At 39.2% G+C, this 144,179-nt stretch overlaps 3 protein-coding genes, 1 non-coding gene and 1 pseudogene across 9 annotated transcripts in view; 1 reads left to right on the top strand and 4 right to left on the bottom strand.

Moving 5' to 3' along the window:
- Positions 1-8,703, bottom strand: part of LOC119820842 (zinc finger protein 665-like) — a 17,781-nt gene extending 9,078 nt beyond the window's left edge. Inside the window, exons 1-4 of one of the 5 annotated variants that reach the window (XM_038339482.2) lie at positions 8,310-8,703; positions 3,189-3,480; positions 2,627-2,753; positions 2,051-2,146 (exon numbers count right to left, since the gene is read on the bottom strand). In XM_038339482.2, coding sequence (XP_038195410.1) covers positions 2,051-2,146; positions 2,627-2,753; positions 3,189-3,251 — 286 coding nt within the window. In that variant the 5' untranslated portion in view covers positions 3,252-3,480; positions 8,310-8,703. Of the gene's footprint in view, positions 1-2,050; positions 2,147-2,626; positions 3,481-8,160; positions 8,265-8,309 lie in introns of all 5 variants that reach the window. The other 4 variants (XM_038339483.1, XM_038339480.1, XM_038339479.1 and 1 more) reach the window with 4 other exon arrangements.
- Positions 8,704-15,610: 6,907 nt separating this feature from the next.
- On the bottom strand, positions 15,611-77,493 carry LOC121676929 (zinc finger protein 120-like). 2 transcript variants are annotated; one of them, XM_042055530.1, is made up of 4 exons: positions 77,361-77,493; positions 24,713-24,839; positions 24,455-24,515; positions 15,611-23,075 (listed from the first exon to the last, which is right to left on the bottom strand). In XM_042055530.1, the coding sequence occupies exons 1-4, from the start codon at positions 77,385-77,387 to the stop codon at positions 22,199-22,201; spliced, it is 1,092 nt and encodes a 363-aa protein (XP_041911464.1). In that variant the 5' UTR covers positions 77,388-77,493; the 3' UTR covers positions 15,611-22,198. The 2 variants fall into 2 exon arrangements, with proteins under 2 accessions (XP_041911464.1, XP_038195412.1); XM_038339484.1 differs by lacking the exon at positions 77,361-77,493 and adding an exon at positions 25,038-25,087.
- LOC121677279 (zinc finger protein 431-like) lies at positions 65,744-77,493 on the bottom strand. Its single transcript, XM_042055529.1, has 4 exons — positions 77,361-77,493; positions 69,815-69,978; positions 69,554-69,614; positions 65,744-68,424 (listed from the first exon to the last, which is right to left on the bottom strand). Exons 2-4 carry the CDS (start codon positions 69,846-69,848, stop codon positions 67,374-67,376), a joined length of 1,146 nt encoding a protein of 381 aa, XP_041911463.1. The 5' UTR covers positions 69,849-69,978; positions 77,361-77,493; the 3' UTR covers positions 65,744-67,373.
- A 20,805-nt stretch (positions 77,494-98,298) lies between these two features.
- LOC119821722 lies at positions 98,299-110,415 on the bottom strand (annotated as a pseudogene).
- Positions 110,416-125,191: 14,776 nt separating this feature from the next.
- Trnak-uuu lies at positions 125,192-125,271 on the top strand. The gene has a single exon. It is a non-coding gene; the product is annotated as a tRNA-Lys (tRNA).
- The last annotated feature ends 18,908 nt before the right edge of the window (positions 125,272-144,179 follow it).

The raw sequence follows: 144,179 nt of genomic DNA on the forward strand, positions 1-144,179 counted from the left end.
GGCTAATTAACTAAACTTTCTGTCCCTGATCAAGAGGTGAGATATCTCTTTTCATTCAGGGAGGGCTCCCGCTACCCATCCTTCAAGGTTAGGCTTACTCATGAGGCTACAGATCTATGACAAAGGGTTTTGGCCATTCCAGCTACCTCTAGCCTGCAATGCCACGACCCTCAGAAGTCCTGGTTGGCAGTGATCCTCTGGACACCCAGGGGTTTGGGGGAGCATATGGCAATCTGTGTCACTATTATGGATATATCAAGTACATTCTGATCTGTGTAAAGTCACTTCTAAGTTTGATCAATCCTTCCAACTTAGCCTTAAGGTATGAGTGTGGCAGATAAGCCAGATAAGCCAGATAAGCCAGATAAGCTTGTCTTCCCCTGTTCCCCTGTTCTCTAAAGATTTCCCAGTCAACCTGGGTGGGCTCTATCTTGTTTCAGGAAATGGTTGCAAGATTCACAAAAACTATGGACAATCACTTGCCAAAAAACAACAGTTTCAAAGGGAAAGCACCTTTATATCTCTCTGGTCCACATTAAAGGTCTTCTGAGGAACCAGAGGGAACTGTAGAATTCTGTATACTGATACTAATTCTAATCCCATAGAAGCTTCCTCACGTGTATGTGTGTGTGTGTGTATTAAATCAATTTAAATGGCATTCCTATGTCAAAGTAGAGACAAAACCCCAATCCAACACCATATGCTAACAAAGACGCCACTATAAGGAATGGGTTACATCTTTTTGATTAATTAGTCCAAGAGCTCCAACAGGCACACCAAAATATAGAGGGTATATTGCTTTTTCAATTAACTCCCATTCAGAACCTGACATAAGACCGAGATTCTTTGAAAAGTGAGAAATAGAGTTGGTGCTCAACTGGATAGTTCATGACCATAGATTCATATTCATAGTTTTCAGGAAGGTAAAACATACATTACAGGAGAAAAAAAAGCAATCATGAATATGAGCTAGCTATGAATCCTATGGTCTCCCATGATAAGATTGATCAACAGCCCTAGTTAAAAACTTACTAGTATTCTGCCAAATGAATACATCAATAAAATGATTCCTAATGACACAGGACTGCACCCTTAGATCTATGCATCACTCAACCCTCACCAGATAAGTTTAACATAACACCCACAGTTGGACAATGTACAGAGAATGAGATACTTTGGAGCACTCAGAACTATATGTCTTTAGGGCCTATATATGAGAAGGCAGAACAACTGTAAAGGCCTGAGGTCATGGATAACTAAAGATAAGGCATTTTCCAGATATAACAGGACTATTGAATATATTATACTCACCAATACTGTGACATCATGCACAAGATCTACACAAGCTCAAGACAGAGAAACTCCCAGCGAGGAGGAGGAGAGAAAGTAGGCACAATCTCCCACCCCTAGCCAAGCACCTATTTGAAGTCCACAGATTCTGGGAGAGGGAAAAATCAGTATCCTTCAATGGAATGGAGATGTTATATCAACCACATTTCTGAGTATGCCTCATGTTCAGAAGCATATGGCCAACAAAAATCCAAATCTTTGGCCTTTTGTGGTATTTTTAGTCTTGTTTTGTTTTCATTTTTGAGAAGCAGTGTGCATATAAAACAGAAACCATGTCGTTGGGTTAGTGTGGGAAGTGGATAGGAAAACGGTGAGAGAGGAGAAAACATAAGAGAAATATATATTTTACAAAATTCTAAAAAAACAAAACAAAAAAACCCCAACCAACCAATCAATCAAACAAACAAAGAAAAAAACAAGTAAATGAATCTAGCTCTGGCTTGCAGCATACAAATGTACCATGTAGAAGAACACACAATAACCCTAAAAAACAGTGCCACACTGATTTTGAAAAAGTAGATATTACCTCAACACTATTTAGATGTATTGAGATTTTTAAAAAAAATGTGTTCTACTGTATACTACATTCTGGACGCATTAAGTATTATTTCTAATGAGGAGATGGGCTAATACCTCTGCAAGTCAGTATTGCTATTTGCTTTAAATTCACCACAGGAGATGATGTTTCATTCCAACTTACCTGATTCTATGCCTTTTGCCTCCTCTATGCCTGCAATTGAGGATTCTTTGTTTTGTTCAAGACAGATGACAAGTTCTGGTTTTGATATAGGAAGGCCTGTGCATTAGAAGAGACAAATGACAATTTCCTTACATTATGTTTACTCTGGTCAGGTTTCAAACCCTGGATTTTAGGCAGTGGATAAGGGACTAGAATGGAAGATCCACAAGAGACTTACTAATTATTACCTCTTGAGAGATGCTTTAGATTTTCAGAAATTGATATATTTAATTTTTGTACATATTTACTCTCCTTTAAATTACTCCAAGAAAAAATACAACTGGTGGAATCCACTTTAACAAAGATATGCATATGTGCTACTAAATGTCAGATACATGTAAAAGTACTATTAAACTGAAGGAAGGATTTTGCTAAATATTAAGATAAGGTAGAGTGGTTTAAAATGATTCTATTAACAACTACCACAGTCTAGGATGAACAGAGCTGAGACTCAGAAAACAGACAGGTAAAAATAGAAAACATATTTGATAGAAACCATAGAATGAAGTAGAAATAATGAAAGAAAACTGTTCTCACCCACAGAGACCAGGTTGCTATAATTCTCCAACATGACAACCCAGTACAAAGTCCTCTGAGCAGAGTTCAGGCATTCCCACTCCTCCCGCGAAAATTCTATGGCCACGTCCTTGAAAGTTAACGGACCCTGAAATAAAAATTGTTTCATTCTGTGTCCACTGGTTGAGTCTTTACTAAGTGAATGAAATTTATAATTAACTACAAAATTTGTTCTGTTATCATTAATCAATCTACATTCTCCTAAAGTTCTGATCTGGGAGGAAGGGAGAAAGTATATTTTGACTTGTCTACAAAGATCCCAAGGACCCTCAGATGATAATTTAATGGGCATGGGTCTCTCCCCGGTAAGAAGTAATCATCCACATCTTTCTCTATAGCACTTAGTATCTACATTCATCTCTATTTCAGAAAGTTGTAAATATTTTAGATCAGGCATTGCTGAAGAGAAATATGAAACAAGGGAAGAGGGGGGGAAGCCCACTGCAGCACATAGGTGACATAAATTTTAAAGGGTTAATATTGAGAATCATACAAAATAATCAAAACAACAAAATAGGCTAACTATGATGATCAGGTCCATGTTAGTCTTGTCTTTAGAAGGATGGAAGACCTGGTGACAACTCATCTCTGTTATCTTTTGTAGGCTCCTCCAGATGGGTGTGACGGGTACACAGGGTGTAGAAGTGGTAAGGATCACAGGGTATGGGCCTTGCTATGTTGGCCTCTGGCTCTGGGATAGCATCCTCTTCACCCACATAAGGTCACCAGGATGGAAGTTGTGGGCAGGCTCAGACACGGGCAAGGGTGCAGCCTCTTGGCCTATCTGATAAATGTCCTCTGGGTCTGTGTAGGGTCTATAACAAATTGAGAAGGAAAAGGATTAGTAACTTGTTCCACGGGAACTTCTCTATATGGGGTGCACCTCACCTTTGAGCAGGCAGAGTAGGAGGTTGGCCCAATTTTTACCTGTCTAAACAGAATATTTAGTTTACCTATGCTGAGCATATCATAAAGTTTATAAACACTGCAGGTTATACATGATGGAAAGATTGATCCTGAAGAATATGTGAGGCAAACAGATGACATGCTCTGTACCAGAGTTGACATTGGCAATCATATGAGAAAATGAAAACAAAGTCTTATAAAAAGTGAGGAAATAGTGACTGCTTGAGGGTTCTGCAAATGAAGCATTCCTCTAAGAACAACCTGTCCCATCCCCATGCATACCTTAGAACAAGCCATCTCTGATTAACCTTCTGTTTGATATTCTCAGGAAACTTCACCTCAAAATTTCACCTTCCTCATGATAATCTAGATTTGAAGGCAAACATCAAACCCTCAACACCTGTTACTATACCCAGAGACTAGAAAGCTGGAATCCAATATGAACTCACTCTGCCCTGTATCAGAGCAGATGGGCTTCCTCAAAAGCTCCTAGAAGAAGAACAAGCCTACGGTTATTACTTTCTGTCAGCAATTGAATGTATATAAAAGGATGAAAAATCTCTCATATATAAGTGTGCTCTGAAAAACAGGAATTCCTTAATTCAACTGTACCAAGAATGCACTGCACAATACTGGGAAGTGACACTGTACTCCATTTCGGACCCACACATACTCAGTATGTCTTCATTTTCTTCAGAAATTGGGCAGTAACTACTCAACCATTCCTTTAATATTTATTTATTTTTTATTTTTATTATTAAAAATTTCCACCTCCTCCCCACCTCCCATTTCCCTCCCCTTCCCAAAACTCCCCTCTCCCTCCCTTGTCAGTCCAAGGAGCAGTCAGGATTCCCTGCCCTGTGGGAAGTCCAAGGTCCAACCCACTCCATCTCGGTCCAGGAAGGTGCGCATCTAAATAGACTAGGCTCCCCAAAAGCCAGTACATGCGGTAGGATCAAAACCCAGTGCCACTGTTCTTGGGAGCACAGACATTCCTTTAATATTTAAAGGGAATGCTCAAGCTTTTCTAATTTCCTATTTCTGTCTTCCACTGAGGTAAGGTGTCTCATAAAATCCAGGCTGTATTCTATGTATCTCAGGATGCAGAATACAGGTTGCATGGATCCTGCACTGTGAAATTTAAATTTCAGAGTTCACTTCAAAATTACCACAAACGATGAATATCCATTGAATTTTAAGTGATCAGTAGCATACCAGTGCATAAAAATTCCTTAAGTTAGAAATGAAAGCAGAAATTGAAAGCATCCCTCAAGAGATTTAAATATAAACAATTCCAACATTGTCTGCTATGGAATTCTCCAGAAGAGGCACATCCAGCATAAAGAAATAAACCCTCCAAAGTCTAACTTTTCACCTAAGTTCCTGCAAGAAAAAAAAGAGGAGGAGGAGGAGGAGAAGGAGGAGGAGGAGGAGGAGGAGGAGGAGGAGGAGGAGGAGGAGGAGGAGGAGGAGGAGGAGGAGGAGGAGAAGAAGAAGAAGAAGAAGAAGAAGAAGAAGAAGAAGAAGAAGAAGAAGAAGAAGAAGAAGAAGAAGAAGAAGGAGAGGAGAAGAAGGAGAAAAAGAAAAAGGAGGAGGAGGAGGAGAAGGAGGAAAAGAAGGAGGAGAAGGAGAAGAAGGCAAAGAAGGCGAAGACAAAGAAGATGAAGATGACGAAGATGTAGGAGGAGGAGGAGCAGCAGCAGCAGCAGCAGCACACAGTACAAGGAGTGAGAAAAAAAAAGACCCATCACTTTGGATAATCAAGCAGAAGTATAGTGGCAGCATTCAAGATATAGCTCACCAATGCTAAGCTTCTCCTTACTCAGAAAAAATGCAGGGAAATAAACCTATGTTAACTAAGACTTTTGGTCACAGTAATTTCTTTCTTACTGATTCAGGCTCTGTATATCCACTGTCATACTGACTCTTCTCTCCTTTCCCCATAGTAACAAGTCCTTCCTCCTTTAAGTTTCTTTGATCATACTTTCTTTTTAATCACAGTAATAGACACATTTAACACAGGAGAGAACAAGCATTGGTGTAAAGGATCAAAACAGAATTATCGAACAGGAAGAGAGAAACTGGAGTTTCACATGTTCTCATCATTACCGAAATTCCAGAAAAACGGGTCCAAATCAAACTTCTGTCCTTTTTGTTAGATTTCGTCCATAAATTTCAAACAGCGATGGAGTTAAACCCCCATCTCTTACGAGTTTTGGTTAAGAACTTTCTTATAAGACTATGTATGAAGGTATTTGTACACACAACTGGCAAACACCATATGGGCATGCACATACACACACACACACACACACACACACACACATACACACACTAATCCGAGGGTGTCTTTTTAAATCATCTTTTTAGTTTAATGTATTTCAAGGTAAATTAAAACTACTAACATGCATTTTATGGGATTATAAAGAGACAGAATAAATATTACATGTGGTTTTATAATATAGAGGATTAATCAATGACTTATTTACCCTATATTCCACATAATTTTGTTATATTCATTTCAATGTCCCTGTAATACTAAATATGGCCATTTAGAACAATACTGTGCCAGTTAGTTCAGGGTTAAGTTCTCTAAAAAACTTCCCTAAGGAAACACCCAGCACTCCAGAGTAAGGGGGATCACAGACACATTTCAGGCCAGACTGCTCTGCAAACAGTTGCAGGATAGTCAGGATTACATAGGGACACCCTTTCAAAGGAGAGACAGGAAAGAAAAAGGAAGGGAGAGAGAAGGAGGGGAAAAACACTTGCTGCTTTAGCAGAGGTCCCAGGTTCAGCATCCCAGGGTATCAGATTCCCTTTTGGGAGCTTCTCTGGGCACTATGAACACAGTTGGTGTACCTATATACAAGCAGTCAAACACTCTTATAAAAATAAACCTTAAAAATGAAACACTCGAAAAATAACAAAACACACACACACACACACACACACACACACACACACACCTGCTTTTACTGAGAAGCATTGTGTATGTCTTCATCACTTTGGTTCTGACTTCTACTCTGCTCCAATTACTAACCAGCCAGGCCTCCAGGTAAGTGATCATCCAACCCCTGCCTCCAGAATGCTAAAATTACAGGACAGTCCTGACTTCCTTGCTTATATTCTTCCTCTTTCTGCTCTTCAATGGACCTTGGGAGCTCAGTCCAGTGCTCTGATGTGGGTCTCTGTCTCTATCTCTGCCTGTCTATGGGATCTCTATTTGGATGCACACCTTCCTAAGCCTGGATGTAGCGGGGAGGGCCTTGGACTTCCCACAGGGCAGGGTAACTCGCCCCTCTCAGGACTGGAGGGGGAGGGTAGAGGGTGTGGGGGGAGCCGGAGAGAAGTGGGAGGAGAGGAGAAAGTGGAAATTTTGATTGGTATTATTTATAAAGTAATAATAAAAAAAGGTTTACAGGACAGTCATGTACCACCACAACCTGCAGGACATAACTCTTAATTTCTAAACCTAAGCCTCAAGTCAGTATACCAGAGACAGACATGGTCTCACTAGGGCAATTTAAGACTTCTTCTGGCTAATGTAACCAATGTATGAACTCTCAGCCTCTGTTTTTCTTTTTTTCCTTTGAAAAAAAAAATTAGGTGGAGCTCAGTTGGAGAAAGCAGCCCACTGGGGAATAGAGAAAAAAATTTAAAGATTTATTCTTACAATTCCATTTTTTTTTCTCAATTTGTATATGGGTGTTTTTTTGCCTGTGTGTCTGATCATCACAAGCACAAGCGTGCAGTACCCAGGAGGCCAAAAGGGAGCAATGGATCCCTTGGAACTATAGTTCCTGCCAGTTCAAAGCCACCGCGTGTGTGGGTGCTAGGAACCCAGCCCTGCTGAGCCATTTCTAGGCTCCCTCTGCTTTCCAACATCACGAATCTCGACAATAGGCATACTAGTTGAGGCTGGTTCTTGCCTGTTTGGGTGCAGAAACTTAAGCTTCTGTCCTAAAACCACTTTGGACTGCCTTTTTGCTTAATTAATCCTTATTACGTCTACTGGTCCCAGGCACAAGCCAAACTACTGACCCAGCCACACAACTGCAGAGGACTCCAATAGATATGGAAATGGCAAAGGAATTAAATTAGGATTAGTTTTTAAAAATCATTTTTTTTTCTCTTTTCAGCTCCAGTTCCATATAGGAAATACAATACAGGGAAGGGAAATGATCACAATACTTGGTCACAGGTGCCAGCTCTGCTGACGGAGCGAACACTAAACATACTTACCCGTATTTACTCTCTTTCATTGACTTCTTTCTTTTCAGTAGAAGGAATCTATAGCTTATACTGTTTAGGCTGACATGGATGACGGATACTGTGTCCCCAGTTTACACGTAAGTAAACTCATTTTCCCATTTTTACTTGCCGTTTCGACTTTTTCTCCCCTCTCAGGCCCGTGTTTGGCTCGGAGTCAGGGCTCCAGTTACGAGCTTCTCAAACACTACCGTACCAGAAGTTGCGCCTTCACAAGCACTGGTCCCAGGCTCCAGCGCTGCCCAAGCCGCCCTGCCAGTCTGACTCCCAAAGCAAGCATGGCCGGGGCGGGTCACAGGCCACCTGCGGGTACTCACTCAGAATCTTGGGAATCCAGCTTCCACACTCACTGAATCCTCTGTCCCGACTGTCCACACACAACTTTTATGGACGACGGGGTGAAATCCCACAGGAGAGCACACTGAAAAGTGACAAATGACGGAATGAAACGGGGCCGATCCCCCACCTGTAGAACAAACGCGCGCGAGGCCTCCCAGCGTCCTCTCAGCTCGCCGCCACTCTCCTAACGCTCGCTGCACCTCGGAGATACGGGACAACCGCACGCGGGACCAGAAGTGCGGACACCCACACTTCCAAAGGCCGCACTCCACGCACACGCACAGTCCTTGCAGCGAACTCCGAAAAGACCTAAGAGGAAGTGACCACTCTAGGCTACTTCCGGTTATTTTGTTTAATGAGTCTCTCAGCCTACACTCCTGCTGCTTTTGGGAAGATACACATGCGCGCTACCACTGGTGGAGGTAAATCTTGCCAGTACTTTTTATGGCTCATTTGCTGGTTTCTGTTCCTTCTGAAAGCGACATTGAAGAAAGCTTCAATCCAGTGAATGATCGGAGGCCACCATCAAAGTGCATCAGTTCCATAAAAACAGGTTTCTCCGGGAGGAACAAGCTTCTGCCTCAGCTGCCCGGTCCCCTTTTCTTTGGCTTTCTATTTTCTGACTGTTTCCCAACACTCTTTTCAGGACACTGTATCAACTCCAGAAATGGCATTGGGAAGTAACTCCCTGTGTTCTTCTGTTCTTTGAAATTCCACAGGTCATTCTTGCCTCTGCAAACATCTTGTGTGGGCGTACTGGCTTTAGTATAGGCCGTTGCAACCACAACCTGCCTTCTCTAACTGTTTGCAGGCAACAAATGATGAATGGCTTCCTATGAAGGCAGATGTTTGGTCCTGTATCCATTCCCTTTCAGCCTAGGCTTTCTGACATAGCCAGCACTGGCGCTCTTACATGTACAAGAATGAAACCAGACCTACGTCTCTTACCCAGCACAAAAACCATCCTTAATTCAGTAAAGGCCTTCAGGTGAAACTGTTAGAGGGAAGCACAGGGAAAACTCAAGATATTGGCATAGGTAAGGACCTCTGGAGAGGATTATGTTCCTCGGGAAATAGTACTGATGCTCAGCCAATTCAAAAGCACTGTGCAATAAAGGGAATGACTGGTTAAGTGAAGAGACAACCCACAGATGGGGGAAACATCATTGCTAACTGTGCATCTGACTGAAGGGTCATAGATCCAGTACACTAAAAAAATCAAAATAGGAAAAAATGTTGTCATCATTCTGCAATAATTCTCTAAAATGGCAAACACAAAGAATATCAAAATAGGAAAAAAATGTTGTCATCATTCTGCAACAATTCTCTAAAATGGCAAACACAAAGAAGAGGAGAGGTGCCTGCTATGGTTAAGGCTTTCAGAAAATATGGAGTCCTTCATGTGGTCAAAAACATGAGAGCCTTTTGGCTCCTCAGAGAGGGTAAGGCCTCCCATTGGGGGTCAACAAATGTATGTCATATCACCCCCATCGAGGCACGACCAAGCCACCTCCCATGTCTGGGCTGAGATAATGCAGAAATTGATCAATTACTGATTGGACGTGTGTTGAAGGCCTCAGAATTCCATAAGAAACATCATGTCAATAGCAAAGGTTTGTAGAAGGAGTTTTCTATTACATGGAAACAAGCTAAGGAGATTATAAAGAGATGTTCTACTTGCTGTTTCTATAACCAAACACCACTAACTGCAGGGATTAACCCAAAGGATACTCAAAGAAATGAAATTTGGCAGATAGATGTGTTCCACTTTGCAGAATTTGGAAAATTAAAATATGTACACCACATCATTGACAATTATTCTGGTTTTCAGTGGGCAACTGCTTTAAACTCAGAAAAGGCTGATTCAGTAATCACATATTTATTAGAAGTTGTGGCCATCATTGTTATACAGGCTCAAATAAAAAGGGATAATGATCTAGCATATGTCTCCAAAAAATGAAAGTTTTTTGCTTATTATAATAGGAAGCATATTACAGGTATACCACACAATCCTACAGGTCAAGTAGTTGTAGAATGATCAAATTAATGTATAAAGGATATGTTAAACAAACAGAAAGAGATGGAAAATACCCCCAGAAATAGATTGTGTAATGCTTTGTTAACCTTGAATTTTCTTAATGCTAATGAGAAAGGAACAACAGCATCAGAGAGACATTGGATAATAGAAAAGTCTTCTGAATTAAATCATTTGGTATATTTCAAGGAAGTGTTGACTTCACAATAGAAAGCAGAAGATGTGCTGCTACATTGGGGAAGGGGTTTTGCTCTTGTTTCAATAGGAGAAGAAAAACTATGGATACCATAAAAATTAATAAAGATTCGCTTTAAAAATAAAAGATATATATTGAGAAAGAGAAATGACAGCTCATCCACAACAGTGACCATCATACAGGTGGTAAGGAAACCATATAGGGTTGGAGCAGGGTTTTACTCTTGTCTTTACAGGAAAATACACATCTTCAAAATTCAAGAGACCCTGGATGTTTGGATGCTGACAGAAGGAAAAATTGCTATCCAATAAGAATCATCAAGAAAAAGGAATATGACTTGTAAGGACAGGTGATCAAAACATATACATTTTATGTATATTTATTTTATATACATATATACATATATATGAATGAATATATAGAGCTGGCCTTGGAGTTGGACAATGACTCTGTCCATCTCTAAATCCAAGCATGATGTTAAAATAAAAATTCAGAGTTTCAGTCTCATGTCAAGAGCCATCTGGTATGGGACAGAAAGAAGAAAAAAATTTTAAAAATTTACTTTTCTTCATACCTATTATCATTTCTATAATACCTTTCATTGAATATATGTCTGTATATGTCTATATAAATAATGTTTAAGTTTTCCACAATGAACAGTGAATTTTCCTGTGATTATCTTTGAATTTTCCAGAAAGAAGATGGGGCCCCACAACAACAACTCCACCTGGTTGATATGACATCATGATGCTGATAACATTACTATAAGACCTGTTTTGGGTACCAGATGCTCAAGATGGTTCCAACTTGGTTAGCTGAAATGGTGCTCTTTTCTACAATATTCTGGCCAGAACTCCAGATAGGAACCTCAGAAAACCCCTACCAAATACTCAGAGACTATATGCAATTATACCAGACGGTAATCTTGGAACTTAACCATCATTTTACTTTCACAGGATCCCATAGAAAGAACATTGCCCCCATGACAACTGGAAGTAATTCTAGGAGATGACATCCCATCTCCAAACAACATTTGTCCTCAGGGTTAGGGACATCATTTATGGGTTGATTATAATTGGTATAGGGTTGGGATTGGGGGGTGGGGAGGATTATGTAGACTCAGGAATCTCTTTGAAACAAAAAGAGGAAATTGGATGGGATAATAGATTAGTGTGAGCTTACTCACACTAATAATAGTGAGTAATAGAGTGAATACTTGTGAGCTATTATTTATAGGCAATTTATATTAGTATAAATTCTTGTATATTGATACAAGCTTAAATTATATTGAATATGTTCCTATTTTCATCCACAATATTTTTATACCTAGGCAAAATTATTTTGTCATATTGTATGTATGCTTGCCTCTGCCTCTGCTTAAGACATATTGTATATTGATATACTTTTGGGATATATTTATCATGTTGCAATATATATATTTACCTTTGATCAAGATACTTATACATTGTTTACATTTTGAGATCATTGTCATTTGTTGCACAGTTGTTTAAAGATTGTTTAATATTCTAATATGAAGTCTTAGTCTTTAAGATATATAGGTATAAAGATTCATATGTCAATAGTCATCCATGTTTATCATACTTATAGTTAGATGAATCAGGTTCTTTAGATACATAGAAATTGTATTCTGTATCGATAGGTAACCTTCAACCACTTCAAAGAGCTGTAGAATATGACATTTAAATAACTGAAGGTTCTGTTGAAGTGAGACACAATTGCTCCTGGCAGCACCGATCTATACCCAAGAGAATGTTGAGCACTGAAGACACTCCACTTTGAGCTTGTTTTCTTCTTGGCTACACTGGCCTTTCGGTAAGGAACTGCCCATGCATGCATCAACTACTGACAAAATGCACGATATCTGGACAGGACAAGCAGGATACAGGAACAAAGACTGTCAAATATTGTCAAGACAGAGTAAAACAGTTTTTAAAAATTTCCTGCCTCTGAAAATGGTCTGTCAGTTTTTAGGCCTAGCCAAAGTTGGTTGCTCCAACACTGCAAATGAGACTTTGGGTGATTGTCCAGGTAGCCAGTTGTCTCTGTCATTTGTTGCACATTTTGGAAGATGCTGGATTGCACTTCCTGCTTACTCAGGTAATATTATTTCCCTTCTTGGGTCTTTGATTAGGTTAAAAACTATATAGTTGTAGTTACTTTCCTCTCATGAATTGGCCAAGTTATTTCTTTAAACTCATTAGGATTGGATAATTATTGAATCATATGTTTCCTGCTTGATATTTTGTTTATGCTGGTTGTATTTCTAATTTTTATACCTGATATTTGTTTTTATTGTATATAACTTTGTATTAGGCTTAGAACTTTCTTATTTAAATAAAAGGGGGAGGTGCTGTAGGAATTTCTACCACCAGTAGCCTTTAAGTTACCTGCCCATTTGGACGTGGCCTCTTATACTATATATGTCTATGTAAAGCGCACATCCGGCCTCTTTTCCAGCTGCAGGATTCAGTTGCTGCTCCCTGTCCCAATAGAGGATTGTGATCTGTGAGTCTGGCCCTAAATAAATAACCCTCTATTATATTAAATTCTGAGCTATTGTGGAATTTCTTTTAAGTGCCCTTCTTCAACTTATGTTATCTAAATTAATTCTAGCACCTATAAAATGAATTTATTACCTCAATGCTGATGAAATCAAAATGGGTGTTAATCTTATTTTAAAATAAAATATGTTTTCGAGACAAGTTAATGAATTACATATAAATTGAGCCTGTAGTTTTGAAAGTACTAACATACTCCTGCCTCTCATTGAATCATCTTTAAGGTAGTATTTTGAACTACTCTTATGTTGTTATTTTTTAAACTAGCAGTTAACCTGCATTGATCATGTTGACAGATTATTAAATAAACAATCCTACTATATAATTGAGGTTTAGTCTTAGTGCCTTGTCGTCTTATGTTTGGGCATTATTGGATGTTGTTTCTATACCACTGCTGTATCACAAGGTAGTTTCACCTTCGTTTCTCATCCTGTTCTCTTAGAGACCATATCTTCATGGATCCAATTACTGTCCCCATAGCTTTTCGCACTTTCTCTTTAACTGAAAACATCCTGTGATGTGACAACTTTAATCATCTATAGGTATTGGGTATTTTCACATTTTTTTTCCTACAATTAGGCATGACAACTTAGGTTTGAAATCTCAACACTTGGAAGGTGGAGGGAGAAAGTTTAGGATTCCCAGGTCACCCTTAATGAGGTAACTATTTAAAGGAAAGCCTGGGATAAATTTGACTATATCTCTAAATAACAAAAATTATTTTATGCAAATATTGATATTTTCTCTCGCATTTCCTTCTTAAACAGTACTTCAAAATATTACTGTAAGCCATTGCATAGTGATCACTACTCTTTCATTTGTTTTATTTAAAATGTTGTTTCTTGACCATTTTTACATGCACTTTACAATTAAATGTCTTTTTCCTCTGATTTCTTTTTGCCTCAGCATCTGATCAGGTCAGAGGCTCTTCTTTGAGTTATCATCATTTCTAGCAATCATTTGAGGAGTTGGCTCATTAAAGACATCCTCCATTTTCAGTGAATTGACATCCAGTTTTTGAGTTTGATTCAGTCTCTAATTTTTCATATAGCTACTTACTTTGTATTCTGTTTAAAATATATAAAAGCTGTTTAGTACATTTTGTAAACAAGTATAAAATATAGTTCACATAAATATACTAACAATTTTATTTAAATAAATATATTCATATAATTTATACAAGTATTCTGAAGATTCAGCATTGTAAAAAATAATTTTGACTGCTAAATCTGTGTGTTTCTCTTATAATAAAGAAAATGGTATCTGTTAAGATGATTTAGAAACCATTTTTTCTATGATTGATGACTGAATGTAAATTCTGCATCAGAGTGAGAAAATGAAAAGTTCTGTAAACAAATGCAAGATAAAAGATTTTTTTAAAGCCTGACTGTATGATTTGTATTATGGGACATGAAAAGCAACTTGCTCTAATTGCTTTATAAGTCACAAGAATGTTTGCAAACAAGTTTATCCCAAACTTGATGTGTCTGTTTGGGTGTGTGAGAAAATGTCTTTTATGAGTATAGAGGTGACACACCAGAGAAGTAGGTGGAACTGGAGTAGCAGGTGGTTATGAGCCCCTCAATTTGGAAATTGATGTCTGATTTCAGGTCATCCCTAACAAGAATACTTGCCCAGGCCTCAAAGTACATTTTATCAAAAAAGAAAAGTACATTTTATCCAATAAACTAAAAGTCTTTTACAGATTAACCATGGCAACAACAACAAACTAAATAGAGAAGAGTAAATAAACAATCCCCAGGAAATTGATGCATTACTGTTAAGATGTTGGTTATGCAGGCAAGACTCTGTCCACCACCCATTAAACGCCTTTAATTCTGCCTAACTATTCCAGACTGCACACACCACATGATCTTCCAACCGCTACCATTGACTCCATATTTTAGTCTAAAACTTTGAAAGATTTATGCTTCAGCAGAAGCGAGATCAGATCTCAAAATCACAGGTCTACAACTTCCGAGGAATTTGCTTTTACTGAAACACAGGTCAGCTCTAGGGTTCCCAGCAACAATAGCTGTACTAGACACCAGACTGATTCTAAGGACTCCAGAAGCCAGACTCTAGGGACCCTAGTCTACACTCCCTCCCCTGGGCTACATATCCAGTTCCACAACTTTGGAAGAGGACTTTGGCCTTAGTAAGAATCAGGTCAGATCTAAGGATTCCTAACCCTTAAATGCTAAAGAGGACACTCTAATGAACCCAAAGATATGCTAGTCACCAGAACTCATGACCATTTAGGCAAGAAGACCAGAGAGGAAATAAAAATCAAGGAATAAAGCAACCATCTACAAAGACAAATGCAGGAATCAACAGCTAAACCTAAAATCACCCCAAATTCAGATAGCTAAATGCAAGTGTAAAAACACAGTCAATAATAGAAAATGTAAAATTGCATCACCAGCACCTAACTATTCTACAAAAGCAAGACCTGAACAATCCAACAGATGCACAAGAAAATGACCTTAATAATTACTATATAAAGATGATAGAGGCTCTTAAAGAGGATATGGACAAATTCCTTAAAGAAACTGAGGAAAAGACAAACAAAAATAAAAGAAATCAATAAATTCTTAAAATAAAATAAAAAAAACTAACAGAATTTTCAAGACTCCAAAACGAAAATAGAAGCAATAAAGAAAACACAAATGGAGGGAATCCTGAAACTGAAAAATCTGGATAAGTGAACAGAAGTATAGACTCAAGCATCACAACAGAATACAAAAGATGGAAGAGAGAATCTAGGGAATTGAAGACGCAATAGCGTAAACAGATTCTTCAGTCAAACAAAATGTTAACACTAAAAAATTACTACCATAAAATATCCAGGAAATCGCAGGCATTATTGAAAATATCAAACAAAAGAATAATAGAAAGAAAAGGAAAAGAAACCCAGTCAAAACCCCAGAGAAGCTATTAAACAAAAACATAGAAGAAAACTTTCACAACCTAAATAAAGACATGCCTATAAAGGCACAAGAAGCTTATAGAACACCAAGTAGGATGGATCAGAAAAGAAAATCCTCTTGCCACATAATAAACAAATACTAAAAATATTGGCCAAAGAAATAATATTAAAAAGTGGCAAGGGGAAAAGGCCAAATAACATATAAAGGCAGATCCATTAGAATCACACCTCACCACTCACAGATATCCAAAAATCCAGAAAAGTCTGAACCAATGTTTTGCAGACTTCAAGAGACCATGGATGTCAGCCAAAACTACTGTACCCAGTAAATCTGTCAACAACCATAGATGAAGAAAAAAATTCCTAAAAAAGTCAAATTTAAACAATATCTATCTAAAACACAACTCTAAAACGCTAAAACCAGGAAGTTGACTACACCCGTAAAAACACAGACAATAGATAATTTCACATCAGCAATTCAAAGAAGGGAAACACATAGACACACACACACTACAATCACCACCAACAAAAGAACAATAAATAACAATTGTTCATTAATATCCGTTATTATCAACGGGGTCAGTTCATCAATAAAAATATACAGGCCAACAAATTCAATATAAAAACAGGGTCCAGCATGATGTTTCCTACAAGAAATACACCTCAACATCAGAGAAAGACATTACCTCAGAGTAAAGGGTTCAAAAAAGATTTTCTAAAAATGAACCTAAGGAGCAAGTGGTTGTAGGTATCTGAATAACTACCAAAATTGATATAACCACAATTAATCAGAAGATCTAGATAAGAAAATTTCATAGTCATCAAAGGAAAATTTCACCAAGATTATGTCTCAATTCTGAACTTCTATTCCCTGAATATGAGAGTACGAACATTTGTAAAAGAAAGATTACTAAATCATAAATCACTCATAGAGTCCCACACAATAATAGTGGAAGACTTCAACATCCCACTCTCACTAATGGACAGGTCATCCAGGCAGAAACTAAACAAACACATGATGGAAATAACAGACATTATAACTCAAATGTACAGGAGATTTCACTCTGAATAACTCACTACTGAGTTACCAGTGGGTCAAGAAAGAAATAAAGACTTCCTAGAATTCAATGAAAATGATGCACAACATACTTAAACCTATGTGACACAATGAAAGCTGTGCTAAAATGAAAGTTCATGGCACCAAGTGCTTTCATGAAAAATTTGGAGAGATCTCATACAAATGACTTAACAGCACACCTGAAAACTCTAGAACAAAAAGCAGACCCACTTAAGAGGAGTAGATGGCAGAAAATAATCATACTGAGGTCTAAAATCAATAAAATAGAAACAAAGACAATGACAGAAAGAAGCAATAAAACAAGGGATTGGTTCTTTGAGAAAATCAACAAAATAGATGAATCCATAACCAAACTAACTAAAAAGCTGAGAGAGAATATCTAAATCAACAAAATCAGAAACTAAAAGGACATAACAACAGACTCTGAGGAAATACTGAGAAAAGTAGCACATTTGCATCTCATCTCTGTAACAACTCTTGCTACAAAAATCTTGGTATTTAATTGTTTTCTCCACATAACAACTGAATGAATGAGGAGTTTGCTTTCACCAGATTCTATATTCTTTCTGCCCATAATTTTCTTTCCTACCTTTAGTGTAGACAAGATGGCTAGAGCTCTCACATCCACCTGACAAATGAGAGTGAATTATAGATAAAATTCAGAAGATCGGATGAGATAAAGTAGGTTTACATAAACTAATTTCTTATTATATGCTGTTTTATGACTAATACAACACTAACTGTGAGAGTCCTTTATAAGTGTATAATCATTTAAGCACTGCTATCATCTTCATTCATTTAGTACTATGTCCTCTTACAGCCCCAAGCTTGTCCTCAACAAGTAAAACTTTGGGTTATTTTCATACTTAGGCTACCATGAATGCTACAGTCTTGAGCACGAGAATTCTGACAGTTCCTAATACTAGTTTTAATTAAACAGAAAACATACTGGGAAGCCTGCTAAGATCCATAGAAAATCTGTCATTTTATGAGAACTCTGTATAATGTAGACAGACATTAACACATCAATAAAAAGAGAATGTCTGGAGAGCATGCCTCGCTCTTTTGTTTGGAGTAATGGGGTTGCTTTCATGTAGGCAAATATGTCCAAGTGTATCAGAATATAAACACTAAATACGTGTGATTTTACATCAACTATTACAATGCAACATGCTTTTACTTAATTTTAGCTGATCTCTATGGAAAATTCCAATCTACTGCAAACAGAGATTATTTCATATGATACTACACAATTCCACATCACATTCAGAATCATTGTTAAAATTTGGAGCATGTTTTACTTTTACTCTTTGTTTGCCTTTTCAAATAAACTCCTTGAGTGTATTCCCTAGAAATTGGAAGGCTCAGCAGGCCCAACTATGAGATGTCATGGTTATAATATTGTCCTGCACGTACACACAGGCAACGCTTTTGGTGTGTGGTAGGAAGAAAAATTGGAAAACTGATAGTCGGGTTTGTAGAAATTCTCAACCTTGCATTCTACATACTGTTTCATGTGATAAGTTTTACAAATAGTTTAAAAACTGGTAGAAAGGAGATATAAGGGGTTGAGAAATACTTGGTTAGAATGCTTTAAAGCTTTAAGCTTTCCTCCACCAACCACAATGGCCTGATTCAGAGAAATTCATTTCCATGGAACAAAGGGAATTTCTGAGCTGCAGAGGATTCTTGGACGTTCCTGGTGTTGGGAAGGTGGATAGGATCACTACCAAGGTGAACATATTGGCCAACAGAAATAGTCTGTCTAATGGTTCATTCAGCTCCCAGCAGATCTGAGAGCTCAGTCAACCTGCTCCTCCTGCATGAAGAGCAGTGTGGCCCTACTCACCAGGGCATAGGCTATGGTCTCCCTCATGGCTACCTATAGCTGCATTAAGAGAATCCTAGAAAAAAATTCCACAGTCTATCTCCCACTGATGTTACTTGATTGTGAGGCTTGTCTACAGTCCCTCAATAGCTAGACTTATCCTACTGGGCCTCAGAATAGAAGCATCCCTTACTAGATGAGAAGAGATTTAATGACTAAGGCAGCACAGGCCTTCCCAGCTCTACCCTTCCATCCTAGGAGCAGACAGGGTTCTAGTATGGTAAATTTGTATTTTAGTTGAAACCATTCCAGTCTTTCAGAGCATTCTTTCATCCAAGATACCATATCCCTTGTGTATGTACTCCATTATGCACTCACTGATCAGTGTAGCCAACCCTCTTCCTTATAGCTTAGAAGTTCTGTGGCCAAACATAGGTCACATTCAAACACTGTTATAAAAGGAAAAAGAGGCCATGAATGAGAAAACAATGAAGTATCTATGGGTGGACTTGGAGACAGGAAAGAGACAATGGGAATGATGTGATTATAATTCCAAAAATTATTTTTAAAAGTTGAAACAGGGTATATAGCCATGTGCTCCAGAGATTGGTATTTGTATAGCATATACCAAGTACTTATCACACATTTTCTCTCAGGCTCTACAACTTACACCTGTACAATAATAGTTCTTTTAGGCAGGAACATACTATTTTATTCAGTTCTATTTTGGACAAACTAGTGTAACTACTGTAATGTGGTTTCATAAGTTCAGTTCTTTATCAAGAGTTTTGATTACCTGTTCTGTGAATACAAGAAACAGTCAGTCATAAGATTTAACAATGATCTAAAATTGACTACATTACTACTTATTGCTTAATTGAACTATGGTCAAAGGAGAAAAGCTTTCATGCTTCTTTCCCATCCTTTTCTCTGATGGGGCTACACCTGTTTTAGAGTTGGTCAGCTAATGGGGTCATCAAGTGTCCAGTTCTAAAGAAACCTCTCTCAGAGTTCAATTAAAGACACCATAAGTGAAGGGGGCTAGAATCTGAGGGATAAGAAATCTATTCACAAGTTCTTTTTGTCCGTGTCTTTTTATTCTACTTCACCTTCTTATTCCTTATTCTACCTTGTTCTCCTCTCATTACAAATGCTTCCAGTTACATATACCCTTATAACCAGCAATTCCCAAGCTATAGCAGGTTCTGGGGCTGGAATTCTTTCTCCTCAATAAAATCAGATAAGAGTTTTCACACAGAGAGACATTCATGGCTGTTAGCTCAAAGGTAGAAGTAACTTAGTGCATGTCCAGAGAACTCCTTAATGGAGAAACTTAGGAAAGGAAATAAACCATCAAGGAATGTTAGAGTGGAAGCTTAGTGCACTAAGCTATACTTTTGGGTGATTAGTAAAGAGCTGAAAAGTTTATTTTCAGTAAAATTATGAATACGGCGTGGACTGGTTTTTTAAACCAGCACACAAATTTTTTCCTCCCAGCATGCATAGAGGATACCAGGTAATCAGGCAACCTATATAAACAGTTTGGGGTAAGCTAATTGCTCCTGATCTGATTAGCATACTCACCACATGCGGCAAATTCTATGGGCCTAGGTCTGGAATTTACATTTATTGCTCTAAGCAATAGAAACAAAGAGGAGACCCAGGCCTCTAACTTATCCATTCTGAGGTATGTTGTTATCAGCTGTTCTGATTCTGCTCAGTGTGGGTCTGTGCAGGGAGTCTTTCTCTGGTTTGCAGTTATCCGCAGTTTTGCTATCCTTGAGAGTAAAACAAAAGCAGTTAAATTTTCTGAAGTAAAATCATCAGTAAATTGAGTTGAAGGTGAGCATAAGGATTTGAGAATATTTTAATGAACATTAGCTTTTGGTCACTGTAGTCTTTATCTATAAGTGAGGTAAAACCAGGGCTAGCTTATTTTTCTATCTATCTGAGCAGCTATGAATTAGCAGTTTGATGCTGGTAGTAATTCTATGTCCTTGGATATCTGTGAATATCTCAAATGAGATACTTTTGCCTGGACCATAAAGACACGTCAAATGCTTGCTTGGTAATTGCAGGAGGGTATATTTTTGTATTTCCCTAGGAAAGAGGAATGAAGGCCTGATAGTGGGAAGCTGTTTTCACATATAGTAGCTAGGGGAATGTGATCAGTGAGTCCAAAAGCATAGGAGACAGCTCTGAACTGTGGGAATTAATTTCCAAATATGTAACAATGAGTTAGCTACAATGAAAATATACAAATAAAGAGTGAATGTTTCTTCAGGAGAGACATTCTCATCTGGAGGAATCGGTCTTTTTCCACAATAAAATTCCTAAGGAAATTAGAATTTCATTGTGTCTGCTATTTCACTATTTGTTCACCAAAGGGAGAGATATAAATGTCTCTTAGAATTCTTTTAGAGTCTGGGCTACCTCACTCAGAATGTTTTTCTCTAGTTTGTTCCATTTGCATGCAAATTTCAAGATGAGCATGGAATGTACTCACTCATAAGTGGATACTAGCTGCAAAGCAAAGGATATAAAGCCTATAGTCCTTAACCCCAGATAAACTAAGTAACAAGGAGAACCCTAAAAGAAACATATATAGATTCTCCGTGGGAAGGGTAAATAGAAAGAGCTCCTATAAAAATGGGAGCAAGGGGTGGAGCAAGAAGGGAGGTTAGAGAGGGAGGAAGAGGGTAGAAGGGAAGGGGAGGATAACTTGAGAGGGATTATATGATGGTCAGGATGGGGGAAGGGAAGATATTAACCAATAAAAGCAACACATATACAGAAGGGAATCCCACATCAACTGGCTCTGTGCTCCGTTGGATAGGGGTAAAGTGTGTTTCTTTGGCTCCAGGTCCAGGGAAAAAGTGTGTTTCTTCATTGTCCCCCTTTAATGTTTGGGATCTGCTTTCAGGGTCAGGGAATTTCTTTCATTGGCTCTGAACTCAGGGGCAAGGTGTGTTTCATTGACTCTGGTTTCAGCACCAAAGTATGTGTCTTTAACTAGTGCTGGTTTCAGGGCCAAGGTGCTTTGCTTTAGCTAGCCCTTCTACCCTATACATATATATGGTTTCATAAATTTATAAATTATTTTTCATGAGTTTGCTGGTACAAACAATATAAAATCAGATATCAAAATGCTTGAACAGATTTTGACACAATTTTTTTCTACTTAATAAATACTCTTGTGCAACTGATAAGTATGCTGGCTAAAGATCTTACCAAATAATTGCAATAAGAAGCCCTCAATATTTTTTCAGGTAGTCAAAGATTACTGTGATATGCAAAGGCTTTAAAGATTGATTGCACACAATATGTTTTACTCTTGTATAAAGGGCAAAGCTTTACCTCACTGACTACATTTATAGAGGTTCTCTGCAGTATAATTTTTTCTCATGTTTTCGAAGACTACACATCCATGAAAAGGCTTTACCACAATGACTACATTCATAGGGCTTCTCTCCAGTGTGTGTTTTTTTATGCCTTTGAAGATGAACTTTAGATGCAAATGCTTTACCACACTGATTACATTCATAGGGTTTCTCTCCAGTATGTGTCCTTTTATGTATTTGAAGATAACTGGGAGATGGAAAGGCTTTACCACATTGAATACATTCATAGAGTTTCTCTCCACTATGGGTTCTTTTATGCATCTGAAAATAATTGTGAGATGCAAAGGCTTTACCACATTGATTACATTCATAGGGTTTCTCTCCAGTATGGGTTCTTTTATGCATTTGAAGATTGCCCTGTTGGGCAAAGGCTTTACCACATTGATTACATTCATAGGGCTTCTCTCCAGTATGTGTTTTTTTATGCCTTTGAAGATGACCTTTAGATGCAAAGGCTTTACCACACTGAATACATTCATAGGGTTTCTCTCCAGTATGTGTCCTTTTATGCATTTGAAGATTGCCCTTTTGGGCAAAGGCTTTACCACATTGATTGCATTCATAGGGTTTCTCTCCAGTATGGGTTCTTTTATGCATCTGCAGGTGACTGTGAGATGCAAAGGCTTTACCACATTGATTACATTCATAGGGTTTCTCTCCAGTATGTGTTTTTCTATGCATTTGAAGATGACTGTGATGTCCAAAGGCTTTAACAAACTCATTACATTCATAGAGTTTCTCTCTAGTATGTGTTCTTTCATGCTTTTGAAGATGACTGTTATATGCAAAGGTTGTAGTACATTGAGTATATTCAGAAGTTTTCTCTCCAGTTTGACTTCTTTCATGTCTGCAAAGATATAATGGCACATATAAAACATTATCATAGTCAATTCACTGTTGAATCTTATTTCTCTTTATTAATTAATTTTACAATTTGGTCCAATTGTAAAGAAGAATTATATCTTAAAGTTTTATCATTGTGTTTACACTCATGTTGTTACCCTTTACTATGATTTGTTTTGCATCTTTGGAGACACTTATGTTGGGGCAGCTGGCCCAATCCCTGCGTTCAGGGGCGTGGCTGCCCCAGGGGAGTAGGGTACCCTTAAAAAGGATCGGGGCGCCGGAAGGAGCCCTGTTTTTCTGTTCCCCGCATTACCTTCTACTTCGCTGGACCCTTGGTTCTGTAAGTTCCCTTATTTCTCCTTTTATTAAAACTGATTTATTAAAGGACTATTTTGGTTATTTCCAAACTCCTCCGACCGCCGGTACACACTTATGATGGTAACATCCTTTATTACATGGTTCTCATTTACAGAACATTTTTTCTATATGAGATTTTTCAGAAATTTGAATAGAACTGGAAAAAAAATCAAACCTTTACCACACTGATTGCATTCATAAAGTTCCCTATAGTGTGATATTACATCTGCTACATGCACTAGGGCAAACACAAGTATTTATACAATCCTAGTACTCATAGCGCTTTTAGGCCATGTGAGTTTGTTAATGTATTAACAATAGAAATTGAAAAGAAATTACTTGTATACCTTAATCAAATTCAACAAGTATACTCAATGTGGGGACTGTTACATATCTTCTAATTATTCTGAGAGAGAGGTATGCTATGTCTTTCCACATGCCTATGCTCATATGCCTTGTAACCAGACCAAAATATAATACAGCTAATGAAGGAAGAATAAAAAACATAAGGTTTCCCATTGAATACACAGTTTGACTTTCTGTCTTCATAGACTTGTGATATAGGTATTAAGGGTCCTCTAGAACAACTGCTCCTTGCCCCTTGGCTCTAACTGCCACCTCAAGAAACTTAGCACAGTCACAAGTATATGAGTTATACTAGTTTTACTATGGTAAATTTGTGTTTTATAAAGTTTTGGAGATATACTTATCAGCTCTTCAATGTGTATACCTTTTGCAATGTGAGCAATATGAAATAAATGGATTGACAATTCTACATCATAGCTCTCATGGAGCTATAATTAAGATGGTAACATATGTTAAGGCATTGTTTCCTTGTCTTCTTTCTTAAAAGGATGCATTGTATATGCAATTCACCAATCTTATATGCTTTTGTAAGGATTTAATAATCTCCAATGTGCTTTAAGTTGTGCTCATTCACACTGTTGCTTTTGTTTAAAAATTCCAGGACAGATTACAATTTCTTCAGAGGCGCATTTGTATCAGCATGCATATGAAAACTACCTTTCATGTTTTCTAGAATGTTGACAATGTTCTTCAATATTATGGTCTTCCCAGTAGTATCCTAAAAGATAATACCAGAAAATGAATGTTATATTATTGCAAATTTGAAAAAAAACTACTATCTTTAGTGACCTTTAGAACGATGCCTGTTGTATTCACCTCATTCTTCTTCTTTCTCAATCAAATTACAGAAAAATATCAAGAACCAACAAACAGTTGTCCCCTTATTTTAACACATGAAGGAAAATTCAGTCTTACCAATGGTAGTGAGGTTCCTGTAGGTCTCCAACATCACATCTTTGTAGAGAGTCTTCTGGGAAGGATCTAGCAAATTCCACTCTTCCCAAGTGAAGTCGATATGCACATCATCATAGGCCACTGCATTCTAAAATATCCCATACACATGTACAACAGAAAACATGTTACTGGCAATATTATATATGTATAAAAGTATACATGTATACTGGCAATATTATACATGTATAGTCATATAACTCTGGTGTTCCCCACTCTTATTCCATGACATAAACATGATAATCGAATCACCAAGTTACTTTAGAAGGAAATTGTATAGGAGATTCACCTTTGTCATTTCTGTTCCCCTTGAAAGGGATATCACCTTGCAAAAGAAAAGCCTACTGAAAAAGAAAGACAAACAGATCAACAGTACAGGGACACATGGAGAAATTGTATATAAACAATCAATTCCTAACTAGATAAGAGAAAAATAAGATGGGCAAGCTGGGTGCAATGACTCTTGCCTTTAACCCCAGCACTCCAAAGCAGAGGCATGTATTGCCTCTGAGTTGAATGCCAGCCTAGACCATGCAATCATTTCCAGGACAGCAAGAAGTACATATTAAGACCCTGTTTCCCATGTAAAAAATCAGTCTAACAAAAAAATGAGGAAAAACTCAGGGTTTTTGTGGAAGTTCTAACAAAGTGTTATGCATTCACTCCAGTTCTTTATTCATCTTCCAGATACCTGAAATGCCCCTATTTAAACTGTAACATCAAAATGATTTTACTAAGAGGCACTGTGTATTTAAGAAGTTACAAATGGATAGATTAAAACAACAGAAAAATTAATGTTAGTCACAGATAACCAATACAAGGCAGGAAAGATGGCTCAATAGTAAAGAACTCTTGTTGGTCTTGCATATAGTTGGGCTTAAGTACATGCATTGGTGATCACAACTTTCCATTATTCCAAGTTCAGAGTTTCTGGGGCCATCTTTTGATTACTGTGAGAACCAGGTACCCATATGGTGCATATCCATGCATACAGGTAAAATACTCATATTCAATAAAAATTTCATAACAAATACAACAGTCAGGAATAAGGTTATGCACCTACAATCCAAAGGCTAAGAAAACTCAGCTAGGACTAATGTCATGAATACACGCCATTCTGAGAAACAGAATGATAACCATTGACAAATTTTAAAATTTAAGATATGGGTGAAGCTCAGGACAACAGTATATGCTTGACAGAAGCAAAACCATTATCCAATAATATAAAAACAAAAAATTCAGGAATGTTGGCACGCCTTTAATCCCAGCACTTGGGAGCCACAGTCCAGGGAACTCTTAGTGTGAGGCCAGGCTGGTATACAGAGCTACTTTCAGGACAGCTAGGGCTACACAGACAATCCTTGTCTTTGAAAACAAACAAGCAAAAATTAAAACAGTAGACTACTAAACTGCCTTAACACTGAATAGCAGTTACTTCTATTGAATTATATATGATTTAGGAACAGAGTCTATAATGGTGGTGAAGGCATGACACCACAAGAAGGAAGCTAGACAGATTAGTTTCAACCACAACATAGTAGACACAAACAACAGGAAATAGGCTGATGCTACAGATATTCATATTATATCCCCAATGAGGAATTTCATCCTGAAGGGCTCCTCCTAATAATGGTTTGTTAACTTAAGGTTTTCATGACAATGAGACACATCTGCTTCTGGCAGCAACAATTTACTTCAGAGATCATACACAACTGAAGAAACTAGACTGGAATTTGCTTTCATTGCAGCAAGATTAGCCACTGGGCAAAGAAACTGCTCTTGCGTATGACTACTGGCAATGTGCTGTGCAGGCTGGACATGGAGGGCACACAGGAAAAAAGGCTGCTGAACTTTGTCAACATAAGGTACAACAGACCTTCAAATTTTTTGCTTCACTGAAAATTTTTACAGCTCTTCTGGGCCTGTAAACCAAAGATGGATACCCAAACATCACAGAGGAACTGTGGGTAATTTTCCAGACAGCCAAATATCTCTGTTGTTAGATGATACTACATCCTTCTGTGTCTTTGATGGAGCTAAAGATTAGATAGTTATAGTTGCAGGTTTTCTTAGTTATGATAGAAAGTAAGTTAGGTGTCAAATTTTGGATTCATTATGATATAGGATAGATAATGCATTATTTTCTCTGAATATGCTAAGTACAAATGGACAGCATATTGTAAACATAATTCTTACTTGATAATTGTTTTGGTTGTATGTAGTTTTAATAGGTTAAAGTTAAAATCTTTCATTTCTGTTTAGACAAAAGGGGAAGTGTTATAATATCATTTTGAGATGTGTTACATTTGATTATTCTATGGAAAATTTGCTTTAAAGATGCAAAAATGTGTTGCCTTTATTTAACACTGTGAAGCTGTGTTGCTGTGCCCATCTAAAATACTTGATGGTCTAATAAGTACATGAATGGCTAGTTGTCAGGCAGGAGAAAGGATAAGAGGGGCTGGCAGGCAGAGAGAATATATAGAAGAAGAAATCTGGGAGGAAAAGAAGGAGCCAGAGAACAATGAGAGGAGGACTCTAGGGGCCAGCCACAATCAGTCACCAAGGAGTAAGAGTAAAAGTAAGATATATAGAAGAATAGAAAAAAGCACAAAGGCAAAATGTAGACAGCATAATTTAAAGTTAAGGAAAATGGGCAAGACCACACCAAGCTAAGGCCAACCATTTATAATTAAGAATAAGCCTCCACATATGTTATTTACTTGGGAACTTGGTGGTGAGCTCCCCAAAAGAACAAAAATAACAGTTTATTGATTATTGTGAACAGGACTGCAAAAGTGAACAAACATAGATACACTTAACTTTAAACTGGAAGTCAAAAATATATTTGTCATATGAAAATAAATAGGAGCACCGGACTGAGCTCCCAAGGTCCTGATGAGGAGCAAAAGGAGGGAGATCATGAGCAAGGAAGTCAGGACCGTGAGGAGTGCGTTTACCCATTGAGACGGTGGGACAGATCTAACGGGAGACCACCAAGTCCAGTTGGAATGGGACTGATGGAACAGGGGACCAAACCGGACTCTCTGAATGTGGCTGACGGTGGAGGAGGACTGAGAAACCAAGGACAACAGCAATGAGCATGAACTCTACAGCATGGACGGGCTCATTGTGAGCCTTGTCAGTTTGGTTGCTCACCTTCCTGGACTTAGTGGGAGCTGGGAGGACCTTGGACTTAACATAGTGAAGGGAACCCTGATGGTTCTTTGTCTTGGAGAGGGGTGGAGTGGGGGTATGGGTGGAAGGGAGGGGAGGGAAGGGGGAGGAGGAGGGGAGGAGATGGAAATTTTTAATAAAAAAATGAGAAAAAAAACAACTTTACTTTCAAATATTTTGCATAGGCATAGATTTTGGTATACCAATAAAAATTTAAAGTTCATTTTTGTTTCACTGTACATATTTTTCTACTCTTTGTTGGAAAATTGAACTTATGCAGCTCATTTAAATGCAATGTATAATTAAGAAATTGGGTTAGTAGTTAATCTATGATAATGAAACTTGTAGTAACATTAAGTATTTTTCAAGACTGAATATATATTAGATAGATAAATGGTCTTCAAACACTCAAAAAACCTATAGAATATGGCATTTAAAATGTTTTGTTAACATAAGGTTTCTCATGATAATGAAACACATCTGCTCCTGGCAGTACCAATTTACTTAATAAAATGATGATTGGTATCAAAGAAACTCCAGTGGAGTTTGCTTTCATTGTTGCAAGACTAACCATTTGGGCAAGAAACTGCTTTTGCCTTGACTGCTTCAGTGTGCTGTGCAGACTGAACATGCAGGACCCACAGAAAAGTGAATTCTGAACTTTGCTAAAAACAAGGAAGGACAATCCTTCATGATTCTTGCTTCAAAAACATCTGCGAGAAATTCTTTAGGACACAAAGGAAAATGACTCATGAACTTTGCAAATACAAAGCAGGGTAGTACTTCAAATTTTCTGCTTCATTGAAAAATCTGCCAGATGCTCTAGGCCTGTCAGACAAAATGGATTCCCCAATGTTTCAGGGGGACTTAGGGTGACTGTCCAAGCAGATGTCTCTGTTGTTAGGTAATATTAATTTTTTCTGGGGTCTTGAATGGAGTTAAAGAATAAATAGAGTTTTAGTTTTCTGTAGCTATGATAGAAAGTAAATTAGCTATTAATCTTTGGAGTCACTAAGATGAGATGAATAATGGAGTGTTTTCTCTGAATTTGCTAAATACAAGTGAACTGAATATTGTGAATGTAATTCTTCCTTGATAATTGTCTTGTACAAAGTTTTATTTTGTTAAAGTTAAAACATTTTGTTATTAGACAACAGGGGTGAAATATTGTGGAATATTATTTTAAGATGTGTTATTGATACAAGCTGCAACATTATACAGTAATTGTTTAGCCATTTTTTCACAAGTGACTTATCATAACCAAGGGATCTTATAAAGGTTAAAGCAAAAAGAAAGCTTTTTTGGCATTATTGCTTTGTGAATAAAGTGGGTGAACTTTGTTGGAGATGTTACTAAATCCCATTCTGTTACATATTTGAGAATTATTTCCCATAGTTCAGAACTGTTTCACAAAAACAGTTTCCCACTGCCAGTCTTCCTTTCCTCTCCCCTAGGTATACACAGAGATCTGCCTTCCTGCAATTATCTTTTTTAGTAGGCATTCAGTCAGTACATATGCAAAGAGCATCCCACTTAAGATAACCACAGAGCTCCAAGGACATAGAATTACCATCTGTAAAAGCTGCTGCTCTAGCTTTACTGCAGGACCAGAATAACTGATAACAGCATACCCCAGAACTGATACTTTAGAAGACTGGGTCCCTTATGTTTCTTTCTACTGCCTAGAGTAAAACTCCAGACCCAGGTCCATAGAAACTTCAGTGTCTGGTGTATGTGCTATTTGATCGAGAGCCATCAGCTTCCTCCTGACTGTTTACTTGGTAGCCTCTATGCATACTGGGAGAAAAGAAGCTGCACTCTGATTCAAAATATAATCTAAGCTCTATTCATAATTTTACTAAACAGGCTGAGACTGCACAGAGTGGACCAAGAGGTAAATGATTACCCACTCAGAAGAGCACCCCACTCTCTAGGCCCTCAGTAATGGGGCAAAACCCTGCGACCCACCCTCACCTGCCACACTTCTCTAGTCAGCTAGCAGGACAGCTTCCTGCAGGTAGGCTGTTCCAAAACCCCCACCCCATCAACTGGACCCTGTAAGCTACAAGTCCCACTCTGGGATCAAACCCACCTATCCTGTGCTCCCTCAGAGGAACTCTGAAGAACAGACTAGAACTGTACAGAGGAGACCACGAGGTGAGTGATTACCCTTGCGGCTGGACGACCAACTCTCTAGGCTCTCGGTACCAGGGCAAAACCCTGGGCCCCTCCCCCATCTGCCACAGCTTGTCTAGCCAGATAGCAGGCAAGCTTCCTCCAGGTAGGCTGCTGCAACAACCCCACCCCAACGATCAGACCCTGTAAGCTACAAGTTCCAGTCTGCCCCCAAAACTGCCAATACACCCATCACCATCCACTTCCCCATCTGTCATCCCTGCAAATCACAGAGCAAACCATGATAGCAGACCAAGGAGAGCAGGGCAAGAGAGAACTCATTGTCTCCCTGAGACACAGTGACAATACAGAGCAAACCAAGAACATATCATAATGACACAGTTAGCAACCACAATGACTGGACCAAGAGGCAAAGGCACTGCTGCCATCAATTAGAGGTAGAGATAGGTAGGTGCCAAAGCAAGAATTCATTCAACCACCTTAACAGCAACACAGTCACACCAGAACTCAGTAGTCATTCAACAGGGAGACATGATCATCCCAACCCAGAAGAATCAGAAGAAAATGATTTTAAATATAACTTTATGAGAATGATGGAGACCTTTAAAGGAGAAATTAAAAATTCCCTTAAAAATGGAAGAAAAGGCAAGCAAAAAATTGGAAAAACTCAATAAATCTTGTCAAGAAAACCAAGGGAAAATAATCAAACAGGTGAAGCAAACAGTTCAAGACTTAAAAACTGAAATAAAAATAATAAAACACAAACCAAGGTAATTCTGGAAATGGAAATTCTAGATAAATGAACTGGAACTACAGATGCAAGCATAACCAAAAGAATACAAGAAATGGAAGACAGATTCTCAGGTAGTGAAGATACTATAGAGGAAATAGATTCGCTGGTCAAAGAAAATGTTAAATCTAAAGAATTCTTAACACAAAAAATCCAGGAAATCTGGGACACCATGAAAAAGACCAAACCTAAGAATAATAGGGATAGAAGTAGGAAAACAACTTGAGCTCACAGGCACAGAAAATATATTCAAAAAAATCATAGAAGAAAAGTTTCCCACTCTAAAGAAGGATATTGCTGTGAAGGTACAAGAAGCTTACAGAACAACAAATAAACTGGACCAAAAAAGTCCCCTCACCATATAATAATCAAAATGCAAAACACACAGAATAAAGAAAGAATATTAAGAGCTGAAAAGGAAAAAGACCAAATAACATATGAAGGCAGACTTATCAGAATTACTCCTGACTTCTCCATGGAAATGATGAAAGCCAGAAGGTCCAGGACAGATGTGCTGTAGACACTAAGTGACCACAGATGCAAGCCCAGACTACTATACCCAGCAAAGTTTTCAATCAGCATCGATGGAGAAAATAAGATATTCCATGACAAAGCCATTTGAAAAATACCTATCAACAATCCATTCCTACAGATAGTACTAGTAGGAAAACTCCAACCTGATGGAGGAGAGTTATCTGTCTGTTTCTTTCATTGGTTAATTAATAAAGAAAACAGCCTTGGCCCTTTAAGAGACAGAAAATTAGGTAGGTGGAGTAGACAGAACAGAATTGTGGGAACAAGGAAGTAGAGTGGGGGAGACGCTTCAGGCAGTCGCCATAGGACTCTCCATGCTTCTCCTCTCCAAGATGGACGCAGGTTAAGATCTCTCCTGGTAAGCCACACCTCGTGGTGCTACACTGATTACTAAATATGGGTTAAAGGAAGATGTGAGAATTAGCCAATAAGAGGCTGAAACTATGGGCCAGGCAGTGTTTAAATGAATACAGTTTCCGTGTAATTATTTCGGGTGTAAAGCTAGCCCGCAGCCGGGTGACGGGACTCAGCCCAGCCGCTTCATTCAACACCAACCCAAAGAAGCTAACTGTACCCACAAAAACATAGGCAACAGATAACCTCACACCAGCAAAAACTGACCACATACTTGGTAACAAAGCAAACCTCAACAGATACAAAAAAATTGGAGCCGGGCGGTGGTGGCGCACGCCTTTAATCCCAGCACTCGGGAGGCAGAGGCAGACGGATCTCTGTGAGTTCGAGGCCAGCATTGTCTACAAGAGCTAGTTCCAGGACAGGCTCCAAAGCCACAGAGAAACTCTGTCTTGAAAAACCAAAAAAAAAAAAAAATTGGAATATCTTCTTGCATCTTATCAGATCACCATGTAAGTTAGAATTCAATTACAGAAACCCTAAAATCTCATGGAAATTGAACAGTGATCAATAAAATCACCCCTGGACCAAGGAAGAAATAAGAAATTAAAGATTACCTAGAATTCAACAAAAATGAAGGCACAAAGTACCTAAACCTATGGGGCACCATGAAAGTAGTGCTATGAAGAAAGTTCTCCTACATAAAAAAAGTGGAGAAATCTCATACTAGCAACTTAACAGCACACCTGAAAGTTCTAGAATGAAAAGAGGCAGGCACACCGAGGAGGAGCAGATGATCAGAATTAATCAATTTGATGAATGAAATCAATAAAATGGAAACAAAAAACATTACAATGAATCAATGAGACAAAGAGCTGGTTCTTTGAAAAAAATCAACAAGATAGACAAACCCTTATCCAAACTAACCAAAAGGCAGAGAGCGAACATCCAACTTAACAAAATCAGAAATGAAAAGGGGGTATAAAACAAACACCAAGGAAATACAAAGAATCACTAGGTCATAATACAAAATTCTGTATTCAAAAAATTGGAAAATGTAAAAGAAACGAACAGTTTTCTTAATAGGTACCACATGCCACAATTAAATCAAGACAAGATGAACAATTTCAATAAACTATAAACTTCAAGGAAAATAGAAACAGTCATCAAAAGCTTCTCAACCAAAAAAGGCCCACGGACAGATGGTTTCAGAGCAGAATTCTACCAGAACTTCAAAGAAGAGGTAACACCTACGCATCTCAAAGTGTTCCACATACGAGAAACAGAAGGAACACTGCCAAACACTTTTTATGAGGCTACAGTTGCCCTAAAGTGAAAACCACACAAAGACTCAACCAAGAAAGAAAATTACAGACCAATCTCCCACTTGAACATTGATGCAGAAATACTCAATAAAATACTGGCAAGCCAAATCCAAGAACACATCAAAAAAAAAAATCATCCATCATGTTCAAGTCAGCTTGATGCAGAAATGCAGGGATGGTTCAACATATACAAATCCATGAATGTAATCCACCATATAAATAAACTGAAAGATAGAAAAACATATGATCATGTCATTAGATGATGAAAAAGCATTCAACAAAATCCAACATCACTTCATGGTAAAGGTCTTAGAGAGATCAGGGATACAAGGAACGTATCTAAACATAATAAAAACAATATACAGCAAGTCAACAGCCAATATCAAATTTAAATGGAGAGAAGAATCACAAAGCAATTTCACTAAAATCAGGAATAAGACAAGACTGTTCAGTCTCTCCATATCTATTCAACATATTTCTTGAATTTCTAGCTAGAGCAATAAGACAACAAAAGAGATCAAGGGAATAAAAACTGGAAAGGAAGAAGTTATATTCTTGTTATTTGCAGATGATATGATAGTAATGTAAGTGAGCCCAAAAATTCTACCAGCTGATAAATACTTTCAGTACTGTAGCAGGATGCAAGATCAACTCAAAAAAAATCAGTAGCCCTCCTATATACAAATAATAAAGAAGGTGAGAAAGAAAACAGAGAAACATCACCATAGCCACAATATGGCTTCACAATAGCCACAAGTACCATAAAATATCTTGGGGCAACACTAATCAAAGAAGTGAAATCCCAGAGAAGCTATGTATCAAGAACCCTAAGAGAAACATATATAGATCTCCCTAGGAAGGAGAAATAGACATGATCTCCTTAGAAAATTGGGAGAATGGAGGTGGGAGAAGGGAGGGTAGAAGGAAAAAAGAAGGGAAGAAGGGGAGGGGGAAGAAGAAACTGAGGGAATAGAATAGTCAAGATGGAGGAAGAACAGAGAAGCAGAGCAAGGAAAGAGATACCTTGATTGGTTCAGCCATTATGGACCTAGCAAGAAACCTGGCACTAGAGAGATTCCCAGGAATTCACAAGGATGACTCCAGCTAAGAACCTAAGCAATAGTGGAGAAAGTGCCCGAAGTCAGATTGATGACTCTCTTGAATGTCACCATAGGGTCTTCATCCAGCAACTCATGGAAGCAAAGGCAAATATTCACTGCCGAGTACTGGGCTAAGCTCCCAAAGTCCAATCAAAGAGTGGGAGGAGTGAGAATACCAGCAAAGAGGTCAAAACTTTAATGGGAATACCCAATGAAACAGCTTACCTGAGCTAATGGGAGATGTAGTAGCAGCGGGCTACTTCCCACCATCTGGCTAGCTTTACCCAAATTAATTACATGGAAACTGTATTTGTTTAAACACTGCCTGGCCCGTTATCTGTAGCCTCTTATTGGCTAACTCTCACATCTTGACTAACACATTTCTAATAATCTGTGTAGCACCACGAGGTGGTAGCTTACCAGTAAGATTCTTAACCTGCATCCATCTTGTAGAGGAGAGCTATGGAGTCTGCCTGAGGCTTCTGCCTCACTCTGCTTTCTTTCTCCCACTATTCTATTCTGTCTACTCTGCCTACCTAATTTTCTGTCCTATCAAAGGGCCAAGGAAGTTTCTTTATTAACCAATGAAAGTAACACATGACAGATGACCCTCCTCCATCAGGGAGGTCACCAGCTACGGCCGACAGAGAAGGAACCAGCAGAGGAACAAACTAGGTCCTCTGAATGAGGGTGACAGTTGTATGGCTGGGCAGACTGTGGGGTCATTGGTACTGGGATCAGAATTTATCCCTACTGTGAGTACTGGCTTTTGGAACCCATTCTCTTTGGAGGGATACCTTGCTCAGCCTATATATAGTAAGGATGGTCTTGGTTCTCCTCAAAGCAATATGCCTTACCCTCTCTGAGTAGTAGAATGGGGAGTGGGAGGAAGGTGGAGGGATTGGGAAGAGGGGAGGGAGTGGGAACTGGAATTTGTACATAAAATGAAAAAAGATAGATTTTTAAGATAAAATAAGAAAAAGCAAAAATACATTTTACTGAAAAATAGGTATTTTAGTTCTTTTATTTTATACCTAATAATGTAGCATAACACAGTCAAGATGTGAGTAAGAGGCTGAAACTAATGGGCCAGGCAGTGTTTAAATGAATAAAGTTTGTGTGTTGTTATTTTGGGGCTTAAGCTAGCCAGGCGGCTGGGAGCGGGGTGGCAGAAACATGGCCCACTACTCCTCACTACAGAATGGCGCCCACATGGATAACTGGATCCACAGAAAGCCTGAGAAAGCTTGGGAAAGACTAGAGTAAAACATGTTTTCTTGGTAGCAGCAATTTCTTGGGTCTGTTCTGTTTGCTAGAGACAAGCAAGCGCTCTTCATCTAAGAAAAGCTTCCTGACTCAGCTTTAGCTGCAAAACCCTGCAGCTCTTTTAAGAGGTCCTGCCATGAAACACTTAAACTTAAAGCTGAATGTGTGCTTTTCAGTTTTCAGCCATAGCAGGAAAAAAGCTGTGCCATTTTAAAATGCCGGCTTTCTGGGCCATCCTACCAGGGCAAACTCTTGACTCTTTCAAGCAGGCAGTCCTGACTATGAAGCTTTTGATTGTTGTTTAACACTGTTGCAGCTTGCTTGCTGGCAGGGACCTTGAACCACCACAGAGTTGTGATAAACATGGCTACAGCCGGTACCTCTGCCATGAGGCTGGAAAGCTAAGGAATGGGCTGGTTCTAGCTGTCAAAGTCACGACTTTAGTCCTACCGATATTGTTTGGTAAATTAAAGGCTCATGTGGTAAGAAAAAGAGAGAGATATACAGTAAAAGAAAGATTCAAAGTCGAAGACAATGTCTAAATGGTTTACTATGTGTTAAAAATATATGCAGGATAAAGGTTAAAGTTCTTAAAAGTAAAAAAGAAAAAGGGAAGTAGTTTGGTGTGGTGGTACACACCTTTAATCCCAACACTTGGGAGGCAGATGTAGATTGACCTCTGTGACATCAAGGTGTGGCAGGACACACCTTTAATCCCAATGCCTGGGAGGCAAGGACAGACAGATCTCTGTGAGTTCAAGGTGTTGTAGCACACACCTCTAATCCCAGCACTTGGGAAGCAGAGACAGTGGATCTCTGTGAGTTCAAGGACAGCCTGGTCTACAGGGTTATTCCAGGACAAAGATATACAGAGAACCTGTCTCAAAAAGTAAAAGTAAAAATAAAAGAAATAGAGGTTAAAACAAAGCCACACAAAGATGGAAGATACACAGAGAACCTTGATACTGTATGCTATTATGCTCTCTTTGAATTGTTTGAATGCTGAGGAAGGAGTAACAGCTGCTAAAAGATATTTGTTTACAAATGATGCTGAACTAATCCAAGATAGATATTTTGAAAATACCTTGACTTCAGAATTTGGATTTAAGGATATGATACTTTGGAAAAGAGATTCTTCTTTTGTTTTTACAGAAAATAAAACCCTGTGGATTGCTTCTATCCAATATGGTATGATAGCCCATGCCCTCCTGAAACGTTGCTGTGAACACCATCAGAAAATTACTTCACCCAACTGATGACTGAGATAAATCTGGCACACAGGTTACACCATGAAAGATCTGATTAACAGCGTCCCCATTCAGCAGGAAGCAGTTTGGAGAGAAAAAAAACTGCACCCATATTCCCAAATATTGTTTATAAATGTTCTTTTACATTTAAAAAGGGATATGATATAGATATGAATAATTTGCATTGGTATAGATTTTAAGGTCAATTTTGTTTTATATATGTATTTCTAATATTAATTGGGATATTGTGATTGTGTAGTTCATTTAAGAATGTAATATATATTCATGAGTATGGCAATAGGATCTGTACATTTCTGGCACCCTCTCCTCAGCTGCCCAAGGACCTAGCTGGGGGCGTCTTCCTGGACACCTGGGAACCCCTCTAGAGTCAAGTCTCTGCCAACCCTAGAATGGCTCCCTTAATAAAGATATATAATTCCTTGTTCCCATATCCACTTTTCTTATATCCCAACCATCCTATTCCCCCAAGCTCTTCCCATCCTCCACTTCACACTTTTCTCTCCTCATACCCCCTCCCCCTGCATATCACCATAGAACCTTCACCTGGCATTGGATGGAGAAAATGACAGAGCCCCACATAGGAGCACCGGACTGAGATCCCAAGGTCCCGATGAGGAGCAAAAGGAGGGAGATCATGAGCAAGGAAGTCAGGACCGTGAGGAGTGCATTTACCCATTGAGACGGTGGGACAGATCTAACGGGAGACCACCAAGTCCAGTTGGAATGGGACTGATGGGACAGGGGACCAAACCGGACTCTCTGAATGTGGCTGACAGTGGAGGAGGACTGAGAAACCAAGGACAATGGCAATGAACATGAACTCTACAGCATGGACAGGCTCACTGTGATCCTTGTCAGTTTGGTTGCTCACCTTCCTGGACTTAGGGGGAGCTGGGAGGACCTTGGACTTAACATAGTGAAGGGAACCCTGATGGTTCTTTGTCTTGGAGAGGGGTGGAGTGGGGGTATGGGTGGAAGGGAGGGGAGGGAAGGGGGAGGAGATGGAAATCTTTAATAAAAAAATGAGAAAAAAAGAATGTAATATATAATTAGGAAATATAGGTTAAGAGATAATCATCTAAAATAGTCAAGTTTATAGTCATGTTAGTTAGATTTTCTAGCTATATAGATATATTTCAGTTAGATAGGCATTCCTAATATCTTTCAAAGACTACAGAATATGGCATTTAATGTTTTAATAACTTAGGGTTTTTCATGACAATGAGATACGTCTGCTCCTGGCAGCACCAACCTACTTCGAGAGGAAGATGGGCATCGAAGAGGCTACTTATGGAGTTTATTAGCCATTTGGGCAAGAAACTGCTCTTGCCTGGACTGTTGCATAAACTGGACACAAGGAACCCACAGAAAGAGGACTGCTGAACTTGCCTTAGTTATGATAAAAGATAAAATAGATTTAAATATTGTAACTGTAATTTTTTGCTTGATAACTGTTTTGTTATATGTAATTTTGCTATGTTAAAGTTGAAACCTTTCTTTTTTGTTTAAACAGAAAAAGGGGAAATGATGGAGGAGAGTTATCTGTCTATGTTACTTTCATTGGTTAATTAATAAAGAAAACTGCCTTGGCCCTTTAAGAGACAGAAAATTAGGTAGGCGGAGTAGACAGAACAGAATGCTGGGTAGCAGGAGTGGGGAGATGCTTCAGGCAGTCGCCATAGTGAGTCTCCATGCTTCTCCTCTCCAAGATGGATGCAGGTTAAGATCTCTCCTGGTAAGCCACACCTCGTGGTGCTACACAGATTACTAAATATGGGTTAAAGGAAGATGTGAGAATTAGCCAATAAGAGGCTGAAACTATGGGCCAGGCAGTGTTTTAAAAGAATACAGTTTCCGTGTAATTATTTTGGGTAAAGCTAGCCGGGTGGTGGGACACAGCCCGCCGTTCCTTCTACATTACATGATTTGCTAGAAGTTATGGCAATCATGTGTATATGTGTATAAATATAGAGAGACAATGCTCCAGCATATGTCTCTAAGAAAATAAAACTGATTTTTCTTCTTATAATATAAAGCATATTCCACACAATGCTACAGGGTAGGAAATTATAGAAAGATCCAATAAAACTCTAAAGGATATGTTAAATAAACAGAAATGGATGATAAATACCCCCAGAAATAGATTGCATAATGCTTGATTAACTTTTTGAATTTTCTGAATGCTAATGAAACAGGAGCAACTGCAGTGAACAGACATTGGATAGTAGAAAAAACATTGGGATTAAAACAGGTAGTATACTTTAAACATGTACAGACATCAAAAGTAAAACCAGAACATGTGTTACTTTGGGGAAATGGATTTGCTTTAGTTTTCAGGGGAGAAAAATTAAGGAAACCATCAAAATCGATAAAGAGTAGATTCAAACAAGAGACACCTCCTAATTAGAAGAGATAATAGCTCATTAAGCACCATGACTGTTTAATCTAAACTGACCTATAATACTAACAAATGCTTTTTATTTGATCAGATATAACTTGCCAAAAGAGAATTTCCACAAAATTAGAACTGGAGACAGTTATGTTTCTATCTTTTCAGGAGAATAAAGGTATCCAGCTAAGGAATCTGAAGACCACAGAAAAAAATAAGACAGCTGAAAAAAAAAGAATAAGTCATTTAGAAAAGAAATGTCAAGAGAAAGAGTAAATTGTCCTATTGGTAAATCACATTTCCAACAGGATAAAATTTCATAAATCTTCCCTAACGTGTGTTTCTTCTGTTCCCAATGAAATGACATATAATGTAAATAGTCTTTTTCTACTCTCAATCCAATTAAAGATTAAAACTGGCTTTGGAGTTGGAGTGTAGTGCTCTCCTTCTGTAAACCCAAGCATGCTTATTAAAGTGAAATCCAAAATCTGTCTCATGTCATAGAGACACCTGATATGGGACAGAAGAAAAGCAAAAATTAAGAACCATTTTATTGCCACTAATCCCATAAACCTTTGGTATATTGACTCTTTAACAGCTTTTTTTAAGTATAATATATATAAGATATAAGTGGCAGCAACCTCCACAGGAGCAGGTACAAGGGAGTGACCACTGAGGGAGCAGGCCTAAGCCTCAGCAGGACCAGGCATGAATCATGGTCCTCCAAGGGAGCAGACACAAGCCAGAGACCTCAGTGGGATGGGAATCAAGCCAGGGACCTCCAAGAGAGCAGGCCCAAACCAGGGACATCTGTGGGAACAAGCCTGACACTGCGCCCTCTGCAGGAGCAGGCTGAGGCAATGACCTCCAAAGGAAAAGGCCTGAGCCAGTGTCCTCCACTGAAGCAGGCTCATGGCAGGGACCTCCATAGGAGCAGGTGCAAGGGAGCAGGCCTGAGCCAGACACCTCTGCAGGATCTGGTGCATTTCAACAAGCCAGCAACCTTTGCTAGAGGAGAGCCAAGTCAGTGCCCTCCTCTGAAGGAGGCCTGAGACAGTGACCTCTGTCAGAGCAGAGCCAAGGCAGTGTCCTCAGTGGGATCAGCTCCAAGCCAGCAACCTCCATGGGATCAGGCCCAAACAACCTTTGTCTAGGAATGCAACTACCCTGGGAGTGCCTTCCAACTTCTGTAAATACCAAGTGACCTCCAAGATTACTGGAACAATGGCCCTGTCTGCACCAGAAGGAACAATCATCTGCGCCTTGAATCCACTGGCACCTGGTGTTGTGGGAGCTCCTTCCACTCCTACAGCCAATAGCCGCTGAGATACCAGCCCATTGGTCTCCCTTTAAAAATGCAGCCACTGCCCTCCACTCGCTCTCTGGCTTCCTGCTCCACTTCTGGTGACTGGACTTCCTTCCTGATTGCGCAGAGGGCTGTTGTCTGGGACGATGATCTGTAAGTTTTTCCCCCTTAAATAAATAACCATTCTATTAATCATAATTCCAAACTGGTTCGGGATTGTTTGTGACTTACGCCTTTATCCTGGAAGATTGCTCACCAGAGACACAGCCCCAACTAAACCAATCAGAGGAGAAGATGAGTAGACAAGGACACACTCAACACCACAAAGAACAACATGACACCAACAAAAACTAGTGACTATACAACAGCAAGACCTGAAACCCCAAATATAGATGAAGCAGAAGAAAATGACCTAAAAAAATAACTTTAGAATGGTTGAAGCCCTTAAAGAGAAAACAAAAAACTCCCTTAAAGAAATGGAGGAAAAGACAAAAAAATTGGAAGAAATCAACAAATGCATTAAAGAAAACCAAGAAAATGCAATCAAATAGGGGAAAGAAATGATTCAAAACATGAAAAGCAAAATAAAGATGATGGAGGAGTGTCTATGTGTTACTTTCATTCGTTAATAAAGAAACTGCCTTGGCCCTTTAATAGGACAGAAAATTAGGTAGGCGGAGTAGACAGAACAGAATTGTGGGAGAAAGAAGGCAGACACTTCAAGCAGTCGCCATAAACAGATGCCATAGCTCTCCTCTCCGAGATGGATGCAGGTTAAGATCTCTCCTGGTAAGCCACCACCTCATGGTGCTACACAGATTACTAAATATGGGTTAAAGCAAGATATGAGAATTAGCCAATAAGAGGCGAAAACTAATAGGCAATGTTTAAAAGAATACAGTTTTCGTGTAATTATTTTGGGTGTAAAGCTAGCCAGCTGGCAGGACGTAGCCCCCACCACTCCATTCACATAAAGACAATAAAGGAAACACAAACGGAAGTAATTCTGAAAATGTAAAATATAAGAAAATGATCAGGAACTACAAATGCAAGCATAAACAGCAGAACACAAGAGATGGAAGACAGAGCCTTAAGCGCTGAAGGCACAATGGAGAAAATAGACCCATTGGTCAAAGAAAACATTAAATCTAAAAAAGTTTAACACAAAATACCCAGGAAATATGGGACACCATGAAAAGAAGAATGACTATAATTGATTACTAGGATTCCTGTTAATAACACATGAGGAGCAGCTACACAAGGCTATGTATAATATGATTCTATCCAAGTAAAATTATCAGTGTTTCTAATAATATTTCCTCTCTAAAGGGCAATGAATCCTGAACTGCCTTAATTAGGGTTCCATTGGCTGTGAAGAGACATCATGACCATGACAACTCTTAGAAAGAGAAATATTTAATTGGGCGGCTGGCATTTTAAGAGGCATAGTCCATAACCATCATGATGCAGTATGGTGGCATGCAGGCAGACATGATGCTGGAGAAGAAGCTGGGCACTGTACATCTTGACCTGCAGACAAAAGGAAGTGGTTTGACACAGTGGAAATGGCTTAAACATATACAAGACCTCAAAGCCCACCTTCACAGTGATACATTTCCTCCAACAAGGACTGACCTACTGTGAAAAAGCCACACCTCCAAATAGTGCCACTCCTTATGAGATGACTATTGAGAGAGGGAAAATTGTTTTTCCCAGGAATGAGCCTCCTAGTTGGTTATCAAAAACAAAATGGTCTGCCCTGGATTCGTATCAATAGTTGAAATAAGAAATGGACTCAGCAGCTCATATTTAAATATGTATGTGTACGGACATATAAATATATATTCAATAATAATAACAAAAGAGAAACAACCAGTTTGAGACAGGGTAAGTGTGGGCACCTAGCAAGCTTTGTTTTGGGCCAGAAACTACCTTGCAGATCATGGCATGGAGACTTCTTATTAGTTATGAATTATCAACCTTATCTTAGGCTTGTTTCTTGCTAGCTCTTAAAACTTAACCTGTTTCTCCTTATCATCATTTTGACTCAGGGCTTTTTATCTTTCTTTCTTTCTTTCTTTCTTTCTTTCTTTCTTTCTTTCTTTCTTTCCTTCCTTCCTTCCTTCCTTCCTTCCTTCCTTCCTTTCTTTCCTTCTGTATGTTGGTATTTATGTATGTAGGTAGACAGGTAGGTAGGTAGGTAGGTAGGTAGGTAGGTACTTCTTTCCTGCTTCTGTTGTCTCCTGGTTGCCGGCTGCCCTTTTTCTGGTCTTGGGCATGTTACTCTATTTCTCCTCATTCTCATCTTCTTCTCTCTAGATTCCTCCTCCTATTTATTCTTTCTGCCAGCCAGCCCTACCTACCACTCTTTTGCCTAGCTATTGGCTGTTCAGCTTTTTAGACCAATCAAGTGCCTTAAGCAGGCAAGGTGAAAAAGCAACACATAATTAGACAAATGAAGCATGAACAAATGTAACCCACCTTCACATAGTTTAAATAATAGTCCACAGCATAAACCAAAGCAAAACATCTTTACATAATTAAAGTAATATTCCATAAAAGCAGCATGAAGTGATTCGAGAGAGTAAGAGAAAGGGAGTTGTTATGTGTTTAAATTGTAAATATTAATCATGGGGAATAGAGCTAAATAGACAATTTTCAGAAAATGAAATACAACGGACTGACAAACATTTAAAGATGTTTAACATACTCAGCTACTGGGGAAATGCTGATTACAACTTCTCTCTGATTTTATCTCACCAAAGTCAGGATGCCTAAAATTTTTTAAATGACAAATGCTGGCATTGATGAGCAGAATAAACAACAACAACTCCAAATCAGTGCTTAAGTGAATATAAACTGGTGCTACCACTTGAAATCAGTATGGTGTTTCCTCAAAAGACTCACCCTAGATATATACCATACGACCCAGCAGTACCTCTCCCGTCTATGTACCAAAAAAGTCCTTACCTTATTTTAGAGACATGCTCTAACCCATGTTCACTGAGATTTTATTTACAATAGCCAGGAAATAGAAATACCCTAGATTTGCATCAACTGATGAATGCCCTAGGATGGCAGGCAAACCTGTGTATAGTTAATGAATTAAGGATAGACAAAACAAGACCATATAAACTGACCCTTAGACACACATGCAAATTAGCTTTGACAAATAAAGTAATAAAAAATATGAGGGCTAAAGGGTTGACTCAGAAAATAAAGCCTGTTGCAGCCAAGGCTAAAGGCTAGTTTGATTTAAAAGACACATATATTAGAAGGAAACAAATTTTCTATAGTTGTCCTTTGGCTTCCACAAAAGCATTGTGGAAACTGTGTGCATGCAACAGTAGCATTGTTGAACACATGTGTTTACATTAACAAAACAAGTAGTGTGCTTTTGTTCTTTCATTGCCCTAATAATAGGACACAATCTGGTATCTATTGACATTACTCCTAGATGACATCTGTCTGCTCCACTAATTTACACTCAATCATGCCAACTAATGCTCTTAATTTAAATGACTTTTCTGAATCTTATTCCACTACTAATTCCAATAAGCCCACTTAAGTTCCTAAATTCAACCTGGCCTCTAGCAACAAAAATCAGTCATATTAATGAATGAACTCCTAGACCTTTTCACTTCTCACTATTCCTAATCATTAATTTTTCTTTTTAATTTGTATGAGTGTATATAGGATGCAATGTTCATGAGAGGGCAAGAAGATAATTTTGGGTGTCATTCCTCAGATGTCAACCTGAGATTTGGTGTAGGAAGAAAGATCAAAGTGTATGATACATGGAGCAGAACTTGTCCACATCCAGAGCATCCATCTCTGTTCTATACCTCTGAACAAAATCATCAACATGGTTAAAAAAACAGAATACTTGGTTAAAAGTCAAAATACTAGGTGCTTTCATGATCAAATATTACAAAGCCTTGGGAAGAGGATCAAATTATGTGAAAAGAATAATGGCAAAAGATAAACTAATTGTAAGGGTTTATATATTTACTTAGTTAGCTAGTTACTATATTTGATTTTATATTCTCTACATAGCCCAGGCAGACTCTTAACTCATTTTCTTGTGCTGGTTGGCTTTATCTCAACAGGACAAAAGTTTTCATTATTTGGAAAGAAGAACTTCACTTATAGGATGTTTTCTTGATTAAAGATTTCTGAGAGAACACCCATCCCACTGTGGAGATGCACTATTCCTGGGAAGGTGGTACAGTAGTGTATAAGAAAGCAAACTGAACTTTTGATGCCTGTTTCTTTTCTAATAGGAGAAAGACAGAGGACTGGGGTGTAGATTTGGATGGGAGAGGGAGTTCTGGGAGGAATTGAGCAGGGGAATCATAATCATAATTTATTATATGAAAATATATATTCAATTTAAAAATGAAATATAAGAATGAAGTACGAAAACTGAAGAAGCCCGGAAGAAAAAGCAAGTAAGCACTATTCCTCCATGGTCTCTAATTCAGTTTGTGTCTCTAAGCTTCTTCCTTGAGTTCCTGACTGACTTGCCTACATGAAGAACTGTAAACTGGGTCTTTAAGCCAAGTAACCCGTTCCTCCACCCAAGAACTAACCAAACTCAGCATCCCATGAAGTGGAGATGAGGAAACAAAAAGAGGAACAGAAGCCAAGGAAATAAGGGGTGGATTTGTTCAAGATACATTATATTTGTGTATGAAATCCTAAAATAAGAAAGGGTGGCTACTGCAGGGCTAACAAACCAAAACAGTCAATAACCCTGAAATTCTCAACATGATTTTGGTAAGTTATGTGCCTAGGTAAAAGAAAAGCAACTGCAACATGACATATCACCCTAGCACCTATAAATGAAAGGAATGATTCTTAAACCAATAAAACAGCTTAAAGAAAACTGCACAGGAAAGTACTGGAAATGTGACAGGGGGGCTGATTTTTCAGAAGTAGGCATTAGTAAAAGATTCAAAATAGAAATGGAAAACCATAAACACATGACAGGAAGAATGTTGACACCAGTTCTTAAAATACTTATTATTGCTTCAAAACATACTATTTCAGAACTTCTAAGATTCACTCAAATATAACCTAATTCCTTTATCATGAAGGATGGGTCTAACTACTGAAATCAGTGAAGTCAATGAAAATATTGTGAAATAGAAGGAAACTTGGTTTACTCTGCTTCAAGTGAAAAGCAGATGTGACTAAAGAGACAATTATTTATTTGCCAAGTGGCTTTATAACATAAATCAGCTAAATCAAGACTTTTAAACACTGAGCCATTGCTGAATGAGGAGAGCTTTTATGCTTTCCAAGAGTTTACTTTGAAAACTCAATTTGTTGTAAGAATGTGCAAGAGCTAAAGTTTGCTTGTGTAGTACTGGCTTCCTCATTGTTTTATGATTCATATTGACTCTCAGTTAATTTAGCCACTTCAGGCATGAAATCCCAACAAGATAAACCACTGGTTAAAATTAGTGTTTCTCAAGAGGGAAAATTAAAGAGCACAGTGTGTCAGCATTTTTAAAGATGGGCAAAACACAGTTAACAATCTCTGATTACCAAAAGCTTACAGTGTGGTATATAAATTACACATGAAAATCACAGAATACTACTAAGAAACTATACCAGGGGCTTTGGATATAGATCACCTATTTGGTGGAGTGTCTGCCCTACATTCATGTTACCAAGAACACATGTAGTAGCTGTGGTACTGGTGCATATTTATAATCCCAGAAAATTGTTAGAAACACAGAAGGATCTCAAGTTCAAGGACTCAGCTGAGGTCAAGGTCAGTCTGACCTACATGAAAAAAACTAAACAACAGCAATAACGTCAAACAGAGAATATATCAAACAGATTTCCTAGGATGGCAGAAAAATACAAGGGACTGGAGCAAATGCTCAGCAATTAAGAGCACTGGGGCCTAATCAAGGGGACCTAAGCTTGATTTCCAGCATCAACAAAGAAGATCACAAGCATCTTTAATTCCAGTTGCATGGAATGATATGAACTTTTCACCTCTATAGGTACCAGAAATGCAAGTGGTACACAGACATAATCCATGTAGGCAAAGTACAAACATAGGAAAACTCAAATAAAAACTATGATGTTTGAATAGGAAATTTGCTAAGAAAACAAGTGGGGTAAGAGTAACTAAATGGCGCAACCAGGCTGGCGGGAGTTCCTTTGCTTCAAGAGCCTGCCTGCAGCAAGGTAGGCCCTTTGTCTGCGAGCTTCCTGGCCAGCAAGAAGACCTGAGTCTCTACCAGAAGATCCATAAGTGGGGTGAGTGAGTGCCTGATCCACCGCAGCAGCCCGGCCACAGAGCACAGACATTCCTCAACCGCCTAAACTTCCTGGTCTTCCTGCAGGGGCTATTCTCCCTGGTTACTGCCTCTCTCTTCCTATTCCATAGCAGCTTGCACCCAGAACACCCCCCCCCTTTATCCTCCCCTCTTCAACCATAAAATCCCCCAGCTCAACCTGTTTGAACACTGGGACCAGGCACTGAGTGAATCCTGGCAGGTGGGAGTTCCTTTGTTTCAATTGCCTGCCTGCAGCAAGTTAGGCCTTTTGTCTGCAGGCTCCCTGACCAGCAAGGAGAACTGAACCTGTAAAAGAAGATCAATAGGGGAGTAGTTGAAGGAAGAGATGGGCAGGTGCCAATGCAAGAACTCCTCCAATAATTTGAAAAACAACATGAAAACACCAGAACCCAGCAAACTTATAACAAAAAGACTTGAACATACTAATCCAGAAGTAGTAGAAAAAATTGACTTTATGAAACTGATAGAGTCCCTTAAAGAGGAGGTGAAAAACTCCCTTAAAGAAATGGACGAGAAGAATAACAAAAAGTTTGAAGAATTGAGTAAATCCGTAAATGATATCCTAGGAAACCAAGAAAAAAACAATCAAACAGATAACAGAAACAGTTTAAGACTTGAAAACTGAAAAGGAGGCAATGAAGAAAACACAAACTGAGGGCCGGCTCAATATCAAAATCTAGGTAAACAAATACAGACTACAGAAACAAGCATAACCAACAGAATACAAGAGATAGAAAAAATAATTTCAGATTCTGAAGATACCATAGAGAAAATAAACACGCTGATTAAAGAAAACAGCATATCCAACAAATTCTCATCACAAAACATTCAGGAAATCTGGGACACAATAGAAAGACCAAACCTAAGAATAATAGGGGTAGATGAAGGAGAAGAATTACAGCTCAAAGGCCCAAAAAATATATTTAATAAAATTATAGAAGAAAACTTTCCGAACATAAAGAAAGATATTCCTATGAAGGTTCAAGAAGCATACAGAACACCGAATAGACTGGATCAAAACAAAAAAAACAAATTTCCTCGCCATATAATAAATAAAAATAAAAAACAAAACATACAAAATAAAGAAAGAATAATAAGAGCTGCAAAAAAAGAAGGTCAAGTAACTTATAAAGGTAAACCTATCAGACTTACATCTGACTTCTCTATGGAAACCACGAAAGCCAGAAGGTCCTGGATAGATGTACTGCAGAAACTAAGAGACCATGGATGCAAGTCCAGACTACTATACCCAGCCAAGCTTTCGTTCACTATCAATGGAGAAAACAAAATATTCCAGCATAAAAACAAATTTAAACAATACATACCCACAAATCCAGCCTTACAAAAAGTAATAGAAGGAAAATCACAAACCAAGGAGTCCAACAATGCTAACACCGCCTACAATAACTCAGTCATATAATGACCCCTCACCAGCACAACTCAAAGAAAGGTAACACACAAACTCTACTACCAAAAAAAATTACTGGAGTTAACAACCACTGGTCATTAATATCACTTAATATCAATGAACTCAATTCACCTATAAAAAGGCACAGGCTAAGAGATTGGATACGAAAACAGAATCCAACATTCTGCTGTCTACAAGAAACACACCTCAACCAAAAAGACAGAAATCTACTCAGAGTAAAGGGTTGAGAAAAGGTTTATCAAGCAAATGGACCTAAGAAACAAGCGGGTGTGGCCATACTAATTTCTAACAAAGTTGACTTCAAACTAAAATCAATCAGAAGAGATGGAGAGGGACATTTTATACTCATAACAGGAAAAATTCATCAGGATGAAGTCTCAATCCTGAATATCTATGCCCCTAATATAAAAGCTCCCACTTATGTAAAAGAAACATTACTAGAACTCAAGGCAGCCATCAAACCACACACACTAATAGTAGGACACTTCAACACTCCTCACTCACCAATGGGCAGGTCAATCAGACAGAACCCTAACAGAGAAATAAGAGAATTAATGGAGGTAATAAATCAAATGCACTTAACAGACATCTATAGAACATTCCACCCAAATAGGAAAGAATATACCTTCTTCTCTGCAGCTCATGGAACCTTCTTGAAAATTGACCACATACTAGGTAACAAAGCAAACTTCCACAGATACACAAAAATATTAGTAACCACCTGTGTCTTTTTTTTTTTTTTGAGTTTTGTTTTTTTTTTTTTTCTCTCATGGTTTATTTTTTTTTATATTTAAAAATTTCCATCTCCTTCCCTCCTCCTCCCCCCTCCCTCCCCTCCTTCTCCCCTTTCTCTCCCCTCCTTCTCCCCCTTCCCTCCCCTTCCCTCCACCCTCCCTCTCAAGGCCAAGGAGCCATCAGGGTTCCCCACTCTATGCTAAGACCAAGGTCCTCCCAACTCCCCCCAGGTCCAGGAAGGTGATCGACCAAGCTGAGAAGGCTCCCACAGAGCCCGTCCATGAAGAACAATCAGAGCCCAGAGCCATTGTCCTTTGCTTCTCAGTCAGCCCCCGCTGTTGGTCACACTCAGAGAGACGGGTTTGGTCGCATGATCCATCAGTCCCATTCCAACTGGAGTTGGTGATCTCCCATTAGTTCTGTCCCACCGTCTCCATGAGTGAACGCACCCCTCTCGTTCCTGACTTTCTCCCTCATGTTCTCGCTCCTTCTGCTCCTCATCGGGACCTTGGGAGCTCAGTCCAGTGCTCCAATGAACCACCTGTGTCTTATCGGATCACCATGGAATAAAGTTAGAATTCAACAACAATGCTACCCCCAGAAAGCCTACAAACTCTTGGAAATTGAACAGTCAACTCCTGAACCACCCCTGGGTGAAGAAATAAAGAAAGAAATTAAAGTCTTCCTTGAATTCAATGAAAATAAACACACAACATACCCAAACCTATGGGACACTATGAAAGCAGTGCTAAGAGGAAAGTTCATAGCTCTAAATGCCCACATTAAAAAAATGGAGAAAGCTCACATTAGGGACTCAACAGCTCAGCTGAAAGTTATAGGAAAAAAAAGAAGCAGACTCACCCAAGAGGAGTAGAAGATGGGAAATAATCAAACTGAGGGCTGAAATCAAGAAAATAGAAACACAGAAAACAATCCAAAGAATCAATGAAACAAAGAGCGGGTTCTTTGAGAAAGTCAACCAGATTGACAAACCTTTATCCAAATTAATCAAAAGGCAGAGAGAGAACATGCAAATTAACAAGATCAGAAATGAAAAGGGGCACATAACAACAGACACTGAGGAAATTCAGAGAATCATTAGGTCGTACTACAAAAATTTATATGCCACAAAGTTGAAAAATGTAAAAGAAATGGACTTGTTTTTAGTTAAGTACCACTTACCAAAATTAAATCAAGACCAGGTGAACAAGTTAAACAGACCTATAAGTTGTGAGGAAATAGAAGCTCTTATAAAAAATCCTCCCACCCAAAATAAGCCCAGGACGTGATGGTTTTAATGCAGAATTTTATCAGAACTTCCAAGAAGAGCTGATACCTATTCTCCTTAATGTGTTTCATATAATAGAAACAAAAGAGTCATTGCCAAACTCTTTTTACGAAGCCACAGTCACCCTGATTCCAAAACCACACAAGACCCAACCAAGAAAGAGAATTACAGACCAATCTCACTCATGAACATCAATGCAAAAATTCTCAATAAAATTCTGGCAAACAAAATCCAAGAATACATTTTAAAAAAATCATCCATTATGATCAAGTAGGCTTCATCCCGGAAATGCAGGGCTGGTACAACATACGAAAATCTATCAATGTAATTCATCATATAAATAAACTGAAAGAAAAAAAATATGATCGTTTTATTAGATGCAGAAAAAGCATTTGACAAAATGCAAAACCCTTTATGATAAAGGTTTTGGAGAGGATAGGGATACAAGGATCATACCTAAATATAATAAAAGCAATATATAGCAAGCCAACAGCTAATATCAAATTAAATGGAGAGAAACTCAAAGCCATTCCACTAAAATCAGGAACAAGACAAGGCTGTCCACTTTCACCATATCTCTTCAACATAGTTCTTGAAGTTCTAGCAATAGTAATAAGGCAACATCAGGAGATCAAGGGGATTCAAATTGGAAAGGAAGAAGTCAAACTTTAGTTATTTGCAGATGATATGATAGTGTACATTAGTGACCCCCAAACCTCTACCAAAGAACTCCTACAGCTGATAAATATATTCAGTGAAGTGGCAGGTTACAAGATCAAATAAAAAAAATAAGTAGCCCTCCTATACACAAAGGACAGAGAAGCAGAAAGGGAATTCAGAGAAACTACTTTTTACGATAGCCACAAATAGCATAAAGTATCTTGGGGTAACTCTAACCAAGGAAGTGAAAGATCTATTTGACAAGAACTTTAAGGCATTGATGAAAGAAATTTAAGAGGACACCAGAAAATGGAAAGACCTCCCACACTCTTGGATGGGTAGGATCAACATAGTAAAAATGGCAATTCTACCAAAGGCAATCTATAGATTCAATGCAATCCCCATTAAAATCCCAACAAAATTCTTTACAGACCTTGAGAGAACAATAATCAACTTTATATGGAAAAACAAAAAACCCAGGATAGCCAAAACAATCCTATACAATAAAAGAACTTCTGGAAGCATTAACATCCCTGACCTCAAACTCTATTACAGAGCTACAATAATGAAAACAGCCTGGTACTAGCATAAAAACAGAGAAGTCGACCAATGGAATCGAATAGAAGACCCGGATATTAACCCACAAACCTATGAACACCTGATTTTTGACAAAGGAGCTAAAAGTACACAATGGAAGAAAGAAAGCATCTTCAACAAATGGTGCTGGCAGAACTGGATGTCGAACTGTAGAAGAATGAAAATAGATCCATATCTATCACCATGCACAAAACTCAAGTCCAGATGGATTAAAGATCTCAATATCAATCTGAACACACTGAACCTCATAGAAGAGAAAGTGGGAAAGAGTCTACAACATATAGGCACAGGAGACCATTTCCTACATATAAACCCAGTAGCACAGACAATAAGTGCAACATTGAATAAATGGGACCTCCTAAACTGAGCATCTTCTGTAAAGCAAAGGACACTGTTACTAAGACAAAAAGGCAACCTACTGATTGGGAGAAGACCTTCACCAACCCCACAACAGACAAAGGTCTGATCTCCAAAATATATAAAGATCACAAGAAACTAGACTTTAAAATGCTAATTAACCCAATTAAAAAATGGGGTACTGATCTGAACAGAGAATTTTCAACTGAAGAAGTTCAAATGGCCAAAAGACACTTAAGGTCATGCTCAACCTCCTTAGTGATCAGGGAAATGCAAATCAAAACAACTTTGAGATACCATCTTACACCTGTCAGAATGGCTAAAATCAAAAACACCAATGATAGCCTTTGCTGGAGAGGATGTGGAGTAAGGGGAACACTCATCCATTGCTGGTGGGAATGTAAACTTGTGCAACCACTTTGGAAATCAGTGTGGCAGTTTCTCATGAAATTTGGGATCAACCTACCCCAGGATCCAGCAATACCACTCCTGGGAATATACCCAAGAGATGCCTTATCATACTACAAAAGCATTTGTTCAACTATGTTCATAGCAGCATTATTTGTAATAGCCAGATCCTGGAAACAACCGAGATGCCCCTCAATGGAAGAATGGATAAAGAAAGTGTGGAATATATACATATTAGAGTACTACTCAGCAATAAAAAACAATGACATCTTGAATTTTGCATCCAAATGGATGGAAATTGAAAACACCATCCTGAGTGAGGTAACCCAGAACCAAAAAGATGAATATGGTATGGACTCACTCATTAGTGGATTCTAGCCATAGAATTGAGCCTATATTACATGATCCTAGAGAAGCTAGATAGGAAGGTGAACCCAAAGAAAAACATGTAGTTATCCTTCTGGATATTGGAAGTAGACAAGATTGCCAGGTAAAAATTGAGAGCTTGGGGGTGGGGGCAGGATGGGGATAAGTGGAGATGGGGAGAGAGAAGTGAGAAGGGGAGGATGGGGAGAGGTTGGGTGAATGGGACAGTTGGGATAGAGGAAGAGTGGATATGGGAGCAGGGAAGTATATATCTTAATTAAGGGAGCCATTTTAAGGTAGGCAAGAAATTGGACTCTAGTGGGGGGCCCAGGTGTCCAAGGAGATGTCCCCAGCTTGCTCCTTGAACAGCTGAGGAGAGGGGGCCTGAACGGGCCCTTTACTATAGTCACACTGATGATTATCTTGCATATCACCATAGAATTTTCATCTGAAGTTGGATGGAGATAGAGACAGAGACCCACGTTGGAGCACTGGATTGAGCCCCCAAGTTCCAAATGAGGAGCAGAAGGAGGGAGAAAATGAGCAAGGAAGTCAGGACCACGAGGGGTGCGTTCATTCACCGAGACAATGGAACTGATATAATGGGAGCTCACCAAGGTCAACTGGACTAGGACTGATGGAGCATGTGATCAAACCAAACTCTCTGAATGTGGCTGACGAGGAGGGCTGAGGGGAAAGCCAAGGACAATGGCACTGAGTTTTGATTCTACTGTATGTACTGGCTTTGTGTGAACCTAGTCTGTTTGGATCCTCACCTTCCTAGACCTGGATGGATGGGGGAGGACCTTGGACTTCCCACAGGGCAGGGAACCCTGACTGCTCCTTGGACTGGAGAGGGAGGGGGAGGGGAAGGAAGGGAGAGGAAGGCAAATGGGAGGAGGGGAGGAGGTAAAAATTTGTAAAATCATATAATTTAATAAAAAAATTTAAAAAAAGAGTAACTACATAATGACTTGGGCTATAAACATAAAAGGACAATAGTATGAAATGAGCACCAGGATTGCATACGTAGTTTTATTCAGATGAATTAGAGATTAGGACACTCTCGAACTCTGGCTATGCTTAATCTCTTCTCACCTCATTCTTAACCTAGGGCCCCTACATTAACAGCAAACACCAAACTGATCCTAAAAGCCAAGCAAGCTAAGCAAGCAGGTCTAGTAGTGTGACAAAAGCCAGCACTGAATGTCCCTACAAAAAGCATGACCTGTTCTCAGCAGCCTAGGAGAACAAACTCTGGGACTGCAGGAAAACTTTATTTCTTAATTTGTATTTGTCTAGTGTGGCCAGCCTCCAGTCAGCACCAGGGTATGTGCAAAAAATAAATAAAAAATAAAGTCCATGAAAGCAGCAAAAACTAAACTTCTCTGTCTGAAGAGAAAAAAAGCAACACACTTCCTCTTGAAAAAAGTCCTCTCCACTGAAGAACTCTAGCCAATAAAAGAGAGGTCACAAAACATTTCTTAAGTAAACAATAGGGACAGAGCCACCCTGTAAACACATAAGAAATCACAAGGTTTTTCTCTCAGACTTGAAAATGTCACATCAACCATAACTATGGCAATGCTTAGGTGTAAGGTAGATTTCTGATCTATACAGCTGTTATTAGGGACATACGCTCGTGACACTGAAGAGAGTTACAACCAGACCAGAGAAACAACCAGATAGTCACCAGACAATCACAGTCAATAATACCTCCACAGCTTTGCCAACTGGGATTGCCCAGCAGGGAACTGAGTGATGGGTGGACTTGTGAAGTACTATCTGTCACTGCCTTATATTCTTTTAATCTCACTTAATTAAAATTTTAAAACAGGGCAAATATAATTTAGATAGAGCATTTTTTAGACTTTGTGTCAAAAAGAAAGACACTTCTTTACATGCAGTCTCAACACTGTCAAAAAAAAAAAAAAAAGCCTGAGTCTTTATTCAAAGATAGGATATATGAAACAAAACACCTTAAAAACTAAGAATTAAAGTCCTCTAATAACACAATTACCCTACTGTGAGAAAACCTATAGTTGAATTAAAAACTAATACAAAAGATTTATTAAGCAAAGGCCTTAATCTAATTATGGAAATAATACCAAAGAGAAATTATTTTCAAATATCAAACAAGTCAAATTATATGGAGCATATATTTACTGCCAGTGGGGCTGTCACAGGCAGAGGAGTGGGCAACACTTGTGACCTCCAATTTGTCTGTGTTAAAGAAGTATTTCTAGGAAAGGGAAAAGCTCAGAGATAGATGAACTGCCTAGGCTGAGCCCTGCCTGGGTTTCACTCCAAGATAAAATAATGGGGAATCTAAGAAATGTAAAAAAAATCCATTCAGGATAGTAAGTACACGCCTAAGAATTTTGAATCCATTTCATAAAAAAAAAAAATCACATTTGAGGTACCAATTCTTCCAAATTTCTTCTCCATTGCTGTGATTAAACTCTCCAACCAAATACAACTCAAGTAATAAACCGGCTTATGTGGTTGATACCCCTACATCACAGTCCCTCCTTGTCTGCGATGCTTAGGATACAAACTCAAGCTAATGAATGACCGAAAACATAAGGAAACATTGCTTCCTAGCTTTCTCTCCTGCTTTTCACTGTCTCTGCTCACTTGTCTCTCTGATCCAGCCCAGGCCCACTTGCTAAGAGATATTGCCATCTCAGTGGAAGAGACTTCAAGCACCACAATCTCCTTCAGATACAGCAAACAGATATTCTGATCGAGGCATACCCTCAACTGATGTTCCCTAAGATGACTCTAGGCCATGTCATGTGCACAGCTGAGGCTAAAGAAAAAGAGACAATAGTATACAAGTAGACTTTAAAAATACAAAGTCAATGTATTAATCATATTCAGTCACTTAAACAGTAAAACGACAAATGGAAAAACACAGATTTGCCATGAAATGAGAAGAGGCAAGCCTCTAAGTCGAGAAGAGAAAACTAAAATGGTCTCTTCACAGAAACTTACCAAACCAACAAAAATTCAAGGAACTAATAACAAGAAATTTTCTGAATACAAAATTGGTGATAGTCAATCATTTCCAGAGAAACAACAACATAATTAGATGATAATAAAAATAATATCATAGATGGCACCATCAAAAAATGAAAATTAAAGACATACCTACAAATATATATCATGATTCCTTAAACAAGAACTACAATATTCTAATCAAACTCTACAAGAAACTACAAACTATAAGAAATCACTGGTCATCACTCATCCTGTAAGCTCCATTATTTCATTTGCAAATAACAGAAAATGGGTTATATGAGGAGGGTGTTCCACCAAAATTAGAGGCATTCACTTGAAGGCCTTCCTAGGTTTTAATTTTGTAAAAAACAGTTTTGACTACTAAAAGGATCTTATTCTCTTGTATAAAGAAAAGGATGTCTGTTAGGATCACTTAGAAAACATTTTGTTTCCTATGATTGATGATTTTTTTAAAAGATTTATTTATTATGTATATAACATTCTGCCTCCATGTATGCTCACATGCCAGAGGAGGGTGCCAGATCTCATTACATATGGTTGTGAGCCACCATGTGGTTGCTGGGAATTGAACTCAGAACCTTTGGAAGAGCAGGCAATGCTCTTAATCGCTGAGCCATCTCTCCAGCCCGATTGATGATTTCTTAAGAGACAAAAGCAACTCCATCTTGTGCTAGGCCCCAAAGTAGATAGCAAAGCGGGAAGTTCCCTGGATGGCAGCCCAGTTGCTCAAGGTTCTTATCAGCAAAGCTGGAAGTTCCCTAGATTGTAGTTAGGCTGTTCAAGGTTGATATCAGAAAAGTAGAAAGTTCCCTGGACTGGAATCAATCAGGGAATCACCTGCATCCCTTATGCTCATAACTGTAGATTTGTGGGGTTTTGGCTCTTTAAACCTAAGAATGGTGGGGCACCTCCTCTGGCCAGGCTGTGTCAGTGTGCTAGATGAGGTCCCTACCAAGGTTTGTACTGCATGATTAAACCTTGCTTTTGCATTCCATGAGTCTGTGTTTCTGGTGGTCTTCTTGGGGTCTCCACGACCTTGGTATAATAATTTCCAATAAGCCAGAATCACAATGAGGAAATGAAAACTTATTAAAACAAAATGTGAGAGAGTAGAAAAAAATCAGTGTACACAAGAACTCTAATTGCTTTATAAGTCACAAGCACTTTTGAAAACAAGTTTCATGCTATTTTTTACATATATTTGTACTTGAAAGAGTATGTTTTCCATATGTATACAGATTCTGGAATAGTAGATAGCTTTGAGCCTCTCAAGTTGAGTGTTAGTATCTGAACTCAGCTCTTCCCAAAAAAGAATGTGCAGAAACACTGCCAAGACATTTTATCAATCTTCGAAAGAACCTGTAAGATGCCTCCTACTGGTGCTCTTCATTGCTAAGCTTTTTCAGAGTCCCTAGATAGAGTCCTTAGCTAGCACAACCCAGCTAGGCTTCAGGACATCTGCATTTAGCAAACTGGGTAAGCAGAGATAAAACGACTCAGAGAACAAAAACCCTCTTGGGTTTGTCCTTCCACACTAAGGTCAGAGAGAACCCAAATCTTGGAATTTTGTTGTTTCATAAATTCTACCATTCTCCCAGATCATTTTCTGCTCCTCTTCGAAGGCACAGGGTCCTATGCATGTACATTCAATTACATACTCAATGTCCAGTGTTGTCAACCCTTTACTTCATAGCTGTGAGATCCTGCAACCAAACACAAGTCAGACTCAAACAGTAACTATTGTTAAACAAAAAGAGGCCATGGATTAGAACACAATGAAGGGTCTTTGGGAAGGCTTGGAGGCAGAAAAGAGACATGGAACAATGTAATTATAACACCAAATAATTCTGTTAAAAGGATGAAACAGGCTTATGGCCATGTGCTCTAGAAACTAGGGAGTTGTATTAGAGCCTACCAAGTACTACTCACATCCTTTCTCTCAGGATACCTTACACCTGGAAAACACAGTAATAAGCTGGGCCACACCATTTTATCCAGTTCTATTTAGGTTGAACTGGTGTGATTACAGCAATTGGTTTTATGAAAAATCAATTTTTTTTATCCAGATTCTTATCATCTGGTCTGTGAACCCAAAAAATGCCAGTGATAACATGTATTGATCATCAAAAAATCAGTTACATCACTACTAATAACTACTAATGTCAACTACTGTCAAATCAGGAAAGTTCTCACCCTCCTTAAGGCCCACCATTTCTCTACGGTGACTACACCTACTTTACAGTTGGTCAGTGAACTCAATTCATACACAGGTCCCACTTCATTAGCAAATTCACAATAAAATCTAGAGAATTTGGAAGATGCTCACTCACTGTTCTAAACTTCCTTCACAAAGACCAGTCAAGGACAGCTTAGAAGAAACTGTAGGACTGTCTGCCCAGCCCTGGGAAGAAGAGGCAGCATTAGGTGTTCAAAGCAATTCTCAGTTATATAGTTTGAAGCGAGCCTGAGCTACAGGAGAAATTGATTTAAACAAGTAGTTCTAAACCTTCCGCATGCTGTGACCCTTTAATACAGTTCCTCATGATGTGGTGACCCTCCAACCCTAAAATTATTTTCAATACTTCATACCTATATCTTTGCTACTGTTTACCAGTGGTATTAGACCAATCCTGTAATAGGGTCATATGATCCCCAAAAGAGAAACATGACCCCCAAGTTTGAGAAACACTGTTCTAAACTAATACAAGTAAACATATAAATAAACAGCACTTAAGAAAAAATGAAGGGACCTGGAGAGATGGCTCAGTGGTTAAGAGCATTGCCTGCCCTTCCAAAGGTCCTGAGTTCAATCCTGGCAACCACATGGTGGCTCACAATTATCTGTAATGAGGTCTGGTGCCCTCTTCTGGCCTGCAGACATATACACAGACAGAATATTGTATACATAATAAATAAATAAATAAATATTTGAAAAAAAGAAAAAATGGAATGAAATTCTTAAACTTGGGAATATTGGAAAATAGGAAAAGAGACCACTGATGCATTTAAAAAAATAAATTTTAAAAATGATACAAATAATTGCTGTCTTAAAATAATAAAAATAATTGGAAAAACACTAAGCTCTACTGACTTTTAAATGGAGTAGGCACTACCTTAATAGAGGGAATGCTATTCATAAAAGAGTGTGTATGACTTTGTTCCATGTAAATGTTAGCCACGGAGTGCTGTAAGCTAACACGTGGAGTTACAGTCAACGGCCTGTGTCTCAAAACTCTCAGCTGACTTAGCTGTGTCAACCAGAATTGCACACATCTGCACTGGAGAGTTTGCTTATTAGAAACTGAATACTTAGTAGTTCAAGCCAACCTCCGTAAAATGTACACCCACCAATTCTATCTGTCTTCAGTCACATGGAAGGAATTAATACATCAGGGAAATTACAGAGAAAGTCACTCACCATGCATGCCCCAGCAGTCCTTCTGGAGATCCCTGCAGCCGACTGCCTTCAACATCAGTCTGTGATCTAGCTGCTGTCTAGTCTGTTTCCCCCTACAGTGTGGACAGAAAACTGTTGCTCCGCTTCTGGTCTAAAGGAAAAATCAGGGATCCACACACAAATCCTTTCCCTGTTCTGCAACAGTCAGTCCACTCTGTGACTCAAACTGGTAATCTTAGTACTCTTGTGCTGCAGATGTGTATTGCCAGCTTTAGTGTGGTTAGTCAGGATCATAACAAGGGCAAAGCCCTGAGGGGTCAGACAGGGTTCAAGTGCACCTCAAGCAACATCGAAGACCCTGACTCAAAAGTGCTTTCTAAAAAACTGGAGATGCCGCTGTTGTACTGCACATTTCTGTCACACTAGGACTTTATGTTAGTTGTGACCCTTGTGCAGCATTTAGAGGCTGTTTTTATTTTTATTTTCTTTTTTCAAGACAAGGTTTCTCTGCGTAGCCTTGGCTGTTCTGGAACTCACTCTATACACCAGTCTGGACTTGACCTCATAAAGATCCACCAGCTTCTGCCTCCTGAGTGCTGGGATGAAAGATGTGGTAGAACCCCAGATAAAGCTTGCTTTTTCATGGAGGGATGGGCTTTTCTGCTGATTGTAAATCAGGCTGGTCTCCTTTGTTATGGGAAGAACATAGCTGCTTAAGCCTGGGGAACAAACATTTACATCTTATCATACTAACTCCACCTGGCTGCTTATTTTGGGAGTAATTGGAATGCAGTACTCCTTTACCTAAGTTCTACCTCGTGACTAGATACCTCCTAAGAACTGGGAAGTCCTTATACCATCAGTTCTACTCTTCTACGTCACAGGTTAGCAGTAGAGTGCCACGCTACAATGGAGATACCATCTTACAAGCTCCACAAAATTAACTACAGATCGATCCTAAACGTGAAAGTTAAATGTTAAAACTCTTGAACTTGTGGAACATATTAGAGAGACCAGCACTCTCTGACTCTGGCAAATCTGTGTTCCATAGCAACAACACAAGCACTCAGGGAGCCGGCATTTCACAGTGATGCCAACAACAAGGATATTTCAAACAACAGTCCCAATCCAATGCTCCGCACAGACGCAGCCGGCAGAGTGAAGTTACTCAGAGACTGCCAGACAGACCCAGCGAATTGCAGAGAACACACAGAACCGCTCAGGACCATACAGGACAATGCAGAACCACACTGGGGCATGCTGGGCCAGCAGGACTATGCCCGACCATGCCAGACCAGGCAGGAACAAGCCAATCTCCAAGTTTGGCCACGAGCTCCCACCCAGGCAGAGGAGGAACCACCACATTCGCTCCCTTCGCTCAACAGACCGCTCCTCCTAGTCTGGGAATAGCAGCCCCAAGCTCACCATGTCGGGGTTTTCTTGATCGCCCATACTTTTTGTTCAGCACCCTGCATCAGGACCCTAAGCACAGAACACGCAGCACAGCATAGCGAATTACTGGAGTCAGCTTCACTTCCAAGCCAAGCATGAAGCTGGCTACCGGAAGGATCCCGCACAACTTCTGATGTCAGGTCGCTTGGAGAGCCTGATTGGCTAGTGAAGTTTGAATGACAAGAGCACCGCCCATAGGGTTATACTGTGCTTAAAGACACAGCACAATGATTCCTGATCTGGCCTCCACCCAAGAGAAAGACCTTTCCTACAGTGCAGATATATGCATTTCAATAGCACTTTCCCCTGGCAACAACTGCAGATCCTGCTGTCTTCCTGCTCTCCATAGGCACTTCCCCTTCTTTGTCCTGGGCACAACTTGTACAGCCCACTATACTATATGGGGTGGAGTGATTCCCTGTCACACTGGTGGAAGTGTGTCCAGAATATTTAACAACTAAAGAGAGATTTAAGGACACAAAAGGAGCGGTTTGTTATTAATCATCTGGAGGGTTGACCTGTTGAATATTAGTTGTCAACTGCTGCATATGGCCATGGGTTCTGGCAGAGATTGAACAATGGGAGGACACAAACTTAGGTTTCATCTTTCCTTTGCATGCATGGCATAGCATTATCCATTGTATCCCTCTCCACCCAGTTCACTGAGAGACTCTGGGAAACCTTGGGTCAAGTCAAAGGCAGTCTCTTTGTGTGGTTAAGTCTGATGGTCTTAGGTAATACCATGAGACAAAGCTTTTCTGAGTAAAAGTGCCACAAAAAGCTAAATTCAGTTTTACTACAAACTGAACAATCGTTTTAATAAGAACTTTTAATTTTAATGAGGATTTAATTTTAACAAGGATAATTAAAACCAGTCTTGTTGAAGGAGAGAGGGACTGCTTTTGGTCCTGGTCACCTGGCTAGCATACACCCAACATAATCACACAGAAACTGTATTAATTAAAACACTGCTTGACCATTTTCTCTAGCTTCCTATTGGCTAACTCCACATCTGTAGTGATGAGCTGCGGGCAGGCCTGCTTTTCATCCGGCCCGGCTCCTGGCCACCTGGCTAGCTTATGCCCCAAAATAACAACACATAAATTTAAACACTGCCTGGCCCATTAGTTTCAGCCTCTTATTGTCTAACTCTCACATCTTGAATAACCCATATTTAGTAATCTGTGTAGCACCACAAAGGGTGGCTTACCAGGAAGACTCTAGCCTGCATCCATCTCGGAAAGGAGAGTCATGGCGACTTCCCAGAGAGCAGAGGCATGATGATTGACTAACTTCCCTTTTTCCCAGAATTCTGTTCTGTCTACTCCACCTATCTAAATCCTGCCCTATCAAAAAGCCAAGGCAGTTTATTACCAATGAGAGTCCTCCATCACACATCTTGATTTAACCCACTTCTATTAATCTGTGTTCCCCATGAGGTCATGGCTTAGTGGGAAAGATTCAGCATGTCTCACCTGGCATCTGCATGGGGGCTCTCTCTCTCTTTCTTCCTCCCAGAATTCAGTTCTGTCTTCTCTGCCTACTTAAGTTCTGCCCTATCAAGCCAAGCAGTTTCTTTATTGATTAACCAATGAAAGCAATACAAACAGAAGGACCTCCTACACCACTATCTCATTTCACAAAGTGACTCATCAGAGCCAAGGGTTTTGGTGAAGTTGTAACCCAAAATGCAGGGCCTATTGGTGTAATTGCCTTATAAATAAAGTGGCTTATTTTTTTTGCTGACTCTCCTTCTGTTACAAATTTGGGCTTTATCTCCCACAGTTCAGCATTATCTGAGCTATGTGTGAAGACAGTCACACAGTCAAGAACCCTGCTTCTCACTACCAGGTAATTGTTCCTCTCTCCTATGTAAACATAGAGTCTCCCATCCTGCAATTATCTTTATTGACAGGTATGTGGTCAGCATTCAGGGCCCATTTAAGACATTTCCATACGTCCAAGGACATAGAATTGCTACATGCCCAAAGCTGTTAATTCACTGCTGTTCACATGAATAGAAAAATAAGCATGCCATGGTTTTACCTCACTTATAGATAAGAAAAGTGATGACCCACAACTAAACTTGAATCAAAAGATTCATAGCTCCTCATTTCACCTTCACCTCAGTTTACTGACAATTTTAGTTTGAGAGATTTACTGCTTGTGTCTTATTCTCAGGAAAAATAGCTAACTATCTACCCATAGCCCAGAGGAAGAAAAACCTTCACTGGTGCCCCTGATAAGCATCAACTTTGCTAATATTGAAGCTTGCAAACATTTAACAAAAACACTAATGGACCAAGGGCAATAAACTTCTCAATGCACAAAAGGTTTCTTGAGTCTTTTTAGCTGGGTAAGAACAAGAGAGTTAACAGAAGTGCGAACAGAAAGAAGCTGGAGCAGAAGTTAAAACAGAAGCAAAATCATCCCAGAATTCAGAGATAGAAAAATAAAAAAGAAGAAAAAGAACATAGCAGAGAAATTAAATTGAAATTAGGATTGAGACAATTAGAGCTAAGAAATTATAGAAAGTTAAGACAGAAGAACTGGAATAGAGTACCAGGAAGAGAGAATAATATAGAGACATGGATAAAAAGAACATATTATGAATACATTTATTGACCCTCAAATTTTAGTTTCTTTTGCTTATTGTGGCATCTTTATTTTGAACCCTGAGAGGAAATCTTAGAGGTTGAACCTTTAAGGTTTCTGCGGCTTTAAGGTCTTTTGGCTTTGGTTAACCTGTCAGTCAGTTTTTAAAACTTGTCTGTTTCTCCCGTGATCAATTTTTCTGTATTCTTCACCACATCTTGTGGATATTTGCCCTCAGAAACATCTTTAAATATCAGGTCTAAGGGCTGGAGAGATGGCTCAGTGGTTAAGAGTATTGCCTGCTCTTCCAAAGGTGCTGAGTTCGATCCTGGCAACCACATGGTGGCTCACAACCATCTGTCATGAGGTCTGGTGCCCTCTTCTGACCTGCAGACATACACACAGATAACATATTGTATAATAAATAAATAAATAAATATTTAAAAAAAAAATATCAGGTCTAAGTTAGCATCTCATTCTATCAATCTTACATTTTATCAGGGTCATCTTGGCTGAGGTAAAGATGTATTTAGGGTCAGCCACTCATATTTTACTGCTAATAATGTCATATCATAGGGTCTGAACAGACTGCTCAGCAACTAAAGGCAACAACTGTTCATTTACAGGGCCTGGCTATGATTACAAGCATGCAAAAGAAAGCTCACAATTCCCTGGAACTTCAGCCATGGAGCATCTGACACCATCTTCTGGTATCCCCTGGTACCTGACAATTATTTTTTGTGCACAGTTGCAAGACTCATACACATAAATTAATTTTAATTAATTTTTAAAAAATAATATATACATGAAGAAAACCTTTATAACAATCTGGAACCACAAATATATCTGTATTTTCCAGAAGTGGTATCAGATTTCTTAGACCTGAAATTACAAGTTTTTTTTAATTTAAAACAATATTATTTTACACACCAACCCCAATCCAAGCTCTCTCTCTCATCCTCTTGCTTCCCCCATTTTCTCCTCACCCCACCCCATCTACTCCTCTGACAGGATGAGACATCCCACAGTGGGTCAACAAAGTTTGTCACAACACTTGAGGCAGGACAAAGACCCTCTCCTCTGTATCTAGGCTAAGTAAATATCCCTCCATAGGGAATGGGATCCAAAGAGCCAGTTCATGCACTAGGGATAAATACTGGTTCCACTGCTAGCGGCCTCAGAAAGTGCCCGAGCCAAACAACTGTGACCCACACTCAAGAGGGCCTAGCTCGGTCTTACGTGGGTTCCCCAGCTTTCAGTTCAATCAGGAGCTCCCACTAGCTTGGGTCAGCTCTTTCTGTGGGTTTTAGCATCACTGTGTTGGCCCCTTTGCTCATAACTCCTCCCTCTCTATGCCTGGACTCAAGGAGTTTGACCGGTGCTTAGCTGTGGATCTCTGCATGTTTCAGTTACTGGATGAAGGTTCTATGATGACCCTTAAGGTAATCATCAACTTGGTTGCATTTATTTATACTCTATTCACTATTGCTTAGATTCTTAGCTGGGATCATCCTTGTGGATTCCTGGGAATTTCCATAGTACCTGGTTTCTCATTAACCTCATAATGGCTCCCTCTTTCAAGTTATCTCTTTCCTTGCTCTCACTCTGTCCTTTACCAAACTTGACCTTCCCAATCCCTCATGTTCTCCTCCCTATGCCCCTTCTCCACTCCTCACTCCCCTACCTCACTAATTGGGTTATTTTCTTGCTTTGTTAATTTCTTCCATTTAAAAGTGTTTTAACTATGTTCATGTGTTTTAACCTGGGCCATGGTGTCTATTATCCACTTTTTCTATGTGAGCTCTACAGAGAAAACCCAGGAAGTCATCTGACTGCAAGTGGTCTTAATGGTACTCATTTGTGTTAAACAATTATTTTTGTTTGTGGTGGATGGGAGTATACATATGCAACAGTCCAACTGCAGAAATAAGAAATAATTTTGTGAGGCTAATATGGGTCTCCAACAGACTGAACACAGGTCATCAGGCTTAGCAGCAATCAACTTCACTAAGTCAGTTCTCTGGCTTTCATTTGTATTTCTGAGAAAGTGTTATCAAAAAGTGTTTAGTCCTTAGGATAAATTAACCCATCCAGAAGAAAATGGTAGCAATATATTATTTTCATTTGCAAATAGGATTCTTGTTCAGATTGTCATATTTTCCTTTATCCTTGGAGGAAAATATATTTACAGTCTGACAAGACAGCGTTTTAGTGATGCAAAGTTTCAGGTAATCTTATTCAGGTAATCATCAGTGAGAAGCCTCAGAGGAAAGTGTGATCACCATATGAGGAAGGAAAAGTGTAGACCCCACAAAGTTGTCTTCTACTTTCCACATATCTGTCCTAGCCTAAAAATCATACCGGACATATGAAAATGTTGCTTTGGATACGCAGATGAGGTATTTACTGCTTCTTATATTTCTTTTAGCAAGCATTTTAGCATTAACATTGTTAAAACATGAAGAGAAAACATCAGGTACTGGGAATTCATCATCTACCTCTGGATTGTACTCAGGAGGCTGAAACATAAGGACCATGAGTTCAAACATCTCCCTCACTAAATACTGACATCCCAGTTAGGCTGGATAACAAACATCTCAAGGTAATTTATAAAAATATGAAAAACAAAACCAGGAACATCAGTCCATGACACTTTCACAGACAGATTTACTTGCAAATTATGATCACAAACTGCCTGATATTCAAATAAACAATGGACACATTTGGTGATTGATATCCCCTTTAATACATTGCAGCAGAAAAATAACTATCATTAAAAAGAAGCACAATGGAGGAAGAGCAAAGTCACAGAATAAACATAAGGACATCAAAATAAAATTTAGCAAGTGGATTTGCCATATATAGCATATTTTAATATCGACTTCAAATGTTGCAAAATAGAGACCACAATGTAGTTATTTCCACCATCAGTCTTGAGGGAACATGGTAGTAATTTACGTTCTTCAAGGTTAAAATGAAAAAGATATTTTTCTCCTTGAAACTGATGGCAACCATGATATCTAGAGTTTTTATCCAATCATTTACATGAATATTGTCTTTCCCTTGTATGAATTCTTCACTATTTCATGATTTCAAGTTGATACAGAGAGGCTTTAAAAAATGTATATGGCTAGAGACATGGCTGAACAGTTAAGAAAACTCCATTCTCGCCGGGCAGCGGTGGCTCATGCCTTTAATCCCAGCACTCAGGAGGCAGAGGCAGGCGGATCTCTGTGAGTTCGAGACCAGCCTGGTCTAAAAAAAAAAAAAAAAAAGAAAACTTCATTCTCAGGAACAAGGTCAGGTCTTTTACATCTTCCTATAATTCCTGCTACAAGAAGATTCAAGGGTCTAACTTTCTTGGGAGCCAGAATGCACATTCACATATACACACAAATACATATTAACATCACATAATTAAAATTAAATAGAATCTTTAAACAAATTTTCACTCATGAAGGAATTTCTCTGATAAGTATACATTCCTATCACACAGGTGTTAAGGGCATCTTACATATTTTGACTTCATCATGAATTGGTTCAGAATGCAATCATGTAGGCTTGAAGTCAGAAAAATCAATCTCCAGTTGGTGACATCATTTGAGATTCGGGACATGCTGCCCTCTTGGAGGAAATATGTCATTACGGATATGTTTTCACAATTTATATCTAAAATCTATTTCCTGTTCCCACTCTCTGCTTCATGCTACAGGTTGAGGATGTGAGATCTTTGCCTCCTGCTTTAGCTGCCATGTCTGACACTTGTTGCCAAATCACTTTCATTGTAGTCCTATATCACTCTGGAATCAAGAGTCAAATTAAACTCTCTCATAAGTTGACATAAACATAATGTTTTATCACAACAACAGAAAAGGCACAAATATCCATAAACTTTTACACCTGAATATTATTTCATGTCATAGAAGAGATGTATGAAATCTAAAAGGGTTATTATATCATTTAAATTTATAGGGCTTTTTCTATGAGTTTGCAGGTACAAACAAAATAAAGATGGGCATTATACTTCTTGAACAGATTAATGATATGGTCAGATTTTTTTTCTTCAGAATAAATACACTTGTGAAACATAAATGTGTTGGCTAAAGATCTTACCAAATCCTTTATAGCTAAATTCTCTTCTGTATGGGTTTTTTGTTTTTTTTTAGGTCTTCAAAGACTATTTTGATAGGCACAGGCTTTAACAAAATGATTGCACACTGAAAGTTTTAATCTTATATAAAAGCTATCATGAAATGCAAAACCTTGACTATATTTATAGGAATTCTCTGTAGTATGATTTTTTTCCCATGATACAAAGACTACAAAGACATATAAAGGCTTTACAACATTGATTACTTTAATAGGGCTTTTCCTCCTATTTGTTTTTTTTTATGTATTTGGAGATGATTCTGTTGTGAAAAGGCTTTCTCATGTTGATTACATTCATTGGGTTTCTCTCCAGCATGTGTTCTTTTATGACCGTTGAGCTGACTTTTTTGTGCAAAGGTTTTACCACATTGTTTACATTCATAGGGTTTCTCTGCAGTATGTGTTCTCTTATGTACTAGAAGATTACTGTTCTGTGCAAAGCCTTTACCACATTGATTACATTCATAAGGTTTCTCTCCAGTATGCATTCTTTTATGTCTTTGGAGGTGATACTGTTGTGAAAAGGCTTTCTCACAATGATTACATTTATAGGGTTTCTCTCCAGTATGTGTCCTACTATGCCTTAGAAGATGACTGTTCTGTGCAAAGCCTTTACCACACTGTTTGCACTCATAGGGTTTCTCTCCAGTATGTGTTCTTTTATGATTTTGGAGACTACACTTAACTGCAAAGGCTTTCCCACAATGATTACATTCATAGGGCTTCTCTCCAGTATGGGTTCTTTGATGCAATAGAAGACTGCTGTCACATGCAAAGGCTTTACCACATTGATTACATTCATAGGGTTTCTCTCCAGTATGTGTTCTTTTATGCCTTTGGAGATGATAATGTTGTGAAAAGGCTTTCCCACAATGATCACATTCATAGGGTTTTCTCCCAGTATGGGTTCTTTCATGTATTTGCAGGTGACTGTGACATGAAAAGGCTTTACCACATTGGTTGCATTCATGGGGTTTCTCTCCAGTATGTGTTCTTGTATGCATTCGAAGATGACTGTGAAATGCAAAACCTTTCCCACCTTGATTACATCCGTAGGGTTTCTCTCCAGTATGGGATCTGTAATGATTTTTGAGCATATTCTGATGTGTAAAGACTTTACCACATTGATTACATTCATAGCGTTTCTCTCCAGTACAGATTCTTTCAAACCTTTGAAAAAGATTATGATATGCAAAGGCTTTAAAACATTTAGTAGTTTCAGAAGGTTTATCTTCAGTATGGCTTCTTTTGTGCCTGCAATGAAAATTGGCATATGGAAAAGCTTTACCATATTCATTACACTGTTGACTATATCTGTATAAATTAGTTTACAATTTGGTCTAATTATAAAAGACAATCAGATCTTAAGCTTCTATCATTTTGTTTAAACTCATGTTGCTCCCCTTCATTAAGAATTGCTTTTCATTTTTTAATACACCTGTGATGTAAGAGCCTTTCTAATAGGACTCATGTTTAAAGAATCAGTTTTCCGTAAGAGATTTTTCATATAGTTGAAGAGAACTGGGAAAAGTCAGAGCTTTACCACACATTTGGCTCATAAATATTCCTATAGTGTGAGTCATACCATGTTTGTAAAGTTAACCAGGACAAATAAAATTATTTCCACAATTCTAGTATTCATAGGGCTTTTCTGCAGTGTGAGTTTGTTGCTGTATTTCCAATGAAGCTAGAAAAGCAATTACTTGTAAGCTTGAATCACATTCAACAACTATATTCAATATGGGGGACAACTTCTAATTGTTCTGAGAGGAAGAAGGATATGTCATTACATTCATTATTCCATGTTCATATGGCTTGTATCCACAGTGAAATACTATATACCTATTAAATGGAGAAAAACAAATAAAGAGTGTCCATGTAGCACTCACACGGTTTGATTTTCTTTTTCTCATAGACAGAGTAACTAAGGTTTCTCCACAACAACTGCCCCATGGTTCTTGAATCTAATTATACCTCCTCTCATTAAACTTAACAGAGTCTCAACAAGAATATGAGTAACATAAGCTCTGCTGTGGATTATTTGCTTCTTAGAAGGTTTTGGACATATACTTATCACCTATTCAACATGCAAACACTTTGTAATGGAGTGGTATGAAACTAAATGGATTGGCAGTTCTACAGCACAGCTCTCATGAGGCTATGATTGAAATGGTGGTATCTGTTAAGGCATTGTTTTCTTGTTTTCCTTCTGAAATGAATAACTTGCAAACACAATTCACCTACTTGACATTGAGGTACATGGTTGTGAGAATTTAATAATCATCAATGCCCTTTAAGCTGTGCTAATATTCAGCTGCTTTCTTCCAGACATCTTAAAATTTCTTTTGAGGCATATTTCTATTAGCTTGGACATGCAAATTACCTTCCATGTCTGCTAGAACGTTGACAATGTTCTTCAATATTATAATCTTCCCATGTGTAGCCTAAAATATAGTATAAGAAAATATATGATGTTATTTGAAATTGTGCAAAATTTAAATTTTAATCAGTGAACTTGATAACCATGCCTGATTTTTTTCATATCATCCTTTCACATTCTCGATCATAATTACAGAAGAACATCAATAACCAATAAAGAGTTGTCCCCTTATTTTAAAATGTGAAGGAAAATTCACAGTCTTACCTATAGCAGTAAGGTTCCTGAAGGTCTCCAGCATCACATCACTATAGAGATTCTTCTGAGAAGGATCCAGCAAAGCCCACTCTTCCCGGGTGAAGTCAACATGCACATCATCATAGGTCACTACGTTCTAAAATATCCCATAGATGTGGACAAACAAAATGATACTGAAAACATAGTAAATATAAACTTCTTTGAAAATATAGTTATTTAATTCTCATGCTATCCATACTTACTCCACGACACAGAAAATCTATTGCAATCACCAAGTCAGTTTAGAAGAAAACTGAAGAGGAGGGTCACCTTTGCCATTTTTGAACCCTTTCAATGAGATCTCACCTTGCTAGAGAAATGTGTATTAACAGATATAGAGAGACAAGAAAAGAGATCAATAGCACTGAGTATGCATTAGAAAAATTGTATGAACAAGTCCAACTGCAAAAAAAAAGTTGTACTGGCTCATGCTTTTAATTGCAGCACTCAGAAAGCAGAGACAGATAGGTCTACCTCTGAATTAAAAGCTATTCTCATTTATACAATCAATTCCAGCACAATCAGAAGTACATGTTAAGACCCTGTCTCCCCTGAAAAAAATCAAACAAACAAAAGGATAGAAAGAACTCAGTGGTTTTTTTTTACTGAAATTCCTACAAAGAGTTATGCATTCACTCCAGTTCTGTATTCATCTTCCAGAAACATAAAGTACCTGTCTAAAGTGTAACAATAATAAGATATTAATGGAAGGAACTGCAGGTTTAAACAGTTGAAGATGGGACCAATGTAAATGTTGATAATAAATAATCAACATAAAGGACGTGAGATGGCTCAGCAATAAAGAATTCATATGGTCTTCCATATGGTGGGTTTAAAAGCCAGTGCTTACGTGGGGAATTACAACTGTCCATTATCTTAGCTCAGGGGTTCTGAAGTCATCATTTGATAATTATGACAAGACACCCATGGGGTGCACATCCATGAATGCAAATAAAAGACTCATTCATTTAAAAAAAAATCAAAGCAAATGCAACAGGCAGAGAGAATGTAACACACCTGCAAATCCAATGACTCAGAAGACCCAGGCAGTATTAGTGTCATGAATGATACCCTCTGCCTAATATCAAAATTGAACATGTTGGTGGAGCTCAGTACAACAGGACATATTCAACATGTAAAAAAACCTACATTCCAGGCCCATCACCAAAAATATAAAAACAATACAAAACCCAGGAATGTTGGCCCACCCTTAATCCCAGCATTGGGAGACAAAGTCAGGTAGATCTCTAAGTTGGAGACCTTCTAGGTCTACAGAGCTACTTTCAGGACAGCGAGAGCTACGCAGACAAACATTGTCTTCAAAAACATAACTAAGAAAATAAATACAGCATGCTACCAAAATGGTTAAGCCATTCAACAGCAATGGTTTCTACAGTATCTTATATAACTTAGGGATAAAGTCTATAATGCTGGTGATGTCATGAAAGAACAAGAAGGAAACTACCTTGATCAGTTTCAACCACAACACAATAGACACAAAGAAAAGGAAACAGGTTAAGGCTAAGGGCACTCATCTCCAATCTCCAGTGAGTAATTTCATCCAGAAGGGTTCATCCTACGTAAGGTTCCACCATCACCCTTAAAGAGAGCCACCAAGGAGAGACACATGTTTAAATACATCATCTGTCTGGAAGGTATTGAATTCAATCAACTACATTCAAACCCAAGTCACAATAGGCTCATGGTCATCCATGAGGAAAATACAATTAGCCATTTCAATGATGCTCAGAGTCTCCAACAGCCTCTATTTCATTCAAATTTTCAAAATCTCTTCTGAACTCAAGATAAGCTCTTGATTGTGACATCTTGTAAAATCAGAAAACAAGTCATATCTTTCCAAAAACACAATTGGAACTTTATCTCAGTTATAACAGAACACAAGAGAGTCAAATGTATAGGGCGAGAAAGACAGAGAAGAAAATTAAAGACATGTGGCTAAAGTAGCAATGAATTTGTGGAAACATGATTTGTTATAGCAACAGAATACTCAGACTGAGCAACAAACAATAAATTAACATATGTTACTGGAAAAAAAATTACAAGACATTATAAACAGTCACTGAACATTCAGGTTGTTCAAGAACTGGGCATAACAGCTGCTGATCTTTCAAAGACATCAACAGCCCTAACTTTAAAATGATTGACAGACAAACCTGTATGGATTACACAAAAGCTATTAACAACAGAGAAACTGAAGACTTTAGAACACTGTTACAGGAGCACATAAATGCTCAGAAATTCAAGAACCAACCAGCCCTTGGAATACTCCTGTGCTTGTTGTTTAAAAGAAATCTGGAAAATGGTATCAATGTAAGATTTTCCCATAGGGACTATTAAATAGTGATCCTGTGCCAATATTTTATATGGCAGTCATTTGAAATACTATGCAAGCAATGTCCTGATTCTAAAGTTTTTCATTATATGGATGACATCTTACTATCTGATTCAAATGTAGAGGTACTTTAGAAAGAATGTTTAAAGAAGTAAAGCAAATGTTGTCTTGTTGAGGATTACAAATTGCTCCTGAAAAACAGAAGAGAAATATCTACCAATTATTTAGGCTATCAAATAGGTTTACAAAAAATTAGACCCCTAAAGTGCAAAGTAGACTGATTTGTAGGCTTTACATGATTTTCAAACATTGCTAGGAGACATTTTAAATCTTCAGTTATTTGGTTAAAATAACTATTTGGTTAAAATCTGAAGGACTGATTAATGTAAATAAAATCTTAGATGGTCACAAGGATTTAAGTAGTCCCAAGAATTTATCAGCTGAAGCTGAGAGAGAATAGACTTTGACAGAAAAGAAACTACAAAAGGTACATGTGGAACATGTGGATCTGAATCTTAACTACGATCTGGATATATTGCCCTCCAAATATTTCCCTACAGGAATTTTAATGCAGAGGTAAGATAATATCTTAGAATGACTATTTTTACCACATAAACCCAAGAAAAGCAATTGAAAACTTATATAGAAAAGGTCTCTGAGATAATTCTAACAGAAAAATTGAGACTTTGTCAATTAGCAGAATAGACTGAGTAGAAATTATAGTACATTTTATTTAATAAGGATGAAACTCACAAGTTATAGGCATAAAATGAACCCTGTCAAAGAATGTTTATTAATTTTTGGTAGAGATTAACAACAAATATCCCAAAAGCCAGAGAATTCAAGCTATAAAGAGACTTAGCTGTATCTTTCCTTCCATTGTACAGGAAATAAAAATAATTAGAGCCCCTACATTCTATAATATTAAAAATAAATCAGGAAAGGCAGGTTACGAATCAGAAAATTTAAGTAATGTGGATCAAATCACTTATGAGTCTGTCCCAAAGTCAGAATTATATGCTATTCTCATTGCATATAAAAACCACTGAATTTATATCAGATGATACAAAACTAAGATCTAAAACCAGAAAAATAACAGTCCCTTTTAGGCAGGGTTAAAACATTATACACAGATCTGTTTTGGTTGAACTACTGTAACTATAGCTATTTGCTTTCATGATAAGGTCAGTCTTTTTCCAGATTCTTGATTGCCCTGGTCTATGGACCCCAAGAAATGGCCAATCAGGACATTTATGGGGCATCTAAAATTAATTATCTGATTCCAAAGATAATCTCTACTGTGGAAAGAGGAAAGCTCTCAACCACCATTCTGCCTCTCACTTACTGCACTATGACTCCACCACCTTCAAAGTTGGTCTATGAACCCAGTTCTTGCACAGGTCCCTCTTCATTTATAAGTCCTCACTAAAAGTCAGAGAGATTGGTGGCCACTCATTAACTGGCTTATTTTTCCTTCTCACTGATCACTCAAGGCCCAGACTGGAAAGAGTTGCAGGACTGTCTACCCAGCACTGGGGAACAGAGGCAAGATTGTTCAAAGCAATTCTCAATTACATAGCATGAGACAGTGATATTACAAGTTCACAGTCTCCCATGCCAGGATGGCAGAGCGTCACCCTACCCAGGGAATCCAAAGTGAACAAATCTCAGTAGCCAAGGGCACTACACAAGTCACCACAGGGACCAACAGAACCTCAGTCTGGCTAATGGTCCATGCCAGTACCATCAGCCTTGACAGCTCAGCTAATATGTTCTTTCTTCCTGGTCTGATGACAGTGGCCACCACATTCACCATGCTTTGGTTGTGGTCTTCCTTACAGCTCCCTATAGCAGAAAAGTAGGAGAATCCTGAAAAGAACCTGCAAGCTAGTTCCCACTGGTGCTCTTCATTGCTAAATTTTTTCAGAGTTCCTAGCTAGAGTCCTTAGCTAGTGCCACCCAGCTGGGCTTCAGGACATTTGCAGTTACCATACTGGGTAAGCAGAGATAAAATGACTCAGAGAGCAAAAACCCTATCAGGTTTGTCCTTCCACACTAAGGTCAGAGAGGACCCAAATCTGGGAATTTTGTTGTTTCATAAAATCTACCATTCTCCCAGATCATTTTCTGCTCCTCTTCCAAGGCACAGGGTCCTATGCATGTACATTCAATTACATACTCAATGTCCAGTGTTGTCAACCCTTTACTTCATAGCTGTGAGATCCTGCAACCAAACACAAGTCACATTCAGACAGTAACTGTTGCTAAACAAAAAGAAGTCATGGATTAGAACACAATGAAGGGTCTTTGGGAGGGCTTGGAGGCAGAAAAGAGACGTGGAACAATATAATTATAATTCCAAATAATTCTGATAAAAGGATAAAACAGGCTTATGGCCATGTGCTCCAGAGACTAGGGAATTGTATTAGAGCCCACCAAGTACTACTCACATCCTTTCTCTCAGGGTATACATCTTACACCTGGAAAACACAGTAATAAGCTGGGCCACACCATTTTATCCAGTTCTTCTATTTAGGTTGAATTGGTGTAATTACAGCAATTGGTTTTATGAAAAATCAATTTTTTTTTATCCAGATTCTTGAACATCTGGTCTGTGAACCCAAGAAATGCCAGTGAGAACATGTATTAATCATCAAAAATCGATTACATCACTACTCATTGCTAATGTCAACTACTGTCAAAGCAGGAAAGTTCTCACCCACCTTAAGGCCCACCATTTCTCCATGGTGACTACACCTACTTTACAGTTGGTCAGTGAACTCAATCCATACACAGGTCCCACTTCATTTGCAAATTCACATTAAAATCTAGAGAAGTTGAAGGATACTCATTCACTGGTCTATTTTCCTCCTAAAGACCAGTCTAGGACAGCTTAGAAGGAACTGTAGGACTGTCTGCCCAGCCCTGGGCAGCAGAGGCAGCATTAGGTGTTCAAAACAATTCTCACTGATATAGTGTGAAGCAAGCCTGAGCTACAGGAGAAAATTGATTTAAACAAGTAGTTCTCAACCTTCTACATGCGGTGACCCTTTATTTCACATGCTGTGACCTTTTAATACAGTTCGTCACAATGTGGTGACCCTCCATCCATATAACTATTTTCAATGCTACTTCATAATTATATCTTTGCTACTGTTAAGAATTATAATATACATATCTGTGTTTACCAATGGTGTGAGGCCAGTCCTGTAATAAAGTTATTTGATCCCCAAAAGGGAAACATGACCCCCAAGTGTTTGAGAAACACTGCTCTAAACTGATACAAGTAAACATATAAATAAATAAGCAGCACTTAAGAAGAAACGGAATGAAATTCTTTAACTTGGGAATATTGAGAAGTAGAAAAAAAGACGAATGACGCATTTAAAGAAAATGAATTTTTAAAATGATACAAATAATTGCTGTCTTAAAATAATAAAAATAATTGGAAAAATACGTAGCTATACTGACTTTGAAATGGAGTAGGCACTACCCTAATAGAGGGAATGCTATTCATAAAAGAGTGTGTATGACTTTGTCCCATGTAAATGTTAGCCACTGAGTAACACATGGAGTTACAGTCAACGGCCTGTGTCTCAAAACTCTCAGCTGACTTAGCTGTGTCAACCAGAATTGCACACATCTGCACTGGAGAGTTTGCTTATTAGAAACTGAATACTTAGTAGTTCAAGCCAACCTCCGTAAAATGTACACCCACCAATTCTATCTGTCTTCAGTCACATGGAAGGAATTAATACATCAGGGAAATTACAGAGAAAGTCACTCACCATGCATGCCCCAGCAGTCCTTCTGGAGATCCCTGCAGCCCACTGCCTTCAACATCAGTCTGTGATCTAGCTGCTGTCTAGTCTGTTTCCCCCTACAGTGTGGACAGTACACTGTTCCTCCTCTTCTGGTCTGAAGGGAGAAGCCGTGCTCCACACACAAACCCTTTCCCTGTTCTGCAACAGTCAGTCCACTCTGTGACTCAAACTGGTAATCTTGGTACTCTTGTGATGCAGATGTGTATTGCCAGCTTTAGTGTGGTTAGTCAGGATCATAACAAGGGCAATGCCCTGTGGGGTCGGACAGGGTTCAAGTGCACCTCAAGCAACATCGAAGACCCTGACTCAAAAGTGCTTTTCTAAAAGACTGGAGATGCTGCTGTAAGGGTCCCTTGAGCAGCATTTAGAGGATGTTTTTATTTTTATTTTCTTTTTTCAAGACAGGGTTTCTCTGAGTAGCCTTGGCTGATCTGGAACTCACTCTAGTACACCAGACTGGCTTTGAACTCATAAAGATTCACCAGCCTCTGCCTCCAGAGTGCAGGGAGAAAAGGTGTGCGCCACCGGGGCTAAAGGTCGCTTTTTTAATGGGGGGAGGGGAGAATGGGCCTCTGTGCTGGTTGTAAATCAGGCTGGTTTCCTTTGTTATGGGAAGAACATAGCTGCTTAAGCCTGGGGAACAAACATTTACATCTTGTCATACTAACTCCACCTGGCTGCTTATTTTGGGAGTAATTGGAATGCAGTACTCCTTTACCTAAGTTCTACCTCGTGACTCGATACCTCCTAAGAACTGGGAAGTCCTTATACCACCAGTTCTACTCTTCTACGTCACAGGTTAGCAGTAGAGTGCCACGCTACAATGGAGATACCATCTTACAAGCTCCACAAAATTAACTACAGATCGATCCTAAACGTGAAAGTTAAATGTTAAAACTCTTGAACTTGTGGAACATATTAGAGAGACCAGCACTCTCTGACTCTGGCAAATCTGTGTTCCATAGCAACAACACAAGCACTCAGGGAGCCGGCATTTCACAGTGATGCCAACAACAAGGATATTTCAAACAACAGTCCCAATCCAATGCTCCGCACAGACGCAGCCGGCAGAGTGAAGTTACTCAGAGACTGCCAGACAGACCCAGCGAATTGCAGAGAACACACAGAACCTCTCAGGACCACACAGGACAATGCAGAACCACACTGGGGCATGCTAGGCCAGCAGGACTATGCCCGACCATGCCAGACCAGGCAGGAACAAGCCAATCTCCAAGTTTGGCCACGAGCTCCCACCCAGGCAGAGGAGGAACCACCACATTCGCTCCCTTCGCTCAACAGACCGCTCCTCCTAGTCTGGGAATAGCAGCCCCAAGCTCACCATGTCGGGGTTTTCTTGATCGCCCATACTCTTTGTTCAGCACCCTGCATCAGGACCCTAAGCACAGAACACGCAGCACAGCATAGCGAATTACTGGAGTCAGCTTCACTTCCAAGCCAAGCATGAAGCTGGCTACCGGAAGGATTTCGCACAACTTCTGATGTCAGGTCGCTTGGAGAGCCTGATTGGCTAATAAAGTTTGAATGACAAGAGCACCGCCCATAGGGTTATACTGTGCTTAAAGACACAGCACAATGATTCCTGATCTGGCCTCCTCCACCCGAGAGAAAGACCTTTCCTACAGTGCAGATATATGCATTTCAATAGCACTTTCCCCTGGCAACAACTGCAGATCCTGCTGTCTTCCTGCTCTCCATAGGCACTTCCCTTTCTTTGTCCTGGGCACAACTTGTACAGCCCACTATACTATATGGGGTGGAGTGATTCCCTGTCACACTGGTGGAAGTGTGTCCAGAATATTTAACAACTAAAGAGAGATTTAAGGACACAAAAGGAGCCGTTTGTTATTATGTAAATGAAGTCAGGTGAAGTGATGGTACGTTTTACCTGGTTGATCCTAAGCAGGATCAGCTAACAAATCCATTTCTGAACATGATCACAGTGTTAAAGCAGTGACATTTAGGTGCATTCTTCTGTACAAATATATAAATAATAGAAATGGTGGAAAGAAATGGTCTGGCATGTTTATCTTGTACCACAGGTCTTAGCTGAAAACCAGGTTTACAGAGAAAGTAAATTGCTTTGGAGCCTATGTAACCTGTCAATCTTGATGTCCGATGTAAAAATGACTGTACCAATGCCACAGTTCTCACAGATACAAAAGGTAGAGAACACAAATACAGAAAACTTCAAGGAAAAGTGACTTATCAGCACTGAATACTCTGTTCTTAGATGGACAGCTATGATGAGCTCTCTGACCTCTGAATAAAACTGCTTTTGCCTCTGAGCAGGCTGGCTCAGTGGAAAGGCCACAGCTGCTTCCATGCAAGACCAGAAGGAGTTCATTGTAACTAGCCCTGGCTGCTCTGTGTCTTGGATCTGTGGCATCACTGTAGAGATTTCAATCCTTCTGTTTTGTAAGCTTTTTTTAAAAAAATTGCTTATATAGTGTTTTGCTGGCATGTGTCTGTGCCCAGTAATTACTGAGACCAGAAGAAGGCAAGAGATGTCTGGGACTGGAGTTGCCTCAAATGGTTAGCTAGCACGCGGGTCCTGGAAATGGAACCTGGGTCCCCTGTGACAACACCTAGTGCTATTACTTGCTGAGTCATCTCTTTAGCCCTCTTTTTTTTTTTTTTTTTTTTTTTTTTTTTTTGGTTTTCTGAGACAGAGTTTCTCTGTGGCTTTGGAGCCTGTCCTGGAACTAGCTCTTGTAGACCAGGCTGGCCTCGAACTCACAGAGATCCGTCTGCCTCTGCCTCCTGAGTGCTGGGATTAAAGGCGTGCGCCACCACCGCCTGGCTCTAGCCCTCTTTTTACTTAAATTTTATTACCATAAATTGATAAGTAAAAAATGACATCAATTTCCCTTTTATTTCTTCATTCCCCCCTCCACATTCCTCCTCATTTAGTATGGGTGAATATATGCTGAATTACATGACTACAATATGCTGTGTCCATTTTTGTTGATTGTACATATATGGAAAATTGGCTGACGATGCATTCTTGGATAAACAATTAGGGAGCTAATCTCTGTGTGACGCCTATTCTCTCAAATGAGTGATAATTGTATTTTTGAATCAGTATCAGAAGTCTCACCAAACTAGGCTGCATTGGACAGGAAACATAATCAAGAATAGAAAACTTAGGGTGGAAAATGCCATACTAGTTAAAAGCACTGAAGATTCTTTCAGAGCATCCACCTTCTATGTTTATTAGTATATATAGAAGCTCACTACTATCTTTATCTCTTGTATCAGGCGTTATGACAAGACCTCCTTTCCTACCTGGCCACCATAAGAAGGGGAGATTTAGCCCCAAAAATTTATTTTTCAAGTTATGTGTGGTAACACAGCCTTTTAGTACCCACAATCTTGACACAGAGTTAAGAAGATCACTATGAGTTTTAAAGCCTGTACTACATAGTCTACACACACACACACACACACACACACACACACACACACACACACAAATAGAACAAAGCTTAATAACATACAAGAATAGGAACTTTGATGAATTGGGACATTTAATTAATTAAATTAGAAAATTAAAGACCTTTCAAGTGTCTGTCACTAGTTTCCAGAGAATCATTTTCAAAAATAAATATGCCAAGCATGCAAGCATATGCCTTTAATCCCAATCACTGGGAGAAACTGAATGTTTGACAGTGGGCAACCACCTTACCATGAGACATGAACTGCCCATCATGAGCTGAATGTTATTGAACCCACCAACTCATACAGTAGGATATGTACAGCAGAAATCTATTATCAAATGGAAGAATTATATAGAGATAAGGCCCAAAGAAGTCCTGAAGGCATAAGCTAGCTACTTGAAAAAGTTGTTCAAATGCCTATGATTTCTACTCCTGTTACAGTGCCTTGTGCTGTCAAGCATGGACTTATACCCTCATTGAGTCTTCACTATGATTGGTTGACTGAGGAAGAAAAGACAAGTGCCAGGTTTACTGATGGTTCTGTACATCATGAAGGCACCACTAAGAAGTGGACAGCAGCAGCATTCCAACCCCATTCTGGGACATGTCTGAAAAATACTGGTGAAGGGAAATCTTCACAGTGGGCAGAAGTTCGGGAATTACACTTGGTCATATAGCTTGTTTGGAGGAAAAAAGGACAAATGTGCAACTACGCACTGATTGATGGGCTGCAGCCAATGGATTGACTGGATGGTCAGGAACGTGGAAAGAGCATGATTGGAAAATTGGTGAGAAAAGAAATCTGGAGAATAAGTATGTGGATAGATCTCTACAAATTGGCAAAGGGTGTGAAGATACTTGTATCCCATGTAAATATTAACCAAAAGGTGACTTCAGGTGAGGAAGAGTTCAATAACCATCTAGACAGCATGACTTTCTGTGAACAGTTCCCAGCCGTTCGTGTCATTCATTGCCCAATGAAAGTGGCCATGGTGGCAGAGATGGGGTCTATGCATGGGCTCAACAACACGAACTTCCACTCACCATGGCTGACAAGGCTACTGTTGCTGCTGAGTGCCAGTTCAGCCACCAGCAGAGAACAACACTGAACCCCAGATACAGCATCACTCCCTGGGGTGATCAGCCAGCAAACTAGTGGCAGCTTGACTACATTGGACAACTCCCTCCACGGATAGGACAAGTCTTTGTCTCTACTGGAGTAGATACTTATTCTAGTTATGGATTCACCTTTCCTACATGTAATGGTTCTGCCAAAACCACCATCAATGGATTTACAGAATCTATTATCCACTGAAATGGCATTCCACAAAGTATTGCTTCTGATCAGGGAACTCACTTTCCAGCCAGAGAAGCCCAACAGTGGAACCACAATCACGGAATCCACTGGTCTTATCATGTTCTTCAGCATACTGAAAAAGATGACCTGATAAAAATATGGAATGGAGTTGGGTCTTTAGAAGATACAGTTATAGTATCAATTAAGTGGCAGCATTTTGAGGATCAGGGCAAGGTTCTCCAGAAGGTGATATATGTTCTGAATCAGCATCCAATATACAGTGTGGTTTCTTCTATAGCCAGGATACATTGGTCCAGAAATCAAGGGGTAGAAAAGGGAATAGTTCCACTCACTATCACCCCTAGTGAATCATCACAAAAGTTTTTCTTTCTGTTTCCACAACCCTACATTCTGCTAACCTAGAAGTTTAGGTTTCAGAGGGGAGAGTGTTCTAGCCTGAAACCACAGCAAACATTCCATTGAACTGGAAATTCATACTTTGCTCTAGTCATTTTGGGCTTCAAATGCCCTTAAACCAACAGATTGAGAAAGGAGAGGTTATATCACCCTACCATTAGGAAGTGTAGTATAACCGTATTACCTCTGAGTCCAAGCCCAGATGATGATTGTGGGCTGAGACCTCCAGAAGCCACCAATGTAACTGTGTTCCCTGGTCCCAAGAGGAACCACCGGAGATGCAGAGTTCGTCACTGCCATTCCCAGCCCAGGCAAGTCTGTAAAAATCCTAATTATTACAGCCTGTCAGAAGCTGCTTGGAAAACTTTTAGAAAGAAAGGCAAAGACAGCCTATGTCCAGTATTTGGAATGCAGTTTACATTCTAAAGAAATTAAGCAATAAAAAATTGGAAATTAAGGAAGATAGCTTGCAAACTTTGAAGGATTCTCAGAGATTACTAGGAGATATTCAATGGTTATGATCTTATTTTAAAGTATCTACTAGTGATTTGGAACCTTTAAGCATCATTCCAAAAGGAGATGGTGATTCTAATTCACCTAGATAGTTAACTGAAGAGACAAATTACACATTTGATAAAAATGAATACAAGAGTCAAAAAAAAATCAATGTAAACGGCATTTCTGCACATATCCTTACTGTTTATGTGGCACTCCTAGTATTTACCTCTTACTTAAACTCAGGATCACTGTGAAGTGGGAATGAAACTTTACAGGCAGTTTCTACCTATGGGAGAATATCTATAATGTACACGTTCACTTCACTATGGTTTAAGTATACTCTTCCCAACTTTGCTTGTTGTCAATGATGGTTTTGATCACTAGAAGATCTTTTAAGTTTTTATTTTAGAACATCCACGATCTATAATCTTCCCACTTTGAAGAGGAGCGGTTTTACCTATTTGTAGTGGTTGTGCCTTAGAGGAAAGAGGAGGGACCAAGGGGTCCAGAGAAAACTCAAGGATCTCCCTCATCACTGGCTTCAGGCATAAGATCATATCGACCAAAGCCAATATTACCTGGCATTGACTGAGGTTGTCATGTTCCACTATGCCATTGAGAGTGTCAGCCAGCTTACCAGCAAGAAGGACACACTGACACTCATCACTGCTGACCACTCTCATATCTTTGCTTTTGGTGGCCACACACTTCAGGAGACCTCCATCTTTTGTAGGCCAAGGGACAGTGTCAGGTGGTGTTACCTCAGGTATATGGGGACAGGTATTGATGGGCCTCGGTTTCCTCACCTGTCAAAATGACACCAAAAACAACTACTGTATAATGATAGGTGAGAATTTAATGACTGAGCAGGCAAATTTGCTCACCCACACCCCAAAGGCAGTATAGAAAGAATGAGGATATGATGACTCCCTTCCTCCAAGCACTTCTGGCCCTACTCAATGCTGTAGAACTCAAATTCTACACTATTGTTCTCTGTGTGAATTTCCCGGGGTGGGTGCTTACTTCAGGCAACTGACCCAATGTCCAAAATACTAAAAGTGGTAAGTGCCACAACATTGCCTTACAGGGGCTGCAGACAGAGGAGAAAAGAGCAAATGGACCCTGCTTGTCTCCAACACCCTTTCTCCTTAGTTGACCCCTCTTACCGGCATCAGGCTGCTGTAACCCTGTAGTCGGGAGATCTAAAACGAGTTGGAAAGGACCATTTTGGGCGTGATCCACAGGCACACCTGGCTCATGAAGTCCAGTAGCTGAACTATGTCACCCATGTCAGGCCTTTGCAGGCTGCCTGGAATGCGACACTAACTTTGGTATGGTGCCTCCTGGCGTCCAGAGCAGCGTTATCACATCAGAGCAAATTACTACCACAAACACCAGCAGCCAGAGCAATACAGAAGTCAGAAAGATCTCCTCTTGACAGGTGACTGTCCTGCTGTCATGGCAACTGTTGGTCAGCCTGGTGCTACTAGTAGGAGCAGCCATGGTGGCGTCCTATGGACCGGTCACCTGCTAGGTTCCTCCCCAGTGTCCCACCACTGGTTCCTTTTACCCCTCGCATGGTTTCCTTTGCCTATCAGTTCACCGTGCTCCACCCAAGGGTCTCATGGTCGGATTTTGTGCCCCAACTTGGTAGTTCTCTTATCCAGATACTGAGACATAAGTTCAAACCAACTTTCTAGTGACCACCTCCGAGAAAGCACTCTGTGGTTATAACACGACCCGGGGCTCCTGTTTTTCAATTGGCTGCCTCTAGAGTAAGAGTTACTAAATGGTACCCGAGAGGCTGAGTACCAGGGTTGCCCTAGACTCCCTTTCCCACCATCACCATTCACAGGGGCACAAAGAAATTTACTTTTAATGCCTTGGTTTGCTCTCATACTCTTTAAATGAAACAAATCAACATAGAGCTCCAGGAGCTTGTGGGGTCTCAGCAAGCAGTCCAAAGGAGCCTTTGACTTTACGCCTTCTATCTCAGGATGCACATTGAATATTTCCTACCCTTGGGACTGCGAGTCCTTGAAGAGACATAACAACATTTAAATGAACTGTTATACGAGAAGGTGCCTCCAGTACTTTCTAATATGAAAAACCCTGGACACCTTGGGTGCAGATGGAGAAGTGGAGATTAAGAAATTAGGGAGAAGCTGAGGGCTGGAAGCTGAGTGAAAGTGAACAAATTGGGGTGAGTCATCACCTTCAGGATCTGCTGTCTGACCAAAAGCTGGTGGTTTGTGAGGCCAAATGAGCTAGATCATACAGCTCATCGCCCGCCTAAGCCCCCCTTAGCTGCCTGAAGAAATAGGGCAGGAGGTTCTTTGTTTCATTAGCCTGTCTGCGGCAAGGTAGGCCCTCTCTGGAACTCCCTGGCCAGCAGACACTGGATTTTAGGACCAGAAAACACATCTGGGAGGTGAGTGACTTCCTGCCCCCTCGGCAGCAGCCTGGGAGACAGATCACAGCCACTCCCTGACCGGCTACACTTTATAGTCTTCCAGCTGGGGCTAGTCTCACTAGCTACTGCCTCCATCTTCCGACCCCACTCAGCTTGCAACCAGAAAAACCGTCCCTTCTTCCTCCCCTCTTCGGGTCCATAACATCTCCAGCTCAGCCTGAGCAGGGCACTGGGACTGCGTAGGGAGTGCAACCGGCCGGCGGGAGCTTCGTTTCATTAGCCTGCCTGCGGCAAGGTAGGCCCTCTCCGGAACTCCCTGGCCAGCAAAGACACTGGACATTAAAACCAGAAGACACATCTGGGAGGACCAGAAGACACATCCAGGAGGACCAGAAGACATATCTGGGAGCAAAGACACTGGATACTAGCACCAGAAGGCTCATCTGGGAGCAAAGATACCGGATGTTCATACCAGAAGACACATCTGGGAGCAAAGACACCAGATCTTAAAACCGGAAGACACATCTGGGAGGCGTCATTCAGCTACCAGGAATCCCTGATTCAGTGCTGTGGAGTCCCATCTGGACGGCCTTCCCTAGTGTATTCAAGTATCCTGACACTGTACCAAGACCACCTAACCAGAAGCGGGAGAGGCTGCCCTCCAGGCAGGTCTGAGAAGCCCCGCAAGGGAGTGCGGGCTCCTTCAGATTGTGCTGCAAGGAATAGCTCCTGCCCTGGAACTGAGGAGATCCACCCAGATTCAGTCAGAGCAAGGATTGGAACAAGTCACCAAGTCTCTCCTAGCTCCATTTGAAGGAAGAGATGGGCAGGCGCCAATGCAAGAACTCCTCCAACAACATGAAAGGCAACATGACATCACCAGATCCAGTCATCCCGAAACAACAAGAATTGAACACCCTACTCCAGAAGAAATAGAAGAAATCGACCTTAAACAGTACTTCATGAAAATAATAGAGGACGTTAAACAGGAGGTAAAAACCTGTCATAAAGAAATGGAGATGACAAACAAAAAAGTAGATGAAATGAATAAATCTCTCAAAGATACAAAAGAAAAACAAGAAAAAGCAATCAAACAGGTAAGGGAAACAGTACAAGACCTGAAAAATGAAATAGAGCTAATGAGGAAAACACAATCCGAGGGAAGACTGGAAATGGAAATTCTGAGTAAACGAACAGAAACTTCAAAGACAAGTATTTCCAACTGAATACAAGAGATGGAAGAAAGAATCTCATACTCTGAAGGTACTATAGAGGAAATAAACTCACAGATTAAAGAACAAAACAAATCCAAGAAATTCTTAACACAAAACATCCAGGAAATCTGGGAGACCATGAAAAGACCAAACCTAAGAATAATTGGGGTAGAAGAAGGAGAAGAATTACAACTCAAAGGCCCAGAAAATATATTAAAGAAAATTATAGAAGAAAATTTCCCCAACCTAAAGAAGGATATTTCTATGAAGCTACAAGAAGCCTACAGAACACCAAATAGACTGGATCAAAAGAAAGCACCCCCACACCATATAATAATCAAAACACAAAACATACAGAATTAAGAACAGATATTAAGAGCTGCAAAGGAAAAAGGTCAAGTAACATATAAAGGGAAACCTATTAGAATTACACCTGACTTCTCACTGGAAACCATGAAAGCCAGAAGGTCTTGGATAGATGTGCTACAGACATTAAGGGAACATGGATGCAAGCCCAGACTACTATACCCGGCAAAGCTAGCATTCACCATCAATGGAGAAAACAAGATATTTCAGGATAAAAACAAATTTAAACAATACGTAGCCACAAATCCAGCCTTGCAGAAAGTAATAGAAGGAAAATCACAAACCAAGGAGTCCAACAATGTCCACAATAACTCAGGCATCTAGCGACCCTTCACCAGCACAACTAGAAGAAGGGAAACACACAAACTCTACTACAAAAAAATGACCAGAGTTAACAACCACTGGTCATTAATATCACTTAATATCAATGGACTCAATTCACCTATAAAAAGGCACAGGCTAAGAGATTGGATACGAAAACAGGATCCAACATTCTGCTGTTTACAAGAAACACACCTCAACCACAAAGACAGACACCTACTCAGAGAAAAGGGTTGAGAAAAGGTTTATCAAGCAAATGGACCTAAGAAACAAGCCGGTATGGCCATACTAATTTCTAACAAAGTTGACTTCAAACTAAAATCAATCAGAAGAGATGGAAAGGGACACTTTATACTCATAACAGGAAAAATCCTTCAGAATGAAGTCTCAATCCTGAATATCTATGCCCCTAATATAAAAGCTCCCACTTATGTAAAAGAAACACTTCTAGAACTCAAGACAGCCATGAAACCACACACACTAATAGTAGGAGACTTCAACACTCCTCTCTCACCAATGGACAGGTCAATCAGACAGAAACCTAACAGAGAATTGAAAGACTTAATGGAGGTAATGAACCAAATGGACTTAACAGACATCTATAGAGCATTCCACCCAAATAGGAAAGAATATACTTTCTTCTCTGTGGCTCATGGAACCTTTTCGAAAATTGATCATATACTTGGTAACAAAGCAAACTTCCACAGTTAAAAAAAATATTAGTAACCACCTGTGTCTTATCGGATCACCATGGATTACAATTAGAAATCAACAACAATGCTACCCCCAGAAAGCCCACAAACTCATGGAAACTGAACAGTCAACAACTGAACCACACCTGGGTCAAGGAAGAAATAAAGAAAGAAATTAAAGTCTTTCTTGAATTTAATGAAAACAAAGACACAACATACTCAGACCTAGGGGACACAATGAAAGCAGTGCTAAGAGGAAAGTTCATAGCACTAAGTGCCCACTTAAAGAAAACGGAGAAAGCACTCATTGGTGACTTAATAACACACCTGAAAGCTCTGGAAAAAAAGAAGCAGACTCACCTAGGAGGAGTAGAAGACTGGAAATAATGAAACTGAGGGCAGAAATCAAGAAAATAGAAACACAGAAAACAATCCAGAGAATCAAGGAAACAAAAAGCTGGTTCTTGGAGAAAATCAACAAGATTGACAAACCCTTAGCCAAACTAATCAAACGGCAGAGAGAGAACACGCAAATTAATAAGATCAGAAATGAAAAGGGGGACACAACCACAGACACAGAGGAAATTCAGAGAATCATTAGATCTTACTACAAAAGCCTGTATGCCACAAAATTGGAAAATGTAAAAGACATGGACTTTTTTAAGATACATACCATATACCAAAGTTAAACCAGGACCAGGTAAATGCTCTAAATAGTCCTGTTAGTCGGGAAGAATTAGAAACTGTTATCAAAAACCTCCCTACCAAAAAGAGCCCAGGACCAGATGGTTTCAATGCGGAATTCTACCAGAACTTCCAAGAAGACCTAATACCTATACTCCTTAAGGTATTTCATAATATAGAAACACAAGAGTCACTGCCAAATTCCTTTTATGAAGCTACAGTTACCCTGATACCTAAACCACACAAAGACTCAACCAAGAAAGAGAATTACAGGCCAATCTCACTCATGAACATTGACACAAAAATTCTCAATAAAATACTGGCAAACCGAATCCAAGAACACATTAGAAAAATTATCCACTACGATCAAGTAGGCTTCATCCCAGAGATGCAGGGCTGGTTCAACATAAGAAAATCTATCAATGTAATCCATCCTATAAATAAACTGAAGGAAAAAAACCATATGGTCATCTCTTTAGATGCTGAAAAAGCATTTGACAAAATTCAGCACCCTTTTATGATAAAGTTCTTAGAGAGATTAGGGATACAAGGGTCATTCCTAAATATAATAAAGGCTATTTACAGCAAGCCGACAGCTAACATCAAATTAAACAGAGAGAAACTCAAGGCCATCCCACTAACTTCAGGAACACGACAAGGCTGTCCACTCTCTCCTTATCTCTTCAATATAGTGCTTGAAGTTCTACCAATAGCAATAAGACAACATAAGGGAATCAAGGGATTTGATTTGGAAAGGAAGAAGTTAAACTTTCGTTATTTGCAGATGATATGATAGTGTACATAAGCGACCCCAAAAACTCCACCAAACAACTCCTACAGCTGATAAACTCCTTCAGTAATGTGGCAGGATACAAGATCAACTCCAAAAAAATCAGTTGCCCTCCTATAAACAAAGGATAAGGAAGCAGAGAGGGAAATCAGAGAAGTATCACCTTTCACAATAGCCACAAATAGCATAAGATATCTGGGAGTAACTCTAACCAAGGAAGTGAAGGATTTATTTGACAAGAACTTTAAGTCTTTGAAGAAAGAAATTGAAGAGGATACCAGAAAATGGAAGGATCTCCCTTGCTCGTGGATTGGGAGGATCAACATAGTAAAAATGGCAATTCTACCAAAAGCAATCTATAGATTCAATGCAATCCCCATAAAGGTCCCATCAAAATTCTTCACAGATCTTGAGAGAAAAATAATCAACTTTATATGGAAAAGCAAGAAACCCAGGATAGCCAAAACAATCTTATTCAGTAAAGGTACTTCTGGAGGCATTACCATCCCTGACTTCAAACTCTATTACAGAGCTACAGTATTGAAAACAGCTTGGTATTGGCATAAAAACAGAGAAGTCGACCAATGGAATCGTATAGAAGACCCGGATCTTAAACCACAAACCTATGAACACCTGATTTTTGATAAAGGGACTAAAAGTATACAATGGAAGAAAGAGGGCATCTTCAACAAATGGTGAACTGGATGTCAACCTGTAGAAGAATGAAAGTAGATCAATATCTATCACCATGCACAAAACTCAAGTCCAAATGGATTAAAGACCTCAATATTAATCTGAACACACTGAGCTTGATAGAGGAGAAAGTGGGAAGTACTCTACAACAAATGGGCACAGGAGACCGTTTCCTATGTATAACCCCAGCTGCACAGACATTAAGGGCAACATTGAATAAATGGGACCTCCTGAAGCTGAGCAGCTTCTGTAAAGCAAAGGACACTGTCACTAAGATACAAAGGCAGCCTACTGACTGGGAAAAGATCTTCACCAACCCTGCAACTGACAAAGGTCTGATCTCTAAAATATATAAAGAACTCAAGAAACTAGACTTTAAAATGCTAATTACCCCAATTAAGAAATGGGGCACTGAACTGAACAGAAAATTCTCAACAGAAGAAGTTCAAATGGCCAAAAGACACTTAAGGTCATGCTCAACCTCCTTAGCTATCAGGGAAATGCAAATTAAAACAACTTTGAGATACCATCTTATACCTGTCAGATTGACTAAAATCCAAAACACCAATGATAACCTTTGCTGGAGAGGTTGTGGAGTAAGGGGTACACTGATCCATTGCTGGTGGGAATGCACACTTGTGCAACCACTTTGGAAAGCAGTGAGGCGGTTTCTCAAAAAATTTGGGATCAACCTACCCCAGGACCCAGTAATTCCACTCTTGGGAATTTACCCAAGAGATGCCCAATCATACTACAAAAGCATTTGCTCAACTATGTTCATAGCGGCATTATTTGTAATAGCCAGATCCTGGAAACAACCTAGATGCCCTTCAGTGGAAGAATGGATGAAGAAACTGTGTAATATATACATGTTAGAATACTACTCAGCGGAAAAAAAAAAAAAACAATGACATCTTGAATTTTGCATGCAAATGGATGGAAATAGAAAACACTATTCTGAGTGAGGTAACCCAGACCCAAAAAGATGAACATGGGATGTACTCACTCATAATCGGTTTCTAGCCATAATTAAAGGACATCGAGCCTATAATTCGGGATCCTTGAGAAGATAATAAGAAGGTGAACCCAAAGAAAAACATATAGTAATCCTCCTGGATATTGGAAGTAGACACGATCGCCGGGCAAAATTGGGAACTTGAGGGTGGGGCGAGACAGGGCCAAGGGAAGATGGGGAGAGAAAAGCGTGAAGGGGAGAATGGGGGGAGGTCGGAGGAATGGGATGCTTGGGATACAGGAAGGGTGGATATGGGAGCAGGGAAGCATATATCTTAATTTAGGGAGCCCTCTGAGGGTTGTCAAGAGACTTGACGCTAGAGGGGTTCCCAGGTTTCCAGGGAGATGCCCCCAGCTAGTTCCTTGGGCATCTGAGGAGAAGGAGCCTGAAAAGGCCAGTTCCTATAGCCATACTGATGAATTTCTTGCATATAACCATAGAACCTCCACCTGGCGATAGATGAAGAAAATGACTGAGCTCCACATTGGAGCACCGGACTGAGATCCCAAGGTCCTGATGAGGAGCAGAAGGAGAGAGAACATGAGAAAGTCAGGACCGTGAGGGGTGTGTTCACCCATGGAGACGGTGGGACAGAACTAATGGGAGATCACCAAGTCCAGTTGGAATGGGACTGATGGAACATGTGACCAAACGGGACTCTCTGAAAGTGGCTGACGGTGGAGGCTGACTGAGAAGCCAAGGACAATGGCGCTGGGCTCTGATTCTTCTGCATGGACAGGCTCTGTGGGAGCCTTCTCAGCTTGGTTGATCACCTTCCTGGACTTGGGGGGGAGTTGGGAGACCTTGGTCTTAACATAGAGTAGGGAACCCTGATGGCTCCTTGGCCTGGAGAGGGAGGGAGGGGGGTATGGGTGGAGGGAAGGGGAGGGAAGTGGAAGGAGGAGGGGAGATGGAAATTTTTAAATATAAAAAAATAAACCATGGAAAATAATAAAAAAGAGTATAATCATAAATTGAAAAAGATAAAAATATTAAAAAGTAATAAAATATATACAAATTAAGCCATGTGAAGATGTAAAATACACAGAGAGTCTGGATTATGTTTATTATTTTGTTTTCTTTGAACTTTTTGACTGCAGAGAAATATCTGATTCTTGAGACTGCTAAGCTAAACCACCATTCATAGTCATTCATAGCAGCCAAACTTATAGTCATGTTACTTAGGTTTTCTAGATGTACAAATATATATATATATATATATATACACATATATATATATATATATATATGTGTGTGTGTGTGTGTGTGTGTGTGAATAGATACATATATATGTATATATATACATATAAATATATATTTTAAAGGTATCTTGATTTCAAAACTTGAGTCTAAGGATATGTAACTTTGGAAAAGAAGTTCTTGCTTTGTTTCCACAGAAGATAAGAACCTGTGGACTCCTTTCTGGCTAATGTGGTTTGGTGGAACAAGCCCACCAAAAGGTCTCCATGAACCCTACAAACACTTTGTCCAACAATGAGCAGGAAGCAGTTTGGAGAAAACTATGTCAATTCCCAAATTGGTTGTCTTCATTTAAAAGGGGTTGGGTACAAATGGTCACAGTCAATCTTTCTAAAAAGGGGGGAGGATATGATATATAAATGAATACTTTACATTGGTGTGGACTCTGGTTTATAGATACAAATTTAAGATTAATTTTGTATATGTATATTTCTACTCTCCTTTCATGTATTACATTTACGTAATTCATTTAAAAATTTAATGTATAATTAAAAATTACAGATTTATAGTCATTCATAGCAGTCAAACTTATAAGCATGTTATTTAGGTTTTCTAGATGTACAGAGATATATTTCAGTTAGAGAGATAATCTTCAACACTTCAAAGAATTATATGATATGGCATTTAAAAGGTTATAAAAACAGACTTTTATCAACAGGGAGCCAAGTCTGCTTCTGGCAGCCCCAATCACAGAGGGTAATGGACATTGAAAAAACTTGTTATAGAATTTACCTTCAATGAGACAAGGCTAGCCATTTAGGCACGAAACTGTTCTTGCCTTGACTGCTTGGCAGTAGTCTATATAAACTGGACACACAGGACCCACAGAAAAATGACTTCTGAACTTGTGAAAAGTGAGAAGTCCTTCCAAATTTGTGCTTCATGAAAGAGTCTGCCACACACTCTGCACGGCACAGAAGACAGTGACTGATAAAATGCCAATATAGGCAAAACAGTCTTTCGAATTTCCTGCTTCATGGAATAGTCTTCCAGATACTACAGGTCCATTACAGAAGAACTTTGTGTGACTTTCCACACAGCAAGTTGTCTCTGTCAAATAGAGTTTTGGAAGTTGCTTACATTGAACTTTGTTTATTTAGGTAATATCAGATCCTTCTGGATTTGCAGACAGTTATAGATATGTTTAGTTATGATATAAGGTAAATTAAATATGAAACTTTAGACTCACAAAAATAAAATAGATGTTAGAATATTTTCTTTAATTTTACTAGACACAGAAGACTAACTATTGTAACTGTAATTCTTGCTTGGTGCCTGTTTTGTTATATGTAATTTTACTATATTAAAGTTAACATATTTTATTTAGAAAGAAAAGAGGAAATGATGTGGGATTCTTCTCAGCGTGCTATACAGATGTTTTACTCGCGGTGATTAATAAAGAAGATGCTTTGGCTTATGGCAGGGCAGAACATAGCTAGGCAGAAAAACTAAACTGAATATAGGGAGAAAGAAGACAGAGTTGGATACCATGTAGCCAGCCAAGAAGCAAGATGTGAGGTAACAAACCACGAGCCATGTGGTAAAATATAAAATAACAGAAATGGGTTAATTTAAAATATAAGAGCTAGCTAGAAATATGCCTGAGCTGTTGACCAAACAGTATTGTAATTAATATAGGTTTGTGTAATTATTTGTGTCCGGGTTGCCAGGAAATGAAAGTACAATCCCCATTTGCATTCCAGGTATATCTTACCAAGTAAATTTGTATTTTAGTAGAAACCCTTCTAGTATTTCAGGGTATTTCATTTTCCTCTTCCAAGATAGAGTATTCCTTGGATGCATATTCCATTACAAACTCGATGCCCAGTGAAGACAACCCTCTGCTTCTTAGCTCATAAATCCCGCAGCCAAACATAGGTCACATGTAAACAATAACTGTTGTAAGCAAAAAGAGGCCATGAATTAGAAAAAAAGAAGTGTCTATGGAAGGTCTTAGAAGCAGGAAAAAGATTATGGAAATGATGCAATTTTTATCCCCCCCCATTATTTAAGTTGAAATAGGTTTTATGGCCATGTGCTCCAGAAATAAGAAATTTGTATTAGAGCACACCAAGTTTTAGTCACACATTTTCTCTCAGGATGTACATCTTAACCATGTAAAATAACAGTTCTTTTAGGTAGGGCCATACCATTTTTTCAGTTCTATATTGGTCAAACTAGTGTATCTTCTGTAATTCAGTTTCATAATAAGTTCAATTCTTTTATTTACATTCTTGAATCACTGGTGTGCATATGCTAGAACTGACCAGTCAGAACATTTATTAATTGTTTTATGGTATTTTGTTTGTGTTCTGACAAATAATCTAATCTCTTACCTGGAGATTAGAGGGTGGACCTAATCAATAGCTGACCATAGCACTCAGGATGAGGTGGCTCATGCCTTTAACCCCAGCACTCTGGCGGTGGAGACAAAAATATAAAGTGGGTGGAGACAAAATCTCAGCCACCATTTGGTCTGAGAATTTGGAGAGGTAAAAAGTGAATGTGGCTGCTCCTTTGCTTCTCTGGTCTCCCAACTTTATCCCAATATCTGACTCTGGGATTAAGACAAATTAGGATCACACTGCAATCAAGCATCTAAAATTTATTACCTCACTACTTATTTCTAACGTGTGCTACTTTCAAAGGAGGAAAGCTTTCATGCTCCTTTTTGGCTATCCCTTTCTGTGCTGGGACTACTCTTTGACGTCGGTCAGTGAACTCAATTCTTACACAGGTCTCTCTTCATTTGTAAATTTGCAATAAAATCCAGAGAAGTCAGAGATCACTCATTCACTGTTCTACATTCCTTCTCGCTGACCAGTTATGGCCCAGCCTCGAAGCAATTGCAGGATTTTCTTCCCAGCACTGGGCAGCAGAAGATGGATAGTGCATAGTGTAAAACAAACCATAGCTACAAGAGACATTGCTCTAAATAGAAATAAAAATAAACAGAACTTGCGAAAAATAGAGATGAAAATCCTAAGGACCTAGAAACAAAAGGGAATAGAAAGAAATAAGAGATCAGAGCAGTGATGCATTAAAGAAAATCAAATTTAAAAATTAAACAATGGAGATTCCTGCAGCTGTTTGCATACACTGTTTCCCCTACAGTGTATACAAGAAAACATCCTCTTATTCTGGTCTGAAGGCAGAAACCATGCTCCATGCACAAGTCTTCTTCTTGCTGCTGAAATGTACCGCTGACTACATGACTCAAATTTATGATTTTACAACTCTGTGGTGGTTGAGTTCCTTAATCTAAGAAATTAGTTGGTTTAATCAGAAGAACAAGGTCATTGCCCTGGGGAGTGGGATCAAGGCTACATGATCCAAAATAAGAAAATTTGTCTCAGAAACATTTTTCTACAAGGCTGTAGGCACTGCTGTTCTAGAATTAAAATGCCTTCTGAGGGATAAATCATTCCATATACTCAGAAGTTTAATGAACAAAAATCTTTTTAATAAAAGCATGTATCTAGTGGTGGTTAATGTTAAAAGAGGAGCCTGCCCGGCACAGATTTTGCATTCTACATATATTATCATCCTTTAGTATCTTTTAGGTTCAAGCCCAAGGTTATATTTTGAACAATTTAAATAGGGACAGGAGAAGGCATGTCTAGCCACTTAGGCAGATGAAGATTTCCAGAGCAAAGCTATCTTTCTTATCATGCATTATGATGTAAATATATCATAATGTATGGTTTAAAACATAAATAGATCATAATGTATGATCTAAAAGACACATTTAAAAGCTGTATCAATGCCACAGTCCTACATATACAAAGGAAACAGAGCACAATTCAAAAAAAAAAAAAAAGGAAAGCCACCTATCCACAATGTTAAAAGATGTTCTTAAATGAAGTTGTTCTGAGTTATTCTAACCTCAAAATAAGGCTTCTTTTTAACTAGCCCTGACTGCTGTCTGTCTCATGACTGTGAAATTACTGTAGAGAATTTCGTCCTTTAAGCTTTATTTTAGATATATGGGTGTTTGCCCACATGTGTGAAGTACCCACAGAGGCCAGAAGGAATCAGATCCCTTGGAACCTGAGTTACAGGAGATAGTGAGCACCCATGGTTTCTAGCAACCTAACCTGTATCCTATTCAACAATACCCATTGCTCTTAATTGTTAAGCTATTTCTAAAGTCACATTTTTAAAAATTTATTTTTAAACATTTTAATTAAAATGTATTATATGACTTTCAACTTTCCTTGTCCTCTCTCCATTCCTTTCCAAATTCTTCCCTTCCAATTCATTTCTTGTTAAGTATGTGTGAATAAGTATGTGCACATATATGGATAAAATCTCCTGGATCTGTTTCTGTTGGTCGTGTGTTATGGTTTGAGGACAAAAGATGCTGTTTTTGGATACAAAAATAGGAAGTGCATGCCTGCCTGAGGCTAACTCACACACTTGCAGGAGAATTTTACTCTTTATTGAGCAACTTGAATCTGGCCCTAGGCTGCCTTCGACAGAAAACATTATCAAGAATAGGAAACACTGAGTGGTTAATAACTAAGCCAACACTTGCTGGTGCCATGTCCTTGAAGTTCAAGAGCTGCAGGGAAGACTATGAACACTGACCTGGGTCAATCACAGTCCCCATAGGTTCCATGGGCCTCCTACCATATATACCCTATTGATCCTTTTCACCTTGGTTGACTTTGAAATTTTGAAATTCCTCCATCCACTTCCTAAGTATCATGGTTACAGGCCTGTGCTACTATGCCTTAGTTGGCATCAACTTCATCTAGTGAGTCATTAGAATTTTGGGAAGACTAAGATGAGCAGTTACACTTAAGTATATTCAAAAATCATTTATCTCTGTGTGCCTGGGTTTCACCATCTGTAAAATAAGAAAGTCCTCTACCCTAGTCCCTTGATGAATTATAGTAAAGTCAAAGATAAAGAAACACAATATTGTTCATAGTCTGAAGCCAGTGGACTTTATAAAATGAGGCAATTCTCTGGCATATAATTGTGGTCCTGAGAAAGTGTTATGTTTAGTTCCCAGAATGAAAAAATAAAAGAATGTATGATAGTGTACATATTTTATACACAAAGAGAATTTATTATTCAAATTATCCTATGTTCCTCTTCTCTTTGTATGAAATTATGTTTACAGTCTGAAAGGAAGATAATAGTTTACTGTTGTAATATTTCTTCTAATCATATTTGAACACCAATGAGACAGCCAGTGGGAAAGATCTGTGGTGTACAAGGCTAGAAACCAGACATCAATCCCCTTAGAACATCAAGCTATGGTAGGAAATACTGAGTTGTTTGCCAATTGTCCTTATTTATTACATATCTACCAGATAAATGAGTGTGCTTCTTTAAATACACACATGAAGTATTTACTGTTTCTTATAATTTCTTCTATTAAGCATTTTAACATTAACATTTTTAAATTGTGTTGACAAAACAACACACATTCGGAGTGCATCATCCACCCTTGCACTTGTACTCAGGAGGGGTACACACAAGCATCATGAGTTCTAATGTATCCCTGAATCAATCCAAGTCAGGATGAATAACAAACTACAAAACTGTGAAAATATGAAAAACAAAACCAAGAACAGCAACTTACCACCCTTTCACAGACCCTTACTTGAAAAGTACAATCACACACTGTCTGATATTTAAATGACCAATGGAACACTTAGATGATGGGGATACCATTCTACACATTACAGCTGAAAAATACCTATCATTGGGTAAAAGCACAATAGAAGATAAACAAAGGCCACAGGAGGAAATAACGACCACAAAATAAACATCACTAAATGGATTTGCCACACATATAGCACACTTTAGTATCTACCTCAAATGTTTCAAAATAGAAACCATAATTCAATGTTCTCCAACATCAGTCTTGAGTGAACGTGGCAAGTAATTTACTTCCTTCAAGGATTTGATGAAAAGTAATTTTGTACTTAAATCTGAACACAACTATGATGTCTAAAGTCTTTAGCAAATTGTTTATATAAATAGGGTTTTTCTCTGTATGAATTTGTCCCTATTTAGAGACCTCAAAATTATATAAATAACCTAGAAAATATTTACAATGCTAGAGATATGGCTGGGGGGTTAAGAAATGCTCATTCCCAGGACCAAGGTCACATTTTTGACAACTTCCTGTAATTCCTGTTACAAGAAGATCCAAGGAACCAATGTTCTCACAATATATAGAATGCACACTCACATATCCACACAAACACAAACTGACATCACATAGCTACAATTAAAACAACCCTTTAAACAATTTTTCAAGGCCATTGTCCTTGGCTTCTCAGTCAGTCCTCCTTGTCAGCCACGTTCAGAGAGTCCAGTTTGATCACATGCTCCATCAGTCCCAGTCCAGCTGGCCTTGGTGAGCTCCCATTAGATCAGTCCCATTGTCTCAGTGAGTGGACACACCCCTCGTGGCCCTGACTTCCTTGCTCATGTTCTCCTTCCTTCTGCTCCTCATTTGGACCTTGGGAGCTCAGTCCAGTGCTCCAATGTGGGTCTCTGCCTCTATCTCCATCCAATGCCAGATGAAGGTTCTATGGTGATATTCAAGATATTCATCAGTGTGATTATAGTATAGGGCCAGTTCAGGCGCCCTCTCCTCATCTGCTCAAGTTTTGATTATACTGCATGTACTGGCTTTGTGGGAACCTAGTCTGTTTGGATCCTCACCTTCCTAGACCTGGATGGAGCAGGGAGGACCTTGGACTTCCCACAGTGCAGGGAACCCTGACTGCTCCTTGGACTGGAGAGGGAGGGGGAAGGGGAATGGGAAGAGGGAAAGGGAAATGGGAAGAGGTGAAAATTTGTAAAAATTATATAATTTAATAAAAAAAACAATTTTTCACTCATGAACATTTTTCTCTTGTAAGCATTCATTCCTGTTAACACAGGAGTTGAGACATGTAACTGCTTACTTACAGAGTTTTTCTTCACCATGTATTTGGTCACGTAAACAGAAAGCACTTAGGCTCGAAGTCGGACAACTTAATCCTCCTAAGTAGGTGGTATCACCAGATTTAGGAACTGCTGCTCTGCTAGAGACAATATGCCACTAGGGGTAAGCTTTGAGAATATGCATCCACACACTATTTGCAGTTCCCACTCTCTGCTTCATGCTGCAATTTAAGGATGTGAGTTTTTAAGCTCCTGCTTTAGCTGCCATGTTTGACACTTGTTGCAATACCACTTTCATGGTGATCCTATATCCCTCTGCAACCAAGGGCCAAAATAAATGCTTTTATAATTACACAAAGAGATTATATCACAACAGAAAAGGAACAAGTACACATCCATAAAGTTACCATCTGAATTTGTTATTTCATACAATTGAAGAGAAACATAAAATCTAAAGGGTTACATTATCATTTAAATTCATAGGGCAAGTGCTACAGCTCTCAAAGGAAAGGTACACTGACTATCTCGTATCAGATTATACCTATACCTATGAAGGCAAGATATCCTGGAGACCTATACCTGTGAGTAGAAAAGAAATCTGTCTGTCAAGAAGTCAGACTATACCTGAAGTTGTGTTACAGTGGGGAATGATCTCTCTGCTGGATATAACAGTCCTGTTTCTCTCTAAGAGTGATCCCTTTATCCTACATACACATAAGGCTTCATAAATTGATAAATTCAGTTTTGTCCATGACTTAGCTGTGCAATCAATATGAAAATGGATATCATAATGTTTAAACAGATTGTTGGCACTGTCATTTTTTTCTACAAAATAAATACTGTTGGTTATCTGATTACAAGTGTGTTGGTAAAGATCTCACCAAATAATTTATAAGATGACTTTACCTTCTTTTTCAGGTACTCAAAGATTATTACAATATGCAAACGTTTTATTAGGTTGATTGTACAAAAAGTTTTACTCCTGTATAAAGTGCAAAACATTACCACATTAACAATATTTATAGTCTCACTGCTGCATGACTTTTCTGATGTTTTTGAAGACTACACTGATTAAATTCACAGGGTTTCTCTCCAGTATGGGTTCCCCTATGCATTCAGAGATAATTGTGATATTCAAAGGCTTTACCACACTAATTCCATTCTAGGGTTTCTCTTCAGTGTATTCTTTTATGCATTTGAAGATGAAAAAGACATGAAACTGTAGTGAGGAGCGGCAGGCAGGCCTGCCTTTCATCGCGCCTGGCTCTCAGCCACCAGCTAGCTTATGCCCCGAAATAACAACACACAAACTGTATTCATTTAAACACTGCCTGGACCATTAGTTTCAGCCTCTTATTAGCTAATTCTCACATATCTTGCCTTAACCCATATCTAATAATCTATGTAGCACCACAAAGTGGTGTCTTACCGGGAAAGATTCAGCATGTCTGACCTGGTGGCTGGCTCCATCACGTCTGTCCCAGAGAGGAGAGGCATGGCGATTGCCTGAGGCATCTGCCTCACTTACCTCTTCCCAGCATTCTGTTCTGTCTACTCCACCCACTTATGTTCTAACCTATTAGGCCAAGCAGTTTCTTTATTAATTAACCAATGAAATCATCATATAGATAGAAGACACACCTACATCATGAAACAGATTTACCACATTGATTACATTCATACAATATCTCTCCAGTATGCGTTCTTTTATGCCTTTGAAGAGTAGTGTGATAAGCAAAGGCTTTACCACACTGATGACATTTATAGGGTTTCTCTCCAGTGTGTGTTCTTTTATGGATTTGAAGACTACTGTGATGAGCAAAGGTTTTACCACACTGATTACATTCATAGGGTTTCTCTCCAGTATGTGTTCTTTTATGCATTTGAAGACTACTTTGACATGCAAAGGCTTTATCACACTAATTACATTCATAGGGTTTCTCTCCAGTATGTGTTCTTTTATGTCTTTGAAGACTACTGTGGCATGCAAAGGCTTTACCACACTGATTACATTCATAAGGCTTCTCTCCGGTATGGTTTCTTTTATGCATTTGAAGATTACTTTGACATGTAAGTGTTTTACCACATTGATCACAGACATAGGGTTTCTCGCCAGTATGTGTTCTTTTGTCTTTGAAGACTACTTTGACATGCAAAGGCTTTACCACACTGATCACATTCATAAGGTTTCTCTCCGGTATGGGTTCTTTTATGCATTTGAAGACTATTTTGAAATGTAAATGTTTTACCACATTGATCACAGTCATAGGGCTTCTCTCCAGTATGTGTTCTTTTATGCCTTTGAAGATGACTGTGGGATGTAAAGGCTTTACCACACTAATTACATTCATAGGGTTTCTCACCAGTGTGTATTCTTTTATGCAATTGAAGAGTGCTATGATGAGTAAAGGCTTTACCACACTGATGACATTTATAGGGTTTCTCTCCAGTGTGTATTCTTTTATGCACTTGAAGAGTACTGCAATGAGCAAAGGCTTTACCACACTGATTACATTCATAAGGTTTCTCTCCAGTATGTGTTCTTTTATGCCTTTGAACAAGACTGTAACGTGCAAAGGCTTTACCACATTGATCACATTCATAGGGTTTCTCTCCAGTACATGTTCTTTCATTTCTGTGAAGGTGACTGCCATATGCAAAGGCTTTAATACATTGAGTATATACAGAAAGTTTCTCTCCGGTTTCATTTCTTTCATGCCTGCAATGATAAATGGCACATATAAAAGCTTTACCACATTCAATACACTGCTGAATCTTCATATCTATATGAAGTTTACTATTTTCTCAATTATATAGAGGAATCAGATATTAAGGTTTTATTGCTGTGTTTAGACTCATGTTGTTCCCTTTAATTAAGTGTCATTTTGATCTTTGAAGACATCTGTGACGGTAAATTCCTTTATTTCATGGTTTACCTTACAGAAACTTTTTTTTCTATGATGTTTTTCATATATTTAAAGAGAACTGGATAAATTTGGAGCTTTACCACCTTTACTGCATTCATAAATTTTCCTATACTGTGAATGATATTACATTTGCTAAATGAAATAGAACTACTGGATTATTTACACAATCCTAGAATTCATAGGGTTTTTCTGCAGTGTGAGTTTGTTGGTGTATTAACAGTGATGGTGGAAAACCAATTATTTGCATACTTTTGAGGTTATTATCCTTATTTGTTGCACATTTGTATTCAGATTATTTAATATTCTGACATGAAGCTTTAGTCTTTAAGTTATACAGGTATTAATTATTATAGATCAATAGTTGTTCATGCTTGTTGTACATACAGTCAGATCAATTAGGTTCTTTAGATACACAGAGTTTGTATTCTGTCTAGATAGGCAATCTTTAACCACTTCAAGGATCTTTGGAACATGGCATTTAAATAACTTAAGGTTCTGTTGACATAAAACACAATTGCTTCTGACAGCACCAATCTATTCCTAGAGAATTTTGAGCACATAAGACACTCCTCTCAGAGTTTGTTTTCTTCTTGACAAAACTGGCCTTTGGGCAAGGAATTGCCCATGCCTCAACCACTGACAAGATACATGGTATGCAGAAATGGATAAGCAGGACTGTCAAATCTTGCCAAGACAGGGTAAGACAGTTTTGAAAAATTTCCTGCCTCTGAAAATGGTCTGTCAGTTACACTACGCCTTAGTCAAAGTTGGTTGCTTCAATATTGCAAAATGAGACTTTGGGTGATTGCTCAGGTAGCTAATTGTCCCGTCATATATTGCTCGCTTTGGAAGCTACTTGATTGTACTTCCTGACTGCTCAAATAATATTATCTCCCTTCTCAGGCCTTCAATGTGGTTGAAGATTAGATAGTCGTAATTACTGTACTCTTATGATCTAGCCTAGCCATGTCCTATACAAGTCTTAGACTCTATAGGATAGAATGTTTATTAAAACATTTAGCATATGTTCCCTTGATGGAGGAGTGTCTATGTGTTACTTTCATTATTAATAAAGAACTGTCTTGGCCCTTTAAGAGACAGAAAATTAGGTAGGCGGAGTAGACAGAACAGAATTGTGGGAACAAGGAAGCAGTGTTGGGGAGACGCTTCAGGCAATCGCCATAGTGAGTCTCCATGCTTCTCCTCTCCGAGATGGACGCAGGTGAAGATCTCTCCCGGTAAGTCACACCTCGTGGTGTTACACAGATTACTAAATATGGGTTAAAGGAAGATGTGAGAATTAGCCAATAAGAGGCTGAAACTATGGGCCAGGCAGTGTTTAAAAGAATACAGTTTCCGTGTAATTATTTTGGGTAAAGCTAGCCGGGTGGCGGGACACAGCCCGCCGCTTCCTTCTACAGATTGGCGCTCCAACGTGGTGAATAATCCACTTAAAAATCTGAATTGGCTTTAAATAAAAGAGAGAGAGAGTTTAACATAGCTTTTTGCTGTTTGCTAGGACGTGCCGTAGAGAGATTTCTTGTTTCGGCAAAAGCGGCAGAGAAAAAGCTGAGTCATTTTAAAACGTGGCTTCCTGGTGCTGTGCCGCCAGTGCAAACTCTGGCTTTAAAGCATTTCAATGGCTTTTATGGGCCTGGATATTTGTGTTCCTGCTTGGGATAGGAAGGAGAGTGCACTGAGACCGGGCCAATGGCTCCCTGCTCCTTGCCTGAACCTGGGCAGATGGCGGAATCAGGCTTAGGCGAGTGGGAAAACATGGCGGATTTCTGCCGCCATAGAGAGAGATATTTCCAGGCTGCACGGTGCTCTGTGTGTCAGATTTGGCTGTAACTTGGATGAAAAGAGTTTCTGTGCTGCACGCTCAGTCTCAGAATTAAAGTGCTGACTGCGGCTCCTACCTGGCGGCCCCAGAGCTACTAGAAAATGGTATGTCCTCCATTTTGAAATTGGAGAGAGGTGGAGCCAACATCCAGAACAGCTTGCCACTCTGCAGCCCAGAAATACAACTGATTCAGTAACAAACAGCTCCACCATGTTGGACTGGGCAGGGCAAGCTCACAGTATCTGTTTTTGACCCAGGAATGTCACAGCTTAGAGTCTTAAGCGCTTAGCGATTTAAAGGCGCAAATCAAACATGTTTCTGGACAGTAAAAAAATTACAGATTCACAATAGGACAGATTCAGACATAAAATACCCCCATATGGGTCACAATGTTGGATAAATATACGTAGGCTTGAGAGAGGAAAAAATAAATATATAGAGAATAAAGTTAATACCTTAGAAAAGGGGTAAAGTCTTTAAAGAGACAGAATAAAGTAAGTGATAGAGTAAAAATAAGCCACGTAAAAATGAAAAATTCACAGAGAGTCTGGATTATGTATTTTATTGTGTTTTCTTTAAAATTTTTGACTGTAAAGGAGCTAAATACAGAGAGACATTTCATTATATGGGCTGCCAGGCTAGACCAGAATGGACATCTTAATGGTATGACTTCAGGATTTGGATCTAAGAACATGATGCTTTGGAAAAGAGTTTCTTCTTTTGTTTTCACAGAGGATGAGACTCTGTAGATTGCTTCTATCCCAATATGGTATGATAGACCACGCCCTCCTGAAAGGTTGCTGTGAACATCTTCAAAAAATTACTTCACTCAACTGCCAACTGAGAGAAACCTAGCACACAGGTTACACCATGAAAGACCTAAATAACAGCGCCCCCATTCAGCAAAAAGCAGTTTGGAGAGAAATAACTGCGCCCATTTTCCCAAATATTGTTTATAAATGTTCTTTTGCATTTAAAGGGGGAGATGATATAGATATGAATAATTTGCATTGGTATGGATTTTAAGGTCAATTTGTTATATGTATATGTATTTCTGATCTTGATTAAGGTATTGTAATTGTGTAGTTCATTTAAAAATGTAATGTATAATTAGGAAATATAGGTTGTTAATGGATAATCATTGATAATAGTTAAGCTTGTAATCATTAAATTTTCTAGATATGTAGAGATATATTTCAGTTAGATAGACATTCTTCATATCTTTCAAAGACTACAGAATATGGCATTTAATGTTTTAATAACTTAGGGTTTTTCATGACAATGAGACACGTCTGCTCCTGGCAGCACCAATCTACTTCAAGAGGAAGATGGGCATCGAAGAGGCTACTTATGGCTACTTTGTTAGCCATTTGGGCAAGAAACTGCTCTTGCCTGGACTGTTGCATAAACTGGACACAAGGAACCCACAGAAAGAGGACTGCTGAACTTGCCTAAAGGAGAGATGGCCTTTTGGGGTTCCTGATTCATTAAAGAGTCTGCGAGATGTTCTGCAGGACACAGCAGAAAGTGACTGAACTGTCTTTGGAATTTCCTGCTTCATGGAAATGTCTGCTGGATACTTATGGGCCTGTAGGCTGAAGATGGATGCCCCAACGGTACAGAGGAACTTTGGGTGACTGTCCAGGCAGCGAGTTGTCTGTGTCATTTCTAGAGTTTGAAAGTTGCATATGACTTGTTTACTTAGGTAATATTATATACTTCTGGAGTCTTTGATGGAGTTAAAGAATAAATAGATAGTTATAGCTTTCCTTAGTTATGATAAAAGATAAAATAGATTTAAATATTGTAACTGTAATTCTTGCTTGATAACTCTTTTGTTACATGTAACTTTACTATGTTAAAGTTAAAGCCTTTCTTTTTTGTTTAAACAGAAAAAGGGGAAATGATGGAGGAGTGTCTATGTGTTACTTTCATTATTAATAAAGAACTGTCTTGGCCCTTTAAGAGACAGAAAATTAGGTAGGCGGAGTAGACAGAACAGAATTGTGGGAACAAGGAAGCAGTGTTGCTTCAGGCAGTCGCCATAGTGAGTCTCCATGCTTCTCCTTTCCGAGATGGACGCAGGTTAAGATCTCTCCCGGTAAGCCACACCTCGTGGTGCTATACAGATTACTAAATATGGGTTAAAGGAAGATGTGAGAATTAGCCAATAAGAGGCTGAAACTATGGGCCAGGCAGTGTTTTAAAAGAATACAGTTTCCGTGTAATTATTTTGGGTAAAGCTAGCCGGGTGGCGGGACACAGCCCGCCGCTCCTTCTACATTCCCTGGTTAATATTGTTTATACTGGCTGTCATTCTGATTAAACTTGATATCTGTTCCTAGTGTATACAGTTTTGTATTGGGTTTGGAACTCTCTTATTTAAAAAAAAAGTGGGAAGTGCTGTGGGAGCACATCCTGCTCCTTCAGCCAATAACCTTTAAGATACAAGCACACTTGGGCATGGTTTTGTATACTGTAAAAGCAGCTGTAAATGTGCGCCTACTCTCTTGCTTCTGGCTCCCGCTTCCAACTGCTAGACTCTGTTCCTGTTAGTGTAGAGGACTGTTATCTAGGACAGTGATCTGTAAGTTTTCCCCTTAAATAAATAACCCTTTTATTATTTATTATTCTGAACTGGTGTGGAATTGTTCCTTGACTTACATCATCAAATACAAAATATAGGAAATGGGTTGAGGCTCTGAAGACTCATATCACACCCCTAATGAGGAATCTCATCCAGAAAGCCTTTGCCTACTAAAGGTTTCACAAGTAATTGAAAGAATGTCACTAAGAAGAAGTTACAAATTCAAATATATCATCCTATGTGGAAGGTTTTTCATTCAATTGACTACTTATGACCCAAGTCACTATAGGCTCATGGTCATCCATAAATAAAATGTATTTATTTACTTCAGTGATTCTCATAGTCTGCAACAGCCCTTATCCTGATAAAATGGCCAAAATCTCTTCTGACACTCAAGACAACTCTTAACAGTGACATCTTGTAAAATCAGAATACAAGTTAAATCTTTCCAAGAAATGATGGCACAGAATACCACTCACATTCCAAAAGAGAAATAGAGATACATTGAAGAGAAGATTGAACCAAGGCAAAGCTGAAGCATAGCAGGAGCTGAATAGCTAATAGTTTTGCAGGAAAAAAATTGATAGGCAGTGCTGGAAGGGGAAGAGAAGAAATGGAAGGAGAAATCAGGGTGGGGAGGAAGGAGGAGAAAGAAAATGAGAGGACAGCAGTGGCCAGACACCCAGCTACAAAGCAAGACATGGAGTAAGAAGTAAAGAAAGGTATATAGAATAGAAAAAGATAAAAGCCCAGAGACAAAAGGTCAAGGGGATAATTTAGTTAAGAAAAGTTGGCTAGAAACAAGCTAAGCTAAGGCTAGGCATTCATAAGAAAGAACAAGCCTCCATGTACATGAATTAGAGAGCTAGGTGGCAGTAAAATTATGAATAGAACACATGTTTAAATCAACGAGCAATTTCTTTTCTCTCAGTATGCATAGAAGGTACCAGGTAACTAGGCAACCTACAAAAACAGTCTGGGAGAAGCTGATGGCTCTTGATCAAATAGCACACCAGATGCTACAGTTTCTATGGGTCTAGGTCTGGAGTTAGACTTACTGCTCTAAGCAAAGAACAGACCTGGGCCTCTAAATTATCAGTTCTGGGCTATACTGTTATCAGCCATTCTGATCTTGGGGTAAAACCAGAAGATCAGTTTGGGCAGGTAGTAATTCTATGTCCTTGAAGATCTGTGAATATCTTAAATGGGATGCTCTTTGTCTGGACCCTAAACACCATCCAAATGCCAGCTGATAAAGATAACTGCAGGAAGGCAGATCTCTGGATTTATTTAAGAGAGGAACAAGGCTTGGCAGTGGGAAACTGTTCTGAACTACAGAATTAATTCCCAAATATGTAACAAGCAGAAGGGAAGCCAGTTACAACGAAAAATCTATAGCAATGGACAACCACTTACTTACAAATCAATAATGGTAAAACGCCTTGCATTTTTGGTTTAGCCTTTATCACATCTCTTGGCTCTGATAAGTCATTTGTGAAAAGATGGCTGAGCAATTATTGTATAATGTTGCGAATTGTATCAAACCTGAAAGCTACCTCCCACTGGCACTCCTAATTGCTAAGGCTTTCCAGCATCCTACATTATCTAAGGTAACCCAGCTGGGACTCAGGACAGTAGCAGCTCCCCTACTGGGTTATCATAGATCAAATTTCACAGAGAGCAGAGGCATTCCGGGCTCTGCCCTTACATCCTAGGGGCAGAGAGAATCCTAATGTGGGAAATATTTATTTTAGTAGAAATTCTTCCAGCCTCCCACAGCACTTCCTGTTCCTCTTCCAAGGCACATAGCCCTTTTTGTACAAATTCCAATACACACTAATTGTACAGTGCAACCAAACCTTTGCTTCAAATCTGGGAAGTCCTGCAGTCAAACACAGGTCACATTCAAACTGTAACTGTTGTTACTGTGCAACTGTTAGTAAAGGAAAACAGAGAATGAATTATAAAACAAAGAGCGGTCAATGGTAGGGCTTATAGGAAAGAAAACAAATGTGGGCATGATGTAGTCATAATCACAAAGAATTCTTTTTAAAAGTTGAAACAGAATTCATGCACATGTCTTCTAGAGACTAGGGATTTGTATGAGTTCAAACCAAGGATTACTCACATCTTTTCCCTCCTGTGGCTATACATCTTAAGCAAGGAAAATAATAATCCTGTTAGGCAAGGCCCATTTTACCCAGATCTTCTATATTTGTTGAACTAGTTCAACTACAGCAATTTGATTTCATTATATCCAACACCTATCATGATAAAGGTCTTGCAGAGAGCAGGGATACAAGGAACATTTCTAAACATAGTAAAGGCAATATACAACAAGCCAACAGCCAACACCAAACTAAATGGAGAGAAATTCAAAGCAATTTCACTAAAATCAGGAACAAGACAAGGCTGTCCACTCTCTCCCTATCTATTTAATGTAGTACTTGAAGTTCTAGCTTGAGCAATAAGACAACAAAAGGAGATCAAGGGGATACAAATTGCAAAGGAAGAAGTCAGACTTTTGCTATTTGAAGATGATATGATAGTTTAAATAAGTGGCTCCAAAAATTCTGCTAGGAACCTCCTACAGCCAATAAATACCTCCAGTAATATGAAAAGATAAAAGATTAACTTAAAAAATCAATAGCCCTGTTATACAGATGATATACAGGCTGAGAAAGTAATCAGGGAATCATCACCTTTCACAATAGCCACAAATAACAAAATATCTTGCAGGTAACTCTAACCAAACAAGTGAAAGACCTGACCCTTGATTCTTGATTCGAACTGCCCCTCTCACTAAACTTAGCACAGAAACAAGTATATGGGTAATGAAAGCTTTACTATGGACTATTGACTATTAGAAGGTTAAGGAGTAATACTTATCACCTCCTCAATAATATGAATAGCATGAAATAAATGGACTGGCAGGTCTACAGCATAATTCTCATGGTACTATGATTCAAAAGGTGTTATTTGTTAAGGTGGTATTTCCTTGTCTTCTTTCTTAAAAGAATGCCTTTGAAATGCAATTCACCTACCTGAAATTGAGATGTACTATTTCGGGAGAATGTAACAATCATCAATGCACTTTAAGCTGTGCTTATTTATGCTACTGCTTTTGTTTAAAACTTCCAGGACACATTACAATATCATCAGAGGCACATGAAAATTACCTGTCATATCTTCTAGAACTTTGACAATGTTCTTCAATATTATGGTCTTCCCAATTGTATCCTAAAATATAGTATCAGAAAATGCATATTATTGAACATTCTGCAAAATTTAAGTTACAATCTCTATTGAACCTTAGAACCATGGCTGACTTATTCATCTCATTCTTCTTTTTTCTCACTCAAATTACAAAAGAGCATCAATAACGAAGGAACAGTTGTCCCTTTATTTGGAAACATGAAGGAAAATTCACTTTTACCTATAGTAGTGAGGTTCTTATAGGTCTCCAGCATCACATCTTTGTAGAGATTCTTCTGGGAAGGATCCAGCAAATTCCACTCTTCCAAAGTGAAGCTGATATGTATATCATCATAGGTCACTGCATTCTAAAATATCCCATACATGTGTACATCAGAAAGTGTGATACTGACAATATTGTAGATGTATACTTCTTTGCAGTACAGTCATATAGTTCTAGTGTTCCCCACTCTTATTCCATGACATGGGTATTATAGTAAATCATCAAATCACTTTACAAGGAAAGTGAATAAGAGTCAAACAAATAAAAAAGAGAAAGAACTCATAGGTTTTTTACTTAAGTTCCTACAAAGAGGTATGCATTCACTCCAGTTCTGTATTCACCTTCTGGAAACCTGAATTGCCCTAATTTAAACTGTAACAGCAATAAAATTTGACAAAAAGGCACTTCATGTTTAAGCAGTTACAAATGGACAGATGAAAACACTAGCAATATAAATGTTTGTTATAAATATTAAACATGGGGCTGGGGAGATAGCTCAGTAGTGATGAGTTCTTGCTGGTCTTGCATATAGGTGGGCACAATTGCCAGTACTTAAATGGGGATCACAACTATCCATTAGTCCAAGTTGAGGATTTCTGAGATCACTGTGAGGACCAGGTACCCATGTGGTGCATATCCATACAGGCAGTTAAAATTGTCATATTGATTGAAAAAATCAAACAAACACAACAAGCAAGAAGGGGTTCATGTACCTGTAATCCAATGACTCAGAATATTCAAGCAGTATTAATGTCATAAATAAATGCCATCCCGAGAATCAGAACCATACCCTCTGCTCAATTTTAAAATCCAAGATGTTCGTGAAGCTCAGCAGAACATGCTTGAAAAACCTACATTGCAGCGCCATCACCCAATAATATCAAAACAAATAAAGCCAGAAATGTTGGTCCACCTATACTTTCAGAACTTTGGAGTCAGATTCAGAGAGACCTGAGTATGAGGTCAGCCTGGTATACAAAGCTATGTTCAGGACAGTCATCGCTACACAGACAAACCTTGCCTTGAAAAAACAAACGAAAAATTAAAACAGCAGGCTACCAATTGCCTTAGCACTGAATAATAACTGTTCATATTATATTTTATGTGATGTAGAGATAGAGTCTACAATGGTGGGGAAGACATGACAGTATGAGAAGGAAGATAGCTGATTATTTTCTACCACAATACAGTAAATATGTCCTGTGGGAGCACATTCTGCTCCTTCAGCCAATAGCCTTTAAGATACCAGTCCATTTGGGCATGGTCTTTTATACTGTAAAAGCAGCTGTAACCGTGCACCTGCTCTCTTGCTTCCAGCTCCCACTTCAGGCTGCTAGACTCTGTTCCTGTTTGCGCAGAGGGCTGTTTTCCCCTTAAATATTAACCCTTTTATTATTCATAATTCTGAACTGGTGTGGGATTGTTTTATGACTTACACCATCATCTGGCACCAGACAATTTGGTTTTAGAACGCCCCCAGCTCTACTGCATGCCACCAGTTTGGAGTGCACCCATGGCCTGAGCATGGAGCCAGCAGTTCATTTGGATATAGAATTCTCCCGAAGTGGTGGCTTTTCTTGCTACAGATTGGCCACAGTTCTTTATATTATCTCATTACTTGCCTCAGAGCGGCTTCCAGTCCCCACGCCCTTGCTCCAGTGTCTGTGTGCTACCACTGCATACGACAACGTGGAAATTCAAACAGGATACAAGCTTTCCTGGGTGCCTGCTGTTATGTTGTTATCCCCATGCTGCTATGGCTGCTAACCTATCAGGACCAACCACAGTGCACACAGTGTGTGATTTCTATTAAATAACTAATTTTTGATTGAAGCATATCTTTCAGCATTTCACACTAAAATCAGGTTAAGACTAGTCACATGATTCCAGGTATGCTGCTGGGTCCAGTTGGGTTTTTTTCATAGGGGGCTTGTAACACCTACTGGCAGGTAATGGTTATTGTACCTAATTCAGCTAATTAAACCACAGGTAAGATTTAATATCCAAAATATAAATCATAAATTATTCATTTAAAAGGGCAATATGTCAGACAACCTAACCATCCAAGGTTTCAATAGCCTCTTTACTTATACCATGTGCAAGGTTTTACAAGACTTATATGATTTCCCTTCTACATCACTATTTTTGATTCTAGGGATTAGTTTTGTCCTCAATATTTTTTTCTTAAAAATGTGGTTTGACAACAGGTCTAAGAATGAGGCGTTTTTAAAAATGGAACAGTCTTTACAGACTGATACAAGGCTTCTCAAAAACGAGGTTGGAAATCTGAAGAAGGATATGACCAATTTAAATAATAAAACTCAGTTAACTGAGGTACTTTTAGAAATGGTACAGACTAATATTAATTTAGTTAAAGGAAGATTCACCACTCCGGAGAAGGATACAGCTGATTTGGCTCATAAAACATAAAGCTAATCAATGACAGTGGTTTCTGAAACATTATTTGAGAGAATTTGTACTGTTGAACGTATTATTCAGACTCTGTCAAAGGAGTATGATAGATTGACTGATAGAATATCTCTCCAGGAAGGCAATATGCATGCTATAAAGATTATATCCAAGGATGAGACATTATCTCTACTGGACAGACTTCATAACTTTGAATCCTCAATGAGGGCATTAGAGTAGAACACTGGACAGGAGATCCAGACATTACAAAAGGCAGTGGTAAACAGATTTGAAAAGATTGAGGAAATTATCGAATTTGATGACCAGGAATAAAAGGTAAAAAGGCAAAATTTAATCTCATCAGTACCTACAAATCTCCAGGATAGTTTCCCAGAGTTCTGCCTGCCTTTCCAGTAATAACATCAGAAAAAGTATTTGATCCCAAGAACCATAAGGTTGTCAAAGAATATTCATGGGAGCCCATAATATGTATGATTGATCTAAAGAAAATTAAACAAGCAATTGTAACTTACAGACTACATTTGTCCCTTTTTTAGGGAAATGGTTAAAACATGGTTTTTCAGTACCAAAGGAACACCTCAAGATTGGATTCAGTTAATCTCAGCAGTACTAGAAAATAGACTGCAATTATTTTGGAGGTACTTTTTAAAGAGGAGGCAAAATTTTAGAGCAACAAGAAAAAGCAAAAGGACTCAACCTTCAGGTACATGTAAAAGGTGTGGCAAAGGCCAACATTGGATATAGATCAATGAAAGATAGACAAGGCAACCCAATACCAATAGGAAATGTCATGCTTGCAGGCCCCCAAGACAAATGTGGTTCAGTCATTCCCAGTTACTGTGGAGAATGTGTCTCACCAGGCAAATTAAAAATTCCAATGCCTACTGTTAACAATACTGGTCTGAATGATGGGTTAAATGTGGAGGATGAATCAAAAACTCCAGTAGGACAGAGGAAACATATATTCTGGCAGATTTCTATAAATGATCAAAGACCAAAGCTAAGAGTGTGTATAAATGGCATTTTTACTGAAGGCTTACTAGACATGGGTGTGAATGTAAGTACCATTACTCCAGATCTTAGAATCTGAATTGGCCTCTTCAAGAGGTAGATATTCAGTTCCTGGGAATTTGATCCCTACCTCAGGTAAAACAAAGCATGAGATGGGTTGAATGCATAGGACCAGAAGAACAAATAGGAAGACTGAGGCTATATATTGCCAATAGTGCAGTAAATGTGGGGTCGTGGCATAATGCAGCAATGGAATACCCAGATTAACATTCCTGCAGCCCCAAAAACTTATGTTTCTAAGGAAAATATTAGAAGATATTATAGGCGATGTACACCAGCCATTGGGCTGTACAAGAACATAATGCAATTAATAAACCTTCACAAATACCAACAGCCCTACCTTTAAAATGGTTAACTGAAAAACCAATATGGGTTAACCAGTGGCCTCTAGCTGAAGAAAAGTGGCAGGCTTTAGAACAGCTGGTACAAGAGCATCTAGATGTTCGTCATATTGAAGAATCAACCAGCCCTTGGAATTCTCATGTATTTGTTGTTAAAAAAGAAATCTGGAAAATGGAGAATGGTGACAGATCTAAGGGCTATCAACAAGATTATTCAACCTATGGGCCCTCTACAATCTGGAATTCCTCTGCCTTGTCTGTTACCAAAGGGATGGCCTCTTATAGTTAACTAGGCCCTCTGAATGAGGATGACAGTTGTGTGGCAAGGCCACTTGGTTGGACCACTAGCTATGGAACCAGTATTTATCCCTAGTGCATGAACTGGCTCTTTGGAGCCCATTCCCTAAGGAAGAATACCTTGCTCAGCTTTTAGGTACAGGGGGGACGGCCTTAATCCTGCCTCAAGTGATGTGACAGACTTTGTTGAATTACTATGTGAGGCCTCACCCTCTCTGAGAGTTGGATTGGAGGTGGTGTGGGGAGAAGGTGGGATAAATGATAGGACAGGAAGGAGAAGGAATTGGAATTGGTAGTAAAATAAGATTAGTTTTAAAATAAAAGGAAAAAAAGGATGGAAAGAAATGCCTCTGGCATGTTCATCTTGTACCACAAAATTTCAGCTGGAAATCAAGAAAAAGGCACTATGATAATAGGCTTTGGAGCCTATGATGCCTGTCAATTATGATTTTTTTCATCTAAGATGTATCAATGCCACAATTCTTATAAAAACAAAGGACAGAGAAAAAGAAATACAATAAACATCAATGAAATGTTACCTATCATCACTGTGGTCATTGCTCTTAGTTGGACAGCTCTGTTGAGATGTTTACAGCTCAGGACAAGGCTGTTCTTGCCTCTTTGCAGGCTGGCTCAGAAGGTCAAAGCTATTCATCAAGCTGACTACAGGGCAAGGCCAGTTCAAGAACCCTGTCCACTATTTCTTGGGGTCTTAGCTGGGGTCATCCTTGTGGATTACTGGGAATTTCTCCAGTGTCAGGTTTCTTGCTAGTCCCATAATGGCTCCCTCAATCAAAATATCTATTTCCTTGCTCTCATCTCTGTCCTTCCTCCACCTCAACTATTCCATTCCCTCAAGTTCTTTTCTCCTCTCCCTTTCTCCCCTCCTCTTTCCCTTCCATCCTCCCTTCTCCCCCTACTCCCACGTTCTCAATTTTGCCAGGCGATCTTGTCTATTTCGCCTTTCCAGGTGAGTCTACATCTGTTTTTTCTTAGGATTAACCTTGGAGGGTAGGGTGGGGAGATAGGTGGAAGGGATGGGAGGAGGGCAGAGAAAGGGAACTGGGATTGGTAGTAAAATGCAAAAAAGATAGTTTGTTTTCTTTTTGAAAAAAGAAAAATCAAATAAATTAAACTGAAGAACATGAGAAGGAGGAGGAGGAGGAGGAGGAGGAGGAGGAGGAGGAGGAGGAGGAGGAGGAGGAGGAGGAGGAGGAGGAGGAGGAGAAGGCCAAAGCTCCTTCCATGCAAGACAAAAAGGAGTTTATTTCAACTATCCCTGTGAAAGACCCCTGGTGTGGGGAGACTCTCACTCAAGTCTCGGGATAACACGAACCCCCCAGTAACTCATGAGAGTCTGTCCTTGCTGCAATCACACGAGGTTTAAGCGACAAGATGGAAACCAGTGCACTGGGGCCGAGACTCATAACCCACGTAGGGGAGGAGTTCGACCCCGAGTGACCAGGAGAAAGGGTTTTTATAGCAAGAAACCACAGCCCAGTAATCCGGGGCAGGGAGGGTGTCACAGAAAATTCCGAAAATATCAGTGATGATCACAAGGGGGCAACTCCCTGCCTCTCAAGATCACTCTCAAGATCATAATCAGCTAGTTCCTGAAACACAGTATTCCAAAAATACCAATGATAATCACAAAGGGAAAACTCGTTTCTCAAGATTATTCTCAAGATTACAACCTAACTTTATCTTCAGCTAGTTCCTGAAACACAGTCATTGAACTGGCTAATCCTAGATTTCTGATTCTTTTCTCCCTGCTTAGATTTTTGGCTCTATTTTTTCCTAAGGGCGGCGGTGGGGGTGGGGAGGGTGACACGGGCACGACACCTGGATTTATCCAGGTCTTTCATCTGGCCTGTCTCCTCAGGCCCGTGATATCACTGTAGAGAATTTCCTTCTTCTCTATTTATGTTGAACTGGTATAATTACAAATAATTTGGTTTCACGAAAATTCAATTCTTTATCCAGACTCTTGATCATCTGGTCTGTGAACCCAAGAAATACCAGTGAAAACATGTATTAATCATCAAAAATTGATTTCATCACTACTCATTGCTAATGTCAACTACTGTCAAAACAGGAAAGTTCTCACCCTCAAGACCCACTCCTTTCTCTGCTGTGACTACACCTACTTTACAGTTGTTCAGTGAACTCAGTACATACACAGGTCCCACTTCATTTGCAAATTCACATTAAAATGTAGAGACGTTGAAGGATACTCATTCACTAATCTATTTTCCTCCCAAAGAGCAGTCAAGGACAGCTTAGAGGGAATTGTAAGACTGTCTGCCCAGCACTGGGCCACAGGGGCAGCATTAGGTGTTCAAAGTGATTCCCAATTGTATAGTGTGAGGTGAGCCTGAGCTACAGGAAACATTAATCTGAACCAGTGGTTCTCAGTCGTCCTAATACTGTGACCCTTTTAGACAGTTCCTCATGATGTTGTGACCCTCAACAACAAAATTATTTTCACTGCTACTTCATAACTATATTTTTGCTACAGGTATGAATTACAATATAAATATCTGTGTTTTCCAATGGTCTTAGGCCACTCATGTGATAGGTCACTTGATCCCCCAAAGGGAGAAGTGACTTCCAAGGTTAGGAATCACTGCTCTAAATTGATACAAATAAATACATACATAAATAAAAAGCACTTAAGAAAAAATGGAATGAAATTATTAAAATAGTAAAATATTTAAAAAAAATTAGAAAGATAGATGTAATGCATTTTTAAAAATGAATTTTAAAGATGATACCAAGAATTGATGTTTTTAAGTGATAAAAATAATTGGAAGAACACTTAGCTCTACTGAATTTGAAATGGAGTAGGCACTACCTTAATAGAGGGAATGCCATTCATAAAAGAGTGTGTATGACTTTGTCCCATGTAAATGTTAGCCACTGAGTGCTGTAAGCTAACACATGGAGTTACAGCCAAAGGCCTGTGTCTCAAAACTCTCAGCTGACTTAGCTGTGTCAACCAGAATTGCACACATCTGCACTGGAGAGTTTGCTAATTAGAAACTGAATACTTAGTAGTTCAAGCTAACCTCCCTAAAATGTACACACACCAATTCTGTCTTCAGTCACATGGAAGGAATTAATACATCAGGGAAATTACAGAGAAAGTCACTCACCATGCATGCCCCAGAAGTCCCTCATTGTAATGGAGACCCCTGCAGCTCACTGCCTTCAACTTCAGTCTGTGATCTAGCTGCTGTCTAGTCTGTTTCCCCCTACAGTGTGGACAGTACACTGTTCCTCCTCTTCTGGTCTGAAGGGAGAAGCCGTGCTCCACACACAAACCCTTTCCCTGTTCTGCAACAGTCAGTCCACTCTGTGACTCAAACTGGTAATCTTAGTACTCTTGTGCTACAGATGTGTATTGCCAGCTTTAGTGCGGTTAGTCAGGATCATAACAAGGGCAATGCCCTGTGGGGTACAGACAGTGTCCAAGTGCACCTCAAGCAACATCGAAGACCCTGACTCAAAAGTGCTTTCTAAAAAACTGGAGATGCTGCTGTTCTAGAATTACTGTACCTTTACATCACACCAGGTCTTTATGTTAGTTGTGACCCTGTAGTGGTCCCCTGAGAAGCTTTTAGAGGCAGTTTTTTTAATGGAGGGATGAGCCTTTCTGCTGGTTGTAAATCAGGCTGGTCTCCTTTGTTATGAGAATGTAGCTGGTTAATTCTTGGATAACAAACATTTACATCTTATACTAATCTCTAACAGGTTTGGTTAGCAACTACTTATCTTTGGGAAAGTATTTGGGATGCAGTCCTCCCTTACCTTAATTCTACTTTGTGACTTAATGTCTCCTAAGAACTGGTAAGTCCTCATGCCATCAGTTCTATTATCATCAGTTCTACTCTTCCACATCATAGTTTAGCAGTGGAGTGCTACTCTAACAGGAGATACTGTTTACAAGCTCCACAGAACTAACTCCAGGTGGATCCTAAACCTAAATGTTCAAAGTGAAGACCTTCTGGAAGATACTAGAGGGACGAGTGCACTCTGAGTTTGATAAATCTGTGTTCCATAGAGACACCACAAGCACTAAGAGCACCTGCATTTCTCAGTGCTGTCAGCAACGCTAGTTCAAAACAGTCCCACTCCCAAATGTTCTGCACAGACGTAGCCAGCAGAGTTACTCAGAGGTTGCCAGACAGGCCCAGCGAATTGCAAAGATCACACAGAACCACACAGAACCACGCAGAACCACACAGAACCACACAGGACCATGCAGAACCGCACTGGAAAATGCTGGACCAGGCAGGACCAGGCCAAACCGGAATCTGGCCACTGGCTCCCACTCTGGCAAGGGAGGACCCACAACACTGGCTTCCCACGGCTCAATTGGCCGCTCCTCCTACTCTGAGGATAGCAGCCGCAAGCTCACCATGTCGTGCTTTTACAGATTGCCCATGATCTCTGCTCAGCACAACACAGCAAAACTCCCTGCACAGCATGCAAAACCATTGGCGCCAACTTCTCTTCAAAACCAAGCCTGAAGCTGGCTGCCGGAAAGACTCAGCCCGACTCTGACTGGCAGATGTCTGATTGGCTACTTAACCCTGAGTGACAAGACCACCTCCCATAGGGTTACACTGTTCTTAAAGACACAGTACGATGGTTCCTGAAGCTCCCTTCACCCCAGAAAAATATCTTTTCTGAATCAGCAGAAATATGCATTTCATTAGCACTTGCCCCTGGTTCCTATAGCAAATCCCGCTATCTTCCTGCTTTCCATAGGCATTTTCCCTTCTTTATGTTGAAAACCATGTTGCTAGCTTGCTTGTACAGCTCACTATACTATGTTAGACTATGTGCTATATGCGGTGATGTGATTCCCTGTCACACAGGTGGAAGCTTGCCCAGAACATTTAACAACTAAAGAGAGATTTCAGGACACTAAAGGACGTGTTTCTTATGTGGCTACACACTGAGGTTAGGTGAACTGATAGTACTTTTTACCTGGTTGTCAAAGGTCCTAAGCAGGCTCTGTAATCAAATCCATTTCTGAACATGATCGCAAAGTTACAACAAAAAAAATTTAGGCACATTCTTACTTCAAAGTCATGCAGAAACATATAATGTATAACAATGATGCAAAGAAATGCTTCTGGCATGTTCATCTTGTACCACAGGTCTTAGCTGAAAACCAGGTAAATGACACAGAGAAAGTAGATTGCTTTGAAGCCTATGCAACTTGTCATTCTTGATGTTCAATCTAAAAGATGACTGTACCAATGCCACAGTTCTCACAGATACAAAAGTTAGAGAACACAAATACAAAAAACATAGGAAAAAGTGACTTAACAGCATGGAATACTCTGTTATTAGATGGACGGTTATGATGAGCTCTCTGACCTCAGAATAAAGTTGCTTTTGCCTCTGAACAGGTTGGCTCAGTGGAAGGCCACAGCTGCTTCTATGCAAGACCAGAAGGAGTTCATTTGAACTACTCCTGGCTGCTGTGTGTCTCAGGGCTGTGGCATCACTGTAGAGAATTCCATTCTTTCCTCTTTTGAACCTTTTAAAAATATTTTTAGTTATTTAGTGTTTAGCCTGCATGTGTCTGTGCACAGTACTGACAGAGGCCAGAAGAAAGCAGGAGATGCCTGAGACTGGAGTTACAGCAAATGGTTAGCTAGCATGTGCGTCATGGAAATGGAACCTGGGTCATCTATAACAACGCCCAGTGTTATTATTTGCTGAGCCATCTCTCTAGTCTTTCATTTTATTTAAAATTTATTTCCATAGGTTGTTAATTAAAAATATTATATTGCTTTCCCCTTTTATCTCTTCAATCGCTTCCTTCCCAAATTCTTCCTTGTTAAGTATGAGTGGATCTCTGCTGAAATACATGAATACAACCTGCTGTGTCCATTTCTGGTGACTGTACATGTACATATATTAGCTAACCATGTTGTATTGGATAAACACTTAGGAAACTCATTCCTATCTGAGACTTAATCTCTCAGATGAAGGAGAATTCTACTATTCAATTAGCATCAGGTATGTGACCCTGACCATATTGTCTTGGACAGGAAACATAGCCAAGAATAAAAAACATAGGGTAGAAAATTCTCTACCAGTCAAGAACATTAAAGATTCTTTCTGAGCATCAAGTTTCCATTCCTAGTGTATTAAGTATATTCACTACTATCTGTATCTCAGTATTAAGTGTTTTGACACCATCTCCTGGCCTCCCTGGTCACAAAAAGAAGAAGAGACTTAGACCACAAAATTTATTTTACAAACTATGTGTATGGTAGTACGGTATTTTAGTATCAGCAAATTGGACACAGAGGCAGGAAGACCACCATGAGTTTTAAAGCCTGTGCTACATAGTACACACACACACACACACACACACACACACTCACTCACTCACAGGAAAAGAACAAAACTTAGTAATGTACAAGAATAGGAGCATTGGGGCTGGAGAGATGGCTCAGTGGTTAAGAGCACTGGCTGCTCTTCCAGAGGTCCTGAATTCAATTCCCAGCAACCATATGGTGACTCACAACCATCTGTAATGAGATCTGGCGCCCTCTTCTGGCATGCGGGCATATATGTAGGCAGAATGTCGTATACATAATAAATAAATAAATAAATAGGAGCATTGGAGAATTGGGGCACTGCAACACCTTTTAAAGTCATTTCAAGTGTCTACTAGTGGTTACCATAGAATCATTTTAAAAAATAAATATGTTCAAGTATGCAAGCATATGCCATTAATCCCAGTCACTAGGAGAAACTGAACATTTAAAGGTGGACCACAACCTAACCATGTGATCTGAACTGCCCATCTTGGCTGGGCATTATTGAACCCACCAAGTCATAAAGTAGGACATGCACAGCAGTAATCTAGTATCAAATGGGAGAGGTATATGCAGATCAGGTCTAAGCAGGTCTTGAAGGCCCCAGAAAGCTATTTGAAGAAGTTGTCTAAATGCCTATGGTTTCTACTCCTGTTGGGATGCCTTATTCTAAAAAGCATGGAGCTATACCCTCATTAGGTCTTCCCTATAATTGGTTGACTGAGGAAGAGAAGACAAGTGCCTGGATTACTGATGGTTCTCTACATCATGCAAGCACAACCCAGAAGTGGAGAGCTGCAGCATTCAACCCCCTTCTGAGACAAGCCTGAAAGATGCTGGTGAAGAGAAATTTTCACAGTGGGAAGAAGTATGGGCAGTACACATGGTCATATAGTTTGTTTGGAAGGAAAAATGGACAAATGTGCAACTACTCAGTAATATATGAGCGGCAACCCATGAACAGACTGGATTGTTAGGGACTTGGAAAGAGCATGCTTGGAAAATTGGTGAGAAAGACATTTGGGGAAAAAAAGTATTTCGATAGATCTCACCAAATGGGCAAAGGCTGTGAAGATATTTGTATCTCATATAAATGCTCACCAAAAGGTGACTTCAGCTGAGGAGGGGTTCAATAATCAAATAGATAGCATGACTTTCTGTGGGTGGTCAGCCTCTTTTCCAAGTCATTCACATCATTGCACAGGGGCCTATTATAAAAGTAGTCAAAGTGTCAGACATGGGGTCTATGCATGGGCTCAACAACATGAACTTCCAATCATCATGGCTGACCAGGCTACTGTGCTGCTGAGTACAAGTTCAGTCAATACTAGAGCTCAACACTGAGCCCCAGATATGGCATCATTCCCTGGGGTGACCAGCCAGCAAACTAGTGGCAGCTTGACTACATTGGACAACTCCCTCCATGGAAAGGACAAGTCTTTGTCCTTACTAGAGTAGATACTTATTCTGGTTATGGATTCACCTTTCCTATATGTAATGTGTCTGCCAAAACCACCATCAAAGGAGTTACAGAATGCCTTATCTACTACAATGGCATTCCACACAGTATTGCTTCTAATCAGGGAACTCAATTTACAGCCGGAAAAGCATGACAATGGACCCACAATCGTGGAATCCATTGGTCTTATCTATTATTTCCCAGCATCCTGAAAAAAGTGGCCTTGATAGAAATATGGAATGGACTCTGGTCTTCTGAAGACACAATTGCAGCAACAATTAGGTGGCAGCATCTTGAGAGCTGGGGCAAGGTTCTCCAGAATGCAGTATATTCTCTGAACCAGCATCCAATATATGGTACGTTTTCTCCTATAGCCTGACTCCATGAATCAAGGAATCAAAGGATGTAAAAAGGAATAGTTCCACTTGCTATCATCCCTAGTAACAATCTAAGAAAATTTTTGGTTCCTGTTTCTACAACTCTAAGTTCTGCTGGCTTAAAAGTTTTGGTTCAAGCGTGCAGAGTGTTCTTGCCAGGAGCCACATCAAGCATTATATTGAACTGGAAACTCAGACTCCCCTCTGGTCATTTTGGGCTTCAAATACCCATAAACAAGCAGACTAATAAAAGGATAATATCATTAGGAGTATATCTAGATTACCATGGGGAAATTGGATTGCCTCCACAATGGAGGCAAGAAGGATTATGTCTGGAATGCAGGAGATCCTTCATGGTGTCCCTTGATGCTACCATGTCCTCTGATTAATATTAGTGGGAAACTATAACAATCTAATCCAGGAAAAATGATAAAGGACACAGACCCATAAGGAATGAAGGTATGTGTCACCTCTCCAGAATGGGTAGTAGAGGATGGTAGTTCTAAGTACCATCTAAGACCACATGACCAGTTGCAGAAATGAGGATAACTGACAAGAGTGCTTTTGTTGTATTTTGTTAGTAATGTATGTGTAAAGATATTCCTATGTTTTTTCAATTTCCTTATCATACATTTTAGCATCAATTAAGAAGATATCATTGATTATCAGATGCAAGTTTGGGATACCAGAAAAATGTCCCTCAAGGTACTTTGCCACTGTTCTAAATGCATAATATATTTGTAATTGAATATGTTCTATAAGTATGGATACTTATGTTTAGTCATAATTATGACCTGCTTATTGTTTTTCATTTGCAAATTAATCAAAACATAGGGTGATGTGATTGTGTGTCAAGTACACAAGGGGTGGATTGTAATGACTATTTTGGTTATCAACCTGACTATATCTGGAATTAACTATAGTTTAGAAATGGAGGGTAGAGTTATGATGTGGACCTTGAGGCAAGAAGGTAACATGGCTTCGATCCAGATCCTGGGCCTGAATAACACCTGCCTTAATTCCAGACCTTAAGGCTGGGAGGTACACTTTTAATCTGGGTCACACATTCTGCTGGAAGAAGGAAGGTTGTGTACTAAGTAGTTATTGTCTGCTTTTAATCACCTTGTCAGCACATCCACTCTTTCACTAGCATTGAAACCTACTTCTTTGGTATCCCACCATATACAAAAAAAAAAAAAAAAAAAACAAAAAAACAAGCTGAGACACCCAGGCTTACTGTGATAACCTGTAAAGGTTTGTCACTTGTATTTGTTTAATAAAACACTGATGGCCAGTAGCAAAGCAGAAAGTATAGGTGGGGCAATCAGAACAGGAGAATTCTGAGAAGAGGAAAGGTTCAATCTGCAGTTGTTACCCAGACACAGAGGAAGCAAGATGAGAATGCCTCACTGATAAAAGTCAACAAGTCATGTGGCTAACACAAACAAAAATTATGAGTTAATTTAAGATGTAAGAGTTAGCTAAAAATATGCCTAAGCTATTGGCAAAACAGTATTGTAATTAATTATTCAGGTCTGGGGGGCCAGAAAATGAGTGAGCAGTCTCCACCTACACAGCCTTGTGGGACTGAGCAACTCTAAATTCTTAAACTTTTCATTCACTGCTAGCCATTGTTGAACTGCTGTATGCAAGGAATTCGAATAAATCTCCATATATACACACTCATAGGTAGGTAGATAGATAGTTAGGTGGATAGATAGATAGATAGATAGACAGACAGACAGATGATAGATAAAAACAAGAAACAGAGATTTATTTCATAATTTCTATGACTTTAGAGAACCCTGACTAGTACACTGGGATTTCCAATCATTTAAATCTCTATACTTTTTGGTACTAATTTTTGATTTATTCTCTAACTACACATCTGGAATACTTTTAGCAAATACCTCAGTAACACATTATATATATTTGCAGGAAATAACCTTTGTATAAAGTTAAAGAATATGGCACACAGTGAATCACTAGGTAGGATGCTGTTTCTGATGAAAAATTTATAAAATAGTTTGAGTCTTTAGAAACATGGCAAGAATTGGTTATTTATTTTGATCAAGTTCATAGGTACTTGTTACTTAGTGGAAAGCTACTTACTTATTAATTTAATTTTGTAGCTATTCATTCTTTAAACTTATTAAAATTCAAAATTTAAGTAAATTGATGCTTAAAAGGAAAACACCATCATCAAATCTACAATCACTAAGGAAAGAGACAGTAAATTCTGCCTCCAGTTCTAAATCCACCATGTAGAATTGTAGCTAAAGGACTGAATCATGGTGCTGAAGAGAGAGTTCATCAGTTAAGAGCACTGACTGCTCTTCCAGGGGATCCGGTTTCAATTTTCAGCACCCATATGGTGGCTCACAACTGTCTCTAGGGGACCTGACACCCTCACACAACATACATGCAGGCAAAAACCAATGCACATAAAATAAAAAGAAATACATTTAAAGTAATGAAATTTAACATCATTTTTGAAATGGAGATATCTTATTCTAGTATCATCCTGACTTAATAGATTTCCCAGCACTATGTTTGTATATTTCAGTTGCTAATCTGAACATATAAAATTGGAGCACTAAAACTTTAAAAGTATAAATTAATGATGAAATTTGATTCTACAAATCAAGAAGGCTTTTAGGTTCTTTTTGTGGAAGTAAATTGATTAATGAAATTTCTTTCACATAACATTTTATTTGAAAATGTAAAGTGACTTTGACATCTTCAACACACAGTCTGTACTATACTCTCTCACATACACAAAGCCTATTATTTAATGCCTGTTATTTAATGGGTATTCACTGATATTGTTTTTGATTTTTGTTTGAGTTATTTGCAATGTTTCAGGAATTTTTGTGCCTGAATAAATTTGTAATTTTTTGCTGTTTGGTTTTTGTTTTTGTTTGTTTGTTTTTACATTTGGGGACCCATCATCCAGCACCCAAAATAAATACACAGAGACTTATTCTTAATTATGAATGCACAGCATTAGATTGGCTTTTTTCTAGCCAGCTTTTCTAACTTAAATTGTCCTATTTTTCATTAGCTACATTTTGCCTCTGGGCGTTTTATCTTTTCCTTATTCTATATATCTTTCTTTTTTCTAACTCTGTAGCTGGCTGGGTAGTTAGATGACCAGCACCTGGCATTCTCCTCTCCTTCTCCTTTTCTCACTCCTCTCCTTTTTAGATAACTTCTCCTTTTTATTCTCTCTACCCGGTAACCCCACCTATTTCTCTCTCCTGCATAGCTATTGACCATTCAGCTCTTTATTAAACCAATCAGGAGTTTTAGTCAGGCAAAATAACCCAACTTTATAGAATTTAACAAATGCAGCATAAAGGAATGCAACACATCTTTGCATCGTTAAAAAAAATATTACACAGCATAAACACATGTAACACATCTTAAACTAATATTCCAAAACATAAATTAGTTCATAACTTCCTATAGAACAGATGGGGTTTATGTGAAATTTCCAGCTTCTGAACTATGTCTATATTAAGATAAATATGTCGTTGTATGAATTGTAAACCACAATCTCAAGAAGAGCTGGCTATAACTGAATGCTATGATTGATAAATAACAATTGAACTTAAAAAATAAATAATCGTAAAGGCATTTTGCCTTTTGCTGTTAAATTAAATGTGTCTTATAAACTGTTGAAATGTTCTAAGTGGAATTTCAGTTACTTGCAGCAATGGGGAGTATGTACTGCAGAAGTGCCGTTTTGAGTGACCAGGATCAGCAGGTGAAATGATGCTGGTTTCCAGGGTATATGTAAGGTCAACCTCTGAGGAGCCTAGGCTTGTCTCTGTAGTTATTTAATTTGAATAAGTTAAAGTATTAACCTTATTTGCTAATACAAGAAGTATCTGGTAGGAAAACTAATACTGTATTTTTTAATAAAGTGCAGCACTCATGAGTGAAACCATTTTGCAATGCTCACATATTAAGGATTAGTTTGGCTAGCTCAGTCGGTAGAGTATGAGACTTTTAATCTCATGGTCGTGGGTTAAAGCCCCATGCTGTGTGCCAAATGTGGCATGAATAATAAAAACCCAGAGACAGATTTTGGGGTTCAACCTGAAGATCGGAAAAGCAAAGCAGCTTTTAGAGGTAAGAACTCTTACCTCTAAGAAATCCTCAGACTGAAATAGAGTGAGTTCCTGCTTCATCCCAGTTTATATTCTTCTCTAGTGCTGGGATTAAATGTGTATAACTCCACCACCCAGTGTCTATAGAAAACTAGTGTGGCTACTGGGATTAAAAATATGTGCCACCACTGTCTGGTGTGTATGGCTGACCAGTGTGGCTGTTTTACTCTCTGATCTTCAGGAAGGCTTTATTTATCAAAATACAAACAAAATATCACTACAGGGGTGTATATATATATATATATATCTCACATATATACATATATATATACCAATATATATATATATATACCAAAAAACATATATATCAAAAACTCCTTCATCTGCTGCCTATTTATTTTAGAATCACAATGTGTAATTTACATCATTTGAAAATATTGTTAAATAGACAAATGAGAAATATATTTAAAAAGAGAACATACTTTCTTAATTTTTAAAATTCTTTTCTGATTCCTCATTCTTCCAAGCTTGTGACAAAAATAAAAGAACAACATTGTTTAAATTAAATCATCTTTAAAGCACAGCAAGAAAAACACCTGTGACTTTTTGTGTTGGATGTGTTAAGTTTGCTTTCTTAAATTTTTCTCTGAGATAGACATTACTCATGTTAATTTCTCAAGACGCTAATTAGTATATCATTGTGTATTTAACAAGAAAGAATTCAGGAGTATTTTTAACAGACTGACTTAGTAAAAGGAGTAAAAATTGCTCAGATAAAATTTCTTCTTTATAGGATTCTGTAGTTAGAATCTACAATAAGTGATTATTAGTTCTACTTTTTCATTTTAGGTATTGGTTTCAGCATTCCCAAGCAAATGGGTGGACATTCACTAGTTTTAGGAAATAGTAAAAAGAATGTCAATCTGAACATTTTTGGGAATGGAAACCATATGACACAGGGTCTCACAGGATACCTTAGCCTTGATTGAAACTAGCAATGATCCTCCTGCATCAACTTGCTAAGTTGTGAACCACTAAAATGGGCGTGCATAACATTTGTTTGTTTCTTTGGTCTTAAGACTGGTTCTTGCCCTGAAATGTAAAATTATTTTGTCTCCATATTCACTGTGTTGTGATTCTAGGTATGGAACAATGTGCCCAGTTTAAATCTGGTTCATTTGTCAACCTCTGAAGGGTTTCAAAGTCTTCAGTCTTGAGTGGGGAAGATTGTTAAGAGCGTAAAATCAACTGTTGCAAAGGAGACAACCTCAGTTAAATCCCCTGTATCATTTGTTTGGATGGAGAAAAGCCAGTCCAGCAAGATTTGTTCTCACTGCCACACATGTGCTATTTAATCCATATGTTTACAAACACAGATACATAGACACACATATAACACAAACAAACCCATACACACAGAAGGAGGGAAAAGGAGTAATAAATAAGTAGACAACAACAATAAATCTTCTCAATGTTGAGACCTAGTCTCACATATTAGAAACAGAAGAAAACTTTATTGTCATAGAAGAGATGTGGGAAGCCCTAAGACTCTGTTAGAATTCTTTCTTATTCTTTCTCATCAATAGACTCCCTTTCACTCCAGAAATCCCTGAGCTCTTCCTGGGAAACAGCTGCATCAGGGAATGAGGGGATCTAAATGTCCTGGCAGAGGTGGCCGGTGGAATAGACAAGCTGTGGGAAGTCAATCATGACTCCTAGGCCTGATTTTCTAGTCAGGATAAGGTGAAGCCTCAGCTGTTTTCTCCCACAATGCCCCAGAAAATACTATCAATGGCAGTACCAAGATCCCAGGTAGACTGGATATATGGGATCCTGCAGCTTGCTGAGACCCTGGGAACCTCTGGATTTATAAACGAGTATGTCCATCTATCTAACATAGAAACAAGGAATTTAGTGGAAGTCACATATTTGGAGATTTAGGGCAGGAAGCAGTAGTGAGTCATGAACAGGAAATTCTCTTGGAAACCTAGTTGTTCTCTCACCATTGGGTCCTCTGCAATGTCATTCAACAAATATACTCTTTTCAAGGAGACACTGGAAGAAGAACTTGAGATAAGAGGGAACCTGGGTAAAACCAGGATGCTATCCTATCCCTATGTAATTTAGCATTGCCTCCAGCATATCCTTTCCAAACTTGAGGAGCCTAGATCTCTATGATTTCAAAAGTCCATTCTCTGACTCTCAGTGCAAAACCATGCCATAGTCTGAAGTCAGGGCTCGACTCATCAGGAACCTTGGATTCCTCCTGGCTTCACCTTCTTTCTTCTTTCCTTGATTTTTCTTTGCCTAGTGTTCTCCCTGGTGCCTTATTTGATCTTTTAGAAGTCTATAGTATATGTCACAGCTGTGGCCTTCTCTAGGAGTAATCACTTCTCAGAACACAGACCACATTCCCTCTAAGAACTCTAAGCTGCCCCATGTTTTAACCTTCCTCTTATGCACATATTCTGCAATGGAGGATTCAACCATCTATAGTTCAAAACAAGAAAGTCTATGTCTATGAAGCATTGAACACATACACACACATACACAGACACACACACACATTCTTGGTAAATATTTTATATCATACTTATGTATATAAATAAAACATGTATGATTTTAATTTTTTTTTTTTTTGGTTTTTCGAGACAGGGTTTCTCTGTGGCTTTGGAACTAGCTCTTGTAGACCAGGCTGGTCTCTAACTCACAGAGATCCGCCTGCCTCTGCCTCCCAAGTGCTGTGATTTTAATTTTTAATGATGTTTAAGTGCCCACAAATATTTATAGTTTTTGTTTCCCTGTATATGTTTTGTGGTAATCTAGAGGTGCTATATACTTATCTGTAATATGAGTTATTTAGCAAACCAATGCAGAAAATCACTAATTTGAAGCGTGTCTGTTTAATAGAGTAATATATCCTGTTTTAAAACAGCAAACTCTGCCATGTTGCTATTCTTCCCCTTCATGGTTCAGAGTGTATCATTGAACTGTGTTTGTTTTGCTTCTTTCTTGTAATATCTTAGTTTGAGTTTTCAATATCTCTATTAGACATTCTGAGGTAAGTTCTTCTTTATGATTTGTCTGAAAGCTATATTCCTGATATAAAGAAGAAGATATCTTTTAAAGAATAAGAGACATAAAGAACACCAAATAAACAGGCCCAAGAAAGAAACACTGCATGGCACATAAATAATCAAAACACTAAAGGTACAGAGCAAAAATACACTAAAACTTACAAAGGAAAGTGACCACACCACATACAAAGGATGACCCACTAGACTAATGCCTGACTTTTCAAGGGATACTCTGAAATACAGAGGTACCTGTGCAGATGTTTTACAAGTTGTCACAGACCTCAGATGCCAGCATAATCCACTAACCCAGGAAAAGTATCATTTACTTTGATGGAAGAAGACAACCTTTTCACAATAAAATCAGCATTAGTCTATTTCTGTTAAGAAAAGCAGACCTACAAAAAGAAACCATCAGTCTGAAGATAAAGCTTACTACCTGCAAGGGACAGAAATGATAAATAATCCTGTAACAGTTCATCAAGAGAAGGTGAAAAGAAACAGGAAACAATGGGCATTGCCCATTAATAATTCTCAACATTACTGTTCTTATTTCTCTATAAAAAGACACTGACTGCTGTGTGGCACATGCATTTAATCCCAGCACTCAGGAGGCAGAGGTGGATCACTGTGAGTTTGAGGACAACATGGTCTACAGACTGAGTCCCAGGACAGCTAAGGCTGTTACACAAAGAAACCCTGTATGGGAAAAAAAGAAATGAAAGAAAAGACTCTGACTAAGAGAATGAATTAGAAAACAGGATCCATCTTTCTGGGGCCTCCAAGCTACACACTTCACTATCAAGAACAGTCATTGGTTAACTTAAAAGGATTAAAAACTATTACAAGGAAATATACCTAACAACAAGGCAGACATAGCTACTTTATATTATTTATATTAATATATATTATTTATATTGATATATTTACATAACTACATGCAAGAGGACAGAAATGATAATCCTTTAATAGTTCATCAAAAGAGGGTGAAAAACACAACAATAGGAATCAATAAACACTGCCCATTAATACTTCTCAGCATTATTGATCTTACTTCCCCATAAAAAGACACTCAACTAGAGGTTGAGAAGTACAGTACATACTAATTAAGGGGAAACTACAACAAGAACACACTACAGTTCTAAGCATTTATCCACCAAACACCAGGGCACCAACATTTGTAAAAGAAATAGTACTACTGATAAAAATCAAACATTGATCCTAACACAATGATACTGGCTGACTTCTATACCCTTATCACACAAATAGTTTGGTCTTTCAGACATAATCTAAACAGAGAAATACTGGAGTTAGATAACACCATGAATCAAATGGACATGACAGACATACAGAATATCACAACCAAACATTAAAGAATATCCTTTTTTAACAATAATTCATGAACTTTCTCCAAAATTGAACACTGATGGTGGACTCTCATTGGTTAATAAAGAAACTGTCTTGGCTTTTTGATAGGGCAGGATTTAGATAGGTGGAGTAGACAGAACAGAATGCTGGGAAGAGGGAAGTGAGGGAGATACCTCAGGCAATCGTCATGCCTCTCCTCTCTGGGACAGTCACCATGAAGCCAGCCACCAGGTCAGACATGCTAAATCCTTCCTGGTAAGACACCACTCCGTGGTGTTACACTGATTATTAGAAATGGGTTAGTAGTCAAGATGTGAGAATTAGCTCCCCCTTCCTCATCCTCCCGTCTTTGGGGCCACAAAATCCCACAGCTCAGCCTGTTTGGGCTCTGGGGACCCGGAATTGAGTGCACCCAGGCCAGTGGGAGGTCCCCTCCTTCATTTGACTGCCCGGAGCAAGGTAGGCCTTTGTCTGAGAGCTGCTTGGCCTGCAAGGGGACCTCACAGTCTGCAGAAGGATCCATCATTCTTTGGGGTGAGTGAGGAGTGAGAGCCCGAACCGCGGCAGCTGCCCGGAGAGGGACCACCGACTCTCCACAACTCCCCCTGCCACCAGCACACTTCCTGCTCTTCCTGCAGGGGTTATTCTCCCCGGATACTGCCTCTCTCTTCCTGTCCCTTCCCAGCTTGCACCCAGAATCCTCCCCCCCTCCCCCTGCCTCATCCTCCCGTCTTTGGGGCCACAAAATCCCACAGCTCAGCCTGTTTGGGCTCTGGGGACCTGGAATTGAGTGCACCCAGGCCGGTGGGAGGTCCCCTCCTTCATTTGACTGCCCGGAGCAAGGTAGGCCTTTGTCTGAGAGCTGCTGGCCTGCAAGGGGACCTGACAGTCTGCAGGAGGATCCATCGTTCTTTGGGGTGAGTGAGGAGTGAGTGCCCGAACCGCGGCAGCTGCCCGGAGAGGGACCACCGACTCTCCACAACTCCCCCTGCCACCAGCACACTTCCTGCTCTTCCTGCAGGGGTTATTCTCCCCGGATACCGCCTCTCTCTTCCTGTCCCTTCCCCGCTTGCACCCAGAATCCTCCCCCCCTCCCCCTGCCTCATCCTCCCGTCTTTGGGGCCACAAAATCCCACAGCTCAGCCTGTTTGGGCTCTGGGGACCTGGAATTGAGTGCACCCAGGCCGGTGGGAGGTCCCCTCCTTCATTTGACTGCCCGGAGCAAGGTAGGCCTTTGTCTGAGAGCTGCTTGGCCTGCAAGGGGACCTCACAGTCTGCAGGAGGATCCATCATTCTTTGGGGACACCAAACACCTCCGCGCTCCTTTTGAAGGAAGAGATGGGCAGGCGCCAATGCAGGAGCTCCTCCAACAACATGAAAGGCAACATGACATCACCACAAGCCAGACATCCCGAAACAACAAGAATTGAACACCCTACCCCAGAAGATATAGAAGAAACCGACATTAAACAGTACTTTATAAAAATAATAGAGGACCTTAAACAGGAGGTAAAAAACTGCCATAAAGAAATGGAGATGACAAACAAAAAGGTAGACGAAATAAATAAATCTCTCAAAGATACCCAAGAAAAACAAGAAAAACAAGAAAAAGCAATCAAACAGGTAAGGGAAACAGTACAAGACCTGATAAATGAAATGGAGGTATTAAAGAAAACACAATCTGAGGGACGACTGGAAATGGAAACTCTGAGTAAACGAACAGAAACTTCAGAGACAAGTATTTCCAACCGAATACAAGAGATGGAAGAAAGAATCTCGGACTCTGAAGATACTATAGAGGAAATAAACTCACAGATTAAAGAACTAAACAAATCTAACAAATTCTTAACACAAAACATTCAGGAAATCTGGGACACCATGAAAAGACCAAACCTAAGAATAATTGGGGTAGAAGAAGGAGAAGAATTACAACTCAAAGGCCCAGAAAACATATTCAACAAAATTATAGAAGAAAACTTCCCCAACCTAAAGAAGGATGTTCCTATGAAGGTACAAGAAGCCTACAGAACACCAAATAGACTGGATCAAAAGAAAGCATCCCCACGCCATATAATAATCAAAACACAAAACATACAGAATAAAGAACAGATATTAAGAGCTGCAAAGGAAAAAGGTCAAGTAACATATAAAGGGAAACCTATCAGAATTACACCTGATTTCTCAATGGAAACCATGAAAGCCAGAAGAGCTTGGATAGATGTGCTACAGACACTTAGGGAACATGGATGCAAGCCTAGACTATTATACCCAGCAAAGCTTGCATTCACCATTGATGGAGAAAACAAGATATTCCAGGACAAAAACAGATTTAAACAATACGCAGCCACAAATCCAGCCTTGCAGAAAGTAATAGAAGGAAAATCACAAACCAAGGAGTCCAACAACGCCGACAATAACTCAGGCATCTAGCGACCCTTCACCAGCACAACTAGAAGAAGGGAAACACACAAACTCTACTACTAAAAATGACTGAAGTTAACAACCACTGGTCATTAATATCACTTAATATCAATGGACTCAATTCACCTATAAAAAGGCACAGGCTAAGAGACTGGATACGAAAACAGAATCCAACATTTTGCTGTTTACAAGAAACACACCTCAACCACAAAGACAGGCACCTACTCAGAGTAAAGGGTTGGGAAAAGGTTTATCTAGCAAATGGCCCTAAGAAACAAGCGGGTGTGGCCATACTAATTTCCAACAAAGTTGACTTCAAACTAAAATCAATCAGAAGAGATGGAAAGGGACACTTTATACTCATAACAGGAAAAATCCTTCAGAATGAAGTCTCAATCCTGAATATCTATGCCCCTAATATAAAAGCTCCCACTTATGTAAAAGAAACACTTCTAGAACTCAAGGCAGCCATCAAACCACATACACTAATAGTTGGAGACTTCAACACTCCTCTCTCACCAATGGACAGGTCAATCAGACAGAAACCTAACAGAGAATTGAAAGACTTAATGGAGGTAATGAACCAAATGGACTTAACAGACATCTATAGAACATTCCACCCAAATAGGAAAGAATATACCTTCTTCTCTGCGGCTCATGGAACCTTTTCGAAAATTGACCATATACTTGGTAACAAAGCAAACTTCCACAGTTACAAAAAAATATTAGTAACCACCTGTGTCTTATCGGATCACCATGGATTAAAATTAGAATTCAACAACAATGCTACCCCCAGAAGGCCCACAAACTCATGGAAACTGAACAGTCAACTGCTGACCCACACCTGGGTCAAGGAAGAAATAAAGAAAGAAATTAAAGTCTTTCTTGAATTTAATGAAAACAAAGACACAACATACTCAAACCTATGGGACACAATGAAAGCAGTGCTAAGAGGAAAGTTCATAGCACTAAGTGCCCACTTAAAGAAAACGGAGAAAGCGCTCATTGGTGACTTAACAGCACACCTGAAAGCTCTGGAAAAAAAAGAAGCAGACTCACCTAGGAGAAGTAGAAGACTGGAAATAATCAAACTGAGGGCAGAAATCAACAAAATAGAAACACAGAAAACAATCCAAAGAATCAATGAAACAAGAAGCTGGTTCTTGGAGAAAATCAACAAGATTGACAAACCCTTAGCCAAACTAATCAAACGGCAGAGGGAGAACACGCAAATTAACAAGATCAGAAATGAAAAGGGGGACATAACCACAGACACAGAGGAAATTCAGAAAATCATTAGATCTTACTACAAAAGCCTGTATGCCACAAAATTGGAAAATGTAAAAGAAATGGACAGTTTTTTAGATAAATACCATATACCAAAGTTAAACCAGGACCAGGTAAATGCTCTAAATCGTCCTGTTAGTCGCGAAGAATTAGAAACTGTTATCAGAAACCTCCCTACCAAAAAGAGCCCAGGACCAGATGGTTTCAATGCGGAATTCTACCAGAACTTCCAAGAAGACCTAATACCTATACTCCTTAAGGTATTTCATAATATAGAAACACAAGAGTTACTGCCAAATTCCTTCTATGAAGCTACAGTTACCCTGATACCTAAACCACACAAAGACTCAACCAAGAAAGAGAATTACAGGCCAATCTCACTCATGAACATGGACGCAAAAATTCTCAATAAAATACTGGCAAACCGAATCCAAGAACACATTAGAAAAATTATCCATTACGATCAAGTAGGCTTCATCCCAGAGATGCAGGGCTGGTTCAACATACGAAAATCTATTAATGTAATCCATCATATAAACAAACTGAAGGAAAAAAACCATATGGTCATCTCATTAGATGCTGAAAAAGCATTTGACAAAATTCAGCACCCTTTTATGATAAAGGTCTTGGAGAGATTAGGGATACAAGGGTCATTCCTAAATATAATAAAAGCTATTTACAGCAAGCCGACAGCTAACATCAAATTAAACGGAGAGAAACTCAAGGCTATCCCACTAAATTCAGGAACACGACAAGGCTGTCCACTCTCTCCTTATCTCTTCAATATAGTGCTTGAAGTTCTAGCAATAGCAATAAGACAACATAAGGGAATCAAGGTGATTCAATTTGGAAAGGAAGAAGTTAAACTTTCATTATTTGCAGATGATATGATAGTATACATAAGCGACCCCAAAAACTCCACCAAAGAACTCCTACAGCTGATAAACTCCTTCAGTAACGTGGCAGGATACAAGATCAACTCCAAAAAATCAGTCGCCCTCCTATACACAAAGGATAAGGAAGCAGAGAGGGAAATCAGAGAAGTATCACCTTTCACAATAGCCACAAATAGCATAAGATATCTGGGAGTATCGCTAACCAAGGAAGTGAAGGATTTATTTGACAAGAACTTTAAGTCTTTGAAGAAAGAAATTGAAGAGGATACCAGAAAATGGAAGGATCTCCCCTGCTCGTGGATTGGGAGGATCAACATAGTAAAAATGGCAATTCTACCAAAAGCAATCTATAGATTCAATGCAATCCCAATCAAGGTCCCATTAAAATTCTTCACAGAGATTGAGAGGACAATAATCAACTTTATATGGAAAAACAAGAAACCCAGGATAGCCAAAAAAATCTTATACAATAAAGGTACTTCTGGAGGCATTACCATCCCTGACTTCAAACTCTATTACAGAGCTACAGTATTGAAAACGGCTTGGTATTGGCATAAGAACAGAGAAGTTGACCAATGGAATCGTATAGAAGACCCGGATCTTAAACCACAAACCTATGAACACCTGATTTTTGATAAAGGAGCCAAAAGTACACAATGGAAGAAAGAGGGCATCTTCAACAAATGGTGCTGGCATAACTGGATGTCAACCTGTAGAAGAATGAAAGTAGATCCATATCTATCACCATGCACAAAACTCAAGTCCAAATGGATTAAAGACCTCAATATTAATTTGAACACATTGAGATTGATAGAGGAGAAAGTGGGAAGTACTCTACAACAAATGGGCACAGGGAACCGTTTCCTATGCATAACCCCAGCTGCACAGACTTTAAGGGCAACATTGAATAAATGGGACCTCCTGAAGTTGAGCAGCTTCTGTAAAGCAAAGGACATTGTCACTAAGACACAAAGGCAGCCTACTGACTGGGAAAAGATCTTCACCAACCCTGCAACTGACAAAGGTCTGATCTCTAAAATATATAAGGAACTCAAGAGACTAGACGGTAAAATGCCAATTAACCCAATTAAAAAATGGGGCGATGAACTGAACAGAGAATTCTCAACAGAAGAAGTTCGAATGGCCAAAAGACACTTAAGGTCATGCTCAACCTCCCTAGCTATCAGGGAAATGCAAATCAAAACAACTTTGAGATATCATCTTACACCTGTCAGATTGGCTAAAATCCAAAACACCAATAATAACCTTTGCTGGAGAGGTTGTGGGGTAAGGGGCACACTCATCCATTGCTGGTGGGAATGCAAACTTGTGCAACCACTTTGGAAAGCAGTGTGGCGGTTTCTCAGGAAATTCGGGATCAACCTACCCCAGGACCCAGCAATTCCACTATTGGGAATCTACCCAAGAGATGCCCAATCATACAACAAAAGCATATGCTCATCTATGTTCATAGCAGCATTATTTGTAATAGCCAGATCCTGGAGACAGCCTAGATGCCCTTCAGTGGAAGAATGGATGAAGAAACTGTGGAATATATACATGCTAGAATACTACTCAGCGGTAAAAAACAATGACATCTTGAATTTTGCAGGCAAATGGATGGAAATAGAAAACACTATTCTGAGTGAGGTAACCCAGACCCATAAAGATGAACATGGGATGTACTCACTCATATTCGGTTTCTAGCCATGATTAAAGGACATCGAGCCTATAAGTTTGGGATCCTTGAGAAGATAATAAGAAGGTGAACTCCCAAAAAAGATATAGTAATCCTCCTGGATATTGGAAGTAGACACGATCGCCAGGCAAAATTGGGAACTTGAGGGTTGGGCAAGACTGGGCCAAGGGAAGATGGGGAGAGAAAAGTGTGAAGGGGAGAGCGGGGGGAGCTCGGAGGAATGGGGTGCTTGGGATATAGGAAGGGTGGATATGAGAGCAGGGAAGCATATATCTGAATTTAAGGAGCTACCTGAGGGTTGTCAAGAGACTTGACCCTAGAGGGGTTCCCAGGTTTCCAGGGAGACGCCCCCAGTTAGTTCCTTGGGCAGCTGAGGAGAGGGAGCCTGAAAAGGCCAGTTCCTATAGCCATACTGATGAATTTCTTGCATATCACCATAGAACCTCCACCTGACGATAGATGAAGAAAATGACAGAGCCCCACCTTGGAGCACCGGACTGAGCTCCCAAGGTCCTGATGAGGAGCAGAAGGAGAGAGAACATGAGAAAGAAAGTCAGGACCGTGAGGGAACCTCCAGCTGGCGACAGATGGGGAAGGTGACTGAGCCCCACATTGGAGCACTGGACTGAGCTCCCAAGGTCCCGATGAGGAGCAGAAGGAGCGAGAACATGAGGGAGAAAGTCAGGAACAAGAGGGGTGCGTTCACTCATGGAGACGGTGGGACAGAACTAATGGGAGATCACCAACTCCAGTTGGAATGGGACTGATGGATCATGCGACCAAACCCGTCTCTCTGAGTGTGGCCAACAGCGGGGGCTGACTGAGAAGCAAAGGACAATGGCTCTGGGCTCTGATTGTTCTTCATGGACGGGCTCTGTGGGAGCCTTCTCAGCTTGGTCGATCACCTTCCTGGACCTGGGGGGAGTTGGGAGGACCTTGGTCTTAGCATAGAGTGGGGAACCCTGATGGCTCCTTGGCCTTGAGAGGGAGGGAGGGGAGGTATGGGTGGAGGGGAGGGGAGGGAAGGGGGAGAAGGAGGGGAGAGAAAGGGGAGAAGGAGGGAAGGAGATGGAAATTTTTAAATATAAAAAAAAATAAACCATGAAAAAAAAAAAGATGTGAGAATTAGACAATAAGAGGCTGGAACTAATGGGCCACGCAGTGTTTAAATGAATACAGTTTGTGTGTTGTTATTTCGGGGCATAAGCTAGCCAGGCAGCCGAGAACCAGGCGGGATGAAAAGCAGGCCTGCCCACAGCCCCTCACTACAGAACACAAACAAGGAATAAACAAGTCTCCATAGTTATGAAAAAATTGCAGTGACACACTGGACTCTATCCCACTACCATGAATTAAAACTGGATATCAATAATACCAACAGGCAATATTCAATGTCATGGAAGCTGAGCAACTCATTACTGAAGTTACTCATTACTCAAGACAGAAACCAAGAATGAAAATGAAAACACAGCATATCCAAACTACAGGACTCGATAAGGGCAAGAGCAAGTTCAAGGCACTGAATGCGTACATAAAGGTACTAGAGTATTTCTTATTAATAACTTCATGACATGCTTGAAATTTCTAGGAAAACAATACTGAAAAACAGTAGCTATAAAGACATATGAAAAATCAAGGCTACAAAAATCAGGGATGAAATCAGTAGGATAGACACAAACAGTAACAAGATAAACCTAACAAAGAATAAATGAAATGAAAATATATTTTCTCAAAGAAATCAATAGAAGATAAGCCCTTAGCCAAATTAGTCAAAGAAATGAATGAAAGATTATCTAAATTAATAAAGTTAGATGTGAAACTGATGACTTTACAGCAGATCCTGAGGAAATTGAAAGACTCATAGGACATACTTTAAAATTTGTTTTTCACAAAACTGGAAACCTGAAAAAAAGATGAATTTCCTGATATATATGAGCTATAGTGTTTACCAAGACGATGTAAACACTATAAACAGACCCATAAGGGAAGAGGGGTCTATCCCAGGGAAAAGAACCGCAACTGATTGTCCTGTACAAGACATACGTATATGTATGTATGTATATGTATATATACATATATATATGTGATTTCTGTATATATATGTGTGTAATCTTATACCAATTTAACAGGTAATATTTAGAAAATTATATGCAAATGCAGATGCATGTATTCAATAATACCTGACTTCCACCCTGTTTTTCCTGTTGGAGGGGAAAATTGACATTGGTGAAAGCAGTTAAACCCTGACTCTTTAAGGTCACTGGGTACTGCTCCAGTGTCCCACACTGTTAATCGCCTCTGACTCCTCCTATCCCTCTGTTTCCCTGAACATTGGCTTCAGGTTTTTAATCTCAGATCTAACTCAGGCTGCCAATACTGCCATCACACCAAGTATTCCAACAATAGACCTCACTCAAAGTGATACGACCAGCCTCAAAATCTGCAGCAATTCTCTCACAGACAGCTACAATCTAACAGGATGTCTAACAGATTGAGGGACTGCTACTCACAGTCACCCCTGGGTCAGCAGTCTCTGAGGTTTGTCACTGATCTCAGCTCTCAGAAAATGCGATGCCACATGCTTAGTCAGAGCTCAGCCTCTACCTGAGAAGGAGAATCATGTAGGTACTTCATGTCTTCTCAGTACAAGGACTGAACAAGAATGTGCTGGCTTTTGTTGGCTTAAGTGTCCACAGCACATCCAACAGACCCTGGAGAGACTGAGGCAGCCAAGATAACAAGTGACTCTTTGACAGTTTTCAGCTGCCACCACTGAACCTCAAAATCATGATCTTCCTGCCCTAGCCTCACAGGTGCCATATCCACATGTGCCTCTTTGGCTGGCTTGCACATGAATGGCCAAGCATATGTTTCCTTCATTCTTCCAGAAGATTTTGCAATAATAAAGTGAACTATCATACAACATAATGCCAGAAATCCTTTGCTGAAAGAAAAACTGAGTATTTATGGGCCTCAAGAAAAAAAAATGCTGGGGACAACTGGGTACAAAACATCTGTGCATTTAGAACTCAGGAGACTAAAGCAATAATGACCGAGATTGAGGCAAATGTACGCTACAAGGAAAATTTGCCTTAAGAGACTATGACAGCCTTAAGCATTGTGCATCCTTTTTGCTGGGGGTGTAGTCTTATTATGGTTGTCATAGCTGCTGTCTGATGTAGGGGCTGTATACTGGATAAGGTTGGGTACCTGTGATAACTTCTTCAAAAATTTCAAGAATTAAGTTTCCTATGTTCAATGACTCTTCCTGACACACACACACACACACACACACACACACACACACACACACATACCAGTATGCATTGCTGCTTAGTGGCATTTTATCTACAGTAAAACGTCTTCGAAATTAAGGGCTAGGAATATAGTATAGTTCAGCAGCAGTATAGTAGTAGTAGTTTGAGTAGTTTGAATAAGTTTTAATTTCAAAGATAATAACAAGTGGGGGGAGGGGCATCACTGACCTTGTAAGCTACCTGACACCACAGGAACCCTACAGTGAAAACTTTTAGGAAGATACTGGTAGCTTGCTATAGAATGTCGCAGCTCTCAGAACAGTAGGTAAACACATTTCCATTTCTTTTAAGTTACCCAGCCTCCGATATTTTATTATAAATATGACAGACTGATATAGGTCTTATCATCTGTAGTCTTACCTGGATAATTACCTTGGGAGGAATATATTGGAATTACTTTTCAGTTTGCCTACTTGGAATACAGTTGCTCTCTACTCATGGCTGACACTAGAGGTTTCAAGTAGATCTGCTGTGCTTATCCCTGTGCAGGAGGGAAAGGGAGAGATAGAGTGACAAGAGGCCATACCCTAAGTCTTGGAACAAAGAGACAAGCCTTGAAATCATAGTGGGCCTGATAGTCAGGTGAAAGTCAAGTGTTAAAAATAGGTGTTCATCCCTAGAGACTGACCTGTCCTGATAGAAGACTGAGAAGCAGGACTTTGCTCTGCTTATTGTATCTCCAGAAAAGAAAGGGCACCCCATGTACTAGAGAACTTGCCAGGGTTCTTTGAAGGGGATAGAAAGGAGACTTACAAGATGAGAGAAACCCCTATTTCCCAGAAAGAACTCTCAGTGAACAGTTGAGCTTCTGCAGCTGTAACCAAGGCACAAAGGGTCTCAGTTAGAGGAGATTTTGAGGGGCAAGACTATCTCCTACAGAGGGAATGCTCATACAGGGAGCTACTACCTGAAGGTGGGATGGCAGCAATCAGGATTGTAAGAGGACAAAGTCTTGTTCTTGGTGTATTTTGAGAATCACAGGGTTAGGGATTAGCTCAGTTGGTAGAGTGCTTGCCCACCATGCAAAACTCTGAGTTAGTTTCCCCCAGCCTATTTTAAAGTGGTCACTGTAATACTTACATGCAATTTTGGCATTCAGATGGTAGATATAAGAAGATCAGAAGTTCAAGTTCATCTAGTTACTTAAAAATTAAGTAGGTGGTGGCCTACCAGTAAGGTTTCTATGGTTACATCTCTCTGATTCTGCCTACTGTCTCTTTGTGTCTCTGTTTGGATTTTCCACCTGGCTTTGCTTTGCTAAACCATTGGCCCAAACAGCTTTATTCATCAACCAATGAAAGCAACACATATACAGAAGAATATCCCAAATCTCTAAGTGTCCCCAGATCCATCCCCACCAAGAGAGCACCCTTCCAGCAGCTTTAAGTAAATGTGTACTACTGATTGGCCTTGTGGAACAGTTAGAATTATTGTTCCCAGGAGAATGGAGAGCCTAGGAAGTCAGGAAATGTTCTATATCTCTATGACAGTCAGACACAACAGGGGGCATGTTTAATCTCAGAGTTTAGGAAGTTGAGGAATGAAGATAGTTGACTGAAATCTAGACTAGGGAAGACCCAGTCTCTAAAACTGGAAAAAAGTGTCAGCTGCAGGCCAAGTGGACTAAAGAGGAAGTAAAGTGCTGTTACAACTCAGATGCTGGGTGGTAGAGGAAAAAGGCTCTCTCTCTTGTGCTGGACCTCTTACAGGTAGGTAGGGAGCCTAAGAAGGGTCAGTAGATTGCAGTATCAAAGATCTGCTGGGCCCATCATCCAAAATTCAGCAGAAGTCAGCTAAGTGTGGAAATGGGGACTGTGCAAAGCCTCAGCCTCTTGGTCCTCAAGTCACTGGATGAGCTGTGGCTGTCTGATGGTTCTATAATGGTCAATGAGTACTAGAGCTTGTCTTGTCTCAGTCTACAAGGAAGGAAGTTCTGTCAGGTTGGAGGCCAATTTAATATGGTCTGAGGTATATTAGAGCCTTAGGTGGGGCTATAGGATTAGTAACGTTTCTTCCATCTGAGATTAGAAACCTGGAAGTGAGAAAAGAAATGAGAGGGCCAGATGGAGCCAAGAAAACCATACTGGAAGGAAGCACTGAAGCCATCTGTGGAACCCTGGTGGAGTCCAGTGAACTTAGGTAGTTAGGGTTCAGTTGCCACCAACATTGTCCCTGCCATCAGGAAAAACAAGGTGGAGGTATGTCCCCAGACACTGCACTGCTCTGAACAGCAGGGGCACCAGGCTTTAGTTGGTGTAGGACTGTAGGTAGCTTACAAAAGCCAGGATGTGTGATGTAGTTCTTTTCCTGCACTGAATGTGTCAGATGTGCCTCTTGGCCACAAGTGCACATGTCCATGTCTTGAGCAGTATAAATCTCTTCCAAGGGCAGAGCAGCCTGCTGCTGTTATGTTGTCACCTGCAATGAAAGGATGTTTAAAGTAGTAGATCTCCACCTCTATGAGCACTCTCAGCCCCTTCCACATGTTGACAACCCTACTGAACTTACTCTTCTCTTCTTAGTATAAACAACACAGACACCAGTATAGAGCCTGTTTCTGGGACTTTACAATATAGAATCTAGGTAAAGAATTTGCCATCCCAAGACTTGAAGAAAGCCAATTGAAGCAGGATTAATAAAAACTCAGAGTCAGATATTGGGGTTCAATCTGAAGGAAAAACAAAAACAAAACAGTCAGTCACTAGCTCTTACCTCTACCTCAGACCAAAATAGTGATCCTGCCTCCAGGAATCTTAAAATGAGATTGTCTGAGAGCTCTCTCCTCCTATTTTATAATCCTCTCTAGTTCTGGGATAAAGAGCATGCATACTGCTGCTTGGTTTCTATAGCAAGGTAGTGTGGCTACTGGGATTAAAGGTGTGTGTCATTGCTGCCTACCCTGTGAGGTTCACCAGTGTGGCTGTTTTACTTTTCTGATCCTTTAGTTATTAAAATACAAATAAAATTTCCATTGTATTTCTTTTTTGTCTAAAATAAAAAGAAGACTATAACTAATATAAGAAAAGCTATATACAATAAGTACAATAACTATATACAATATATACAGGCAATAAATACATCAATAATGTCTAGTCCATTTGCATTTGACAAATTCAGAGAAAATACTTCATATCTATCCTATCTTGGTGAGTCCAAAGCTTTACACCTAATTGATTTTCTATCAAAACTTGCTTTCTGTGTCTGGTAAACTATAACTATAGCTATATAACCATCAACTCCCTCAGAGACCCAAGAAGGAAATAATATTAGCCAGACAAGCAGGAAGTGCAAGCAAGCAACTTCCAAAAAAATGTGAGTAATGACAGAAACAGGTGTGACTGGACAGTCACCCAAAATTCCTCTGCAATGTTGGGGCATCCATCTTTAGCCTACATTCATAGCATATCTGACAGTTTTCTATGAAGCAGGATATTCAGAAGGGCTATCATACCTTGTCTAAACAATGCTTGGAAGTCACTTTCTTTTTTGTTTTGCTTATCTAATTATGACAACATACTGTCAGCAGTTGAGGCAGGGACATATTCTTGCCTAGTGGATCACTTCTGCTGCAAAGAAAGTTAACTCCATGTGGAGTTTCGTCAATGCCCATTATCTTCTCTGAAGTAGATTGGTTCTGCCAGAAGCAGATACGTCTCATTGCCATAAAAAGAGCCTACCTTATTAAAACATTTTAAATGTTGCATTCTACAGATCTCTGAAGTGTTTGAAGATTACCTCTCTATCTAAAATATATCTTTGTTTGACCTGATGTGACTACAAGTTTGATTATACTAGGTGATTAACTACTAGCCTACATTTCTTTATTATCCTAAATAATTGGTAATAATAATTTTCAAGGACTAGAAATTTGCATTACAATGTTAAATGAGCTTTATAGGTAGAATACCTTGAACAAGACTAGAAATGTATGTAGAGTATGCTTTAACAAAAATTAATCTCAAATTTGTATAATATACCAAATTTGTATACAATATACAAAAATTTAATCCAATTTAAAACTAGTAGTTGCTTTTTAAAACTAGACTCAATTATCTACTTTTTTATTTTATCATATCTATATCTGTAACAGGAGGAGCTGCTTATTCATCCCAGTCACCTAGCTAGCTTAGCCCTGAAATAACCACACAGAAACGGTATTAATTAAATCACTGCTTGGCCCATTAGCTCTAATTTCTTATTGGCTAACTCTTATATTAATTTAACCCATTTCTATCAATCTGTGTATTGCCATGTGGCAGTGGCTTACTGGGTAAAATTCCCAGCATCTTTTTCTGGCAGCTCCATGGCATCTCCCTTTTCACTTTCCTTATCCCAGAATTCAGTTCAGTTTTTTTCCCTGCCTACCTAAGATCTGCCCTATCAACAGGCCAAAGCAGGTTTTTTTGTTCATTAACCAAGAAAAGCAATACGGACTGAAGGACCTCCCATACCATGTATCCTCCCTTTTTTTTTCAAAATAGGATCATATTTATATCCCCCTTTTTTCTTTTCAAATCAAGAACCTTGAATTCAATCTCCTTTGTTTAGCTTTTTTTCTGATCATTATCCATAACAACTTATATCTAGCATGCTAAACAAAGACAACCATCCATAATCCATTTTGGGGGAAATGTGGGCATAGTTTTCTAGGCTACTTCCTGATGATTAGGGGTGATGATAATCATATGGGGACCCAAAGAAAATTAAGGATCATGGTCAAGTCCTGATGAAAGTATTCTGTGGGGTCTAGAGAGATGGCTCAGAGGTTAAGATCAGTGATTGTTCTTCCCG

This window comes from Arvicola amphibius, chromosome 8 (genome assembly GCF_903992535.2).
Source record: "Arvicola amphibius chromosome 8, mArvAmp1.2, whole genome shotgun sequence".
Taxonomy (NCBI): domain Eukaryota; kingdom Metazoa; phylum Chordata; class Mammalia; order Rodentia; family Cricetidae; genus Arvicola; species Arvicola amphibius.

What these genes read in the sequence shown, in the direction of transcription:
- LOC121677279 (XM_042055529.1), bottom strand. Translation starts at nt 69,848, where the DNA reads ATGCTGGAGACCTTCAGGAACCTTACTGCTATAG. An exon ending in CAGGAACCTTACTGCTATAG is followed by an intron (nt 69,615 to 69,814) that starts GTAAGACTGTGA and finishes ACTATATTTTAG; the next exon opens with GCTACACATGGGAAGATTAT. An exon ending in CGTTCTAGCAGACATGGAAG is followed by an intron (nt 68,425 to 69,553) that starts GTAATTTGCATG and finishes TTTTCATTGCAG; the next exon opens with GCACAAAAGAAGCCATACTG.
- LOC121676929 (XM_042055530.1), bottom strand. Translation starts at nt 77,387, where the DNA reads ATGGGCGATCAAGAAAACCCCGACATG. An exon ending in ATCAAGAAAACCCCGACATG is followed by an intron (nt 24,840 to 77,360) that starts GTGAGCTTGGGG and finishes GGGATATTTTAG; the next exon opens with AATGCAGTGGCCTATGATGA. An exon ending in CATTCTAGAAAACATGAAAG is followed by an intron (nt 23,076 to 24,454) that starts GTAGTTTTCATA and finishes ATATCTTTGCAG; the next exon opens with ACATGAAAGAAGTCAAACTG.